Raw genomic sequence first — 141,868 nt, 5'->3', positions numbered from 1 at the left:
TGCACATGCAGCTATTTGGAAAGAAAGGGGCCACTTGACCACCTGAGAGTCCCCAATCAAATATGGTGATCAAATTCTTAGACTCTTGGAGGCAGTCCATCTGCCCACTGAGGTTTCAGCCTCCCACTGTAAAGGACACCAAAAAGGGAGCACTGAAGTGGCACAAGGGAACCAAGCAGCCGATCAGGCAGCTAAGAGAGCAGCCTTACAGACCAATGACCTAATAGGGGTTGCCACCCTAGTTACACAGACTAACTTGCCAGAAACTCCTTCATATACTGAAGGTGAGACTCTTAAAGCTAAGAGTGAGGGGTTTCAAGAAGATCATATGGGGTGGTTCCAAAAGGAGGGGCTCCTTTTTCTGCCTGGGAACCTCCAGTGGAAGTTGGTTAACTCCTTACATGCCACCACTCATTCAGGAGAAAAGGCCCTCCAAAGATTACTAGAAAGGTCTTTCAGAGGAACAGGCTTCCAAACAACTATAAGACAAGTGGTCTCCTCTTGTCCCACTTGCCCAAGTGGGACAACCCCCAAGGAGCTCGAAGACCCTAGCTGGCCCAGCCCGTCCAACGACGTGGGGCCTATCCAGGAGAGGACTGGCAGATGGACTTCACCCAGATGCCAGTTTCTCAAGGGTATAAATACCTATTAGTCATGATAGATACATTCACAGGATGGATTGAAGGCTTTCCCACCCGGACTGAGAAGGCTGAGGAGGTGGTAAAAAAACTACTCCATGAAATCATTCCAAGATTTGGTCTGCCCAGGTCATTACAAAGTGACAATGGGACATCATTTACTTCTAAGATCATCCAAGGAGTTTCTAAAGCATTGGGCATTACTTATTATCTCCATTGTGCCTGGAGGCCTCAGTCTTCAGAAAAAGTAGAAAGAGCCAACCAATTCTTAAAATCAGAGATAAAAAAAGATAACCCAAGAGACCTCCCTGGGATGGAAGGAGGTTTTACCAATAGCTCTCCTCCGTACCCGTATTGCCCCTAAGGAACAGGTTGGTTTTAGTCCTTATGAGATGCTATATGGGAGACCTTTTGTTTATGTCAATGACCTCTTCCTAGATCCAGAGGTTCAGACCCTCCAGTCTTATACGATGGCCATTGGGCAATTCCAACAGGATATACGCTTGTGGGGTATGAACCAGGACCCAAAAGACTCTAAGGAGTCACCACTATATGCTCCAGGGACTCAAGTCCTAATTAAAGTCTGGAAAGATGGGTCCCCAAAGGCTCAACTCCAGCCCACATGGAAGGGCCCCTACCCTGTAATACTTTCTACTCCCACAGCGGTCAAGGTGCCAGGACATGACTCCTGGATTCACTACTCACGAGTCAAACCGTGGAAGAAAACAGAAGAGGACACTCAATACACCCGTGAGCCCCTGGGAGATCTCAGATACCTATTCAGAGTTACAAATGAGTGCCATTCTAATGAACACCCCCAAAACCTGGTCTCTGGGGATAAGATTTCTCAAGACTGCTCTAAAGAGCCAACACAGCTTGGCAGAGATACTCCAAAACAGACAGGAGAAAAATCTGATCTCTGAACAAAGAGAGACTTGAACCATCCTGGCGATGTAAATTTGAAATTGGCTAATGCCCCTACTAGTCCTTGTTACACCATACTGATGCTACTTATGATTGCTCCATGTACTGTCAATTGTCTAATCTGTCTTGTCTCTGCCCAGGTCAAGCTGCAACATGCAGCGCCAGTTCAACAAAGATATAAAACTACAGCCAACCACGGAAAATATCACTCACCCTTAGACGGACACCACTATAAGGACTCTGAGGCTTGAGACTACCAAGAGGAGAAGGCCCAATGCCCCTCGCCATCCCAGTTCAGCAGGAAGTAGCCAGAGAGACCTCAACGCCCCATTCCCAAAGAATTGGGCCTCCCATCTCTTGAGGGGGGAATGTTAGGTAGTTAGAATAGGGAAAAGGAGTCCAGAATGGTGGTGACTAAAAGACCTGGAAGGGGAAAGTCCACGAAAATAGAACAAAGGAAGGTCTGAGGACTGGAGTGAGAACCTCAGGTAAAACAAACACTCCTGGCTGGCCCAATTTACATAAGACAGGCCAAGGGACAGAGAAACATATAAAAAGAGGAGCCAAAGCCCTCTTCTCTCTCTCTCTCCCGCCCGATGGGGTGCTCTTCTCTTCGCGTCTTTAGATCGTCGTGCCCTCACGCCTCAAAGATGGATTTTCCTGCTATTATCTAAATAAAATAGAGCTGTAACACTGATTTATTTAACAGCTATAACATGGTCCATTCAAGACCTGAGAGCTATAACACGGTCTGTCCAAGACCCGAGAGCTGTGACCTGCCGAGGGGGCTTTAATGTCCGTCACTCCAAATTTTTGTTGTGACGAGACAAAGAACTGAGGAGCATACACTCACCTGACACCTCTAACTGCCTGAAGAATTTATATAGAGGGCCTGTTTCAGGAATCACCAGGGATATCTGCAGAGAATATGGGCTTAGAGACAGAGATGAGACCCCTCTGTATCCCATTGTCTCTGCATGGGCCAGCAAACATCTATTTATCAAATATTTGCTATTCCATCTCCATGCCCCTTCAAAGCCCTTAAGCCCCTACCTCCAACATCTTCTTTTATGGGAAAAACACAGGATACTGGCCCCAGATAGCTGAGATACAAATGAAAAAAATTATTTCAGTGAGCCCAGACTCTTGTAGTCATTGTTGTTTAGCTGTTCAGTTGTGTCCAACTCTCTGCGAGCCCTTTGATTGCATCATGCCAGGCTTCCCTGTCCTTTACCATCTCCCAGAGCTTGCTCAAACTCATGTCCATTGAGTCCAACCATCTCATCCTCTGTCATCCCCTTCTCCTCCTGCCTTCAACCTTTCCCAGCATCAGGGTCTGTTCTAAAGAGTTGACTTTTCGCATCAGGTAGCCAAAGTATTGCAGCTTCAGCATCAGTCTTTCCAATGAATATTCAGGGTTGATTTCCTTTAGAATTGACTTGTTTGATTTCCTTGCAGTCCAAGGGACTCTCAAGAGTCTTCTGCAACATCACAGTTCAAAAGCATGAGTTCTTCAGTGCTCAGCCTTCTTATTGTCCAACCCTCACATCCATACATGACTACCGGAAAAACCATAGCTTTGACTACATGGACCTTTGTCAGCAATGTCTCTGGTTTTAATATGCTGTCTAGGTTTGTCATAGCTTTTCTTCCAAGGAGCAAGTGTCTTTTATTTTCATGGCTGCAGTCACCTTCTTCAGTGATTTTGGAGCCCAAGAAAATAAAGTTATTCACTGTTTCCATTATTTCCTCATCTATTTGCCATCAAGTGATGGGACTGGATGTCATGATCTTCATCTTTTGAATGTTGAGTTTAAGCCAGGTTTTCACTCTCCTCTGTCACCTTCATCAAGAGGTTCTTTAGTTTCTCTTCACTTTCTGCCATAAGGGTGATGTCATTTGCATATATGAAATTATTGGTATTTCTCCCAGCAATCTTGATTCCAGGAATCAAGCTTGTGTTTCATCCAGCCTGGCATTTCACATGATGTACTCTGCATATAAGTTAAATAAGCAGGGTGACTATATACAGCCTTGATGTATTCCTTTCCCAATTTTGAACCAGTCCGTCGTTCCAGGTACAGTTATAACTGTTGCTTCTTGACCTGCTTACAGGTTTCTCAGGAGGCAGGTAAGGTGGCCTGATATTCCCATCTCTTTAAGAATTTTCCAAAGTTTGTTATGATCCACAGAGTTGAAGGCTTTAGCATAGTCAATGAAGCAGTAGACTCTAACATCTTCCCATGTATAGAAAAGTGCTAAATTCATTAACTTATGATATCTAGTTTCCTTTAATTATAATATTTTGATGTTCAGACTACTTGCCCTTTGTTACAAAACTTCTATATAACCTGGCTCCTCGCCTCACCTCCTCAGAGAAGTTCTCTCAGGGTCACTTGAGATGCTGTCTCCCAGGCTTAAAGTCCTAAAAATTCCCACCAAATAAAACATATTTCTCAACTCTTAGGTTGTGACTATTTTTTAATTAGAAAGTATTTAAGGTGAAAATTTCAAGTATTTCAGCATGTTAGTTTTTCTGGATCTCTCCCATTTATGTGTGTTATTAAACTTCATTTTATTTTCTTCTGATGAAACATCAGTCTCATGTCAATTTCATTCTTAGACCAGCCAGAGGAACCTAGAACCTAGAAGGGCAGAGGAAAATTTCTTCTTCCCCAAGAGCTGGCAACAAGGGTGGGATGCAGCTTTACTGGCTGGACACTACTCACTTCAAAGCTGCTACAGTTAAGAGACCTTAGGATGACTGACAAAATTTAAGAATTCTTACTATGCCTGTCTCCTGAATCTCTATCTTCAGGGTCTGTTGGAAACAAGAGTGGCAAGTTTTTCTCTTTCCTAAAATAGATTATCTGGAGAAAACAGATATAGGGCTAGATGGACTTGGTGACTCATGGCTTGAAATTTGGCAGAGTACTCTCGACTTGTTGATTCTTTTCCTCTCAGAAATTGTCACTGTTTTTCCTTGTCTGTTTTTTGTGTCCTCTGTCATAAGGAAGAAAATCATTCATCTGATTAGGTTTTCCTTTCATCTTATTCTGTGTTTTGAGAGCTTGACTTGTAAACCAGTAAGAATATTCTCTGTTTTCTCTACCATCTGGCAGATGCACTTTTGTTGTTCAGTCACTAAGTCTAGTCTGTCTCTATGTGGCCGCATGGGTTACAGCATGCCTGGCTCCTCTGTCCTCTACTATCTCCTGGAGTTTGCTCAAATTCATGTTTATTGAGCTGGTGATGCTATCCAACGATCACATCCTCTATCGCCCCCTTCTCTTCCTGCCTTCAATCTTTCCCAGCATCAGGGTTTTTCCCAATGAGTAGACACATCCCATCAGGTGGTCAAAGCTTGGAGCTTCAGCTTCAGCATCAGTCCTCCCAATGAATATTCAGGATTTATTTCCTTTACGATTGACTGGTTTGATCTCCTTGCAGTCCAAGGGGCTCTCAAGGGTCCTCTCTAGCAGCTTATTTTGAAAACATCAATGCTTTGGTGCTCAGCTTTCCTTATGGTCCAACTCTCACAAAGTGCACCTACCAGCATGCATTTGGGAGCCAATTGAATAGACTGGGATTCCTAGCAGTCTTTCTGTCCAGCCATGCCAGTTCTCAGGGGAGTTTGTCATATGGAGTCTCAGTCCATATGGGGCCTTTGTCATCTCAACCCTCATTGCTTTATTAGTGATGCAACAAAGGTCTTTAATTTTTTAGACTATATTTGAGACTGAACTTTCTGAATCTTGTGAAGGCTGAATTCTTTACACTCTTTTGTGGGGATGTCTCCTGCGTTTTGTTGGTTTGAGTCACTATTAAGATCCTTGTCAATGGCCAGATGATGGATCCTTTAAATTGGGAAAGCTTCTAAAGTGATAAAATATTTTACAGAGCTCTCATCATAAGTACCTCCTTTATTGGTACCTATGAAAAAGAATAAATTAAGAGGGTAGATACAAATAAATATAGCAACTAACTTTAAGAAATCCCTGATGAGAAAAAAAAGGAAGAAAAAAAAAAAAACGGTTTGGAAAGCCTTAAGGAGTTTGGTGTCTCAGTTTTCCCTCATGGGGAACAAGATGGAAATTTTAAGGGGTTATTTAAAAATAAGGTAAATAAAACAAATATTGTAAGTAGTAGAATAAAGAGAAATCAAAAGGGAAGAGTCACTGGACCCCTCAGGCAGAATGAAAATCTTTAGATATTTATTAACTAATAGGATAAATAAAACAGACACTGATGGGATTAAAACAAAGATTTTAATACAACTTTACCTAATACAGGGTGGGTCAATGAGATCCCCCCTCCACTGGTCTCTCCAAACTTTCAGTTCAGTCAGTCGCTCAGTCGTATCCAACTCTTTGCGACCCCATGGACCGCAGCATGCCAGGCCTCCCTGTCCATCACCAACTCCCAAAGTTTACCCAAACTCATGTCCATTGAGTTGGTGATGCCATCCAACCATCTCATCCTCTGTCATCCCCTTTTCCTCCTGCCTTCAATCTTTCCCAACATCAGGGTCTTTTCAAATAAGTCAGTTCTTCACATCAGGTGGCCAAAGTATTGGAGTTTCAGCTTCAACATCAGTCCTTTCAATGAACAGTCAGGACTGATCTCCTTTAAGATGCAATGGTTGGATCTCCTTGGTGTCCAAGGGACTCTCAAGTGTCTTCTTTAACACTACAGTTCAAAAGCATCAATTCTTTGGTGCTCAACTTTCTTTATAGTCCAACTCTCACATCCATACATGACTACTGGAAAGACCATAGCCTTGACTAGACGGACCTTTGTTGGCAAAGTAATGTCTCTGCTTTTTAATATGCTGTCTAGGTTGGTCATAACTTTCCTTCCAAGGAGTAAGCATCTTTTAATTTCATGGCTGCAATCACCATCTGCAGTGATTTTGGAGCCCAGAAAAATAAAGTCAGCCCCTGTGTCCACTGTTTCCCCATCTATTTGCCATGAAGTGATGGGACCGGATGCCATGATCTTAGTTTTCTGAATGTTGAGCTTTAAGCCAACTTTTTCACTTTCCTCTTTCACTTTCATCAAGAGGCTCTTTAGTTCTTCTTCACTTTCTGCCATAAGGGTGGTATCATATGCATATCTGAGGTTGTTGATATTTCTCCTGGCAATCTTGATTCCAGCTTGTGCTTCATCCAGCCCAGCGTTTCTCATGATGTTCTCTGCATGTTAGTTAAATAAGCAGGGTAACAATATACAGCCTTGATGTACTATTTTTCCTATTTGGAACCAGTCTATTGTTCCATGTCCAGTTCTAACTGTTGCTTCCTGACCTGCATACAGGTTTCTCAAGAGGCAGGTCAGGTGGCCTGGTATTCCCATCTCTCAGAATTTTCCACATTTTATTGTGATCCACACTTTCAAAGGCTTTGGCATAGTCAATAAAGCAGAAATAGATGTTTTTATGGAACTCTCTTGCTTTTTCGATGATCCAGTGGAATTTGGCATTTTGATCTCTGGTTCCTCTGCCTTTTCTAAAACCAGCTTGAACATCTGGAAGTTCACGGTTCACACATTGCTGAAGCCTAGCTTGGAGAATTTTGAGCATTACTTTACTAGCGTGTGAGATGAGTGCAATTGTGCAGTAGTTTGAGCATTCTTTGGTGTTGCCTTTCTTTGGGATTGGAATTCTGATCAGATTTTTCAGTGTATTTTTTTTTCTTCCAGTTTTTAAATTTTTCTAAAATGGGAGTAAACAGAGTGGACTTGTTTAGAAAAATTAAAACTGGAAGAAAAAACAATATACTGAAAAAGCTGACCAGAATTACTTAGGGCAACAGTTAGACCAATTAGTCAAGTTAAAGACTGACCAAAGAACCTGAGTCCCTTGGCTCCACCCTTCAGTGAGGACCCAAAGCCTTTTATACTGGAGTAGACAAATGCCAGGGGACACCTGAACTATCACAACATTGTCAATTGGCTATACTCCAATATTTTTAAAAGTTTTAAAAAATTAGCCAGAGGATAAAAGTTTCTGGGACTCCTTGTAAAACTGAGTCCCCCCTAAAACTGAGTTCCCCTGCCAAGTTTGTGATTAACTTCTCTGCCCAAAACTCTATTCTCTTTCTTGTCCCATTCCTGTTCCCCTCACAACTGATGAATATCAAAGAAAAGGGGAGATTAAAACTGAGCAGGATCCTGTTGGACCTCCCCAGTGACAAGACCCCTCTGTGTCCCCCACTTCTTGTTTATAGAAAAAGCTTTCATCTCCTAGACCTTCCCTGAGTTCCAAAGAGCAGGTTCAAGAAGTTAGCAATTAGAGAAGTGAGGGAATGCAAAATCAAATGAAAAGCTGTCCGTCAAGAAAAAGAATGGTAACTTAAACAATAGTTCAGTAATAAAAGAGTCTTGGTTCTTCCTCAAGGGCTCTAGATAACCATCTGATTCAGAACTTTGAGTTGTTCTGCAGAAATTAAAACCCTACCCTGGCAAAGGATGGAGACTCACTGACCACAAGGACACGGACCCCAGACTGGCTGGAATCAGAAGGTTGATGATTAAGATTCCTGAAATAGCACCCTGTTACCTCACAACCAGCCAATTAGAAGAAAGTCCACAAACTGCACCCATCACCCCTAATGTTGCCTTTAAAAACACTTTCCTGAAAGCCCTTGGGGAGTTCAGGTCTTTTGACCATAAGCTACCCGCTTTCGGTCCCTGGGGCTCTGCAATAAATGCTGTACTTTCTTTCACCACAACCCAATGTCAGTAAATTGGCTTTGCTGTGGAGTCGGGCAAAGGAACCCAAATATGGTTCAGTAGCAGCTGTAAGACCAGGACTTGCTGATGGGGTCCTAATGGAGGCTACAGTTAAAAGTGTAAGAGTTAACAAAATTGAGATGAAAGTTTCTAGGGAAACTGAAATATCTAAATGGGCTTTTTGTAAGATGGTGGCGTCTCTTTTGCCTGATTTGAACAGAGGAGCCGGGCGGGCTACAGGCCATGGGGTCACAAAGAGTGAAACTGAGCAACTGAACAACAATAACAATCGTGGGGACAGACATTGTGTCTCACTGGGGAATGTTTGCCCCACCTGTAACACAAGGCATAGAAATCCAGCCTCAGGCAATGTTAATTAAACATGCTTAAGAAACTAGTAGGGATGACAGACCCATCCAGTGTGAGGTAAAAACTGGGGACTCACGTTGTGTGGGTTCAGTTGCCCCTACTAATATTAAGGGGCTAAAATGAGCAATAGTGGAAGCTTTTTGCCCCTAGGGTGAATTGATCTGGGGTTGACTTGTGCGCTTGGAAAGGGGGTCTTTGTTGAATGCCTTGTGCAAACTTTTGAAGGCATAGTACACTGAACTCTGAAGTTTTAGAACATAAAAATCTTTTGATTTCCCATTTAGTTGAAAATCTCATTGATATAAAGAAGCAAATTGAGAAAAAATGTAGTTGGGCAAGTCAATCTTTTGATATCATTTAGACAGCAGTCCACTTCTTTGGGGACTTGAAAGTAACTGTCTTTGTCTTGAAAACTCTACAAAATCAGAAATATAAATACAGCACACAATAGCCTGAGACTGAGCCTAGTTAACTCGATCAGGTAAAACTTGAAACCAAAGAAGAAAAGAGATCTTTTAAAAAATATAAATTGCTGGAGTTCTCCCTTACCCAAAAACTAGTTCACAGGGCTTCTCTGGTGGCTCAGTGCTAAAGAATTCACCTGCCAATGCATGAGATGTGGATTTGATCCCTGGTCTGGGAATATCCCACTTGCTGCGGAGCAACCTAAGCCCATGAGCCACAACTACTGAAGACTGGGCCACCTAGAGCCCCTGCAGCAAGAGAAGCAGAAGACACTGCAAAGAAAAGCATTCGCACCACAACTAGAGAGTAGACACTGATCGCAGCAACTAGAGAAAAGCCCACACGCGGCAGTGAAGACCCAGCACAGCCAAAAATAAATAAATAAAATTATTTTTAAACGAGTTCACAGCCTACGTAAGGATTTCTTAAGGACAAATACAAATCTTAAAACTCTTTTCCACAAATAGTAAAAAGCCTTAGCCATCAGAGCAAATAACTTAACTTATTCCAATTGTTATTTATAAACTAATGAGTTTTATACTGTTATGTCTGATTCACGAGTAAAATTTTTAAATGAAAGCTAGAGGGTCTCTGGTTGTGTTTGTCTTTAAGTCTAAATGTGTACATTATAGATGTGGTAGTTTTCTACCTCTGGATGTATTGCCAAAATTACTTTGTAAAAGACCTCTATTTAATGGGCTTAAAAGTAAAAACTTGGACGGGGGTATCGGGATGGGGAATACATGTAAATCCATGGCTGATTCATGTCAATGTATGACAAAAACCACTACAATATTGTAAAGTAATTAGCTTCCAACTAATAAAAATAAATGGAAAAAAAAAGTAAACACTTACAAATCAAATATCTCTAAATCTCAAAAATGTAATAGAAACTAATCCAAACATTTTTCAAGTTCACATGTTCTGGGACTAGTGCCTACGTGCGTGCTCAGTCACGTCTTACTCCTTGCAGTCCCAAGAACTGTGGCTCCTCTGTCTATGAAATTGTCCAGGCAAAAACACTGGAGTGGGTTGCCATTTCCTACTCCAAGGGTTCTAGGACTAATCTTTAGTAAATAAAAGAATATTTTAAATTATTCGTTTAATTAAGCATTTTTTACTGTTATCAACATTAAATGTAAAACTTTCATTGTATCTAGGCTTACCAAAAGCCAAATAAGTTTATGCTATCCCTGTTACAAAATCTATCAGCAAGAAAAATAGCTTGGGATGATGGGTGATTTTACAGAGAGAAAAAAGGTGTTTCGGTAGAAACTAGAACACAGCAGTTGCGGATGTTAGATCCCGGTTCTGTTTATCATCTTTGAGGTTTTTGTTTTTCCAACAGTAAACTGGGCTGGATCCTGAATTCTTAGGGTTTCCTCAAATATTTGACTACAGCTCTCCACACTCTTCCAATTTTTTTCCTACTTTGACTTGGAATCATTGAGAACTAAAACTGCTCTTTTTCCTAAGCCCTGCAAACTAAAGCTGGATGATTTGATAGAAACTTCAGAGAAATCACCACAACAGCTCATGTTTAAACTGCTTTCACTTCTGTTGTTGTTGGGGCCACTCAGAAAGTTTACCTAAATACCTGAGAGCATCATCACAGACATTTCAAACTTCAACAGCTGGTTCGACCCTCACACCTAGAAACCTTGACTGGTAGCTTTCAGGACTCAGACACTGGGTTTATATTAATAATTTACTCCAATCACTAACCTTTGTTTTCCTCCATAGAAATGTCTCTTATTAAATACCTGATTGCTTGAACCTTATAGACCTAACTTTGAGAATCCCCCTGTATAAGCATCTCCTAAAATGAATTTGATTAGACTGTTGTCTAATCAAATGAGTCCTGTTATCAGGACTAAGAGAGATGGAACAATCCACCAACTCAGCTTCTGGAATGTGACAATTCTTAAAAATTTCAAAGGCAGGACTGCAAGGAAGCAAAACATGCCACCCCAAAATATCTCTGAAATGCATGTTGTTTCAAGATGAAAGCAAAAGACTCAGGTAGAAACTTTTCATTTTCTCCCAAATTCCCTGAAGACTTTAGATAGAGGGTCTGTTTCAGAAACAGACTTATTACCAGAAACATCTACAGAGAATACAGGCTAAGTGCCATGAGGTCGCAGAGTCCAACGCTACTGAACAATTGAGCAGGCACGCAGGCAGACCCGAGCATGTGCCGGGGGCGGGGGCGATGCTTGGAGATAGGAGACCACTCCATCCCACTGTCTCTGCATGGCCCACCAAACATTTATTTACCAAGCATTTGCTTTCCTATCTCCCTGCCCCTTCAAAGTCTTAAACTCCTTCCTCCAGCATCCTCTTCTGTCTTCAGTTGAAGATGGTATCTGTGGTGAAGGTTTCAGCCATTTTGGCAACTTACTCAGTTTTTCTGGGTCTTTCCCATGCATTCATGTTACTAACTTTGTTTTATTTTCTCCTGTTAATCTGTCTCATGTCAATTTCACTCTTAGACCAGCTAGAAGAACTTAAAAGGGTAAAGGAAAATTTCTTCCTCCCAGCAGTCTTCAGGTAAGTCCCAAAATTAAACTGAAATCCACTGTTCTCACCTTGTGTGTGTGTGTTTTTGTTTTTTTGTTTTTTCAGTTGATAGTACAAAGGCTTGACCTGGAATTCATGCAGTCAGAGAGGCTCCCCACAGCACAGGAGACCCCTATGTCTCTAAACTCAGTGCCAGCCCCAGTGGGCCCTTGAAATGATACAGAAATGGTACAGATTTATGCCTGTTCTCTGCTGGGGCCCTTTGCTAACCACCTCTATTGTGGGACCTATTGTAACTGAATCCCCCTAAAACTGAGTTCCCTGACTGAGTTTATGATTAATCTTCTTTTTTTAAATGTGTTTGGCTGCGTCAGGTCTTAGCTGTGGCACAGAGGATCTCCGTTGCGGTGCATGGGCTTCTTTCTAGCTGTGTTGTGCAGGTTTATTTGCCCCACGGCATGTGGGATCTTAGCTCCTCCACCAAGGATCAAATCTGAGTCGCATGCATTGAAAGGTAGATTCTTAATCACTGGACCACCAGGGAAGTCCCTGATTAATCTTTATGCCTAAAACTTTATTCCATTTCTTTATCCCCTCTGACCTCAACCCTATGCTAATCAGAGTTAAATGAATAAAAGTATTATTGTCAATAACATTATTAATGTACTAAAATTGCTGTTCTAGATATCATCATCAACGTAAAAACTCAAGTTGTTTCTTCAGGACAGGATAAGCTAACAGATACCCAAGCCATAGAGAATTATAAACCAGGGACATCTTGACTCCCAAAACTACATTAAAGAAATGCCACATAAGAGTCACAAGACCAAGCTTCATTCCAGCCTCTTTGCTCTTCCCCATTTAAAAAACCTCTAACTTGAACTTCCCTGGTGATACAGTGGATATGAATCCACCTGCCAATGCAGGGGACACAGGCTTGATCCCTGGTCCAGGAAAATCCCACATGTCGAGGAGCAGCTAAGCCCAAGCATCACAACTATTGAGCCCGTGCACCTAGGGTCCATGCTTTGCAACAAGAGAGGCCACTGCACTGAGAAGCTGATGCACCATAACTAGAGAAAGCCCATGAACAGCAACAAAGTCCTATGGCAACCAAATTAATTAATTAATTAACAAAATAAATAAAAACCTCTAACTCAAAGACCAAGCAGAGTGGCTCTGAGGCTGATCTCTCACTCCCTTGCTTGGCACCCTGCAATAAACGCTGTACTTTCTTTCACCACAACCTGGTGTCAGCAGGTTGGCTTTGGTGCAAGTCAGGCAGGAGGACCCAAATTTGGTTCAGTAATGCTAGCTGCTGCAGGAATCTATAAGGTTGTGCAGACAGCCTGGTGTTGGAGTTAATGATGAGGGGCCCAGGAGGAGATTGGAGCCACCTTGCAACTTTGGGACAACATACATCTTAGTTGCCACCTCATTATTTCTATGCACATGATTATAAATTGTTTTTGTACAGTTTGATGATTTTTCAAATTCTACTTTTTCTGCTCACCAAAAAACCTATAGTTTCTGAAAATGTTGTAATTGACAGGTATTGCAATTATTTTTAAAGATATTACTATCTGCAAAAAATAAACTGAATTACAGTAATGCTTACTGTAGAACACCAAGGAAAAAGACAAACAAGAAAAATTGAAATCTCCTGAGTCTTTCATGTGGCGTGAAAGAAATCAGACATGAAAGGTATATACTATCACATTCCATTTTGACAAAGTTCAAGAATTGGCAAAATGAATTTGTGCCGTTTAGAAGTGGTTCTCTCCTGGGATAGTAACTAGGAGAGGGAATGTAAGAACTTCCTGGGGTCTAAGGATGTTATCTGTCTTAATCTGTGTGTTTACATTTGTAAAAATTCACCTGAGCCATCAACTTGCAACATTTGTATTTTATGAAATATACACAATTAAAAATATAAAGAAAAAGAATGAGCCTTTGCAAAGAGGAAACCGCCTCACTGAGCAGGAGTTAAATCCAAATCAAACAGATCCCAGATCCTTAGGTACAGTGGGAAGAAGGAAGTCCCTGGCCGAGGGTGAGCACTTCCGACAGCACAGACAACCAGAACGGGGAGGGTACTGGAAGCCCTGGTCCTGAGAAGCTGTGCACAGCACAGTCCTTCTGGTAAGGAAGGGGCAGCAGTTCCCCCAGTGGGTTCCAGCAAGGATGACAGCATTGCCCCACCCGAACATCTGTCCTGCTGGCCCAGAAAGTGGCCATCAGACTCACTGTTTATGGGGCCAATGAATCAAAAACTGTCTTTTATCCAAAAAATGCTGGGGGACTTCCCTGGTGGCCCAGTGACTAAGACTCTGTATTCCCAATGGAGGAGGCCCAGGTTTGATCCCTGGTCAGGGAACTAGATTCCACTTACAGCAACTAAGAGCTTACAGGCCGCAACTAAAAATAAAAAGATCCCACAGGCCCCAACAAAGATGGAAGATCCCATTTGCCACAACTAAGACTCAGGACAGCCAAAAAAACAAAATAACTGCTGGGCATCCAGGGCTGTGCTGTCCCAGGGACAAATGCCCACACATTGCTTTGTTTTCAGAGGTTCTCCATTTAAGATCTCCACACCCCGTTTGGAGGCAAAAGCCAGAATTTCCCTTTCCCAGCATCCCTTGTACCTGGTGGCAGGCCAATGACTTGGGCTCCACCAATCAAATGCCCCCGTCGTGAAATGTTAGTTGAGAAGCTAGTGACATGGAGAGGTAGCACCATGTGGAAGGTATCTGGCACCTGTTGTGGCAGAGACCTCCAGGTTGGGCAGCTGCAGTGTGTGAGCCCAGGGGGGAGGTAGGGCATGGGCAGGGATCAGTGGGTGGCCACCAAGGCAGCCCTAGGATATGATTCAACTGATATTTCTGACACTGTGGCATCCAAGCCTGATTAACTTCCCTCTGATAGATTTTGTGAATGACACAGTAACACTTGATAAGTTCCTTCCCTGAGAAATACTAGCTGGAGTGAATTCTGTTCTTGACAACTAAGCACTCTCAATGAATCAATAGTAAACAAAGTTGGCTTAAAGCTCAATATTCAGAAAACTAAGATCATGGCATCTGGTCCCATCACTTCATGGCAAATAGATGGGGAAACAGTGGAAACAGTGGCAGACTTTATTTTGGGGGGCTCCAAAATCACTGTAGATGGTGACTGCAGCAATGAAATTAAAAGACATTTGCTCCTTGGAAGAAAAGCTATGACCAACATAGACAGCATATTAAAAAGCAGAGACGTTACTTTGTCAACAAAAGTCCGTCTAGTCAAGGCTTTGGTTTTTCCAGTAGTCATGTATGGATGTGAGAGTTGGGCTATAAAGAAAGCAGAGCACTGAAGAATTGTTGCTTTTGAACTGTGGTGTTGGAGAAGACTCTTGAGAGTCCCTTGAACTGCAAGGAGCTCCAACCAGTCCATCCTAAAGGAGATCAGTCCTGAGTGTTCATTGGAAGGACTGATGCTGAGGCTGAAACTCCAATACTTTGGCCACCTGAGGTGAAGATCTGACTCATTGGAAAAGACCCTGATGCTGGGAAAGATTGAAGGCAGGAGGAGAAGGGGACGACAGAGGATGAGATGGTTGGATGGCATCACCGACTCAATGGACATGCGTTTGGGTAAACTCTGGGAGTTGGTGATGGACAGGGAGGCCTGGTGTGCCGCAGTCCATGGGGTCTCAAAGATTTGGACATGACTAAGCAACTGAACTAAACTGAACTATATTGCTAAAAGTCCATCACACTCCTACATGTCAATGGTCATTTACACCTAAATTAATAAAGCTAAGTTGGATCATTTTGTATCATCTTACTTTTAATTTATGCCCTCTAGATTTGTTATGGGGACATTCCGGGAACCAAAGAGAGAAAGTCTCATAACAAAGTGCTTTTGAGGGACCTCCCTGGTGGCCCAGTGGTTAAGATTCTGCACTTCCAATGCAGGGGACAAAGATCTCACATGTTGTGAGACATGGCAAAAAAAAAAAAAATACCAAGAAGCAAAACAAAGTGGTGTTAGATGGAAACAGGGGGGCCACGGGTTTATCGTGGGGACTGCCACTATAATACCTATTGTTCTGTCACACTAAGATAAACATAAACCAAATGTCAACTGAAGGAAAAAAAATGCACAACATGAGAATTGTGAGCTTCAGTTTTATTGGGAGACTTATTGAGGACTATAGCCCAGGACACAGACTCTCAGACGGCTCTGAAGAACTGTGCCAAAGAGGTAAGGAGAGAAGTCAGTGTATACCTGACTTTGGAGAAGAGGTATGTGTAATCAAACACACATTTCGCTAGAAGGCTACTGTTAGTCATGAGGAATGGTATCTCAGTACACTATTTTAGTTCTTTTGTAAGTATGCAAGGTGGAAGAATTCGTGTTCAGACAATTGTCTCCTCAAAATATCTAACCTCTGGAGGCCTACTCTACTTGTTTTCCCGGAGCACAGACTACCTCATTCTTGATCTTTGCCCTGAATTCCTTCCAGGGTGAACTGTAGGTAGAACTTGATGCTGGGCAAACATTTTGATGTATTTCCTTTAGTCCTTGTTTCCTAGCTCCCCATCTTATTTTCAGGACCTTCCTTAGAAGGAGTGCATGGAAGGTCAAATGTTGAAATCTTGCTATTCTGACAATGTCTTTATTCTACTCTCAACCTTGATGGAGAGTTTAGCTGGATATAGAATCTTGGAACTGTTGTTGAGAAGTCCAAGCCATTCTGTTTCCTGAAGCTTCACATTTGCCTTCTTTCCCCCACCCGCCTCCAATTGTTCATAGAACCTTCTCTTTATTTTGGTTGCTTCAAATTTCACAATGCATCTTGTCACATTATTCTGGGGCTGGATCCTTGGTAAGCCCTTTAAATCTGCAAACTCACATCCTCAAATCCCTGGACATTTTCTTGTATAATTTATTTCATTATTTCTCCCTTTCAATTTCTCTTTTCTCTATTTCTAGATCTCCTAGTTGTTACATGTGAACTTCCTGGATTTATCTCTTTTTTTTCCTTTTCTCTCCCATACTACATTTCTCTGTCTCTTCATTCCATCTAATGAGAGACTCTCTCCTTCAACTTCCAATCTCATGGTGACTACAGCCATGAAATTAAAAGATGCTTGCTCCTTGGAAGAAAAGCAATGGTAAACCTAGACAGCATATTAAAAAACAGAGACATCACTTTGCTGACAAAGGTCCGTCTAGTCAGAGCTATGGTTTTTCCAGTAATCATGTACAGATGTGAGTGTTGGACCATAAAGAAGGCTGAGCTTCAAAGAATTGATGCTTTTGAACTGTGGTGCTGGAGAAGACCCTTGAGAGTCCCTTGGACAGCAAGGAGATCAAACCAGTTGATCCTAGAGGAAATCAACCCTGACTATTCTTTGGAAGGACTGATGCTAAAGCTGAAGCTCCTATACTTTGACTACCTGATGAGAAGAGTCAACTCATTGGAAAAGATCCCGATGCTGGGAAAGATTGAGGGCAAGAAGAGAAGGGGGCAACAGAGGATGAGATGGTTGGATGGCATGACTGACTCAATGGACATGAGTTTGAGCAAACTCAGGGAGATAGTGAAAGTCAGGGAAACCTGGCGTGCTGCAGTTCATGGGGTGGCAAAGAGCCAGACATGAATTAGTGACTGAACAACAACAATCCATTGTTCAGCTTCCTCAGGCCCCTTCCTGTGTCTGAATGTCGACACAATATGGACATGACAGCTTCTCAAACCTCTGAAGATATTAATCATAGGGTTGTTTTATAAGTTTTTTTGTTTTCAATTTTCTTTTGTTCTCTTACTATCTCTGTTTCCTCTGAGTCCCTTTTTCTATTTGTTTCAGTCTGTACTTTTCATGTCAGAAGTTTCCTCAAATGTCTACTGATTTTTGGCAGTTCCCTAGGAGTCCTGCCTGGACTCCAAATTTAACAGTCAAGACCCAAAAGGCTGGGGCTTCCCTGGTGGCCCAGAGGGTAAGAATCTGCCTACAAGGCAGGAGACCTGAGTTCGATCCCTGGGTTGGGAAGATCCCCTAGAGTAGAAAATGGCAACCCACTCCAGTATTCTTGCCTGGAGAATTCCATGGACTGAGGAGTCTGACCAAGCTACAGTCCATGGGGTCACAAAGAGTCAGTCACAGCTGAATGACTGAGCACACACACACACTCACACACACACACACACACACACAAGGCTATCCAGTTTGGAGCAGATGAACAAGGCTTGCCCAGCTGTGGCTTCAGGGCAAGGTCATGAGAGAGGACTCTGACAGATCCCCAGTGTCAGCAGTTATATGACTTTTCACTTAGGCTGATCATTTTCCCTAAGGAAGAATCTTGTACATTTTCAGTACAAGACATCTCACTCACTTCATTGCAGGTGGTATCCCCAGGCCCAGAGCCTTCTTGGTTCAATGACTCCAAGGAGCAAACTTCAACACATTGACCCAGAAACCCTCCAGACATCCTGTGCACCCAGCTATGATCATTATTTTTATACAACTTTCTGTGATGCCACATGGTCATCAACATCTTCATAAGCATTTCTCATTTGTTATTAAATGCCCCTGAACTGTCTCTCGGAAAAGTTGCATCACATTCTGTGAATGAGTTTATCTGTGCCTTGTTCTTCTAAGTTCAAAAGTCCGAAGTTCAGAGGTCTACTTGGGTGATTAGGTGGGGCCAGATTTTGCCAGGTCACAACGAAGAGGTGTTGGGGGGGTGGGTGGGAGGCTGGTGTTTTTACTAATTTCCCCACCTGCAGCATTTGACATCTCTACTTTAGACACTGGGCCAGGTAATGGTTTGGGGTGGGGAGTGGCAGTCCAGAGGCCATGCGGGCCCTGACCCCTTGGAGGGCACAATTAGGGGAGGCAGTGAGAAAGCCTTGAGGCAGGGAAGGACTAGATGGACTCTGGGCTCCAAAGAGAAGGATGAAGTAGGATTCGTGGGCTGAGGCTTGGTGGCCCCCATGAGCTCCCAGATGAGAATCTGCAAAGAGGACAAAGGAGAAGCACGTAGAGGAGGCAGGAGAAAGCCAAGGGGACCAGGTTTCATGAGGAGAGCGGATAAGGTGGTCATGCCTCCCCAAGGGAGGGGCTGTGTGTCTGGGTCTGTCAGTATTGTCATTTTTCTTTTTTCTTGTTTTTTTTTTCCAGCTTGTTTTTTGGTTTTTTTTTTTGGCTGTGTTGGATCTTAGTTGTTGCATGCAGTCTCTTCATTGCAGCACATGAACTTCTCTCTAATTGTGGCACATGTATTCCAGACCATGGGCTCCATAGTTGCAGTATGGAGGCTCAGTTGCCCCTCAGCATGTAGGAATCTTAGTTCCTGGACCAGTGATCGAGCCCACATTCCCTGCATTGGAAGGTGGATTCTTCACCACTGGACCACGAGGGAAGTCCCAGTATTGGCATTTTTCATTCCTCAAGGGTCTGTGCCTTTGGTTTCCTGACACTAGACTGTCTCATGGAGGGCTAGATCAGCGAGGGGTTTGCCTAAGTGAAGGGTCATCCACCACCTGCTGATTTCATGCCAATTTCCTCCTCTCCAAGGCAACAGATGAAGGATCAGTTCCAGAGAACAAATGAGAAGGGAATGGGAGAGATGAAACAGGGAGAAGTAAGATCACAGCTTGGAATCAAGCTGACCAGGTTGACTATGGCTCTACATTTTACCAGCTGGCGACCCAAGACATGTATGCATCTTCACTGAGAGTGAGCATCCACCTTGTCAAATGAGCCATCTGACAGGGTCATTGCAAGTCAGAGAACACGGTCCTCAGAGCCCGCTGCAGAAGCCTTGCACTCCAGAACCGTGGGTATGGACCTTCCCTTGGAGCAGTGAGGTAATGGACAGAAGGAAACTGGAAGGACCTGGATGGGGCAGACAGGTCCAGTTTTTTTGTTTTTTTGTTTTTTTTTTTTTTCTGTTTTCCTTCTTTGGGCCAAAATAAGGGAAACCTATGGGGCTTCCCAGGTAGTGCTGAAGTCACCACCCAGGGAGTGGTAAAGAACCCGCCTGCCAATGCAGGAGACACAGGAGACATGGGTTTGATCCCTGGGTCAGGAAGATCCCCTGGAGGAGGGCACAGCAACCCACTCCAGTATTCTTGCCTGGAGAAACCCATGGACAGAGGAGCCTGGAGGGCTACAGTTCATAGGTTTGCTAAGAGTCAGACATGACTTAAGCAACTTAGCATAGCGTAAGGGAAACCTGTGTAGGCAGAGAGGAGCAGAGCGAAAAGGAGAGGCCGAGGGAGGCAGGGCCCTGAGTCCAGGTGCCGGGGCATTGAGGGAGCAGGGACAAGGCCAGTGAGGAAGGAAGGTGATCAGCTCCAGAGAATATTCTTTTTGAGTCACACCATGTCCAGCAGTGAAAGGTGTCAGGGTGTCAGGGTGAGGGAGGGGAAAAACCAATTGCAAGAAGGAAATGATTCCATGGGCACTGGGACCCTGCGCTCCCCACACGGCACCCCAACTAGAGGGAAGGACTCAGTCCCCGGCAAGCAGCACGCAGCCTTGTTTACTGCCTGACACTCACCCCACAGGCCACCCACATCTCTGTGTCATCCTGACCTCCCGGACCACAGCTCCAGAATTCTCCACAGCCCCCTCTAACACACTGCTGATGGGGGTCAAGCAGACAGCCCCAACAGAAGTAGAGAGGTATGCCCCCAGGCAGCCTGCCACCCAAGCAAAATCAATAAGAGTCTGGTTTCCATTTCTGCACCTGGACAAGCCCTGTAAGTTTCCCTGTCTGTATGTTTTTTTTTTAATTCTGGTGGTACGGTGGTGGTGGTGGTACACACATAAGCTTTATTTATTTATTTTTACTGGAGTGTAGTTGCTTTACAAAGTTGGGTTAGTGTCTGCTGCACAGAATAATCAATCAGCCATTTGTGCACAGATATCCTCTCTTCCTTGGACTTCCTTTCCATTTAGATCACCATAGAGCTCTGAGTGGAGTTTCCAGTGCTATGGAGTTGGTTCTCATTAGTTAACTATTTTCTATGTGTGTGTGTATGTGTGTGTGTGTGAGAGTCACTCAGTCGTGTCCAACTCTTTGTGACCCCATGGACTATAACTCACCAGGCTCCTCTGTTCAAGGAATTCTCCAGGCAAGAATACTGAGGTGGGTAGCTATTCCCTTCTCCAGGGAATCTTCCCAAACCAGGGACTGAACCCCGGTCTTTCGTATTGCAGGCAGATTCCTTACCATCTGAGCCACCAAGGAAGCCTCCTGTACATAGTAGTGTATTTACGTCAATCCCAATCTCCTATCTGTATTGATATGATATAGTGAATGTCTAGTATGTGCAGAGCATATTACATGCATTAATCCACTTAATCATCACATCTCCCTTATGAGGTAGGTTTTAATACTTTCCCTATTTTACAGATGAGGAAACCAAGGCATAGACAGGATGGGTATTTGCTCAAAGACACTGCACTAACCAGAAGCAGAGTTGAGATTTAAACCCAGGTTATCCCTCTCCCAGGGCTGGGCTCTCAGCAAGCTCTTGAGAAGCGGGCCTGAGGACACCAAACAAAGCATAATAATGTGACAAAACCCCGCAGACTATAGAGTGATGACCATATGACTCTAACTGATTTAGGCTGAAAGACCTAGAGAGGCCCTTGGGAGTCATTTCTTTGGTCTCCTGTTGTACAGATGGGAAGACTGAGGTCCAGAGAGGGCAGAGCCCTACCCTGGGTTCCTAGAGCAGGGCAGGAGCAGAAGCAGGCCTGAAACTAGGTCTTGAGCCCCCTAAAGAGCCTGAAGGGCCCGATCAGGAGTGGCCATTCTGGAAAGGAATGGCCGGCCCCTCTCCTGAGCCTGCCCTGTGAGAGGCCAGCTGGGCACCCACTGCAGACTTCTAGAGAGTAGGTGTCTGACTGATGACGGGGGGAAGGTCAGAGCAAGAGGAGGAGGTGACGAGAAAATCTTTATTTCCCCAGGCCTTGGAAGAACTTGAACAAAGGAATTTCACCTTGAACTCCAATCTGTGTCATCCCTCCCCAGTTGGCCCTGATCTGCGGCTGTGATTCAATATGGCTGACTCAGATGGAGCCCCGGATCCCTTGAGCTGAGGTCTGCAGTCAGGCCACTTTGAACTCACTCCAAAATCTTGGGAAATCAGGTCACCACTGAAGCCAGGATGTCAACTCCTGTCCACGCACTGGCTCTATTGTTTTGCTCACTGATCTGCCTCCACAACCCTCCCCATCACACCACACCCCAGACCCATCCCAGCACCCCACACACACCTATCCCTGCATCCACCACTTCCCCAGACAACAAGGATCAATCAAACAACATCAGTCAACAAAACTACAACCCGGGCTTCCTTAGTGGTCCAGGGGTTCAGCATCCACCTTGTAATGCAAGGGACACTGGTTCGATCCCTGGTACTGGAAGATCCCATGTGCCAAGGAGCAGCTAAGCCCATGCGTCACAACTACTGAACCCACGCGCTGCAACTACTGAAGCCCACATGCCTAGAGCCCATGGTCGGCAATAAGAGAAGCCACTGCAATAAGAAGCCTGTGCACCACAATAAAGAGTAACCCCTGCTCACCACAGCTAGAAAAAGCCAGCATTCAGCAACGAAGACCCAGCACGGCCAAAATAATTAAAAATAAAAATAAACAAATCTTTTTCTAGAAAAATGAAAGCCCATTTGATAAAAGCATATTTTTTAGGAAGCACGCACACGACGCATTGCACTTGATGACTATAATCTACTCTATACCTTATGTTTTACAGTGGACAATATGATATTTCTTCTTTTTCTCCCCCCAAATCTTATCTGCTGGCAAAGCATATATTTAAAGCACACATGAAAGAGACTGAAAGAGTGGCAGTTGCTTCCAGCTGAGAGGATGATATCTACAGGGAGTGGAGTTTCTTTGGCAGGTGATGAACAGGAAAATGTTCTAAAATCGATGTATGTAATGGCTGCACAACTCTCTGAACATATGAAAAACCGTTGAACTGTACACTTTAAGTGGGTGAATTGTGTAGTATGTGAGTGACATCTCAACAAAGCTGTTACCACACACACTCATACACTCACAAACTGACATCCTCCAAACCCTTCTGTTGTGTTTATCAGCCCATAGATCACCTGGGACAGTGAAAGCTATCCTCACACAGTCACAATTGACCCAGGATTCCAATAGTGTTGGACCACTTCCAAAAACTTTGTAGCAGCAGTCTTTTTTTTTTTTAGAAAAAAAAATATTAAAAAAATTATATTTATATTATACTTCTATATTTTCTATTTTTTTTCTGTTTGTACTTATCAAGAGTGGTTGTTGTTCTCCTAGGGGGGTAACCATTGCCCCATCCAGGCATGACTTTCTGATAAAGAGAGTCTGGAGGGAACCTGTTTTGCCTCACTGACGGCCCTGAGCCTGGAATGATGACATCAGCCCAGGAAGGTCAAGTCTTATAGGCAGCACGGGAGCAACAAACTCTCACAAAGAAAAGCAGTCAACTTGTTTCTCTTCATAGACTCTCAGAACCAAGGTGAAATTCGTGGATGTCTGCCTTGAAGCCAATCTCTTTGAGTGGCCCCACAGGCCTTTGTGGAAGGAGCATGAATGGCCACTTCTGGGCAGCACCCCAACTCTGGTCAGGCTTCCCCCCCTCCCCCTCAGCCCGTGTTCTTGCGGCACTGACCCCAGGAGTGGCCCAGGCCCGAGGCTCTTGGCCTCGTCTGAGCCCCTGGCCAGTCATTGCTTGAAGAATAGGCCTGTGATCAGTCTGGGCCAATAAGACGTGAGGAAGGGTTTGCTGGCGGCTTCTGGGGCAAAGGCTTCTTCACTTTCCTGAAAGAATTTCTAGAAGCTTATTTTCTCCTTGGGCAAGGATAACTATGTTAGTTATCTATTCCTGTTTAACAAATTATCTCAAAACCTAGTGGCTTTACACAACAGATATTTATTACCTCACAGTTTCTGAGGGCCAGGAATCCAGGAATAATTCTGCTGGATGGCTCTAGCTCAGAGGTTCTTTTGAGGGGCTACTGTCCACTGAGGTTTGGCCAGAGCCAAGGATCGGCCTCCAAGCTCACTAGATTAAACTGGCCCTTCCTCAAGACCTCTCAGTGGCTATTGGCGGGGCGACTCAAGTTCTCCCTGGCTTTTGGTCGGAGGTCTCAGTTTTCACTTCAGGGGCCTCTTCCAGGGTCACTTGAGTGTGTTGACCATATTGGCAGCTTTCCCCAGAGCAAGTGATCTCAGTGACATTAGCACAAAGCTGTATTCTCTCACCACCTCCTCTCTGAACTTACGTAGTGTCACTTCTGTTTTTTCCTATTTGTTAGATGCAAGTCCCTACGTCTAGCCCCATTCAAAGAGACACGGATTGGCTTTGCACCTTTTAAATTTGTAGACATATTTTAAATCTCACTGAGGAAGCCTGCACCTCCCAAAATTCTGGGCAGCTATCGTCACAATTACAAACGGGATCCAGTTTTTAGAAAGATATAAAGAAATCAGGCCCTTGATGCCACTGTAGGAATGCTGAATTAAACCAGCTCTAAACCAAGTGTACTTGGAGACTTTCCAGTTATATGAGCCGACAAGTCCTCTTTATAGCTTCGGCTAGCTTAGAAACTTTCTATAAAACTATAGTTTCTAAAAAAAAAAAAAACTATAGTTTCTACTGTCTGAAACTGAATGTTTCCTAATCCAGGCAGTGAGGGTGTGGAATTCCCTGGACCACTAGGGAATTCCAAACTCATGGTATAGTTCAAGGACAATCCCCCGCTCCAGTGCCTGAGCAGGAATTCAGGACATGTCCCAGCCACTCCCTGGGCTGCCTTGCACACCAGGGTCGGTGAACTCTTTCCTAAGTACCAATCAGCCTAGGAGTGTCCGCTACCTGATGAAGAGACTTGGTTAAGAAGAAACTCCAGGCCACTCACACATCTGCCATGTTCTCACTTTGTTTCCCAGACAGAATGCTCAAATACCAGATTTTTAAGATCAAAAACCAAACCCTGGAGCCCTCTTAATTGAGTCCCAGCAATGAGATCAGTTTCATGCACTCAGGCCTTGATGGGTCCTACATCCTTCAAATTCCAGAAGGTCATTCTAGATGTGACTTCAACTATCAGCCCAGTTCAACACCTGCATGGAGTGGGAAATCAGAAACAATTTTAAGAACTGACAAGTATGTGGTTGAATTCCTATCTACCCAATCAGGGATGGGGCCCTAAGCAAATGCTTATCTGCTTCATCTGTTCATGGAAAAATTAGCACCCAGCTCACCAACTATCACAGGAAATAATGAAATCCTATATATATTATGTATACATATGGCTATTGTATCATTTTTTCCCTCCCTTTCTGTTTCTGCCAGTGCTCAAACTGAAGTTAAGGTCCACCCTCACCAAGTCCTTCACAAGAGGTATGTGAATTATCTGAGGGGTGCAGTTGGACTCATGGGCAGGCAAGCTCAAACCCCTCTTGGGTCTCTCAGGAGAGCCTGCCAGGGCTTGCCAAGCTCTTTTGCTCTCCTTTCCCATCACCTCTGACATTCTGGAACTACCCTGCAGTTCTCAGAGTGGACGTAGTACACATTTAGATCCATCTAAAATTCTGCCTGGGCGTCCCAAGTAGCTCAATGGTAAAGAATCCAACTGCCAATGAAGGAGACGTGGGTTCAATCCCTGAGTCGGGAAGACCCCCTGGAGTAGGAAATGGCAACACACTCCAGTATTCTTGCCTGGAAAATTCCATGGACCAAGGAACCTGGTGGGCTACACAGTCCATAGGATGGCAAAGAGTCAGACATGACTAAGTAACTGGACATGCATGCAAAATTCTGTCTATGACAGAGAAGGTGAATATATTGACTGGGATCAGATTTGGATAGATAAACAGAAAATCCAAACCACAGGCTTACACAAAATAGGAGTGAATTTCCTCTCACATATAGGGCAGTCCAGGGCTAGTTTGTCAGTCCTGTGGAAAACCCAAGCTCTGTCTCCATGCATGCCAGCAACGGCTTTGTAGCCTCATGGCCACACGTCATGGTCCAAGATGCTGCCAGAACTCTCTACTCAGGCTTCTAGCCAGAAGAGGAGGAAGAACTAAAGAAGACAAAAAGAGCCCTTTCCTCCCCACTGAACCAGCTCCATCTAAGACGGCTTCCTGGAGGTCCCACACAAGTCCAGCTATGTCTAATTTTCCAGAACTTACTTGCATGATTGCACCCAGCTACAAGGAGACTGGGAAATGTAATTTTTATCTTGGTGGTAACATACCAAGTCTTGGCTGCGGTAAATTAGGCCAACTGGGGGAAGAATGGGAAGGAGGCCTGGTTCTTTCAATGAAAAAGAAAGCTGACACTCTTACCCTGTCTAACATCTGGGTCTATTACTTAATCACTGCAGAACTTGTGAGGGAGGGGGCAGGAATGTGCCTGGAAACTCAGAAATCCCCTGCTCTAGTACAATGCCTGGCACAGAATTGATGACCAGTATTTTCATTTCTCATACTTCAGATATGCAGATGACACCACCCTTATGGCAGAAAGCGAAGAGGAATTAAAGGGCCTCTGATGAAGGTGAAAGAGGAGAGTGAAAAAGCTAGTTTAAAACTCAACATTCAAAAATTGAAGGTCAAGGCATCTGGTCCCATCACTTCATGGCACAGAGATGGGGAAACAATAGAAACAGTGATATATACTTTATTTTCTTGGGCTCCAAAATCACTGTGGACAGTGACTGCAGCCATGAAATTAAAAGGTGCTTGCTCCTTGGAAGAAAAGCAATGACAAATATTTAGACAGCATATTAAAAAGCAGAGAAATTACTTTTCTGACAAAGGTCTGTATAGTCAAAGCTATGGTTTTTCCAGTAGTCATGTATGTGTAAAAGCTGGACAATAAAAAAGGCTGAGCATCAAAGAATTGATGCCTTCAAACTATGGTGCTGGAGAAGACTCTTGAGAGTCCCTTGAACTGCAAGGAGATCCAACCAGTCAATCTTAAAGGAAATCAACCCTGAGTATTCATTGAAAGGGCTGATGCTGAAGCTGAAGCTCCAATATTTTGGCCACCTGATGCGCAGATCTGATTCATTGGAAAAGACCCTGATGCTGGGAAAGACTGAGGGCAGGAGGAAAAGGTGATGACAGAGGATGAGATGATTGGATGGCATCACCAACTCAATGGACATGAGTTTGAGCAAACTCTGGGAGATGGTGAAGGATAGTGAAGCCTGGTGTGCTGCAGTCCATGGGGTCACAAAGAGTCAGATATGACTGAGCAACTGAACAATGATGTTTTCATTTCTGTGGTAGATGCTGTATGGTAATTCCCTGCCTCATGAGAACCACTTCTTCTCTGGGAAAGACCCCAAAAACACACAGATGAGTCCTGAGTAACCCTCCCTTCTGGCCACAGAGGACAGTTCCACTTGAGTATCAACTCACCCAGACTGAGCCATTCATGGTCCCTTCCAGAACCTTCTGAAGCCCATGTGAGGAAAGAGCAACAATCCTTCCCTGGTGGCCAACCAGTGACGAGTAAGGCAGGGAAGGAAGAAGTCAGCAAAAAGAATGAAAGAGTCAGAGAAACTCAGAGAAGAACTCTAAACACACAGGTCATGGCCAAGACCTTGTCTCTGTTCCCAGAGCCCCAGAGGCCCAGATACACCTCTTTTCTTCGGGTAAACCCGTCTGTGCCATCCAACTCAAGCTGGGTTTCTGTCACTTGCCATCAATAACTCTGACTACCTTTCCCTTTCCAGCAGGGAAGAGCTTCCGTATTTATCACACATTTAATTATAGAATGGCATTTGCTAGAATTCTTTCAGTAACTAGTGGCAGAAATCTAGCTCAAATCGGCTAAAACAAAAATAAACACATAAATAAATAAAAATTCCCTGACATAAATTGGAAAAGTCAGGAGAGAAGCTGCTGATCCAATGGTTGTTTCAGGGCTCACATGCTCTCTCTGCAGCTCTCTCCCTGACTCTTGATTCTCCTTTCTTCCATGCTGTCTGTGCCCTCCCGTAGGGAGAAGAAGGGCACAGGGCAAGAAGAAGCCTTCATAGGGCAAGAAGAAGCCAAGGCAACTCCAGACTCCATGATCCTCAGAGCTTACCCACCTATAGGTAGAGGGACCCCCCCCCCACCCCCTTCAACAACCACACATCTTACAGTAGAGGTCTGATGGGCCAACCAGGGTCACATGCCCATCTCTTGGTCAATCATAGTGGACAGGGCCACTATACCCAGCCTGACAGGTAGGCATGTGTCACCACCCAGCTCTGCAGCCAGGGGTCAGCAGCCTCTATGGCTGACGGGGCCTCAGGATGGGGATCAGACAGTCTCCAGTGCAAGGAGGCACTGGGCAGGCACAGCAATACTATTTTGCACTGTGGAACAAGCAAAAGTTTTGGGGCCAGATGGATGTGGGTTTAAATCCTAGGTTAACCACTGAGTGAACATGTGGCCTTGGACAAGCTACTTCAGCCTTAATTTTTTCATCTTTAAAATGGGGATAATCAAGAGTTGCCAGGTGGTCCAGTGGTTGGGACTCAGCACTCTCACTGTCATGGCCCAGGTTTAATCCCTGGTCAGGGAACTAAGATCCCACAAGTCATACAGTGTGGCCAAAAAGTAATAACTAAAAACTTTAAATTTCTTTAAAAAAAAGGGGGGGGGGCGATAATCATTTCTGCTTTTCAGTGTTGTTGCAAGAATTAAGTAAGATAACAAAGCACTTCAAATATCATGGGTTCTCAAAGTTGCCCACCAAACTTCTTTGCATATGATAGCACTCTACTATCTGCTGTGACTTAGCTTAGGGTGTGGATGTCATTCATAAGGATGATGTGTTTCTTTTCACACGCACAGATCAAGGCTGTGTCAAATTGTCACCAAGTCAAACCATACCCCACGGCTACTTCATTCCCTCCTCAGAGTGATCTTCTTTGTTCTAACCCCACCCTGACTCTAATAGTTTAAAGAGTCTGGATTAGAGGGTGGGAAGGACCTAGAGATGTTTGGAGAGAAATCAGCCATGGAGACAAGTCTCAAGGTTATGGCCTTTCTAATCTTGAGGAACAGAAAGTAACTTGAATATTTTTTTATTATTACTAAATTAGCATTAAATTCCTTTTGCTCTTCCTCCCTCCCCTGCATCTTTCCTTCCTTTTTTTCACCTTAGGAGGGGTCATATGGTCTTCTGGTCAGGAGACCTTCCCAGTAAGGAATGACATCTGTCCTCCCCACCCAGGCTGGCCATGAAGGTTGACAAAGACTGAATTTTCACGCCCTGGAGGAAAGGGACCCCATTTGGAAAATGGTTTCTATTAATGGATCCTGGGCTATTCCTTTTGACTGGAGAGAGTGAAATGAAGGAAAATATGGAACAGAGTTGATGGAAATTTGAGGGTAAGAGTAAAACAGGGTGGAGGAGGGAAGAAGATGAGACCTGAAAGCCAGGGGCCCAGAGCCCTCAACAGAGGAAGGTTTCCAGTTTGGAGATCCCTGCAAAGCGCATCTCTGAGGACTGATTCTCCCCAGTGCCACCCATCACAGCCCTTCTATGAGAAAACACTCCCCAAGGGCTGAGCACCCCATGGACTTCCCATGCGGTGAGTGCAAGCTTGGTCCCTACTCTTCCGTCATCCACCCTGTGGGCCCCTTCTGGCACCCCCAAGACTCCTGTAAATAGAGGAGCCCTGTACCATAACTCCAGAGGTGAATAAGTAGCCCAAGGTACTCCCTGCCAGGTTCCCCATCACCACCACTGTCCTCCCCCCACCTCTCCACCACCACACACACCCCTCCATCCCCCCACTCCACCCTCTGCATCCCCAGGCCTTCCTGTGCCCCACCCCCACCCCAGCAGCCTCACTGCCTCCTGCAAGACAAAGCAGTTTTTGGACCTTTATAAGACCAGGCATTTTTTATTTTTGATGGCTTCACCCCACATCAGTGCAAACATATTAAAATATTAAAAATCCTCTGTAAAATTGTTGAAAGGATATTTATAATTTTGCTCTTGAAACCATTTGGCTAGGAGTAACTGATTTAAATTACAATTGGGGAATTCTTGTAAAGTGAGAAAAACCCAACCCACACATTCCTTCAAATGTAATGAAAGTTTCATGAATACTAAATTTAACAATTAATGAGGTTGATATAATGTTACAGTTGGACATTTGATTAAGGATTTATTGATTTCAATTTTGCAGTGTTCTTATTTTAGAGCAGGCAATTTTTTTCCCAGCTGTCAAATATTCAAATGATGCCCCTGTGGAGGCTCTTGTGGGCAATATATGAGCCACCTGGGCCAATACGTCTTGCCTATCCTCCACCTGAAGCATACATCCCTTGATACACACACACACACACAAAACAAACACGACCTTGGTTAGATTGTGAAGTCAGAGTCTAGCTCCCAATGAAGAAGACAATGGGCCAGTTAAGAGCAGAGATGGAAGCAGGGTCGCATCATGTCACGTCATGCATCATAAAAGAAAGAACTTCCTTACTACAACCAGTGGCTGGACCTGCTAAGGGCACAGAAGTTGAGACAAGCCAGCCTTGGAAGTTGGCACAGGTGCTTCCTCCCTCCCAAGGAGGGTGAGTAGAGGGGGCAGAAGGGAGGGGACCAGTTGCCCTGGTTTTCACAGCCAGTCACAGATCAGGTGCCTGAACGTATTTGAGAACTACAGCCTCTGTGTCCCAGGAAGGCAACATCAGGACTAGTGGTCTGTGAGGTTTCTCCCTGACACAAAGGCCATGCCTTACAGGGAGGATGTGGAAAGGTTGACAGACAGAAGGGTGGCAGGGTAGATGCAGAGAGGACAGGAGGGAGAAGCTGGGGGGAGAAAAACATTGAGAAGGAGCTGGAATGAGGGCGGGAAGAAAGGTGGGAAGAGAGCTGGACTGTGTACCAGTACTCAGGGAAAGGGAAAGAGGATCTCCCAGGACTGGGGTGGCCCTGGGACAGCAGCAGCAGCTAGGTGTCACCCAGGGATGGGGCGGGGGTGGCAGTGATGTGGCCAGGAAAGGCAGGGGCAGTAGTTCTCTGAACACCCGCGTGGTGTTACCCAAGCCTTCTCCACACAGAGGCAGGGGGTCTGCAGGGGCATCTGGGGTTGGTAAGAATCTCTCCCAGTACCCCAGGCTCCCCTCGGAACAGAAGCGAGGGCCTGGGCTGAGGCAGCCCTCAGCCAGGTCTGCGGCAAGGGCTGAGGCAGAGAAATATCACTCTGTCCTCCCCCATCTCTTTAACGTACCCAGTGTACCAGCCGCCTCCCTCGCCCCAGAGCGTCAGCACCTCTGAAGTTAAACATTGTGCCACTAGGTGGAGCCAAAGCCCACGGCAACAGCATGGGATTGGGACGTTCAGCTGCCAGGGTTTGAGGGCGGTGGGCTCGGGAGGCAGAGGACAGAAGAGAGGCTGAGTCTACGCAGAGCCAGGGGGGGCACAGGACAGCGGGTCCCAGCCTGTTTGGCTGATGAAGTCTGCTCTAGCAGGAAAGCCTATATGGTCCCGGAGCGGACCCCGACAGCCAAAAACCCCCATTTATCAGACGAGACTGAGGCCCGTCAAAGGAATCCAGGAGTCACTCCTGGATTCCTTTGACGGGCCTCAGCTCCTTCCCCTGCCCTGCTCCTGAAACGTGTGCCCTGCCGGTGGAGAGGGTACCGCCTCCAGAAAAGGCAATCCCGGGCAGCTCCCGCTGCGCCCCGGGGCCTACGACACAGGCACGAGGTTGCTGAGCCCTCCGCCGCGCTAGGGTGGGACGAGGTGGCGCAAGCGAAGGCCCGAGCTTCTGCGAAAGACCGCAGCTGACCCAGCATCCCAACAATCCGCACGCCTCGGCGGCAGGTGGAGGCGGTGGGGCGGGGCTTCAGTCGAGAAGCTCCGCATTGGGCGTGGGGGGTTGCTGGGGTTCTCGCATTGGCTGGGGGTGAGGGGGTGGGATCAAGGGCGTGGCTGAGAGACATGAAAACCAGGAGAAAAAACGCTTGGGGACAATGCACGGACCTCAGGTGTTGCGCTGAGGCCGGGGCGGGAGATACAGAGTTGATCCGCACCTGGGGTGAGCATCGGCCACGTTGTCTCCAAGCACAGGTGTGCTGCGGAAGACCAAGCTCCAGACTCCCTCTGGTAGCCTTGTCACGTCCAGAACTAGGGAGCTCCCGCGGGTCTCTTGCCTGCCCTTCTCCTTGATCTCACTGACCTACCACCAGCCGAACCAGATAGGTGTCCAGACCTTCTCCAACCTACCCTCCACCTCTCACAGCAGCCATGCCCTCCCTTAACCTTCATAATTTCCTTTTAGAAGAATCTTTCCCCAGGGTTCACGGATACATCGTACTTAGCATCGCACAGCCAGCGCTCAGCACAGGACCCCTATGCAGTGGTTTCCTTTCACCTTTCACAGTGTCTGTAGAGGGGCAGGATGGAGCAGGGGGGACGCATGGCCACCTGGTTGTTGTGAGTGCATTACTCATTCCACACACATGTACTGAGCACCGACTATGTTCTACACCCTGTGGTGGGTGGACACCAGAGATAGAGCTTCGAGCAAAACAGACACTAGCTCTACTATCTTACACAGCTTTCACATCAAACTGTAGGACGGGGAGAGAAAGAGACAATTAAAGGATACTGACTGGTGAGCCCCACCACTGGGGGTGTGGCTGGGCAATGTTAGCCTTAGCCGGTGGATAAGGACGTTTGCAGAAATGTGTTGGGGTCAAAGCTTATCACACCTGTAAAAGCAGAAAATGATCAATTATCTTAACTATCAAGAAGATACACACTGTCCTCTTGTAGCAGGGTACTGCTTCAAGCAAACTAATATGCAAATGCCAATCCACAGATGAGTTTCTCATCTGTGGGAGGAAGGGGAAGACATCAGTTGTTTGACTCTATCCAAGAATCAATCATTAATCCATCAAAAGCCGATTTCCTTTGAAATCCAAAGGAAGACATTGTCTTTGCGGACACAGCAAATTAACCGCCTTGCCTTCCTTCAGAACAGTGCAGTCAGTAGCCACTAGAGGGCAGCAGAGAGATGGAGATGCCAGAGAGAAGAGCCATCAGTTTCCACCTGCACCAGAGGACATGAGGAGCCTAATGAAAACAATATAGTAATAGTTCACGTTCATTGAGTGCTTACTCTAGGCCAAGCATCCATCTAAGTGCTTTGTAAAAAAAAAACTACCTCATTTGATCCTCCCACCAACCCTATGAGACAGATTGTTGTTTAGTCACTAAGTCGTGTCTGACTCTTTGCAACACCGTGGACTGTTGCCTGCCAGGCTCCTCTGTCCATGGGATTTCCCAGGTGAGAGTACTGGAATGGGCTGCCATTTCCTTCTCCAGTGAGACAGATACAGTCGTGTTAGCCACATTCTACGGGTGAGGAAACAGGTTGAGTGACTTGCCTGAGGTCACACAGCCAATAGAGAGTAAATCCCAGATATAATCCCTGGAGCAGAGCTGTGGAGCCTGCCTGCCTCACACTGTGTGGCTCTTTCTGTGAAGAGGACGGAGAATGGAGGAGGCAGCTGAGGTCCTTACACCTATAAGCCCAGTGTGTTTTCCAAGGCCCATTCCGGAAGCAGGCATCAGACAAGGCTTCTAGCTAATGAAGGACCTTGGGGCACCTGTCAGGTAAAGTCAGAAAATCTGAGCTTCCCTCTACAGGGCCGGGCAGAGGCAGCACCTGTTCTCATCAACACCTGCAACAAGACCCAGCCCTCCTTCACCCCTGGGTACCCACCTCCATGGTGTACCCCTACACCGCGTGGCCTCTTGGGTTCAACTGTGTGATGTTGGCTTCGACCCACCCTTCTGCTCATCCTCAGACAGCCCTGCCTGCCCCATCAGCCTGGCTCAGTCCTCACCGCAGTCAGGAAGGGGCTGGTCAAGAGTGGTGATGGCTGCTGAGAGCTTGGGGTCCGATGAGAATCAAGTGCACGTTGCTGGGGGTCCTGTCCAGGACCACCTAGAGAGGAGTTTCAGGCCAGAATCCAATCCTTTCTTGGCTTTCTTCCCAATTTAGCAACCATTCATTGAGCTGCGGCTGTGTGCTGTTTCTATGCTGACTGCATGGGTCATAAGGAGAACTTGCTGGGTGACCTTGAACAAGCTGTTTACCTGAAGAGGCCTCTGACATTATGCCTATGTGTGCCCAGGTACATTTTTCCAGGTCAGGGTTCCTCAGCCTTGGCATGATTGGTATTTTGGCCTGAATCATTCTTTCCTGTGAGGACCTTTCCTGTGCATTGTGGGATATTTAACAACATCCATGGCCTTTACCCAATAGATGCCAGCGACACCACTTTCCCAGTTGTGATAATAAAAAAAAAAAATATTTCCAGATATTGCCAGATGTGCCCTGGGGGTGGAAGGTGAGGCAAGTTTGCCCCTGCTTGAGAATCACTATATGACAGAGCTGCAGAAAATCCCTGGGCTGGGTGAACCACAAATTTATCAGTACCGCCCTGTGGGTAGAACCGGGTTGCAGTTTGTGAGTCAATGGGTAGACAGTGCTCAGCTTCCCCCACCTTCCTCATCCCTGACCTGGGATTCTCAAGGGCCTGCTCCCTAAAGAGAGGAGTACCTCTTTTAAAAAATATTTATTTACTTCATTTTTGGCTGCACTGGGGTCTCCATTGCTTTTCTGTGGGCTTTCTCTAGCTGTGGCGCACCGGCTCTAGGTGCACAGGCTTCAGTAGTTGAGATACTCGGACTCAGTAGTTGAACTCGAATTCTCTAGAGCACGAACTCAGTGGTCGTGGTGCACGGGCTTCATTGTTCCGCAGCACGTGGGATCTTCCTGGACCAGGGATCGAACCCGTGTCCTCTGCATTGGCAGACAGACTCTTATCCATTGCCCCACCAAGGAAGTCCAGGAGTGCCACTTTAAAGAAAGAACCTGAAAGGACCAACTCTTACCCAAAGTTCTACTGGAGGGGGGACTTCAGATACCCTCTCTGAAGCCAGCTCACTGTGCAGGCTGGAAGGCGTGCAGGAAGGTGGCACATTGCCATGGACCGTTTGGGAGAGAAAATAGCAGGATCTCCTCCGGGCCCAGTTCTCCATGAGCCCTGCCAAGGCCGCCCACACCTGCCGACTCTCTGGGGCCCCTCAACCCTGTCTTGAGAAATATGGCACCCCTCTGCCCCCATGCCCAAAGATGCAGGCCCCAGCCCTAGGCCTTGCCTCAGCCTTCCTCCCTGAGAGCCCTGAGAGGAAAACAGGGCAGCGGCCAGAGTCAGCAATGTGGCAGGTGTTGGAAGCAGATAATTCTTTCTCGCCTCTTGTTGGGCAGCCCTCCACTGACCCCTGCTGTGTGCCAAGGCAGGAGGTCACAGATGAATTCAATGGGGAGCTGGAAAATGTTTAACAACCAGCTCTCTGAGATGTGTGGAATTTACCCATTTCTGTGGCGTCAAAATTCCTACCATGGCAGGGGTTGGGTCACCAATGTGATGATGTTGAAGGCTGGGTTGGTTCACACCATAGTAGAGGGTGTCCCCACCACCCTATCACCTTATGAGCAGAGGAGACAGTAAAATAAATAGAAAGGGATAAGGTTTTATGTGTATTTCCCCTTTTAATGAAATTAATTGTAGGTTTATATAATTTAATCACTAACAATGGCTACATTTAACACCAAGTTCACAAAATTCCTGAAAATTTAACCACCAGTTCTCAAAAGCCAGTCCAAGCCATCTCCAGTTCCTTACTGGAAATTGAATGGGATCCATGACCTCAAGACCATCATTTCTAAGGAAGACAGGTCCACAGGGTGGGATTGTCATTGGAGGACAGAGGGAAACACTAGGGCCATGGACACCTGAGGAGGCACTGACCCTGCCCAGAGGTTCAGGGAAGGCTTCCTGGAGGAGGTGCCATCACACAGCAACCTGATGTAACCCAGAGAGAAGGGAGGGAACTGTGTGAGGCTGAAGCAGATAGAGGGGAAACACCAGGAGAGGAGGAAGTGCTTGGCATGGACCAAAACCCCCAGTGAGAGGCTCAGTCTGCCAGAGGGAAGACTAGGATCCAGGGCAGGTTCTTCGGTTGACGCCTCTCTCATTTTGGGCAGGTCTCCTCCTTCGTAGCTCAATCGGTAAAGAATCTGCCTGCAATACAGGAGTCCTCCAGCAATGCAGGAGACCCGGGTTCGATTCCTGGGTTGAAGATCCTCTGGAGAAGGAAATGGCAACCCACTCCAGTATTCTTGCCTGGGAAATCCCATGGACAGAGTAGCCTGGCGGATGACAGTCCATAGGGTCACAAGACAGTCACTTTCGACTCAGCAACTAAACCACCACCTTCTTCTCCAGGCTTCTCCCTTCTGTCTAAATGGGGCCTTGAACTACATGGTCTCCAGGCCAGTCAGCTATCTAGAGCCCCCAGGGGTCTCTGGAAGGGACCCTGTGAATGTAGTCAACTGGAGGTGAGGGTCTGGCCCATGGCAGACCCTCCATGACCAACTCTTCACTTCTCCTGCCCTCCCCCTTTCACCTGGTTCCCCCAGGTGATCCCTGAAACTCCTGGTCTGACTGCAGAAAGTAACTATAATTACAGTCATTTATAGAGCGGTGTGCCGCTTCTCCTAATTACCAAGCAGTGCAATTTCAATTATACATCTAAGGAAACATCTCGGGAGCCCCCTCCCCAGGGCCAGCCTGTCAACTGCAGCCCTCAGGCCGATGGTGGGGGCGGAGGGCAGGGAATGGGATGAGGGGTTGGCTGCGGCTGCTGCTGGATCTCCGAGGTAATTCTCTTCATGTGATGCCAGGCAGGAAACTCTGGCTCAGAGACCTACCCTGAAGCAAGCATGGGGTGAAAGGAGGCAGGGGAAGCACCCCCAAGAAGAGGGCTTGAGACCTGCGGAGGGTCAGGGGCCTATCACACACAAGTCAGAGCTTGCAGCCAAGGAAGGGGTCTGTTCAATGTGGACGAAGCAATGCCCCCCCGACCAGATGCAGACTCTCTGGCCTCACCTCGCTCACCACCCACTGCAAAAATTCCCCACAGAAACAGTTCCCCTCTACGGAGGGGCCATCAGGCCTGCCTCACATGCCTCCTGTGACAGGGAGCCCAGGACCCCAAGAAGAAGCCTGTGTTATCTTCAGGGATTGATGAGAAAGTTCTTCCTCAAATCAAGAGAATCCCCCACTGTGCCATTCCTGCCCACAAGTCCCATCTCATACCCTCCCCACTGGGGCTGCTGTTCCCTCTGTCCTGGGGTCACTAACCGGCCCTGCTGCCCACTAATCCTCTCCCAGACAGGGGTCTGGCCCCCAGACCTTGTCTGCTTTCTGCCTGCACCACCCCCCACCAGTTTCTGGGAGGACCCTGATTTGAGACTCTCGGGGCTTCTCCCTGTCTATGCTCCTAGGTGCCGGCATCCAGTCTCACAGCTCTGGACAGATAATTCTCACGTGGCTCTGCTCCCGAACCCCAGGCCCGTGTCCCTCCCCCAACCTGTACCCATGCCCCGCCTAACCTGACCGCAGCCAGCTCTCTGGGCCTGGTCTCCTGCTTTCCCAGTCTTCAAAGCCTCGAATTCCAGCACTTCCTTCTCTTTCTCCCAAGTATACCCAAATCTATCTATCTCTTCCAAAACCTCCGGCCCTGCCCCACTCAGACCTCCATCCTGTCACCCAGAACATTGCCAAACCCCCTCACTGGTTCCCCCCCTGAGACTCCAGGGGCAGCAGAGCATGGAGATCAGGTCCTTGGCTCCAGGTGGATTCCAGTCCCAGTTCCTCTACTGCCAGCTGGGCTCACAGGCCTTGAGCAAGCCACGTGACATCTCTGTTGTTGTTGAGTTGCTAAGTCATGTCTGACTCTTTGCCACCCGGTGGACTGTAGCCCACCTGGCTCCTCTATCCATGGGATTTTCCAGGCAAGAATACTGGAGTGGGTAGCCATCTCCTGCTCCAGGGGATCTTCCTGACCCAGAGATTGAACCCATGGCTCCCGCACTGGCAGCCAGATTCTTTACCACTGAGCCACCAGGGAAGCCTGGCATCTCTGCATCCTTTACTTAATATTAGAACCCATCTCCTAGGGTCACCTGTGAACAGCGTGGTTCCCAAGAAATTCAGAGTGGCCAGAGAGGGTAGGAGGAAGAGAGACGAGATAAGGCAGAAAGGGCGCAGAGGCCTGGTCCCTGACACCTTCTATGTTCTACTGAAGCCTGTGGGCTTGTTCCTGAGATAAGTGGGGAAGCTTCAGGATGAAGTCTCTGATCCATTTGCTATCTTAGATGGTGCCAGGTGATGCCCAGCCTTCTCTCCTGAAGAAGCTGAAACCTGCCCTGCCCAGGGGTACAGGGGGTGTCTGGCTCCAGCCCCCACCGACCCCCTGGACTGCTCTAGTACCTGTAAGTAGTCAAGTTCTGCCTGGCTTAGTCCTCCCCTCTTACCAGACTTCAGGCCTCTCGCACCTTGAGAGAGAGGACCGGACAACTCTACAGGGGTCTAACCTGAATTCCAACCCTCAGAGGGTGGGCTTGTGGCCAGCGAATGCCACGAGCACAGGCACGGCCCTGCAGGCAGGGGGTGGGAAGCTGGCCTCTCACACAGACGCGCCACCTACAAAGCTGTTTCGCAAACGTCATTAGCTTGTTTAATCCTCATAACACCTCTGGGAGTTGGGTGTTATTATTCCATTCTACTGGGGGCAAACAAAATAATGTTATGGTCCCATTACATACCCATCAGGAACTTGCTCAGAACGCATAGCACTCGGGTGAGAAGGAGGAAGTGTTTGAGTCAACCTCGCCCACCAGGCCCAAGGCAGATGGAGGGTCGAGCTTGGAGAAGCCAGGGTGGGGAGAGGGGCCACAGAGAGTGGACGGGAGGCGCGGGGGGTGGGGTGTGCCCCCAGAGAGGGCTCCCGGAGCTGGGGCCTGCCAGGCACCAAGGAGAGAGGTGGGCAGGGGCCAGGAGAACAGGAATGGGGGTGAGAGTGAGGCTGAGAGAGGGCCCTAAAGCTGTGGTCTGGGGGAAACCTCCTGGGGTCATCCTGCTCCTCGTACAGATGGGGGAATTGAGGCCCAGGTAAGAACAGAAACTTACTTCAGGCCCCTGAGCCTGCCAGATGCCCAGCTGGGACCTGTCTCCTAGGCTGGGGCTCGAACTCCACTCTCAGTGTCCTGAGCTGCCCTGGGCCTCTCGGGGGCACGCAGCCGGGCCTTGGGGAGAAACAAGAATCAGCCTCTGGGGTCCCAGAAGCTCCCTGGGCTTACCACGTGGGACCGAGTGAAACTTCCAGCCCCTGGAGCCTACCTGGGCTGCCCCAGGAGTAAAAACTTCTAGGCTCCCAGCCCCCTCCCCAGGGGTCCTTCCCAAGGTCCAAGGGTAGGTGGGCGCAAGGGTGGAACAGGGTTTCGGAGGAATGGAAAGAGCACCCGGGGCTGAGCATGAGGACTCGGGGGCCCTGTCCTCGAGCTGGTCCTCTCTTCCTTCAGGGTCCAGTTTCTCCACCGGAGCACTGGAGAGAATAAGTCCTTTCCCTCCTACATGCCCACCCACTGAGAACATTCTAGAGATGCAGGACTCCTTCCACCCTCTGCTCTCTAAAGGAGAGAAAGCTTCCTAGACTGCATCCCTGCACAGAGGGAGGCCTCACACTGAGGCTACACCTAAGAAGGAACTGGCCAAGGTCTCCACCCTGAGTGCCCCTGATGGATCCCGGGACTCGTCCTTGGAGCAAAATCCTCCCTTGGGGACAAGGAGGATGATGGGACAGTGAGGAGAGAGGGACTGGATGTCTACCGCCCTCTCAGGCCTGCTGTAGGAAAAGGGAGGGGTTTTTCCCAGGAAGCCGAAGGAGGCGAGCCGGGAGGATGATCCTTCCAAGCCCCTTGCAGAGACCTCAGTATAGGGCAATGGTCTCCCCGGGGAAGGGGCTCCATGTCACCCCCCAGCAGCCCTATGATCCTTCTCATTGGAGAGGTTTCCTATAACCAGTCTCCTGGAGTCTGGTGCCAGCTGGAACCCCTGCTCTGATGGAAAGCTCACTGCCCATCAAGAAAGTGAAAGTGTTAGTCCCTCAGTCCTGTCCAACTCTTTGCAACCCCATGGACTGTAACTCACCAGGCTCCTCTGTCCATAATCGGATTCTCCAGGCAATAATACTGGAGTGGCCAATCCCTTCTCTAGGGGATCTTCCCAGCCCAGGGATGGAACCCAGGTCTCCTGCATTGCAGGAAGATTCGTTACCATCTGAACCACCAGGGAAGTCCATCAAGGCCTCCCTTCAAAGTCGCAGAGGTCCACCTTCTAAGGGCAAGAGTCCCAGGGCAGGAGGCAAAGCAGGACCCAGGACATTGAGGATATAGGAGGCTGGAAAGACCCCACAACCCTGCCTCTCCCAAGATTTAAAATGCCCAGGAAGCTGGAGGGTCCCATCCAGGTGTCTGTCCTTTGCTGGGGTGAGCATACCCTCCCCGACCCTTAGCATGCGGCCTGGCTGTGCCACATGGAGGGTGGTCTCCCAGGGGCCTTTTCAGCATCACCCTTCTCGAGAGCCCATCAGTGCCCCATCCACTTGAGTCTGGGCATTGTCTACAGGAAAGCCCCCTGTAAGGGCCCGTTGTCCCAGTCACAAGCTGACTGGCTCTTCTGCCCAGAGAGAGCTAACAGGTCGGGCAGGGAGCTGGGGAGCCACAGCAGGCACCCCAGAGGGGCAAGGAAAATCAGGATGGGGACACAAGGGGGCAGAGTCCTGGCAGGTCCTAGGCTTGCACTCCCTGGAGGGACCAGTGACTCACAGGCCCGGACAGGGGGCATTTCCTCCCGGAGCCGAAACCAGACAAGGAAATGCGGGAGGGAGAAACACTCCATCCGGGAGGTAGGCTTTATTCTGAAGGTATACGTCCAGGTCCGCATTGTGAGTCACTCGGACCCCTCCCGCTACCTCATGCTGACGCTGACGTCTGAGTCTGGCCCAGGTCCTGATACAATGGTTTGTACATTATAAATAGGGTGCCCCGCCCACCCCCACCCCCTCACCATCACCGTAGTTCAACTGCCATCACCTTTGGCAAGGACCATATTAAGAGCTTCAAATCAAAAGTCTCCTCCCTCTTCCAGGGACTTTCATCACATTGACATTGTCAGTAAAGGCAGGCCTCCTGGGGCCCCCCTCTCCGCTCTAGCCGCCCCAGCTCTTCCTCAGCCTCATCTCTTCTTCTCACCCATCTTGGTTCCTCTATTCCCTCTGCCTGGAATTCACCTGCCACCCCCGGCTTTGCCCAGTTATTACTGATTATTAATAATAACTGCTTTGCCCTGTTATTACCGTCTTCAAGTTTCAACCCATGTCACTTCCTCCAGGAAGCCTTCCCTGGCCTCCCAAAGCAAGTCACATTCTCCATGACATGTGCGCTGGTACCACGCATCCCTCTCTCCAGCCCTTGTCAGAGCTGCATGTATTCTGTGAGGTTTAGTTGCATGGTAAATGGTGAGTGCCTGCCTCCCCTGCTAGATGGGAAGTGGGTCTAGGTTGGCCTCCATCACCTCCACAGCCTGTGGCACAGCGCTAGGCACGCAGTAGACGCTGAATAAACAGGTACTGAATGAATGGATTCCCAGCCATTGGGAGGTCCCCTGGTGTATCTGCAGCCCCTCCCCTCCCACCTACACTCAACCCCACCCCACAAGGACCCAGGTCCTCTCTCTCCGACCCTTCTCATCTGCAATCCCAGAAACTTCTTTTTTCCTTTTCTTTTTTTTTTTTTTATGATTTTATTTATTTATTTATTTACTTATGGCTGTGCTGGGTCTTTGCTCCTCTGCAGACTTTCTCTAGCTGTGGCGAACAGGGTCTACTCTCTAATTGTGGGGCGCAGGCTTCTTATTGCGGTGGCTTCTCTTGTTGCAGAGCACAGGCTCTCAGGTACGCAGGCTTCAGTAGTTGCAGCTCCAGGATCTAGAGGGGCCGTTGGTGAGTTCCTCGATTTTCCTGGGACCATTTCCTCTCCTCAGTCCTATCCAACTCTTTTCGACCCCATAGACTGTAGCCCTCCAGGCTCCTCTGTCCATGGGATTTCCCAGGCAAGAATACTGGAGCTGGTTGCCATTTCCTTCTCCCAGAGCCTTCTAGTGGTTGGGCTCTGTGGTGGGGACGGGGTAGGCAGCCTGCCCCTAGGCCCCAAGATCAGGGCCAAACTCAAGACCCCTGTAAATTCCCCAACAGGCACCAGGGACAGCCTCAGTGACACCAATTACTCTGATCCAGTCCCTCAGAGGATCCCTCCTCCCTGAGTTTGCATCTGAAGGCTGATTCACACTCAGAGCCTATGGCCCTCAGAGACTGTCTAGCCTCCGTCTAGAACCAGATATGCAGAGAGGGTCAGGGCCCAGCCCAAGGTCACGCAGCAAGGCTGCCACAGAGTTGCACCCAGAATCCAGGGCGCCAGCTCCAGCTTAGGGTTCTCCCATGCTATAATAAACGAGGTTATTTTTAGGAAGCTAATTAGCAAGTCAAATATGACTCCTGCTAATAATAATGCCACCTTTATGCTTTTCAGTCTCTGCCTCACCTCATTTGCTCCTGCGACGCCAGGTGGGCAGGAAAGTAGGGGCTGATCTCATGAGAAAGGCACGGTCCAGAAAGAGGAAGTGACTGGTCCTCCAGCCCATCCCACAAGCCCAGCTCAGTAATGCCCCCAGAAGGACATGGTGTCCCAACATCTCCTGTCCCCTGCTCCTAGCAGCCTCCTCTCTGTGTCAGCTGCAACCACAACCCTCGCTTCTTTCAGCCCCCAGGTGGGCTCCAAGCCTGGTATCCCCTGGTGTTCTGTCCCCTGCAAATCTCTAACGCATGTCAGGGATAGTTCATGGGCAGTCTCACTGTGCAGCCTGGGCTAGCCCTCAACTTGGAACCCCAGATAGAGAGAAGGACAGTTTTGCCCCCCAAAGGGGCTAGGGTTGGGTTCAGTGGCCCCACCTCCTGCCCACTGCCCCCTCTCCTGCAGAAGTTCCCGCAACATCTGGTGGCATGAGACAGGGCCGGATAAACGCAAACATGAGGTCAGATCCTCAGTTTCTTCCTGAGCCCTTCCCAGAGGAGGGAGGTGTTTCCCACCAGGATGCAGCTGGGTCATGCTGTCTGGGATATGGAGTGGAGGGCAGCGTGTGCCTGTCTCTCAGATGAGCAACTGAGGCATAGGTGACTGCTGTCAGCATCACGAGTCCGTCACCAAAGGGGTGGCGGGATAAGACCAAGAAAGTACTCAGGCCAGTTCCCAGGAACCGGTCATGGGTCCTCCACCCAGACTGACCAGGGGAACTCTGCAGTCAGGAGCGCTTTGCAGAAAGGAGGCACTGTTGAGTTCAAGGGCCACAAGGAGGGAGATGGTGCAAAGGTGTGAAAAGAAGACGGGCTCAGTGATTCTCCTCTCAGACTAATGCCGCTGGCCTGCATCCCACCTGAGCCAGGGAGGCAGCCTGCAGGGGAGAATGTGGGGTCCCTGACACGTGGTAACTGTCCCAGGCACTGCCCCCCATCATGCAGTCCCTCCACTGACTTACAGATCAGGCAACTGGTCACCCTGTTGAGCCCGCCAGGCGGGGCAGCTCATAAGGAGGGGGACAGGGGCCATCCAGGTGAAGAGGGAGGAGGGGCCTCCAGGGTGGCCCACAGCCCAGGGGTGATGGGTGTGTCTCCTTCTCTCCTCCATTACCTGGAGGGATGAGGTGGGCACCCCGAATCCAGTGCCAGACCCTGTCCCCATTGTCGCCACCCCCAGGGAGCTGTGTCAGCTGAGGGCAGGGGTGATGTTGTCACAACAAGAGCAAGGCCACCAGTGAACAAAGGTGGGGTGAGGGTTTCACGTGCAGGAGTCATCCCTAAGGTGGCAGCTGGTACCACGGGCCACGTGGCTGAAGGAGGAGGCTAGAGATCACCTCCCCCTGAGTGTCCAGTCAGAGTGTTCCTGGTCACATACTTGGGAGCAGGATCGGCACAGGCCCCTCCTGGCCACAGCTCAGGGCAGGCATCAGCCTTCCCACAAAATCCCAGAGCCCAGGGCCCAGGGCTGGCCTCTCCCCAAGGACAAGATCTCTGAGTTGCCTCTCAACCCCGATGGCCGGGGCTGTCCACCACCCCCTCTAGGACAGGAGGGGGAACTACAGTAATGGGAGCTGAGAATGGGTCCTGCCCAGCCCAGAGTCAGGTGGCACCGATGGGGGAGTGTGGCAGCCTTGTGGCAGATGCCATGCCCCCATGAGGGAGGCACCCGGGAGCGGGACGGGCAGCAGGACAGGTGCAGGATCCCTGAGGTCGGACCTGTCACACGGCATCAGGGAAGGAGCTGCCAGGCCCGATGAAGGTTAAGAGCCTCAGGGAAGCAGTGGCTTTTCAGCTGAGTGAGCAAGAAACATTGGCTAAAGTAGAGTCGGTGTCCCACTTTCCCGGCACAAGCTAGGGAGGGCTGCCCACTGCCTGCAGGGCCTAGCACCGGGAATGCAGAGAACCAGAGTAGGCAGGGGAGGGTCAGGATCCTGGAGAGGTGGGGGCAGACAGTGGCAGACCCTCTTCCCCTCTCCCCGCTGCATTTTCCCCACCACTGCAAGAGGAAATTGGGGTGTGCGGGGTAGGAAGGGAGGGGTTGGTGCTGGACAGGAGCCCTGGTGTCTGGGGCACAGGGAAGGCCAGCTGCCTGCATCTCCTCATTCCACTAGGGCTCTGTGTGTGTGTGTTAGTTGCTCAGTCATGTCCAACTCTTAGTGACCCCGTGGACTGTAGCCTGTCAGGCTCCTCTGTCCATGGAATTCTCCAGGCAAGAATACTGGAGGAGGTTGCCATTTCCTTCTCCAGGGGATCTTCCCAGTGCAGGGATCGAACCCGGGTCTCCTGCACTGCAGGCAGATTCTTTACCAACTGAACCACTGGGGCTGTGGGATGCTTCAAGTTCTGGGATGTAAGCAGGGTGGAGACATTCTCTCCGGAGCCAGGTCCTGAGAGTGCCCCAGGGGCAGCATCAAACTTAGGCCGAGGCGAGAAGGGCCCCTGCCTTGGAGCCCGCACTCCAGAAGAATACACTCTGGCCCTCCTCTGGCCTCACTCCCCAAGAGAAGGGGAGAAAGTCCATGAGCCAGGGGGACTCAACTCTGATGATGGGGTCTTGCTCCTCCTCCCAGTGCAGGACCCCAGAGTTCCCTGCCCCACAGTCTGCATGGACATTTCCCCAAGGACAGCTGTTGCCAGGTATGGTGGATGGACTGTGGACCAACGGCCTGGGGAGGTGACCTGTGAGGCCCAGGTTGGGGCCAGGGGTGGGGCTGGGGTTGGCTCTCCCAGTGCTGCCACATTCCAGCACTGGACTCCACGAGTCCAAGAATTCTGATTGCAACCTGGCCTTCCAGGTGATGAGGAAGATGTGTTTGCCAGTGTAGGAGGCAGGAGGATATTCTGTTTAGCAGTTTGTCTACTTCATTATGGCTTCTCTGCTGGCTCACCAGTAGAGAATCTGCCTGCAATGCCGAAGTTGCAGGAGATGCAGGTTCGATCCCTGGGTTGAGAAGATTCCCTGGAGGAAGTCATGGCAACCCACTCCAGTATTCTCGCCTGGAAAATTCCATGGACAGAGGAGCCTGGCGGGCTACGTCCATGGGGTCACAGAGCATCGGACCTGACTTAGCGACTCAACAACGAACGGAGCTTGATTACAACTTAAATATCTAGACATCTGTTCTCTAGACCTCCATCAGTATTTCTGCCCTGAGCTTCACATATGTCAGGGGTGAGCCTCTCAGGGGTGCTCAGGCAACATTTCCTCATTCTTGCTCTGAAGCTGGTGGCCTCCTTCCTAAGGGAGGCCCCGAAAGGGACATGAACTCTAAAACCCAGGGTGAACCCTCAGCTCCCACAAGCAGGGCCAAGTCCTAAAGCTCCACTCCCCATTTCCTGGCGCCTAGCAGCCAACAGTGGAGGGTCGTCCCAAGAAATTGGGGCCCTGGGGGAAAGGAAGCAGGATTTTCTGAGCACCTCCTGTGAGCCAGGCTCTGGAACTATCTCCCCTAATCCTCATCAACACTTTGGGGACAGTGTCATCGTGAGCACCCCTCTATAGCAGGTGAGGAAACGAAGGTCCAGAGCACTCACAGTCCTGGCCCAAGGTCACATGGGTGGCCACAAAACTTCATCCCTGAGCCCAGAGCCTGCACTCTGTACTCAAGCAGACAGAGAGAAGTGGGGAGCATTTCTGATTGGGGAATTTGTGGGGCACTAAGGCTAAGCAGAGAACAGGTTGCTGGGAGTCATAACTGGGAGTCTGGTCCAGCCTCCATGTGTGGACCCCAAGTTCTGGCCATCAGGGGTCAATGCTGAGTTCTCATTGGGATGCCCTGGGAACTGAAGAGTGTCCACGAAGCTGGCCGTGTGCCGAGTATCCCCTCAGAGCCTTTCTCAGGCCCTGAGCACCTTTCACCAGGGTAGGAGGAACTCTCTTGTGTCTGTGAGAGCCACAGGAACCCAAGGCATCCGGGAAAGCAGCACCCTAGATAGGAGGGGGAGATTTAGAATGTACGCTGTCACAAGAGTTCGTGTGGCCGGCCACATGCAGATAATGCAGGACAGATAACCCCCTGGCCAGGCCTTTCCACATCATATCAGTGGCCTCACCACTCCCTATGAGGCCGGCTTAGCTTAGTCACAGTGTCACCCCTCAGCCTCCCCACCAGCTGAGTGGGGAGGACAGCATCCTCTCTGTGGGGTCTTCATGAATCGTCTCCGAGTATGGCACCTATTCACACACAGGTGGGAAGTGTGTATGTGTGCATGTAGCGGGAGCCCCGTGTGGGGACTCATTTAAAGGTAGGTTAATACAAACAGGGTTAGTTAATACCAACAGGATTAGTTCCCGTTCCCTGAAGTTAAAAGTAGTTTCAATTTTCAGAAAAGAAGAAGTTGGTGGATTCCTAAGAAACATTGGGCCAGAGGGGAGATATCCACCCCCGAGCCAATGGGTAGCTCTGAAGATTAAGTGGGTGAGGTCCAGGTGCGCCCAGAAAGAGAAGAGATGACAAAGCAGCTCTTCCCCTTCCCCCAACCCTCGTCAGCCCCCACCACACGCCCAGACAGCCAGCCTCCCTGCACTTTTGGTCTGGGCCCTAGAGAGGTAAAGAATCCGCCTGCAACGCGGGAGACCTGAGTTCAATCCCTGGGTCAGGAAGATCTGCTGGAGAAGGAAATGGCAACCCATTCCAGGCAGTATTCTTGCCTGGAAAATTCCATGGACAGAGGAGCCTGGTATGGACAGAGGAGCCTGGTGGGCTATAGTCCATGGGGTCGTAAGGGTCGGACATGACTGAGTGACTAAACCACCCTGGAGAGGGCAGTGAGCCCCTGGAGGCTACCCCAGGCCAGGGGCACCAGGTAGACCCAGGGCCAGTGGGCATTTCTGGTTGGGCCACACTCAGCAGAGACTCCTGGGCATCACAGGGTCTCGATGCTGGCTCCTGGTCGGCTGGTCTCTGCAGTCAGGCCTCGGCCTCTCTCCCTGGCAGTGCCTCTGGCCCTGCCTCCCAGATGTCACAGGCTCTCCTGCCTCCAGCTGTTGGTTAAGGCTGCCCTCGCACCCCACCCACCCCGTTTCCATCACTAGTTCTGTAGGCTTGCTCCCACTGGAAGCCCTTCTGTTGGGGGAGCCCTCTGAGGTTCACCAGCTTTAGGTGTGAGGTCAGGGCCAGGCTGGGAGCAGGGCTTGAACCTGTATGTTAAGGAAATCTTTTCAAAAGGCACCCCCACGCTTGCTTTCACGAGGTTTCCTTTATGTTCTTACCACAGTGGAAACAGCCATCACGTTTTCTGTAAAGGATGTCAACACTTCCCTCTGCACCTGCCTTTGTTCCTCTCTAGGTTCTGTCCACGTTCCCCTCCCGTAACCCCCTCAGGTCACGTTCCTCTCCTCCCTCCTCAGGATGGGAACCAGAAGGAAGCAGGACCATGGCACCTCAGACCTGCCCCAGAGAGGCTCCGGGAACTTGTCGGCCTCCGCCTTGTCTCGCCTGCATCTCAGCCTCCCCCACCTCCTGCTGCTGCCTCTTGGCATCAAACCTGCTGCTCAAGTCTTTCCCATCCTACCGGAACCCTCCCTCAATAGCTCGCTCACCCCAACCTCCAGCCTCTGCCTGGTAGCTCTTGAAAGCAAAGTCTCCGCTTACCCCTTCCATCGCCAACCACCTCCCACCTCTTAACTCGAGACCTAACTCCCACTCAACACTCCACCAAGGTCACTGGCAGCGTCCCGATTGTTATTCTGTGCCCCAACTCTGCCCACATCTCTAACTGTGTTCCTCAGCATTGTTCCATGCTTCTGATCACTCCTCTCTCTCTTGAAACATGGGCCCTCTTGACTCCTGAGACGCACACCCAGACCTCCTCCTGCCTCTCTGATCGCTACCCCTACCGGCCTCTTCTTGGTGCTCCCCCTGCTCCTCCCAATGCCACCTTTAAATGAGTCCCCACCCAGGGCTCTGTCCTGGGCCTTTTCGTCTCTCTGCCTCCCATGCCCACCCCGAGGACACAGCCCTCTTTCACCCTTAGCTTTCCCTCCTAGGTCCTTAACACACTGCCCCTCCAGCCCCTCTCGGGAGCTCCAGACCAGATAATGTAAGTGCCAGCGGGACCCTGCCTCCCAGATGCCCCTCAGGCACTCACAGCTGGTCTTCTTCCCCAGACTTTCCCTTCCCTCTTTCTCCATCGTGGTTGGCCCAGATGCTGAAACCAACAACCACCTTTCACTTTCTCCCTCCTGACCTCCTCCTATCTCAAGACATCAAATGCCAGGTATGCTGCTGACACCCAGACACCAGATGTTCATCCCACCAGCCACCGTCCAGATCGCTCCCCGGTTGCCCACTCTACGCCCCGCTGGAGTCTAACAAACGTTGCAGGTGTTCCCACTCCTGCTCCTCTGCCAGAATGCCCCTCCCCCACATCTCTGCAAAGCTCACTCCCTCACCCTCTTTCTGTCTTCATTCATATGTCACCTTCCTGATAAGGCTCGCCCTGACCACCCCATTTAAACCTTCAGAAGTCTTCTTGACCAGGACTGCCAATCGCTCTTAGCGTTATTTAATTTTTTCCACAGTTCTCCCAGGCTCTGTAATTAACATAGCTATTATGTGTATTGTGTATTGTCTGTCTCCACCTAAAGCTAAAACGAAAGCACTTAAAGAGCCGAGATTTTTGTCTGTGTTGGTGGCCGAGGCAAGCCCAGTTCTTGGAACAGTGCCTGGCACCCACGGGGCACTTGAGCTTGCTAAGGTGAGTGAATGAATGAATGGATCTTGGACTCCTCCTCCTCCACAGTAGCCACACCCCACTCACCATCAGATCTTGTTTCCACCCCCTAAAAGCTTTCAAATCTACCCATGAGTTCCCATCCTCAAAGCCACTACTGTTCCCCCAGACCCTTTCTGCCTCTTATCTGGGTTGTCCAGGCCACCATCCTGAAAGCCAGGATAGCAGAGCAGTTCAGGCGTGGGCTCAGGAGCCAGACTGCCTGGGTTATTTCTCTGGCTCTGCTGGGTGAGTTTGGGCGAGTCCCCTAAACTCTATGTGTCCCATCCCCTCATTTGTAAAATAAGGATGACGACAACACTTCCTTCATGGGGCTTGGAGTTGTGGAGAGGTTTAAAGGAGACAATGTGTATAAAGCCCATTATCAGTGGGAGTTACTGCTTTACAGTTGCCAGATCTTGTTACCAGAAAAAGTCAATCAGCACCTGTTGAAAACTGTCCCTTGGCTCCTGGCAGTTTTCTGTTTCTCCTCTGAGCCTAGGGACCCTCCCAAGCTGGTCTCCATCTCACTCACCAGAAACTGCCCCTTCATTCCAGGCACACTGAACTCTCTTCACGAACATGAACACATCATACTGCTTTTGGCCCCTTGGCCTGAGCATGATCTCTTTTCTCTGCACTTCAGTGACTTCTAATTTGCTTTATGACTTGATAAAATTCCCAGAGCTTTTTTGCACATTCATACATAGAAAGAATCCACATTTTTTTCACATCTGCATAGTATTCCATTATGGGGACATACCCTCGTCTGAGCAAGTCTCACGTTGATGGGTAGAGAGGGTGTTTCCGATCTTTAACTCTCACAACCGTTGCGAATGATCTTGTGCATATGCCATATGTCTACAGGTATCTCTGTGGGACAAAGTCCCAGAGGTGGGATGGCAGGGTCAAGGCCACTAGCCAGGTTACCTTTGTGTTACTGCTGCTTTCACACTATCCAGGTGTTCACAGCCTGGATGTGGACCTAGGACTAGGTGATTCCAAATTCATGCCCTCCCCTCTGCTGCAACCTGCCTGACCTCGGAAGTAGGACCTGAGCTCATGAAGGGATCAGAGAAGCCAGCCCAGACGAGCCAGCCTTGGGCCACTCCACAACTCAGGCGGCTCATGTGGGCAGGCAGCCTCCCACTGGCCCTCAGAGGGGCAGAGCTGAGTCAGCTGCCATCTGCCATGCCAGCTTCATGCAGGGCCCTCCCTGCACAGCTGTGCAAGGGGTCCAGGAGGGTTTCAGCTCTTCCCCGACACTGCTGGCTTCAGGGAGGTTTCCAGTTCCTTGCCTGAGCCCTAGGGGTCCTTTCTGAGCTGTTGCGCTCATCCCCTGCCCTCCAGTGTCCACACACCCACTCCACTCCCGTCACTCATATGGAAACGCTTACAGTTTCAATAGGTCATTCTGCTCGCTACCTCTGTGCCTTTGACCACGCAGTTTCCCTCTGCTCCTTCTTTTTTTAGCTGACTCCACGTGTCCACAAAGAACCACTTTAACCAGCCTAAGGCAGCACCTCATTGGTTTCCATTCTTTTTTATCAATTTTTGTTGGAGCACAGCTGCCTCATGATGTTGCTTTAGTTCCTACTACACAGCAAGATGAATCAGCTATACGCCTCATTGGTTTTAAATGTCCCCCACCTGGGTTCACTGCTCTCAGGGCTCTAGCCCCCAGTGAGGGCTCACCCCCAAGGCACAATGCCATCCTGATCTCTGACTTCACAGGGCCACAGGCCTGGCTGTGGCAGCCCCAAGGGCTAATGCTTGGGCAGCTAAGCTGGTCCAGGGGGAGTTTCAGCCATGCTGAGTCCCTGGCGATGTCAAAATCCCCATCCCACATTGCCACAGCAGCAGGGCAGCCCCAAGGAAAAGCCAGTCCCTCAGAGGCCCCTTGCTCAAGAGCCGAAAATCGTCCCCAAAGCTCCACGGGAGCTCCGTGATGGGGAAGTGAGGCCTTGGGTGGGCAGGGTGGCAGGAGGCAGTTCGAGGACAGTATCTTCTGGACTTCCCCCCACCACTCATGTTTCTTCACAGCAGCCACTGGGACAGGCCCAGGGGCTGCCGTGGGACAAGGTCAAGAGATAGTGTCAGTCTGAGTGAGCTGAGCCCCCAGAGAGGAGAAATGAAGTGTGGGGGCGGGGAACGAGAGGGCACATGGCGGGCTTGAGAGACACGTGGTCCCTCCCATGCTTCAGAGCCGGCAGGTCGAGGAGCATGAGGGAAAGTCAAGGCAGATCTGGGGTCTCTCTGCCAGTGCTCTGAGCCCCTGAAGGATGGACCCAAGCCCCGGAGAGACCCCAGAGAACCAAAGACATGGAAACAGCCCCAGATACCTCTCCCACAGAGCCACGAAGTTCCCCAACCAAGCCAAGGCCCCAAATGGGGACTATCTTTGGTAAATCTGGGGCGTGAATTTCCCTCATGCTCCTCGACCTGCTGGCTCTGAAGCATGGGAGGGACCACGTGTCTGTCAAGCCCCCCACCTGCCCTCTCGTTCCCTTCCCCCCACTCTGAGCTCAGGTCACCGTGTGTGCTATGCTGAGTCGCTCAGTCGTGTCCGACTCTTTGTCACCCCATGGACTGTAGCCCACCAGGCTCCTCTGTCTATGGGCATTCTCCAGGCAAGAATACTAGAGTGGGTTGCCATGCCCTCCTCCAGGTCAGGTCACCATGGGGAGATGCAAAATGTTGTTCCAGGCTCAGGCAGGGCCTGGGACTGCCAGCCCACCACCCCTGGGACCCCAGTCAGGCTGGTCCCAGCTGTCTGCTCCCCATCAGCACACTGCCGCTGGCTTTCCAGTGCCCTGAGTGTGCTGGTGGGGGAACCAGGGCCTCTCCTGCTGTCTGGGAGGACGGGGACTGCATCCCACCCTGTCCCCATTCCCCCACAACACCTGGTGTGGCCAGGGACTTACCGTGGGGACCGGTGAGTCACTGAGTGTGGAGTAAGGGAGTGAGCACATGTTGACTTAACCCTATAAAGTATGAGTTCATTGAGCAAACATGCCCCCAGCCTTGTTTTGGGGACAGTCACTAGTTCCTGGAGGCTCCAAATGTGAAAGCGGGAGAAGCCATCAACACTGTCACATTGTCGGTCAGCCAGGCCCCACCCTAGCTCACCCCCACCCACTGGGGATGGGCCCAGCCAGGCCTCCGGTCTCCTCCCTCAGGTCGTGGGATCTGGTGGGGACAGGAAGGCAAGCTGACGGATGTGGCCCACAGATGGTATTGGGCCCGTCCCCTACCTCTACCCCCACCCCCAAGAACAAGATAGGCTTGACTAAGAGTCACCCCAACATCATCCAACCGACCCCTAAACCCAGGGTCTCAGGGGGCAAGTGAAACAGAACTGAAACTGGGGAGAGGAAAAACTGGTCAGAGCGGTCCCCAGGGACCTCTACTCTTCACCCCTCACTCACACAAATCTGATCAGCATCGCCTTCCCCTGGCCTGGGAAAAATCTTCGAAGCTTGGCCTCCTGCTCCCTGGGCTCCACTTTCAGGCTTCTGCCAATTCCTCTTCCCTCCCCCCAGCCTCACGCTACCCCAAGCCTCATCCCAGAAGAGCTAAGAGCACATCAGACTGGGGGTCTGGCAATCTGGTCTCTGGTCTTCCCTCTGCAACTGCCTTCTAGGTAAATCATGTCCCCCCAGGCCTCAGTTTCCTCATCTGGCTTAGGCTGCTGACATGGGGCCGCTAAAGATGAGGGCTCAACACAAAGGCTCTAGTGGGTGAAGCTCAGGCAAGGAGGGGAATTTTCAGATAAGTGGCACCGAGGCATTTGGCACCTGACCATCACGCCTCCCAGGGGCAGGAGGGCTGGGAAGGGAGCCAGGGCAGGGACTGGGGGCCACAGCATAAACGTCACATCTGAAGCCTGCCCTGCTTGTCCCTCGCAGGTCGGGCCCCCTGTTACTCCTTCACTCACCACCAGCTGCCACTCTTTTATGTCTGTGCCCCTTGACTCTGCCAGAACAGCCAGAGGCCCAGTCCCTCTGCACCCCTTAGCCCAAGCACAGGTCTCGCACCAGCTAGGTGCTCAATGATATATGTGCTGAAAGAATAAAGGCAAAGAAAATAACAAGTGTTGGTGAGGAGGTGGAGAAATTGGAACCACACATAGCTGGTGGGAATGTAAAATGGTATAACTTCTGTGGAAAACAGTTTGGGCAGCTTCTCAGAAGTTAAATATAGAATCACCATATGACTCCACAGTTCCACTCCCAGGTAGGTAGATCCCCAAAAGGATCAAAAACATATGTTCATACAAAAACTTGCACATCAATGTTCATACAGCATGATTCATAACAGCCAAAAAGTGGAAACAACGCAAGAGTCCATGAGCTAATGAATGGATAAATAAAATATGGCATATCCACACCATGGACTCGTATTCGACAATAAAGAAATGTGAAGAGCTGATACATACTACAACATGGATTAATCTTGAAAACATTCTGCTAAGTGAGAGAAAATCAGCCACACAGCCCACATGTGTGGTTCCATTTGTGTGAAATGCTCAGAATGGGTAAATCCATAAAGACAGTGAGGCAATTAGTGGTGGCAGGAGGAAGGGGAAGTGACTGGTCATAGGTACAGAATTTCTTTTGGGGTGACGGCATGTTTTGTAATTAGATAATGATAGTGGTCACAGTGATGTAAATATAGTGGTAAAGAATCTGCCTACCAATGCAGGAGACTCGGTTGGTTCCATCCCTGGGTCAGGAAGATCCCCAGGAGAAGGAAATGGTGACCCACTCTGGTATTCTTGCCTAGAGAGCCCCCTGGACAGAGGAAGCTGGTGGGTTACAGTACATGGGGTCAAAAGGGTTGGACACGACTGAAGCGACTTAGCACACGCTAGATTGTGTACTTCGAAAGGGTTATTTTATCCCAATAAATAAATAAAGGCAAACAACCTCCCTAGGGACAAGTTGAAAGGCTGAACCTGTCTGGCTGGCTTCTTTGCTCATCTATTTGTGTCTGTCTGAAAACCCCATTGCATAGGAGCCTTCTTTGTCCCAGGGAAGACCACACCCTCACACTGAACCCCTGCCCCCAGACTCAGCCTGCAGGAAGTAGTCAGGAGGAGAAGAGACCCAGAGGGCCTTGTTGGAGGATAAAGCCCTCTCCTCGTGTCCCAGCTTCAGGGCAGATGCCCTCCTGACAAAAGGCCTAGGGAACTGGCCGCAGTCTGGGCTCTGACATGGGTCCCGACTCCTCCTCCAGTTTCCCCACGAGGAGTCTGCCTCCCAGGGTAGGATGAGGTACAACAGAGCCTGAGGCTGGGACACCCTGCCCAAGTCCTCTCCTTTGGCCTGCGCTCCAGCGGCATATGGACCAGCAGTTGGGAGGCTCTTCCTCTGGTCCGGTGGCAGTATCCGGCTTGGAGACACTAGTGGGCAGAGACTTCCACTGAGTCAGCCTGATTCAACCTTACTCAGCTTTGGGCCCCATGGAGGTCCTTGAGCTCAAATGCTCTCGATATGGTGATGAAGCAGGATGTGGGCTTCCTCCAGCCCCCAAAGCAGCTGTTCCCTGAAATGGTCCTGGTGGGAAACAGCAAAAGGAGAAGGCCCATCCCCTCCCCACCTTCCTGTGACAGCCTTCCAACCAGAGCAGAGGAGCTGGGCCCCCACACAGCCTGTCTCTGTCCCTCAGAGGATACACTGAGGTGGTCCTCCCCACACTGAGCCCTTTAGAATGAGTGGTCATGTTAGCTTCCTCTGATGTGCAAGCATCAGGTCTGAGCAGATGATGCGTGGGGAGCCCTGGTCCCTGGGGGCTGACCCAAGCCTGACCTCTTTCATTTTGCCAGAGTGATCCCCCACCTACCTGTATGCTCACCTCTGCTATATGTATCCTATGTCAACCACAAGCCCAGCAAAGGAGCTTAATAAATAACTACACAATGAGTGAATTGAGATCAAATAAAACAGCCTGAAACTCGAGTTATTGTAGGGACAGGATTAATTGCCTTTTTTTTTTTTTTGGCTTTGAAGTTTTGGTAAACCACTTACCTTCTCTGTGCTTGAGTTCCTTTAACTAATATAATGGATAGTTGCAACTTCATAGGGCTGGTTAGGAGATTAACTAAAATGATTCATGTAAAACTTCTAGAACAGTCCCAAGCAAATGGCATACAGTCACTATTATCCTGTCTGTATTATTGTCCTCATAATCTTGCCCTTTGAAGACCAGCCAGGTGGTTGGCTGACCAATGCCTTTTGCTGACAAAGAGTGGAGATCAGTGACACCTTTCAGGAGATCTCTGGGCCCCTGCTGGATCAGCCCCCTGGAGGACCACTAGCTCCTGCCCCAGTGGTGACAGGTACCCCCTCCCAGGTGCCCAGCCCTGGCTCCTCCTGCCCCTCACAAGTCTACTGCATGAAGAGCCTGGACTTGGGTGCTCAGTAAGTGGGCAGCTCTGAACACACAGCCAGTATGTGCTGAGGCGGAGTAGGCAAACAGCTCCGGGGACCACCCTGAGCTCGCATGCAAGGGCAGGGCAGGCCTTCAGTGTATCCCGAGGCTTCCTGCCTACACAATCCCCTCTCTTCTCACGTCATTGCTTCAACCCTGGGAGACCAGGAAGTCTGGGTATTTCAGGAAAGCCCTGGCCTGCCCAGGAAACCAAAGTACCTGGCCTTATCTGGCCCATTGTCCTGAAAGCATGGGAATAGAGGCCCTCTGCAACCATGACCCTCCCCATGACACTCGCCAAGGACATTCAGCCCCAGTTCTCCATGGGTGGGATACACGTTCAGTTAGCCTTCCTGCCTGCAGCCACCTCACCCTGGGCCTCCTATGGTCCAGTTCTCCTCTGTTCCCAGTTCCCAGATGGGTCATAGAACATCTCAGCAGGCCCACAGGGAAGGAGCACGAAGCGGGGAGGGTCTAGAACACCCTCTGGGCCAAGCATCAGCTCCACATGGCATCTTCCTGTTCCATCTCCTCTGCTCACCTCTCTCTCTTTCTCTCTCTATAGGTCTTGTTGGCCCAGTGATCCCCACTAAGTTCCCCAAATATCAATGGGGGGGTTCCCAGCCTAGGTCTTCAAGCTCCCAGTTGCCAGAGCCAGAGAGGCAGGAACAGTTGAGAAATTAGATGTGGGTCTACCCTGAGGCTGTAGTCACACAAAAAGAGAGCCTCACGACCGCCCCCCACCCTTATCTGAGTATGTGAGCAGGACCCCAAGGGGGAAGGTTCTATGAATGGTTGTGCACATGCACGGATGCACATGTCTGCATGTGTGTACACGTGAGTAGATAATGTGTGTGGCCCCATGTGCTTGTTATGTGTATATACAAGAGAAAAAGAAGCCTGCAGTTCCATCCTGCCCTGGTTGCTAGGGCACCTGACTCCTCTCATTACACGGACACTCTGCCTGTGTTTCTTCCCATGACTTGGGGTAGGAGTGAGGGTGTCAGGGGAGGTGAGTAAGCAGCAGGTGGAGTTCAGGAAAAGATGTTTCACGGCTAAGATGTCAGCAGTCCCACACCTTCTCACTCACAGAGCCAGTCTGGGTCTTCCCCTAGGTCTGTGGTTTCTTCACATGGGAAATGGGTCTAAGGTCCCCAGTATGCTATCCAGGGCATAGGAGAGCTGCAGCTCTGGATTCCTTAGGTGGCTGGGGGAGGAGAGCACCTCTGACAAGCCCCAGAACCAGGAGCAAAAGTCCTAAAACAGTCTTGACACTTTTTGTGAACACTGAGCGAGGCTCCCACCTGCTGGGAGATGAGGGGAGCTGTAGGGGGTGAGAAAACCTCAAATTTCTTCACTTGATCTTAGCCAAAAGGCCGAGAAGCGATATCTCTCAACAACTTCGCCTTGGCCAAGAGAAGCCTCTAGATCACACCCACCTCTGCTTCCTTGGGGGAGGGTGCTTGCAAGTGGTACGGGGAGCTGGGGGAAGGCAAGAATCCTGGGTTCTAGGCCAGGTTCTGATGGGCCAGGTAGCTCTGGCTCCCTTTCTCTGGCCTCATCGGTTCATCTCACTGCTGGGGGAAGGGTATGCCTACACTGGCTATCTGCCTCTGAGGGTTAATGGAAGATGTCAGGCAAGAAAAGTCTTCAGAAATAAGACTCCAGGCACTACACACAAGTAACTGCTCCATGACCTGAACATTTCCCCCAAAATCACTCCCCCAGAAACGGAAAGTGGCTGTGACATCCGCTGCCCCCACTTCCTGCCCCTGGGACCCTGCTCAGCTCAACTGGGGAAACCGTCATGGGCTAGCAGCGTCACCTGCACTCACTCTTGCCGCCAGAAAGGCCCTCCCCTTTGTGGGGTTTGGCAAACCCCATCCTTTACACTCAGACCAGGATGTGCCTCCAACCTCAGAGTGAGGGCTAGGTCCCAGCTGGGCATCAGGAGTCAGAGGATCCAGTCCCAACTCTGCCAAGTGCTCCAGATTGCCTTAAGTCCCTCCTTCCTCTGGGCCTCAGTGAGGAGACCCACCTGCCCATTTGCAGCCCTGAGGAGCAGGCAGGGACCCCAGAAGCTCAGATCTGGAAGGCACCAGGGCTTCCCATAGACCATAGATATAGAGGGCCCATACAGGGGAGCAGGTGCCTGGCACTGAACATTCCTCCTGGCAGGGACAGAAGGGCAACAGCCCATACAGATGGGCTGCCAATCTAAGAGGTGCAGCTCCTTCCCCCGGGGGCAGGACAAAATACCTGAAGCACCCATGCCTGCGAGGGAGGTAGCTGCCAGACCTGCCCTACCACCTTCCAGCCCCATCTCGTTCAACCAGCCCTTCCAAACGGCTCACCCCTTCCCACGTGCCATGGTCTCTCATACCACTGGGTTTTACAGGTGGTGGTTTCACTGCCCGGAACACCCTCCCCTCCTCTGTGTCTGGCCAACACCCCCTCAAGAACAGGAGAGTGAACAGAGCACAGAGTTGGGAGGTCCAAGGGTCCAGGGGTCCCGGGGTCCATCTGCTTGGGAGGGCAGAGCAGTAGGCAAACTCGCATCAGGCCTGACAGTGGGCACGCTGAGTCAGGGTCCCCAGGGGCCAGGATAGACCTCAGCCAGGGAGACGGGGGCTGGTGGCTAGGGCAGACCTTGCAGACAGTCTGGGTTGCGGAGGAGCTGGCGGGCGCAGGGCCCAGCTTTGCTCGGTTGGCTGTGGAGGAGGCTGGAACTGCAGACTATTTTTAGGCTCCTGATGGATTGGAGAGCCAAGGATGCTACAGCCCTTGCTCTCTGGGAAAAGACTAAAGTGGCCCAGGCTCAACCTGGGGCTCAAGGTCTCCCAAGCTTTCTCTTTTGTCCCTAGAGACCAGAAGCTGGAGCCGGGAAGTCGGCCGGAAGTATGCCCAGTACCCCCAGACATGCAAACACCCAGGAAGGATTTCCATATCATTTGCATGCTGCTCTGTTTCCTCATCAGAAGGAACAGGAAGTTCCCTTTTAGAGGATCCTTGGTGGAGCAGGGCATTCACCCGAGTTCACCTCCAGCTGCACCTCCTGGGTATCAAAAAAGGCTGGAAAGGGTGATGAAGCTCTAAAATTGGAAAACACAGACAGGGGATTCTAGCAGGTTAGCAAATACATTCCACCTGATCACTCAGTGGTGGCTCCCTGAAGAGCAATGTTGACAAGTCTTCATTCATTCAATCTGCAGATAACCATTTGCGTGTCTATTATGTGCCAGACACTATTCTAGGTGATGGGGGGTTACTGTGAGCAAAAATGATGAAATGCCCTCACAAAGCAGGTATGCTACTGCAGTGTGCCCCAAGAGAAATGTATTTGAGCCACACAGATAATTTCAAATATTTTAATAGCCAAATTAGGAGTTAAAAGGAACAGGGAAGAAGGACTTTTATAATATATTTTATATAACCCAATATATCCAAAATGTTTTCACTGCCACGTGTAATCAACATAATAATTTATTAACAAGATAAATTATTTTTTTCACATTACATCTTCAAAATCCAGTATGTCTTTTTATCCTTCCAGTGCATTTCAATTCAGTCGAGTTACATTTCAAGGGCTTGTTCTAGAAGGCAGTTCTAGAGAAAATTGCTCGTCTGAGCTCAGGAGAAAGGAAAGCCATGACTGATTAGGTGTCTGCTATGGACCTGGGTAGGACCCTTGGGCTGGATAAGGATGTGGGCCATGTGTTTGCCTTTGTGTTATCAACCCAACCCTGAGCACGTATGTGTTCATCTCTACCTAGCCCTTTTGAGCCCATTCATCTTGCCCAACCTGAGAAAACTGCCAGCCTGACTTCTGGGATTTTAATCAGGTGTGGGTCCAGCAGTTCTGGCATGGGCACCATCCTACAAAAAGATATTAGTACGTCAACAAGGATCTCCTGGGTGTGATTCTGTGCTTTTTCCTCTGATATGGGCTGGCTCATGACCACTGGTGACCCTGAGAATGTGGGTTTTGCTTTTGTTTTATTCCCCAAGGCCTCTTCCTCCCAGAGTTAAATAACATCAACAGAAGAGTGTTTCCTGAGCCTGAATTAGCCATTTCAGGCACACTTCACCACACCCACAGACCTCCTGGCCAGACCCTAGCTGGGAAAGACCATCTCAGACTCTCCACTTGCTTTTCCAGACAGTGAGAAGCTAAAATTGGGCCGTGGAGGCAGCTGGAAATGCCTGAGGATTGGGTGTGTGTTGGGGGAGGTGGGGGCGGTCAGGCTGTGTGTGTCGGGCAGTGGTGAGCTTGGAGTGAGGGAGGCAGGGATACAGTGTGTGAAAAACTGGGTTTCAGATCCCCATCATCCTTATCATCATTACCATCATCATCCACCTACCCCTGCTCAAAACCCTTGGGAGACTCCCTAGAACCTACTGGATAAAGATCTAGGGCCTTGACCCCAGGAACTGATGTAGTAATCTAATCTCACTTCCAGAACCTCGCTCCTCTTTCATCTTATTCATTCGTCTAACAAGAATGTATCATAGGGACTTTTCTAGGTGCTAGAGATGCAGCTGTGACCACAACTGACAATGTCCCTCTCTCTGTCTTCCTGGAGCTCACATTATTGCAACAAAGCCTATAGCACCTCAAGTTCTTGCACATGCCCAGGTCTTTGCAAATGCTCTTCCCTCTTCCATTCATCAGTGATCTTTCCACCATCTACTCACCCTCCAAGGTGCTCTCCGCTCTTTCCCTGACATCTCCCCCAAAATAGATTGGTTCTCCTCCCACCTTGGACCCTTGCAAGTACAGTCACCACCCAGCTCCGTATCTGCCTCCCCTACCAGGCTGCAAGGGCTTGAGGGCAGGACCTGCACCTCCCCTCCCCAGGACCCCGGGACCTGATTCCAGGTGCCCTCCCCCTAAAGCTCCTTCTTCTCCCTAGCTCAGGCCTGAGCAGTAGAGACATGGAGGCCGAGTGGGGTCTAGGACTCCTCCGAGGTCTTTCTGCAACCTCTGCCTGGGCCCATCCTCCTCCTAGCATTCCAGGGGAGGGACTGAGAGAAGAAAAGGTGCAGATTGTCTCCAGCATAGGAAGGTGGAGGACTAAGGGGAGACAGGGATGGAGAAGATCAGGGTGCTTGGGGCTATGAATGCTAAGAATTGTTAAAGGGTTTCAAGCAGCAGAGAGATGAGAAGGCAGTAGCCTTGGCCCACAGGATGGTAGGACACTGATCACCCAGGCGAACTTCAGTGGCCCTTAGAATTATGAAGCAGAGGGAGGCATAAAGGAGTCCCCCATCCCCTGCCGACTTCTCCAGGAAAGCTGAGCTTTGGTTTTTCCGCCTTGCTCTCTCTTTTGTGCCCCTGGGGCGGGATGCACAAGACAGAAGGCAGAAGGACAGGCCTGGCTCCTGTCCCTGACCTGGCCCCAAGAGGCTGGTGTTGCTGCCGTGATACTGTGTGGATCTCCATGCTCCCAGGGCCCAACCCTACAGTCCTCCCACCCACCACCCCCAAGGCCCACTGTGTGGCTGGCCAGTTAGGGGGAAACAGGGCAGCAGCCCAGGGACCAGCCAGCCCCTCCCCACCGGCTCATTTACATGGGATTTACATGGGCTCATTTCATGCCTTGATGCACATGGCTTCCTGCCCGCCTAGCCTCTCCTGGGGTGCCTCCATAGAGACAAAGGAATGTGTTCTGTCCCTCAGGTCCCCTGCTGTAGGCCCACAGGGGAGCCAAGAGACTCACCACAGGAAAGAGGGCACTTACTGGGGTCCAGAGAGAGGGCAGGGACCTCCTAGAGGTTGCCTGGCAATCCAGGTGTGGTCAGGGCTTGAGACCTACCTTCCCCACTAGCCACTCCCAGAACCCACTCCTTCTGCCCTCTCCACCACCTTCCAGGGCTTGAGGAAGGGTCAGTCCATGCTGCTGCCGCTGTGGCCCAGTTATGAGCTGGAAGAACTGACTGACCTAGTCATTGACTCTAAGCTCCTTCCAAAGGCCAAATTAATCTTAGACCCCCTTACAGTGTGCAAGGAGGGGCCTCTCAGAGGCACTGTCCAGCCCCGTCCTCTTCCACACAAGGAGAATGAAGCTCGGGAAAGGCCAGGTCTGCCCAGGATCACAAAGGGTGATGGAGATCCCGGGTCTCTGCCCCCAGCCCAGAGTTCGCTGGGGTCGCCCAAACTCCTGGCCTGAGCACCTGGGGCCACCTTGCTCACCCTAGGAAGGCATGTGTGGGAGAGGGAAGAACCATGCAGAACCGCTGGCATGGGGCTGGCCCACGAGAGCGCAGCGCAGACAGAAGGGGAGGGGGCAGCTCCAGCCCTGCGGGGGTCTGCAAGCCAGCTGGAAGCTGGGCTCAGATTCAGAGGGGAACTGTCCCTAGCCTGCCACAGTCCCCTCTCCAGGAGTTACTGCTCAGCAGAATCTCCCAGCAAATCCCAAAAGGCCTGGATCGGACCTCCCTGGCAGTCTAATAGTTAAGACTCTGTGCTCCCAATACAGGGAACACGGGTTCTATCCCTGGTGGGGGAAGAGCCCACATGCTGCATGGCCAAAAAGAAATCTCCAAAAGCCTGGGTCCCTGCACGAGGGGCAGGAGGGAGGGGAACAAAGGAGAGGGGAGGGAAGAATGCCAGGGTCCCTCTCTGCACGCCCCCCCAGGCCCCCACCCTCCATCCCTGGTCCTGTCCTAGTTCTGTCCACCATCCCTGTGAACAGCCCCTAGCTCCCCTCCCCACCTCCCACCCCCGCCTTGGGGGACCCCTTTTCACACATCCTTTGGGGTTTTAAAACCTATGGGCTTTATCTTAAAGGGAGTTCAAGAGTTTCTAAGGTACAAATCCCACCCCAGCACTGTCACTCTCCTGGGGGTTGAAGAGCCAAGCTCGCTTAGCACCCAAACCTTGCCCACCAGTCCCTCCTTGCTGGAACCACCCCCTCTGCACACACGCTGACCCCTGCCTGCCTGCTGGCCCTGCCACCTCCCCTGCCCTCTTGCCTTGCGGCCCAGATACTTCCATCATCGCAGGTTTATCCTACAGGGTCTTATTTGATCAGCTTTATCTCCCAGAATGGGCCCCTTGAAGGCAGGGAGGCCAGAGGCTGTTTCTAGCATGGCCAGGCCTCCTCAGGGAAGTGGTCAGGGGGTGGAGGCTGGGAAGGGGGAAAGGCCCACTCTTGAGGTGAGGAAAGGTGGGGTGCAGGAGTGTCTGGGCTCCAGGTCCTTGCCTGGCAGGCAGAGGAGTGCTCGAGAGCTGTGGGTTTAGATCTCATTCCCGCCTCTCGCTAACCAGGAGCCCCTCAGTGCTAAGGTTCTCGGGAGAGGGGGTGAGGCTCACAGGGGCAGGAGGTGCTGAGTCACGAACAGGAGCCCCCACCCTTACCCCCTGACCAGAATGGCATGGAAGGCAAGGAGCACGCACAGGTAAATAAATAGTTTGTTTATTAGTAATATGTTACATTATTAAAGTGCATTGAGAAGAGATGCAGGGGCCGAAGCTGGAAGGCCACCAGCCCCAGGCCCTGCCCCAGGCTGGCCAGACACAGCCAGAGAAGGGCCCAGCTCTCTGCTGAAATCCATGGACAGGACTGGGGGCAGAGCCACCCACCTGGAGAGCTTGGCCCAGGCCGTCCCTACAGGAATTCACAGTTTAGCCTAAGTTATAACATGTCCTGAGCTGAAGGTGGGAGGCTAGGAGCATGGAAGCACAGCCCTTGGGGAAGGGGGCTGAGGGGAGGGGAGGGGAGGGGACCCCCCCCGCCCCCCAACCCCCAATGCCAAGGGCAGAGTCCTAGAAACCTCCCCCTGAGGACCTGGCTCCTCCTTTGAAATGAACACGGTGAACCTAGGGCTCAGTTTTCTCCTTCATTCTCCCCTGTCTCCCTCATCCCACCCCCTCCCGCAACCACCCTGACCAGGGGCATGGACCAACGTCCCCTTCAGACTGGGCTCCCAGGGCAGAGCCAGCTCATGCTTCTCTCTTCAAACCCATGCCCATCCCTGGACTCTCATCCCATTCCCAGGAGCCGTAGACTCAAGCCCCCCCCCACCCCGCCATGACCCATCCCTCCCCCAGCCCCTCCCTCCCCACCCTACCCCGCATGTAGTTTTGGTATTTCATACAGATGCAGTCAGAAGTAGCTATACATGAAAGAAGCCTAACATAAAAATAGAGCTTTTTCCGTCCTTCCGTCCGGAAAGCAAACATCCTTCAATAAACATGCAACGCAGCTGCCTAAAGAGACCCAGGGCTGGTGAGGAGGTCACAGAGGGCAGCCCCGGGCCTGCAGGAACACTAGCCTCCCCGAGTCCTGGCAGGAGGGAGAATGAGGGGACGATCTGGGTCTAGAGAGTCCAGAAGGACTCGGGCCTCAGCCTTAAGGTCCAGAGATGGGGTCCCCCATTCCTCTTTTTAAACCCCACTCTCTGGCCCACAGGCTCTTAGGCCAAGAGCATCACTGCATTTCATCCGTTTGAGGAGGAGTTTTTGAAAAATAATCTCCAAAAGATAAAAGTCTTGGGTCATCAAGGCCCCAGCTTCAGAGTCAGAGCCTGCATTCCGTGGCCCGCAACACCCTCGCCCCTCGGGGGCCCAACAGCCGCCTGCGGCTGGCCATCTGCAGGCCCGGTGTCCCCCGTCAGGTTTACACAGTCCCCCTGGGAAGAAGTGGTGGGCAAGGAGCTCGCGGGCCCCGCCGGTTCTGGATGTGAGACTTTTCCAGTGCCTCGGGGCTGCAGAAGCCTGCAGCACACCCGGCCCCGTGAGGCTCTAATGGACCAGCAGGCCAAGCATGAGCGTAGGCAGGACACCCAGCCAGAGGCTGGTGGCCAGGGTGCAGGCGCGGCCCAGCAGCTGCGAGGTCATGGCGCTGTCCTCGCGCAGCAGCTCCCAGTGCTGAGCTTCGCGGAGGTAGGAACCCTCCTGGGCCTCGCAGTAGTAGTGGCCGTAGTGGAGGTCCGTGAGGTTCTCGATGAACAGGATGCAGTTGGGGCTCTGGTGGCCGGGCTCACAGCTCTGCTCCACGCTGTTCTCGTGGCGCCAGGAGTAGGTGGCGTGGCGGGACTCCATGGGGCAGCTCAGGTAGTAGCGGGAGTTCTGGGCCAGGGAAACCTTCTGCAGCGGGGCCTGTTCTGGGGGGCGAGGGGAGGGAGCCGTGAGGAGCAGCCGAGGGCTCCCAGGGCAGGCTGTGTCCTCCCACGCTGATAGGGCTACAAGGCCAAGGCTTCTAAATGAACATGGGGAAACTAGCCCCCGTCTCCTCCTTACTCTCACCTGCCTCCCTCACCTGACTCCTTGTAGAACCCCCACACCAAGGGGGCTCCCTCCACAGGACTGTCCTGCCCCATCTGTCTGGAGCCCCCAGGACCAGACTTGGCCTCCCGCAGACAGGGCAATTGGGGCACGAATGTACCACCCGCATTGGACTGTAGCCTCTGAGCTGGGCCAGATAGGTACCTGGCTTCGGGTTGGGGCACCCCTTGTGTGGCTCGACTGGATTGATGGACTGCAGCACTGGCCTGGAGTTGGAAGGAAGAGAGAGGCTAAGAAAACAGGAGGCCACAGGCCCGGCCCCTTCCCTGTTCTCACCCCTGACCATTAGCAGCAGTGGTGCCCACCCAGAGGAGGGTCTGGCCAGAAGGGATGCCGCCCATCAAGCACCACTGCTGTGTTCACTTTCTCCTAGGAGCAGGGGGCCCGGCCAACATACTCTTGGGAACTGTAGATGGAGACACAGCGGTCCTGGTACCAGCCGCAGTAGGGGTCGCGGGCCATGAGGCAGCCATGACAGCCCCCGGTGTAGACTTCACACAGGTCCAGGGGTACCTGGCTCACCTCCCACTGGGAGTTCACATACAGTTTCCGCTGGAAGGAAAAACATGACCAGTCAGGCCAGGGATCCCAACTGAGTTCTAAGCCCCCAGGTGGAGGCCCAGCTGCCTGGCAGGCCTGGGGGCCCAGAGACCCTGAAAAGAACATGCAAGTCACACACAGAAGGGCTCTGTCCTCAGCTGGCGGTCACGTCGGCCCCACAGGGTGGGTTGGGGATGGGGAGGCTCACCCGGTCAGCGTCCAGCGACATGGCCTGGATGGCGGCCGCCCGGCGGAAGGGCTGGATCTCCAAGATGTTGAAGGCAAGGCTGTGCTCCCGCTCCCCCGGCTCCACCACCTTGTGGATGGTGCCCTTGTCTGTGGATGAAGGGCAGAGGGTCAGCAGGCGGGAGCCCCACCACAGAGTCAGGCAGCCTCCCCCTGGGCGGAGCTGACCAGGAAAGATACGGGTGGGCAGGGCTGTAAGTCACGGCTCAGGCGAGCATCAGAGGACAGGGTGGGGTAGGGGGAGGACAGCATGACTGGGGAGGGTCTTAAGGGCCCAAAGATATCACAAGAAGTTTCCAAGGCTGGGCCAGGGAGGCCATCCCAGGAGGCTCTGGGTTCCCCAAGGCCGCAAGGGGAAGCCGGAGCACGAAGAACAGAACCAGCAGTCCCACGTGCCCCAGCACTGCCAAGCCTCCAGCTACATGCATCAGTTACAGCACTTCATTTAACCCCCCACTCCCCTGGGAGGCGGGTATCAACATCCCCACTTCAAAGAAAAGGAAATGAGGCTCACAAAGGCCAAGCAACTTGCTCAAGGTCACGCAACTGTTAACTGGAACCCAGAGCAGGCAGAACCAGACCCTTCCAACCTCTTCTGTTTCCTGGACTCTTTCGGGTGTGCTTTCTTTAAAATAAACTTTTTATTTTGGAGTAATTTCAGATGTACTGAAAAATCACAAAGACAGTCCAGAATTCCCATATACCCTTCACCCAGTCTCCCCAAAGGTTAGCATCTTGTATGACTGTGAGATTTGTCACAGCCAAGCAGTTGACACTGGTTTGTTATGATTAAGTCGACTGCAGACTTTATTGGGATTTCACGGGTTTTTCCGCTAATGTCCTTTGTCTGTTCCAGGATCCAATCCAGGATTCCATACTGCATATGCAGTCTTAGGGGATTTTTTTATTTTTCTAAAATCTTAGACCTGAAAAGGACCTTAGGTTCCACATGGGGATCCCAAGGTCATATATGAGGCTGCCTGCCTCAGAGCCCAGAGCTCTCTCCATTCACTCCTGTCAGGGACTAATGGGCATCTTGACCCCTGAGTCCTCCCAATCCTACCTCCCCAGCTGTCCCAGTTTCTAGAATAGCCTACCTCCCTTTCCCTCCCTCCCAATTTCCCAGGGCATCACTTGCCCCAAAAAAGCAGTCAGATGATTAGATGACTGCCTGCCGGGGACATTACCTCTAAGTGTCCACGATCCCCCCTCTGCGGGTCCGGGGATGTGGTCCCTGGCTCCCTTGGCCTGACAGGCTCCCAGCCCCAGCACTACATTCACACCCACACTGCCCTTCACCTCTTCCACACAGCCCGGTGACAACCTCCCATAGCTTCTTCCAGCTTTAAGAACCTCCCATCCTCTGCAGAGGGCTCAGAAAGTCCTATTTCCCACCCAGCCCCATCCTTCATGCTGCAAACTCCAAAACGGTAGGTACCTCTCTGATGGCCCTCAGGGAGAACCAAGACAAATGCCCTCATCACTCAAGTGCATCGGCTTCCAGGTCTGCAGAAAGGGAGCCTACAGCTCCCTCAGCCCAGGACCAGCCTGCCTTGTCCTGGCTCCTGCTCCCAGTCCTACATTGTCACCCCGCCTACACCCCAGGGCTCCATCCTGCTGGCTGGTCACAATAGCCAGGCCATCCGCTGCTGGAGCAGAGCAAGGACAGGGGTCAGTGAGTGGAGCCAGGGCGCAGAGCAAGGACAGGGGTCAGTGGGTGGAGCCAGGATGAATGGAGGAGTCAAGGGGCGGATCTCACAACTCAGAAGCCAAGCCTGTGAACGGGAAATTACTCTCCCCAAGACTCCTAAGAGCCAAAAAACCAATGAGGCCACCATGACCCTGAGAAAACCCCAAGGTGAAGCAACAGCAGGAAGTCACATGGGGCGGTATGTACAATTGAGGGGGCTGCCTGAGGCCTAGACTACATGACCCCAGAGGTGTTAGGCACTGGGGGAGACACTGCTTTTTCTGATGGTGCCACTACCCAGTCCTAAAGAAGGCCTACAGCACCCTCCCCTCAACACTGATCTCCATGCCTGCTCCCAGAGCATCTTCGCCCACAGTCTGGGACCAGGAAGTTGCTCTAAAGCCACCGCAGGGCTGTCTTCTTCATGGCCAATGACCTTCTGGGATGCAGGCTCACCTTTCAGAACGTTTTATTTTGCTTCTGGGGCCAGCCAGACCCCACTCCCAGAGGGAGCCCCTCTAGGGAAAAGGAGGTGGCCCAGCAGTCCTCCGCAAGACCCTGCAAAGGCGCTGCCGTCTGGAGGCCCTTCCTCACATCTCATGAAACTCTTTGCATCCCATATCAGATGTTTCCTCTTACCTGCATAATCTCAAAGACAGTGAGAGGGACCAATTTCTTCACTCTGCCTGGCAGAGGCCCATCAGACACCTGGAACCAGGCCCTTCCACCTGACTTTCCACATCTCTTCCTACCATCCTCAGGAGTCAGAGTGCTGGACCAAGCTACACCCAGCTTTCCTCACACTCAACACATTTCTGCCTCTGAATCCGGGTACCTTCTAGCCTTCAATGCCCTCCTCCTTCTGCCCCACCTCCTCCAGGAAGCCCTCACTGCCTGACTTTTCCACAGCTATACATATTAACTCCTGACGGCTCCTAGCCACTCAGTTCTCCCTTACAGGTATAACTATCCAACCAGATGTTAATGACATTATTCTTTATGCTAATTTTACCAAGTAGACTGGAAAAGGGGTCCCAGGTAGCCCCTTACCTGTGGTTAGGTAAAGCACATGGAAGGTCTCCCCATTGCTGGCATGCATGCGGTGGACAACCACTTTCTGGTAGTGGTACTTGGAGTGGAACAGTGGCGTCTTCAGAGGCCCCATGGGTTCCACCCTCTGCACCACCTCAGGGTGACTGTCGGCCACCTGGAAGGTCTCTGTGGGTATCGGCTGCCGGTCTGGCAGGCACTGGGCAAGGAGAACAGGTCCAGATCAGTGGGGTGGCTGGGAGGTGGGGTCGCGGGCTGGGCCATGGCGGGTGTCACTGCTCACCTTGCCAGGCCGTGGGTTGGGGAGGCTCGAGTGGTAGCCCTTGAGTGAGGAAGTGCAGAAGACCTTGTCTATGTCACCGAGGGAGTACACGCAGACAGCCGAGTAGTTCCTGGGGGGACAGAGAGACCACCTCAGTGGGAGGCCCAGGACCGCCCACCTCCACTCACTCAGGCCAGCCCCGCACCAGAGTATAACTGCAGCCTTGTGACCGAGCCCCCTGGCCTTCGAGCTCCATGAAGGCAGGGACTCTCCTGGAGGCCAAGGCCAGTGCCTGAGTGTTAGTAAATACCACTGAAGGAAGGAAGGAGGCAGGACAGAAAGAGGGAGGGACGGAAGTTCAGCCTAATTTCCTTCTTTTGCAATATAAAACCACAACCTGTATTCTGTCACGGAATCAGAGTTCAGAGGTCAACCCCAGGGCAAGAGGAATCCCAACACGTGCATCCCTGGGATGCTAATGGCCATGGAGGCCAGACCCCCGCCCTCCTCCCAGCCCGCTGGGTCCATGCACACGGGAGCCCCAGAGCAAGGTCTTGGTTTCCCTACCCTGCCCCCACCTTCCCCCCACACACCCTGCACTTAGGCCTGCCTTGTTTTCAATCAATGAGAGTGATTAAGAGGTGCGAATTATCAGGCGCAGGCAATGCCTGAGCGGGTGTGATAGCACCCGGCATCCTGAGAGGCCTCAGCAGCCTTTTTCCCAGGGCCCAGCAGCCGCTCTGTGTACACAGCTGGCGGACACACAGGCCCAGGAGCCATACGCATGCACACGGCACGTGTGCACACAGCTGTCTGTACACCAGCACACACATCCCCCTGAGCCCTGTGTCCACCCAACCCAGGCCCGGCAACAGCCTCGTCCCTGAGCCTGGAATCCCCGCACTTGCCATATCAGCCATCCCCTCGGCAGGGCCCAAGTGCTTTGATCCCCACTGGACACTCACCAGCCTAGCGCCAGGACAAGGGCCACTCACCAGGGGTTGGAAAAGACACCATAGACCCTAGTGTCCTTCCAGCGGCCATTAGGGTCGGGGAGCAGGAAGACATCCTGGAGCCGGTTGAAGTTCTTATTGGTGGCGGCGTCACTGCACACCAGCATGGCTTTCAGGAAGGTGTTCCACTTGGAGACGGACAGTGAACTCTCACCACCCTGGTCCCCCTGGAAATGAGGAGGGGCGGGGGCGGTCCCTCAGCACCTGCCTGGACTGCCCCACACACCCGGGGCACCTGATGCCAGGAAGGCTGGCACCCAGGCTTCTGAGGAGGAAAGGAGGCCCTGCAAGGGGGGGGACATGCCAAGGGGCAAGGCTGGGGTGCCCCACGACTCAGGTCAGGCTCCAGGTGGCAGGCCTGGCTGACCCAGGGCTCAGGGCCCACACTGGGGACCTGCAGGGTGCGGGGTCAGGTCCCCACCGAGCACACCGGCTCAGACACACATCTGCCCAGTCTTACACATTCACACTCACACACAAGACACAGACCAACACAACCCAGCATCTTCACGCCGGTGAAACACACAATGTCAACACACTCTTGTTCCCCCGCATATGCTCGTGCACACTCTCCATGAATACACACCTGTGCACACCTTCACACATGCACGTGATCGCAACCATCACTACCCACTCACAGATGTACCCACCCTCCTGTGCACACCCTCTTCCTCCCACAGTCCCACAGACCCTCTCGCACACTTGCACACACACACTCATTCACTCCTGTTCAGGCACAGACACACTCACTTGCCCACACTGCTCTGGCTCACCCTACACAGCTGGGCCACTCGGGACACGTTGAGAGGGGCCTCGGGATTCTTGTCAGGGTTGTCCTCTCGGAAGAAGTAGTAGATCTTGTCATCGTAGGCCTGGTCTTGGTGCACAATGGTGGCCTTGATGAACTGCGGGTCTGCCGGGGACAGACGTGAACAGGTGTGAGGCCAGGAGCCTCTCAGAGGACCAAGCCCCCGAGTCTGCACAAACAAACCCACGTCCAGTCCCACCCAGAATAAACTTCAGAACACCAGGTCCAACACCCCAAGGGGGCCGAGACTCTGCACCCCCACCCCTCACCTGTTTTGCCCTCTCCTACAAAGATGTCATTGGCCCAGGAGCAATGACTTCATGCCTAGGGACCTGGAGGAGTCCCTGAGGGCCCCTATGTCACCTCTGCCTAATTGGTAGTGGAGGGAATGGGAGTGGCCCCACATGAGCTCAGCAGAGGAACATGCTGTGGCTCCTGGGGAGCCTGCACTGGGTCTGGGGCTTCCTCTGATTTGTCACCAGAGGGTGTCAGGCCCATTCTGCACCCACATCTTCACCTCTGCTACCCCCTGCTCCTGGCCAGGCCCGCCTCCTCGGCTCTCTCTTCTCAGGGCTGCACCCAGCTCCCACTTTCCTGATGGCCTATGGCCCCAGCAGCCCTCAGGGAGACCGCCCAGAAACATGAGGACCCCTGAGCATTCACACATGCTCGTCGGCCCGGCCCGGCCCGGCCCGGCCCGGCCCAGTGGGAGCCTGACTCACTCTGCATGACGGTGTCACTGGTGTACAGCTCGATCTCACCCCTGATGCGGCGGAACCTGGGGATCTTCCCGTTATATTCCTGCTTCCGGATGGTGGAGTATACCTCATCCCCTGGACACAGTGGGAGGGCCACGGATAAGGGCATGAAGCTCTTGGAAGCCCCTCCACAGGGCCTGTGCCAGGCACAGTGCTGACCACCCTCCCCCAGCCCAGGGCAGCTGCCCTCAGGGCACCCGCCTGCTCCAGCCACAGCCCTACCGTCAAACAAAACCAGGGAGTTCTCATCTGGGCTGAAGGGCGCATAACCTCTCCTCTCCCCAAGAAACTCTGCAGAGTCATTCACCTGGGGGAAACCAAGGGGGTCAGAATGCCACGTGGTCCCATGGTCACAGCCTCCCACGGGTGCCAGCTGCTCAGCCAGGGTCCCCATCCTCCCAGGAGCTCTGTACAAGGTGAGACCAGCCTCAGAGCGGCCCACCACCTCCTCCCACCATGGGGGGCAGAAGCCCACCCAGACAAGGGTGAGCTGATCAGGCACACAGGGAGGGGCCTCCTCACCAGGATCCAGCAGCTGGGGTGCCGAGCGTTGGTGCCACAGGCCAGCAGCCCCTCGTTCTGCTTCTCCAGGAGTGTGATGTAGTTCTCACAGTCCTGCCAGGAAAGGCAGAAGGCAAGAAGTTGGTTGGAGGCCCTGGCAGGCCTAGCGCCAGGACCCTCAGTCTTGGGAAAGAAGGCTTCAGAAATCTGAGCCCAGGAGGTATCTCTAAGGAGAGCCAGAGTGGGTGCAGTTGACTCCCACCCCCCTAAAAACAGAGAAGGGTTTAGGGAAGGAGTGTCTCCCTGTCAGGCCAGGAACCCTAGGACAGGGCTGCCTCTCTCCTCCCGGAATGCGGCTCCCAAGACAGGGCTAGGCCTCCTTCCTCAGACTCTTAGGGACTTTTCCAAGGGGCCCAGCCTCCCCTCTGCAATCCCTCTTCCCCACTCACCTGCTTGTCCCGGCAGGACCCCTTGGTGGAGCCAATGTTCACCTGGGGAACAGGGAGAGGGGACATGAGTCTGCCTGCCAGGGGCAAGATGCCCCAACTGCTTTCCATGCATCCTCAGGATGGGCTCGTTTGACAGATGAGCAATTAGGGCTTCAAGAAGGGGAGTGATTTACCCAAGATCACACAGGCTACTCAGCCTGATACCCAGAGCCAAAGCCCAGAGCTCATGGGCCAGCCCAGAAATCTCACAAGACAAGGTCACGGGGTTTGGGAGGTCCACTTCCTGCTAGGCCTCCCTAGTCAGCGCTCCCCACCCGGCCAGGCGTGTTAGCTCCATGCCTGTCTCCACATCACCCCAACACCCAGGCCAGTCAGGACCACTTTCAGGGGTGTCTTTCCCCAGACACCACTTATAGGGTATCATGGGGGCTGACCAGTTCTGGAAGACATGCCAGCTCCCCCGGATTCCCTGAGGCCTCTCACCAAGGCCAGAGAGGAGATAAGATGGGGAAAGGGACTTCCCTAGTGGTCCAGTGATTAAGAATCCACGGGTCAATGCAGGGGACACAGGTTCGATATCTGGTCTGGGAAGACCCCACATGCCACAGAGCAACAAATTTTGTGTGCCCGTGTGTCACAACTACTAAGCCCATGCCCTAGAGCCCGTCCGTGCTCCAAAACAAGGGAAGCTGCTGCAATGAGAAGCCCGTGCACCACCACAAAGAACAGCTCCCGCTTGCCTCAATGAGAGAAACCCCACACGCAGCAACGAAAACCCAGCTCAGCCAAAACAATCAATCAATCAATAAAAAGAAGACGGGGAAGAAAGAAGAGAGAAGGGGGCAGGAGAGGGTCCAGGCTCACCGTGCGCACGGAGGCGTTCCTGCCCTTGGAGAAGTCAAAGACATAGACTCTGTTGCGTCCGCCCACCCACACGGAGGAGCTGCCTGGCTCATGGAAAAGCACCGTGTGTGGCTCAGTTGAGCCGAAGTCCACATGGTCCTGCCCTGCATGGCCTAAGGAAGAGACAATAGGCAGAAAACGTTGAGGCTGGAAGATCCCGGCCTGCCCCCCATGCACACCGCATCCACTGAGCTACAAGGGCTTGGAGCTGGCTATGGAGACACTGGACTCAGAGCTGTGAGCGGGAAACGAGAGGAGCCCTCTGGTAGGGGCTGGAAACCAGCTGTCCTCACCCCAAAGCCAAGGCCCCTACCCTACAATATGTGTGACCTCAGAGTCGGGACAGAATTTAAGGACCCCTGGGGCAAACCAACCCCCACCCCCACACCCCCCCTGCACACATTCTGCTGCTCCCAAGAGGGCTGGGCTTGGGAATGAGGGCCCCCAACTCTGCTCTGAGGCTCTCTGCTGCCTAGGACAGAGCAAGCGGTCACCTCTACCTCCTGCAGGTAGCAAGGCCTCTAAGAACCCCACGGCCAGCTCAGGCTCCCAGGAATCACTTTGCTCGGAACCCTCTCCCCTCCTTCAGGAGGCCCTCTCTGACCCTTCCCAGCCTAACCCATCCCCTGAGTGAGCAGGTCAGTAAGGATCAAGAGCCAGAAAGGAATCTTAATGTCCAGTTCCTCCCATTTTAGAGATGGAAAAACAAAGGTCCAGAGAGGGGCAGCCCAAACTCACATGGGCAGTAGCAGGCCAGGAACCAGAGCTTCTGCCCCCAAGCTGGACTCTGTGCCCTGGACTGCCCCGGCCTGGTTTCACAAGGATGCCAGCTCATTCCCGGGGAGGGATGACCAGCCCCCACTTCCCCACAACTCTGGGATGGGGGCCCTTCACAGAGCATAGCCTGGGACTTTAAGTAGAAGGGCTGATTGGGACAGTTTGGCCCAAAAAAGAAACCTTCTGCAGCCACTGCCTCCGGGGAGAAGATGTCTCATCTCCGGTGACATCGCTGAGGTCGTCCTGCTTGCAGGGCTAAATTACAGGAATGGGACAGCCTGCGGTGGCACCCCCAGCAATCAGCCATAACTAGCATCAGCCCGTGCCCTCAGCCTGATCACTGTTTATTCAGCTGCAGCAAACTCAAGGGCAGCAGGCAGTGACACCCAAGCAGGACACCCTCAGCCCAGACAGAAAGGAACTGCCCTGTCCTTGACTTTGGCCCCAGTCCCCTCTGTGCCATTTGAGCTATTCCTCCTGATTCTGCATTCAGCAGGGACAGAGCGCCCTACCCACCCTGCAATACCGCCCTCTCCACTTTCACCCCCTTTCCTTAAGATACATTCTTGCTTGGCCAGGTCACGTGGGCAAGTGGGCTATTCTCAGACTCCACCTCAGCTATAGCCCGGCTCACTGTATGGAGGGCCTTCAGGGACACTCTAGCCCAAGGTCGCACTGGAGGCAGGAGACTCTGGCTCATCCAGACTGAGTGTTGGTAGACAGGAACGTTCATGAAGACGCCAGCACTGCGGGCCACAGAGAAGCGCTGAGCTCACAGCCCTTGGGTTCACCTGGCGAGGGCTCAGCCAGGGCTGGCAGGCTCCCCTTCCCCAGCAGTTGGGATAAAATTAGAGTGTTAGAGTGCTGGGGAGAGACACAGGTTTTCCTGACTCAGCGCCCTGGCTCCGGCTCCCCTTTCACCCGCAGCCTGAGCAGCCGCCACCAGCCCCACAGCCTAACCCGGAATTGAGACAGTCTGTAGCCCCAGCTCCCCACCTACTCCCTGAGACGGCCAGGCAGCCCAGAAAAAGCTACATGTCTGGGCCTGAAGACGCGGGGCTGGAACCTGAGATCTGAGGCCCGCCAGAGGCCAAAGGGGAGGAGCCCCAAGGTCACACTGGCCACCTCCAAACAGTCGCCTCAGCTTATGGCCACAGGCCTCAGGGGAGGGGTCTGCACAGCCGATGCTCAGCCCTAGTCGTGGAGGAAGGGGCGTGGGAGGGGCCCTGAGGGAGCCTGTGTCTGGGGTCACAGGGCCATCCAAGTGAGGAGACGCAGCCTGTCCTGGGCAGTCTAGTCTGATGGGAGAGCCATGGCCTGGCCCTGAAGAGCAAGCCCTGCGGGGAGGCCCAGCCCTACCCTGGAACCCAGTTGGAGGGGTGAAACAGCCACACCAAAGCAAGCCTCCATGGCGCTCAAGCAAAACTGGTACAGACCCCCGGGCTGCTCACCAAGTATCGCTGAGAACACACAGGGAGGGTGAGGGCTGCACGGAGGTTGGGGGGCTGCTGGGTGCATATGGGGGTGCTGCTGGGTATAGCATGCCAGGACAGCCCTGCACAGATCTGCAAGCGTGAGCCCCGCTGCGCTCAAATCCTGGCCGTGGCTGTCGGGGTCAGGAGCGGGAGGGAGGCAGGAACTGCTCACCTCATCTTGCGGGAGAAATGGGAGCCCAGGAGCATTGCCTCCCTTGACCCCGAGGCCCCCGCCCCTCTTGCCCCTGCGCCTGGTGATGTGTACCGGGGGAGATGGCACCAGCTCGGCCCCAGGACGAGGCCTTGGCCCGTTCCCTACCCCAGCCCCAGCCCGGCTCCCGCACTGCCCGAGGCCCTCAAAGGGCCTGATTGTGCAGGGGAAGTGTCTGAGCGGCAGCAGCTCGATGAATACATGAAAGGAAGCTTTGTTCAGGTCACAGGAGCGGGGGCTGGGGGGCTCAGGGGCAGGAGGGCTGCCTGGAAGTGAAGGCAGCACCAAGTCTTGGCGGCCAGGATTTGTGGCCCCTTGGCACCAAGAGGGGAGGGGGAGGCATTCAAGGCTCCACCCCAGCAGGGGTTGAGCAAGGCCGGGGCCTGCTCCTAAAGAGATTCAGTGTTGCATCCCTAAATATGTCTTCTTGCTTCCTTAGGAATCCAAAAGGATGGGGAAGGCAGACAGACCTATGCTAGATGGGTCAGAAACGCAAGAAGAGAATTCTAGGCAGTGGAAACAGCCTGAGCAAAGGTGGGGAAGCTGACTGTGTGGTGGGTGAAGAGACCTAAAGAGAGGAGAAGGGGGAAAGGTGGGCTGAAGCCCCCAGTGTGGTGATGGGGGAAGGGCAAGGCAGGGGACCAAGGCTACACCAACCCCCTGCCCTTCAGTCTCCAGAGCTGCCTTCTCTTTCCAATGAGCGGAGCCAGGATCCACAGAGCCTCCTCTCCTCCAGCATCCCCCCACCCCAGGTTGCCCTGTCTGACCAGCCTACCCCCCACTTCCTATCCTGGAAGTCTAAAAGGAGCACCGTCTGGCACCGTGTCCCCTCCCCTCACTCCCCGGCCTGACGCATTAGTGGCTGACTAAGTGGTAGCTAAAAGCTCCCAGAATAACCAGGGGTTCAGGCAGGGGAGAGGGCTAGGGACACACGGGGTGGGCATGGCCCCAGAGGCGAGCCAGGCACAAGCCCCCTATCCCCATGTGATTCTTTGCCAATCCTGGCTTCTTCTGGACCAAGAAAGGGCACACTCAGGCTGCCCTGTGCCCAGGTAGATTCCGTGGCCCCCTGAGCCCCCACCTTCCTCACTAGGCCCAGCCCCAGACAGAAATGAGGGTCAAGAAGATGACCGGGTGTCAGGGGGGCAGCCCTCCCCCATCAGGCCCCCAGCCAGGCCATCCCTGGGGCTCTGATCCTGTGGGAACCAATCAGACCTGACCCCTCTGGTGGCCCCCACCCTCCCAGCACAATACCAGCAACCGACTGTCTGGGATAAGTGTGACCTTCCGTGGAGGGGGTTTTCCTAAAGCGGGGCTGCCTGGTGGAGCATCATTCTTCCTCATCAGTGCTGAGTGCCGTCACCCTCTGGTCCTCAGCGTCCCCACATCCTCACTGCCCGTGAGAGAGGGCTGCTCAGGGGAGGGAGGAGAGGTAGCCAGAATGGGGGGCAGTGTCATAATGGAGGTGGAGGGAGCAACAAGGGATGGGCCCCACAGTCTGGTCTGGACAAGGACAGCCTTCCAAGCTGACCCACTGGCCCGACAGGCCTTGAATGCTAACCTCAAGGAGCCCTTTGAGAGCAGGCATCAGGGCGGGCTCCGAGAATGGCAGGAATGCGGTATCCAGCAGGGAGTGCCTGCAGCAGGCAGCCAGGGAGGCCCGGGCACGGGCACGGGGCAGGAGCCAGGCCACCCTCCGACTGGAGGCCCAACCACAGCCATCAGGAGCCTCCTCCCATAGTCGGGCCCCACCCTGGATCACCAGACCCACCTCACACCCTCGCCAGAGGGAGAAGAGGGAAGGCCCGCGCAGGACCCAGGAGTTAGCCCTCAGGCTGGCCATCCTGTAGGAGCCCATAGGTCAAGGAGAAGGGAAGGGAACAGTGGCTGAGCTGAGGGGGCCCGGAGGCCAGAGAGACCGTGCCGCTGGCCCAGGTTTCTGGAGCTCAGCACCCTGCTCCAGCCCAGGACCACAGCCCAGACTTCCGTGAAAGGGTCCTCATCTTCAAAAACCGTTCGTCCCCTTCTCTCGGCTTCCCTGGGTCATCTCCTGCTCTCTACCCTACATTCCCTTGCTGGCCAAGGGAAAAGTCACTGACCTGGTAACTGGAAGGATCAGCCACCCACCATCCTTCCAGTAGGACTCTGACCTCCAGGGGCTTTCAGCAATCAAAGCCTTCAACTCAAAGGAAGGACTGTGGAACCCTGTGCGTCAGATCAGTGGACGGAAACCTTTCCCCTGGAGGAGGTGAGGGGCAAAGGAACAAATGTTTCATCGTTGCCTCTCGCAGAATGGCAGGGAGGAGGGCCCGGGAAGCCGCTCCTTGTATCCAGAAGCCCAGTTTATGGGGTGGCATGGGCCCGCGCTAAGGAAGGGTTGTGCTTGCTGTTGGGGTGCTGGCGGCACTCGGCAGGGCAGGGCTCCAGACAGCTGCCACAGCGTTGGTGTGCTGGGGCAGGTGGCGGCCCCTGAGGCGGTTCTCGGGGTCATGGGAGATGTGCCTTTCTTTATCAGCCATGGAACAGAGGGCGGTGTGCTGAGCCATGGGGAGGGTCTTCCCACCCACCAAGGTCAGCCGTGGGTGGGAGAGAAGCTGAATGCGGACTCAGCCCGGGTTCTCTCTGTGCCCCAGCGGCAGCCAGGCGGCTGGGTGGCCCTGACTGTGACCAGGGACTGGGCCTTCCTGAGTGTGGATTCCTCCTCAGTGGATTGGACGGGCTGGTACTCGCTAAGGTCTAGGTTTTATGACCCACCGTGACTCTTGGAACAAAACACTCCAGGTTAAGCTTGGGGGCATTTGGGGAAAAGCATAGGGTTGTGAGTACTGGATAAGTCAGAGACGGCTATCTGGAGGCACAGGCAACAACGAAACCACATCCTCATCTGCCTCCACCAACTAGCTCACCAAATTCCCCCGACCACCCCGCAAAGAAGTCAGGACAGCACCTGCATGCCCATTTTACAGAAAGGAAAACTAAGGGCCTTCCATGCCACCAAGGGCTGTGTGCTCTCTGCACTGCACCACTGTTCTAGAAGGACCAGAAGGCTTGACTTGCTGGAGAGATCAGCTGGGGCAAAGGCATGAGGGTAAGGAGCAGCGTGGAGAATAAGCTGAGTGTGTGCTGGGGGCGGGGCTGAACCAAGACAGATTTGGGGGCTCAGGGAAGGCTAGCACAGAGGCCCAGCCAGACAGGGAGGAGGCTCCAAGCCCAGGGCAGGCAGGAAGCCATGTTGTCTCCGGATTCTGCCCGGATTCCACCGGCCCTTCAGCTCAGCAGGTTCTAAAAGCCCCAGAGTGAGGCTGAAGTCAGGTGGTGGCTCTTTCAAAGGAGAGGATAGGCAGAGGTACTGGGCCTGCCCTTGGGCCCAGGGCCAGAGTAGGGGTCAGGGAGAGGGCAAAGGATGGCTAAACCACCCCAAATGGAAGGAGGCAGGCAGGACAGGGGGCCTTGAGAAACAGAAGGTTCCTTAGCTCAGCCTTAGCCTGGGCCAGAGGGGAAGAAGGGAGGGGTCAGAGAGCAAGGGCAGCCAGCCAGCATGGGCAGTTAGGGAGAGCTGGCAGGGGTCAGGCTGCCAGGGCTGCATTTCATCAGCAATCAGAGACGCCAAAGGGGGAGATGACGCAGACAACAATGATACCCCCACCTAACTGTTCCACAGCATTTACTAAGTGCCGGGTGGTACTCGAGTGTCAGATGTATTAACTCATTCAATCAGCACTGAACTCTTCGAAGCAGCTTCTCTTATTGTGCCTGTTCTATAGATGAGGGCAGCCAGACACAGAGAAGTTGAGTAACTTGCCCAAGATCACCCAGCTCACTGGTGGTGTGGAGGCCGACACTCAGGCAGACTGAGTCTGAAATCTGTGTTTATAACACTGGGCTCCATAGGTGAGCCCTTGGAAGCCTCTAGGTCAGCCTCTCATACAAATGAGGAGACCGAGGACCAGAGAAGGTGGAACCTGGTCAGAGGCTACTTGGCCGATGAATGCCTGACCTCTATCCACGATGCCCTAAATAGAGTGTGTGTAAGCAAGTGTGGGTGTGCAGGCCTGCGGGAGGCAGGGACTAGGGACCTGAGGGTGTAGTGCCGCACTGCGTGCTGACTAGTACACAAGCGTCCCATGATCTCTGCCCGGAACAGAAGCATAGTCAGTGTGGGCAGGCTATAGCGAAGGGAGGGTGTGCTCAGAGACCCTTCTCTACTATCCAACCAGCCAGGCTCCCACCCAACCTGCACAGGTTAAAAAAAAAAACACTGCTTCTACCTCCCAACTCAAGAACCCACCACGGGTCCCAACTGCCTGTCGCAGCAGGGCCCAACTCCTCCGCTGGGCAGTCAAGGCCCGCCCGTCTCTGCTCCTCTCTGCCATGGCTGCAAGGCTGCATCCCACTTCTACCCCTTCGCTTGTGCTCTCCTTCCCCGACCGCCTTGCCCCTTCTCTCTGTGCACATGGTCTTAGCTGGGCTTAAAGATCTAGCCTCAATCCCCCTCTTCCCCTGCCGGCTTCAGGAAGTGTCCCAGACTGCTCCAGGCCTCATGGTTCCGTCCTCCCTCTGACCTTGTTCTATACACCATCTGGCACACACCATCTTCTCTCGGATCACACTGTTTGGTGGAATTTCACCTGGACTGTGGGGTCCTGAAGGTGAAGCCCAGTCCCCCAGGGCCAATCCAAGGCCAGGATGGGCAAGTGTGGGCAGCTGAGGGCATTGCGTTAAAAAGGAGCAGGACCAGGGTAGGCCAAACCCCAAGGTCAGACTCAGACACCTTAGGACAGGCTCCTGGGCCACCGACAGGGTACCAGCCTTGCCCGGTGACCTTCCTCCCTCACTAGGCTGGCAAAGAGCCCCGGGCCCAGAAGACAAGGACACAAGCAGCAATCTATGCCACATTCTGCCCCAGTCCACGTCCCTGTTCCTCTGTCTAGCCTGGCTCTTCCTCCTCCACCAGGCAGTCGTCCCCGGTTGCACCACCCCACACTGACCCTTCCTGCTCTCACCTCCTGTCCCAGTCCTTGGCTGCACCAGGCTCCTGACCTCCCCAGGTGCCCTCTCTAGTCACAGGCCGCAGGCCCACCTCTCCAGGTACCAGCAGGCCCTCCAAGGGCAAACCCAGAGCCTCTCCTCTGCCCTCACCGGAAAAGGAACGGAACACAGACCTAGGCACAGAGCAGGGACTGGCTGCCCTCCTTCTGAGGGCCGCCCCCAGGGGTGCTGGGTTAGAGCCCCACCCCTGACTGGCAGAAGGGGTGCAGAGACGCAGCAGCCTCAGCCTAATCCCGGGCTGCCGTGACGGTTAAACCCCGATTAGTCCATGCCGTGACACAGATCAACCTGCCCCCAGGACCTGAGGCCCAGCTGCCCCGAGGAAAAGACCAGAAGAGTGTGTGGAGCTGGCCCAAATCCAAGGTCCTGAAGGGAGGAGGTCAAGCTGCTGGGGCTCCCGGGAGCAGACAGCACTGGGGCAGGGAGAGTCTGGGTCCAGCTGAACTGGAAATGGGCTCGGGGAGCCATAAGCCTGGGGACAGAGCATGAAGACAGACAGACAAGTGGAGGGAGGCCAAGGGCTGAGGCCAAGGACAGTCTTGGGAGGAAGACAACAACCTGCTCCCGGCTCTGCCCGTCTCATTGGGTGATGCTGGGCCAGTCCCTGGCTTCTCTGGCCTCAGTTTCCCCATCTGTGGAATAAGTGGTTAGCCCAGCTGACCTCTGACGTTTGTTTTCTGACATCAGGCTGTATGAGTTAGAGTCATCCAAGAAGGCTCCTTGGAGGAAGTGAGATCGAACCAACAGAAAGAAGGAAGGGGGGCGAGTTGGGTGCTTGGAGGAATGGCCAGCAGGGTGATGGCCTTGAGGCAGGAAAGCATGGCGAGTGGGGAATGGTGAGGGAAGACCTGTGGCCAGGGTGGGGTGGGGGTGCAATAAAGGGCTTGGAGGCTGACTGGCCATCGGGAACAAGAAAGGGATGGTTGAAACATCCCTCACAGCCTGGGCTGGCTAGGAAAGGGAGAAGCCCAAGTCTTCTGACATTTGGGGGCTACAGTCCCTGCTCTAGGAGGACCCCCCTTCCACCCCCACCCTTGGAGATAGGTGGCTTCCGGGGCAGCCAGGCCTGGCCAAAAAAGGAAACCCGAGAAAGGAGGAACCAGAGCTGTCAACTAGAGCAGAGGAAGCGCAGTCAGCCCCTTGTGACACAGCTAGACTGCCCAGCAGTGGCACTGGGGGTGGAGGATAGGACGTCAGCTGGGGCCTGAGCTGTCAACTCGGGGGCCATCCACTCCTACCACCGCCGCTTGCAGGCCACTGGGTCCCACCCCATAGGCTGAGCCTCAGCTTCCCACCTGCACATTAGGGGTCCTGGCCCAGCCTTCTTCCAAGAAGGGTGTCCTGCTCTCCCTGCTTCTCCCAAGTGCCCAGCCTGGGTAGTGATCCACCCCGGGTAAGGAGGTGAAGGTTCCTGGAAGTGAAAGCTGGGCAGAGGAAGGCCATCTGCACCTCCCACACCAGCAGGGCCTGGCTGACGCTGAGCAAGCTCCTCAGCCCATGAAGCATCTCTGCTGAGGACTGGGCATCCTCACCCAGAGAACACCTGTGGTCAGGAGTCAGCAGGAAGGCTCTGGGGTCCCTGAACCCTGCCCCAGCTTCCCATCAGGGAGCTACGACACAGGGAGGTCTTCCCTGCCCGCCATGGTCCTTCCTTCCTACTGCTGGGCTGGCTGTGGAAGGCCAGGTGCCTAGCTCAGACATTCCCCTCCTACAAAAAACCCTCCTGGAGCCCCCAGCCCAGGCTGACTCAGTGTTGCCCACACAGCTCCTTGCCTCTCCTTCATCCTAGTTACAAATTCTGGGGTCTGAAATTCTGTCACACCAGGGTACTGCCTCCTGTCCCTCCCCTCGCAAGCTGGCTCCTATTCCACGCACCATCCTGAGCTATCACCTCTTCTAGGAAGCCCCTCCTCTGATTGTGCAGACTGGATTAGGTACCTCTTTGACCCCCACAGCTGCCCTCTGTGACAGGCCCTGACATGTTGCATTGTAACTGCAGGTTGACTTGCTTGTCTGTCTCCTCATCTACACAGAGACGCCTATGCACTCATCTAGTTTCTCATCCCTGGTTCCCTAGGCCCAGGACCAGCACAAGGTTGGCCCCAGCAAACGATAAATGCCAAAAATATTGAATTACTATGCCCACCCCAGGAGACACAAACCAAATGAGCCATTTCCTCCAGCTGATCAGCCATCAACATGTGAAAGAAAATGCTAGGAAAGAACAGAAAACTAAAGGAGTTCCCCTGACTTCCCAGGTTTTGGTTTCTCCTTACTGCTTGGGTTTGAAGAGACCACTACAGCCTCCACCTGCCCCGGAAAGGCAAAGGATTAGTGTTCTGATAATGATGTGCTCAGTCGCTTCAGTCATATCCAACTCTTTGCAACCCTATGGACTGTAGCCTGCCAGGCTCTCTGCCATGGGATTTTCCAGCCAAGTATACAGGGTGGGTTGCCATGCCCTCCCGCAGGAGATCTTCCATGACCCAGGGACTGAACCTACAGTCCACAGGGTCGCAAAAGAGTCAGACACGATTTAGCGACAAATACCACCACCTGCTTTGGAAATTTGAGGAAACTGAGGCTCAGAAAAAGTCAAGGGGGAGGAAAAAAAAAAGTCAAGCACTTGCCCAGAGGCACACAGAAAATCATCAGAGCTGGGTGCAGAACCAGGCTTCCAAATTCCCATCTCTTTCTCCCTAATCATGGTCATCTTGGGCTAGTGCCAGATCTCTCACATCCCAGCCTGCTCTTAGAATTTTCATTATTCAGGAAAGGGGGACCACAGAGCTAGCAGGAAACTCCCGGTGACATCACCAAGCATCTCTCCCAGCTTAGAAACTCCCCTTCCTCCTGGGACTTGTACCCCCTACCCCCGCCCTGTTCTGCAGGGGGAGTTCACTTTGAAGGTGATGAATACATCTGAGTCCCCAAGGGGGCAAGGATTTCCACTGGAAATGGTGATGCTTGGGGAGCCCCAGCTGTGACCTCATCCCCTTAAAGGAGGTGACAACAACCCCTCACCCTGGGGAGTGGCCCCATAATGGCTCCCCCAGCAGCTGCCGAGTCAACAATAACATCCTGTTTTTTAACTGGACAAGGGAGATGGCAGAACCAGATGGATAGTGGAGACTGCTCTCTGCTTCTTGCTGTGGACAAGCTGGCTCACCTCTGACCTTGGAGATCAGGGTCTTCGGGTCTTCTCCATCTCCTTCAACCAGGGATGGAATGGGAGAGGGGTACACAAGCATGCCCACCTCCTGCCTTCACCTGCAAACCACTCCCCTCCAGCCCCTGCTGCAGGGAGGTCACGTCCACAAAGTCACACCCTTGACTGGCCCCGTGTCAGTGACAGCTCTAGGGGGAAAAACTCCAGAGTCCTGACAAGCTCTGAGGGTCAGAGACAGGTACAGAGCTCAAGGGCACCTGGCAGGTCAGTACTAGCACATCCCTCCTTCTGTCCAGAGCTGCTCTGGGCCAACCTTTATCAGGCTGGAGAGGCATCAACCCCCCTGACAAGAGCAGGCCAGGACCTTCCTAGAACTCCCTTATCTAATCATCCCCTAGGACATGGGGGTTCAAGTAGCAGGAAATAAATGACAAAGAAAGATCCCTCTATATCCATTCCAGTCCTCACACCTGTCCTGGCTTATAATTAAAACCCCAGTTTAGGCCTCATGGAAAAGCAGCTCCAGAACTACCTTTATCCTTGGTCTAGTCATTCCTGGAGGCTGCCGTCCCCATCCCTTCACCCCACTGGTATACAGGACGTAGGCCTCCAGCAAAGCTGGGAGGGTCCTCCTCTCACCCTACTCCTGGGTTCGCCTTGCCCAAGCCCATTCCTGTCCGACTGCCATGTGTCACTCCACGGGAAATAGGAGGCAGCTGTCAGCTAGGCATACCATTACCAGCTGGTGGTCCTGGGGGACAGGTGGATGGCAGGGTTTGTCTGGCCTGTGGGGTGCCTGGCACCAGTGAAGAAGACCACAGATTGCCCTTGGCCAAGAAAGGTGAGGGGCTGGCAGACCCAAGTGGGGGTCAATAGTGCATTACCCAGCAGAGGGCATGGCCACTGTGGCTACAATAGTGAACTGCGTGCAGCAGAGACAGCACTTTGGAAAGTGGGTAAGAGGACAGAAATCAGTTTTAAATAGCCTCAGGGTGGGAACTAAGTGCCCGAGATGGGAAGGCAGCATTAAGTGCTAAAAGGTGGGTGTGCATTAAGTATGTGTGTGAAAGGGTATCTTGGGAAGACTGGGGGATGGGGAAAAGCAGAGCCAAAGGCAAGGGGTTTGGCACAAAGGGAGCCTTCAGAACACTCAGGCAAGGGGAGATTTTCGAACACTCAAATGTGGCCATCATCCCCTTCAAAGTGCACAAATGCCGTGCTGTCCAAGACAGCTAAGCGGGCCAAGGAAAGACAAGGATGCTGAGAAGGAAAAGAGAGCCCAGGTTGGAGCTGGTATGACTGAGGGGTGTGTCGGTGTCTACCTTGAGTGGATGGTCAGGGGTCCAGATGCCCCGCTCCACTTGCAGCAGGAATACCTTTGTCTGGGTAGCAGAGCTGGCCCCCAGAGTACCCTCTTCATGGCCAAGAAACGGCCTAAATCTTTCTCCACTTCCTAACTCAGAATAAGCTCTGGTCCCTGCCAGATCAGAGCCTCCTCTCTGCACTGTGAGCTCACACAATGCACAGTGACCTTGGGCGAGTCACATTCCCTCCACTGCAGCAGCAGTTCAGGCCACTTGCTTTTGGAGTGGGTTTTTCTTTTCTCTCTCTCTCTCTCTGCTAAGAATACCTGCCCCAGATAATGCTCAGGCTCTGGCAATCCCTGCAAACCGCCTCAGGCATCAAAGAGCTCCCGGAGGGGCCAAATCAACCAGCCCCCCAACCCCCACTGCCGGTCCACCACCACCGCAGGGGGGCCGCGCAGACGCCGAACATGGGGACACAGCCCAGTGGCAGGGGGGTGGGGAAGCATTTTTGTGCATTGCAGAGGAGGGGAGCTCAGCCCCTCGAGGCAGAAAACCCCTCAAACCACCCAGCTGGTTTTCCAACCCACGTACAGTGGTCTAAACTGAGGCGCCCCTGGGGGAGACTCCGGTCCCCCAAGTTCACATAACCACGAGGGCCTAAAGGCTGCACTCCTTCCCCAAATCCTCTGCCTGGGGGTCCCAATGGCCGCGCCCCACCCATCGGGCACTGCCCCCACGCTGGCGCCGAGCCCTGTGACAACTGCCACGTGCGGACAAGGGGGGAGCGACTGGTCCCGGCACTGCAGAGGCAGCGCCCGGGTGCCCGAAGCCTCCGCACCGCACCTTGTCCGGGGTCTCCACAGGGTGCCCACCCCTTTACCCGGCCCGCGCTTGGGGCCGGGGCGGGGGGCGGGGGCAGGCAGCGGGGTCTTTGTTCCCGCAGCCCGAGCGCAGCGGCGGCGGCAGAGGATCCGCGCCCCCTTGCCGGCCCCACTGGCTCCCCGCACGCAGCTAGAGCCCGCAGCTCTGGAAGACAGAGTCCGGTGGGGGTCCCGGCGGGAGAAAGGATCCCCCGCACAGAGGCCCGGGCGCTGGAGGACAGGGAGTGCCCAGGGCCGAGAAGAGGGCCCTCTCCGTCCCCCTGCGCCCGACCGCTGCGGCTCCCGGCTGCGGGCGGACTTGGAGCGACTTAGCCGGGCTCCGGCCCCCGCCGCTCGCTCGCCGCAGCGTTACACCTGCTCCTGTGTGGCCGCGCGCACATTCACACACTCACCCGGACCCACACGCTCCCGGCGGGGACAGCCCGGGACCCACAGAGCCGCGCGCAAGCACTCCTTTTGGTGCCGCACACTCCGCACCCGCCCCGCGCGGCACTGGATCCCGCGCCCCGCAGCTCGCGCGGCGCCACCTACCTTTCCAGACAGCGGAGATGCGGGGTCCGCTCTTCGGGTGGCCTTGAGAGGCGGCGGCCGTCCAGACCAGCTGCAGCAGCAGCCGCAGCGGGAACCTGGACCGAGCCAGAGGGCTGGAAACGCGGGCTCGCGGGGCGCCGAGGGCGGTGCATCTGGACGGAGGCGGTGTCATCCCCAGAGCGGAGCGACGGCGGAGAGCAGCCAGACTGAGCCAGCGCCCGAGCGTGAGCTGAAGCCAGTGCGAGGAGGCGGAGTCAAACGCCTGACCCCACCCCGCCCCTCCCCCGCCCCTCGTCTCTAGGCTAGCCAAGGGGGATGTAAGTGCCCCCCTCTCCCCCACGCCCCAGGGAAACCTACACCACCTGTTTCTGGGCAACTCCACCGTCAGGCAGAACCCGGGTGGGCAGCAAGCAAGACAGACTTATGGTCTTCTGTGATGAGCTCCAGGTTCTGTCCCCTCTCCGGGCCTTAGAGTCACTCCCCCCACAGCATAAAGGGATTGGCCTAGCCTAGAAGTCAGGAAGGACCTCTCCTGAGGGCTCAGACAACCTCGCTAATGGTCAGCTAAGTGTTTGGACCCTGAAGGATGTGGTTCTCAGAGGCGGGCTGGCCTGAGTGGACACAGCTCCTCTGAGCCTATAAGCAGAAGCAAGAAGCTTTTCCCTAAGCAAGAGGGCGGGGTTTGTGCAGAGGGTCAATAATCTGTGGGGAGCACTCAGAACCCCATCCTTGCTCTGCTGTGAGAACACGGAATTTTCATCTTGGCCTGGCTCCCTCCCCTCCCCTCTCCTCCCTTCCCCAGCCAGCAGGCTTCTGGGCTGCCTCCCCCCCAGCCAGCTGGTGTATGCTCAGAAAATCCAAACTCATTTCCATGTGAGTGGAGGGGGATATAATTAAGAAGGCCCCTTCCCCAAGTAGAAAGAGAAGGAAGCATCTTGCATGCCCAGGACTCACTGCTGGGGAAACAAAGTCAGACCAGCTTTAAGGGATCTCTGCCCACAGAATGCACAGGGTTCAGCCGAGCAGGCAACCTGATGACCCGGTGGTGACCCCCTGCAGGTCTGACCACATCCCTCTGCAGTCATCTGAACTGCCCAGGCAGCTCTGCCGTCAGCTCATCTTTTCCGAGCCTCACGTCTGCCCTCTGTAAAGGAGTCTCCTCTCCCTCAAGCCAGTCAGGACCCAGACCCTCCACCTCTGCTTCAGCCCAACCTAACCAAGGATGGGAAACCCACTTCTCCAGTGCTCGTGCTGTGCCCTGCTGTGCTAAATCACTTCAGTCGTGTCCAACTCTTTGCGACCCTGTGGCCTGTAGCCCACCAGGCTCCTCTGTCCGTGGAGATTCTCCAGGCCAGAACACTGGAATGGGTTGCCATCCTCTAGGGGATCTTCCTGACTTAAGGATCAAACCTGAGTCTCTTATGTCTCCTGCATTGGCAGGCGGGTTCTTTTACCACTAGCGCCACCTGGGAAGCCCCACCTACTGCTTACTGAACGTCTGTCCTCAGGTGGGCTGCCGGAGAGAAGACAGGTTGAGGAGGAAGTGGCAGAGGTGCACTGGGGCCCCCAAGACCCGCACACCTAGTTGGACTTGATTCACATACTACAGACCACCAAAGACAGGGAACAGGCTGCCCTGGCCCCAGCCCCAGCTCCAACCCTCTGCCCGGCCCCACAGCCCCAGGAAAAGGTTATCACTAGGAAGTTCTGCCTTACCATTCCATATTTTGTTTCCAGTTATCCTCTCCTTCTTCCCTAAGTGCCCCTAAGACACCCCAGCAGGCCAAAAGATGAAATCAAGATGCCTCCAGGGATAGTGCAGAACTAGGTTCCTGGCCCACTGGGTAGGGCTGATTCATGATGCCCAGAGGTACACAGTCCCAAAGAGACAGAGGCTATGGACAGTTGAACAGCCCACCCACCCCGGTCCTATACTCAAGCCTGTGACCCTGAAGCCAGCAGGATGTCCTGGCCCAGGCTGACCTCCAACACTGACACTCTGTTCCCAGTCCAGGGCCCCATCAGCTGAGATGCATGGCTCCAGTGTCTGCCCTCTCTGCAAAGATAAGCAAATTAAGAAATCGCCTGCCTTGCCTGTAAGAACTGAGAATTCAGAACTGATGATAACACTGCCCACATGCACAGCAACTCACAACACAACCCACTTCCATCTACACCCTCCCAGCCAGTCCTACATTCTCTGCTCTCTCCTTTAGTGAGGGAGAGAGCACAACCCTATATTAGAGAAGGAAACTGAGGCAGAGGGAGGGAGAGGGATCTGCCCAAACTCAGCTGATGGAACCAAGCTGGGGACCAAGGTCATCTGACTCCAACAGCAATTGCCCATGCTGAGGTTACTACGTGCCGCGCATGTTCATAGTCTCATTTGAATTCATTTCATCTTCACAGTCTTAAGAGGTAGGTATTATTATTTGGCTCCTTTTGCAAACATGGAAACCAGGGTAGAGGGAAGAGGTGTGCCCAAGGTCACACAGCTCATTAGAGGAGGGCTGGGATGGCAGCCCAGGCAGTCTCTCTGGGACCCACACCCCTACCTTCTCTATCATAATGCTCTCAGTATGGTTCACCCTTCTGCGGCTGCCTCCGGTGCATGGCTGGACCTAAACAATCCTCAGAACAACCCGGACAGGGCCCAGGTTACCAGGTGCTCAAGAAATCTTGAGGGCCAGTCAGGGGCTGGGCTCAGCCTCCCAAGCAATAGGGCAGCAGATGGAAACTGGGGCGGGTGCCAGGGAATTTTTTTCCAGGCTGGGGTGGGGGTGATGGGGTAGTGCTGAAGACTGTCCCACCTCCTGTCAAAGGGGGAGCCCTCTGGCTAGGCTTTCCATGCTCATCTCAGCACCTGTTTCACCACCAATGGACACCCTGGGCCAACCAACCTAGGGGCAAAGGGCCAGCACCAGATGGCAGCCCACAACTGGTTGGCTACAGGCAGCCAGGGGAGGTGAGAACTGAGCCTGTAAAAGTGATTTGGGGCAGTAGCTCTAGCGGGGGAGTGCAGCTAGACTCTGGGCATGAAGGGGAAGAGGTACCCAGGGTGGGGAAAGCAGAGGGCCAGGGTCTGGCATGGTAGTGAAGGGAAGTCAAATCAGAATGGTACAGGTGACAGGAGCCTGCCTTCCTCACTGGGGCCCAAGGCTGGCTTTTGGGCCTGGACCAAGGATGGGCACAGCCGGTGATGGGAAATGGACCAGCAGAGGAAGCAACAGATGTGGATACTGACATGTCTGAGGCAGAGGCATATTCCTCCTGCCTTCCCTCTCCCTACAGCTCCTCCTTGGGGGAGTCAGGGGAGGAGGCTGGGAGAAAGAAATGAGGCAGGGGCTTCTGTCTAGGAGAAAACTACCTTGAAGTAGTTCTCCCTGTGGATGAAGTGCCAAATCCAAGAAGACCCCTTGCAGAATCAGAGAAATGGACACACACAGATGTGAGGTTCAGAGCTCCAAAGCTGCAAGAGGCCCTGGAAGCCTTCTGACCAAGACCTTTCAGGGCCTTACTCAGAGCATTCCTCACACCCCAAGCTTCCTCTGACCCCTCCCCAACCCTGAGTCCAAGACTACACCTGGTCTTCAAAGAAATGACCCACCCCTAACAAGAGGTCGGTGGGAGGTATGAGGATGGCGGGATAAGGAGCCCAAGCCCACAACAGCCCCTTCAAGAGGCTCAGAGCTTGATGCCCAGCCAGGACCTACAGCTACTAGTAATAGCAACTCTTCCTGTGCCCCCCATCACCACCAGCACCCATTGCAGGGGCTGAGAGACCAGGGTGATCTGTCAGCAGGGCAGCTGCTACTCAGCTTGAGCCCTGAGGCCACAGGAAAGTACACTCCGTGAAACGGGCAGCTAGTTTTCAAGAGAAGCTAAAAATGAGTTTTTGTTGAAACTCCCAGTTTTAAAATAATTCACAAGTCAGATATTTATAGTCATGTAACCGTCTGGGAATTCCAACTTACTGTGTGCTCACAGTATATAGGCCCATGACTGTATCACAGCTGTAGGCATGGTCACAACAGCCTCTGCCACCACTGGACGTGGCCCAACTGTTGGTAGCCCATGTCAGGGCTCAGGGCTGGACAAGGTGAGGCAGAGGAAGCCCTCCTCGGCTCATGCAGACTCTGATACCACACCTCATGCTTCCCTCAGTGGTCTGCCCACCCCTACCCTTCTGATAGTATGTTCCCCTCAAATGCCTACTCCTCCCCTCCTACCCAAGGCTGCCTCTTCCTTCTAGGCCAGCTCAGAATCACCCTAAATGGAGAAGTTCTCAGAATTTCCACCACCTTTCTTAGCCCTAAGCGTCAAGCCTTCCCAGCAGCATTCCATTCTTGCATTTCTGTTCCCTGTCCTAGTCATTCTTGACGCATTTTTATATGACTGGTCCTACCTTATACTGCTCAGATCAAAGTCTGGCCAGTCAAGTTGAGAGACAAAAATTAGAAATCCACAGGGGGACATTCAGCGACAAATAAGAGTGGGGAGAAGACAGACAACTTTTCTCCTTCTATCACGGCACTCGAGCTAAGTCATGTCCAACTCTTTGTGACCCTATGGACTGTAACCTGCTAGGCTCCTCTGTCCACGGGATTTCCCAGGCAAGAACACTAGAGTGGCTTGACATTTCCTTCTCCAGGGGATCTTCCCAACCCAGGGATCAAACCCATGTCTCCTGAATTGCAGGAAGTTTCTTTACCACTGAGCCACCAGGGAAGCCCCGTCAGGGCACTCAGGTCACCTCAAAACATGATAGGTGCCCCCCATGGCTTCCAGGGGCAGCCCAGCATTCCTAGCCCCCAAACTCTGCCCATATGGCATTGGGCTTGTGGTTAGAGTGCCACCTGGTGGCCATTTCAGAACAGAACGGACTCTTAGCAGAGACTAAATGTTGACCCCTGAATAACATGGGTTGGAACTGCACGGGTCCATTCACACGTGGATTTTTTTAATAGAAAATACTACAGTGCTACACAGTCCAATCCCCGGTTGGTTAAATCCTCACATGCAGAAGAGCAGAGTCAGAGGGCAGACCTTAAGTCATACATGGATTTTCAACTACACAGTGGGTCAACACCACTAACCCCGCTTGTTTAAGGGGCAACTCTACACGCTCCCAAGCCTTCCTGGACACAAACTCCTCCCTCCGCTCCACCCTACTTCTCCCCTCCCCTCCCCTCAGATCCATCTCTGAGCGTTCATTCTCGGTGCCCAAGGCCTGAGGCAGAGCAGGATCTTGTGGGAGTCATGTGGAACCCATCAAGACTAACACAGTCTCCTGACCAGATATGGCTGGGAGGCCAATGATCAAGTCCCAGCTTGGCCACTGACTCACATTAAGCAGGACCCTATCCCAGGCCAGGCCTCTATTTCTTTGTTTACAAAATGAGAAAGAGAGGCTAAACCAGCAGCTCTTCTGGTCTATCTGATCTAGACCAGAGTAGACAAAGCTTCCTCATTCTATCTTCTGCATTTGCTTCTTGTTTGTAGGCTGTGAAAGTGAAAGTGAAGTCGCTCAGTCGTGTACGACTCTTTGTGACCCCATGGACTGTAGCCTACCAGGCTCCTCTGTCCATTGGATTTTCTAGTCAGGAATACTGGAGTGGGTTGCCATTTCCTTCTCCAGAGGATCTTCCTGACCCAGGGATTAAACCTGGATATCCCACATTGTAGGCAGATGCTTTACCACCTGAGCCACCAGGAAAGTCCTTAGGCTGAAATAAACATGCTTTTAAATCTCTGGAGGATAGGAGGGGTCCCAGGACCCTTCCAGTTCTGATGTGATCCTTGGGCCTGCTAGGGCCACCTGAGTGAGGAAAACAAATGCATGCAAACATGTGATTTCCCACATTCACTTTCTTTCCGGATACCCCAATTCTTGGGGTCAGAAGTAACCCTCAGAGGTCGTTCAGTCCAACCTGGGAGCCCCTCCAACAGCCCTTTTGGATGTCATGTAGCATCTGCTTACATCCAGTGAGGATGTGCTTACCCCCAAGGCAGCCTCACCCATCTAGTTAGCTCTGACAAACAAAGGCTTCTTCCCTAGTGGAAGACTCCTATCAGTGGTCCTAAATCTGTCCTCTAAGGCCTCTGTCCTCACAGACCACATCTAATCACTCTTCCTGGAACAGAGCCCTTCAGAGATTTCAACATAGAGGTCATGTCCCCTGAAATCTTTTTTTTTTTTTTTTCAGGGTAAATAACTCCACTTCCAACTCTGTCCCTCGTGGGGCTTTGCTTGGTCTCTCTAATCCTGGTTGGTCCCTAGGACATCATCAACCAGTCATTTAACAAACATCTACTGAGATCGTCCTAGGCAGTCTGGTTTGTGACCATCTCCTTCAGAGATTGGGGTGCAGATCAGAACACAGCACCTAGAAGAGAGATGGAGGAGTCAAGGAATGGAAAGACTTCTCCACTCCTATCACAGCCCCTCCAGAGGCACCGCCTTGTCGGGCCAAGACACTGGGTTGCTAAATCTTGTTGATCTTAGCTTAGGGTGGTCCTTGAACCAATTCCCATCCATCAGCAGTGGCTTTCTGAGAGACTGGTTGAGAAAGATTGAGTCTGGATCTGGGCCCAAGAAGGGGAAGAAAGGAGACCCCATCATGGAGAAGAGTAAGTGGTTTTCTGGTCCCCCTGCCCCCACAGGACCTCAGAGTGTCCCTATTTCTATCCCTCTTGTCAGGGGTGCCTCATTATCAGGATCTTGACTTCATCGGTCATCTAGAACATTCACCAGTCCAGCTCTGACTGCCTTGGCATGTCTGGCATACATGTTGTCAATGTCCACTTACATATGTTGAGGGAAAATGTCAAACAGGACACAACTGAGGCTCCAAGAGGTTAGGTTCTCTGTGGAAAAGAGACCTACACTTCAGTCAGTCTGACTTAGAAGCCTGATTTCCCTCCAGGACTCAGGCTGCCACTTCCAGGAAGGATAAGCAGTGAGCAGACCCTTCAGGCCCTTTGAGTGGCTTCCGGCCTGCCAGGCAGGCATGAGGCCCCAGGTGCGTGAATTGATGGAATCACGTGGACACAATCCTGCCCAAGTTCTAGTACGGCCCGTTTCCCGGCACAGTCATGTCCAGTTAACAGGCAACACTCATCTGTAAATGGGGATAATAAGGTCTACTTTTCAGAGTTGTTGTGAGGATCAACTGAGATGGCATATGTGAGTGCCTAGCTCAGTGAGTGGCACAGAGAGGGTGCTTGATAAATGAGCACTGTTGCCCTGCATTGCTGTGAGCTGCTTTTGCCAAGGTGGAGTAGGACAGTGCCTGGGCCTCCGCAAAAGGCATTTCAGGCATACAGGAGGCAGAATTCTGTTACCAGCAACTGCAGAGTCTATAGGAGCCAAAATATGGCCGGCCCCGGGGGAGCCAGAGGCAGAGCCAAGCTGATCCAACCCCAAGCCAGGGCCAGAGCGGGGTTGGAGAGGCTGGGTACGCAGATAGAGGGAGGCCTAAATACCACTCCCCACCCCCCCCATCCTCAACACATGTTCACTGCCAAAGGCTGTGGCAGAGGCTACGAGAGGCTACCTCAGGGTAGGACTCAGAGCTTGGTCGGGGGCCCAGGCCATATGGGGCTGAGGCAAGGAGCAGAACCTGGGCCCATGTGCCCAGCAAGCTGTGCCAGCCCAGCCCATGCTAGCCCAGCCAAATTTGAGTTATATCAGGAGAAGGGATCTGTTCAGAAAACTCACCCATCTCTGCATATTTGCATATTCTATTTTGGGGTCGTTTCCTTTTTTTTCCCCTTCGCTTCCTAGAAAAGTTCTCGTGATCAATTCCAACTTCACCTCTGCTGAACTGCAAACGCTCACTCTCTATCCTGTCTTCCCTCCAACCACCCTCTCCCTGGTCAGATACTCCAGGGTTCTCTGTCCTCCCTGCCTCCGCTGCCCCCACCTAGTCAGGCCTCAACCCCTGGAACTGGGCTCTGTGCCAAGGCCATCATGGCTCAAGCAGTCAAGTCCAAGGTCAGCCCCTGGGTCACCAAACTGCTCAGTGGTACCTCATACCCCCTGACCATGCCCCTTGGGGCCGGTTCTTTCCAGCTTCTTTCTGTCCAGCTCTGATGACTCCTGCTCCAGCCTTCCCAGAAGCAGCCCATCTCCTCCTTCCTCCTTCCCGGTCCCACGTCCATCAGTCACTATTTGCTATAAAAGTCTAACTACTTAGTAGGTGTCCCTTTTCCTGCCTTTCCTTGAAAAGCTGAATGTCATTCTCTCTTGACACAGGCCCATTCAATTCAAAACTTCCTGATCATTATCTCCAGCCTAGAAGCCTCCAGCTGTCTCCCAGACACCCCCACCTGGCTGTCTCATGGCCCCTGCCGCTCAGTATGTCCTAAGTGGTCTTGTTCGCGGAATCCCAAGCCCAGTGCCTCACTCCTGCAGCACCACCCTCTACCCACTCACATCCTGCCTGCCCCCTAGATCTGGTCTTTCACATCTCACATCCCTCTCCTGCTCCCAGCCCCCTGCTGCAACTCTAGTCGAGGCCCCCACCGTGTCCCATCTGCAGGCAGCGAGCCTCCTAGCTGGCCTCCCACTCCCAGTCTCACTTCCCACAAATCCAGCCTCCACGCAGCTGTCAGATTCTCTCACACGAGTCTGGTCCTCCGCTGCCCTGCCTAGAGTCATCCACGGGCTGCTCTCTTCCTTCAGAATGAAGCCTTAGTTCCTCAGCCTGATGAGACCCCACCCCCACCCCACCTCCCACTTCACTCTCAGAAGCCATGGGCTGCAGTGGGAAGGTTGCCAGCTTTGGAGTAAGTGGACCTGAGCTTCCAAGGCTGATCTGCCCACTGCACCACCATGACACTGGGGACAGGTAACCTCTCCACCTTGGTGCCCCCATCTGATAAACGCAGCTAATCATAATATACTCACCTTTGCCAAGATGAGTCGTCAACGCTGACTCGTCTCTCCCGCCCCACCCACTCTTCTCCGCACCTACCATACTGCCCATCACACACTGTCAGTTCTAAGTGGATCACAGCTTCCTCACTGGTCTCCCCTGCCCAAGCTCGCTCCACTCTCCATCTCTTCAAACACAGCAACTAGCGGCCTTTCTAAAATGAAAACCCAGCTCTCCCCACTGATGCAGATTCTCCTGTGACTTCCCACTGCCCCTAGGATAAGTCCTAACTCCTTACAAGGCTGTGAGCGCTCCAGCCTCTACCTACCTTGAAGTCCACCCTCACACCAGGGCTCCAGCTGTGTCCTCTCTGCTCCCGGCCCACTCTGCATGTACACCTTCTGGCCCAATTCCTCCTCACCTGCTGAAGGCGTCACATCAGATGCCACCTTCTCCAGGCAGCTGTCCCTCCTCACACACATACACCCGACCCTAACCCAACCAACCGAGCTCCCTTTCCTATGAGCCCAAGCCCACAGGACTGGCCTGGCCTATTCTCATCAGACTTAGTGCAAACATGTTTGTCTGTCTTACCAATGGCATGGCTCTGTGAGAGCAAGGCCCTCGTCATGTTTAACTTGCACAGAGTAGAAACTGAATGAATGTTTGTTGAAAGGATAAAGGGGACAATAGCGAGGAAGCAGTCCTTGGTCCCTTGGAAAGCCCCAGGCTCAATGGGGGCACTTATCAGACTCAAAATATATTATTTAAAACATGGCTACAGGAAGCAAAGCCAACATACCCAGACCCTGGAGGAAAGAGCTGACAAACAAGGGAAAGGGAAACTGTGGGGACAGTTCAATTCTGGGAAGCAGTATAACTGGTATTTGGGAGTCAGTTCCAGGGACAGGGCAAGGCAACCCAAGTGTTCCGTAGCATAATGGCCGGGGGTGTTAAGGAGACCTAGCGCAGTCCCTGGGGGCTGAGGGCAAGTTGCCACAGGACAGAAACCAGCTCAAGGAGGGCTGTATCATGAGGACGGGAAGGGCTGTGTCAGCCCCATTTGACCAGACAAGCCTGGAGGATGGAACTGGCCTTTGTTTACATCGCAAACAAGCCAGACACATCAGGTTCAAAGACAGAGCTTCCTGGTCTTTGCTCCCGACCACAAAGAGGCAGTTGGGTTCCAGGCAGACCACTGAGGCACGAAGAGGTCTGGCACCAAAAAGCCTGGTGAATTCTGAGTCCTTTCAGCCACTGCAAACACCCATCAACATTAGCTCTTGGATGGAGGGAAATGTGGAGACTTCCCATTTTCTGGAAGGAAAAAACAATGTTCAGACCACATGTGGAACAGTGGAGCCTCCCAAGGACCTCTCTGTAAAGTGTCAGAGACTGGAGGCCATCGGGAAAGAGGACTTGTGAGGGGCCAAATCCAGAGGAACAGGTCCAAGGGCAAGTGGACTCCGTGTGTGTGCTCAATCTCTCAATTGTGTCCGACTCCTTGTGACCCCATGAACTGTAGGCCACCAGGCTCCTCTGCCCGAGAAATTCTCCAGGCAAGAATACTGGAATGGGTTGCCATTTCCTACTCCAGGCGATCTTCCCAACCCAGGGATCAAACCCGCTTCTCCTGCATTAGCAGGCAGATTCTTTACCACTGCACCACCTGGGAAGCCCAGCTCTCCTGAACTGAAGCCCAGCTCACAGAGCAGGGGGAGCAGGCTTGCTCTGTGTGGTCCCTGAGACAGAAAGGGAGCTAAGAGGTAAATGCTCTGAGGAAGCAAGGACAGAGTAGGCAGTCCTAATCAGGGGTAAATCTTTTGTCCCAGGAGGAGATAAGCAGAAGATGAATGACGTGAGCACGGAGGCTGCGGATGAAATCTCTGCCAAAGGCACATGGCAGGAGCAGACCTCTGAGCAACTTCCCACCGAAACACCAGCTGAAGGGAAGGATTTTTTCCTGACAGAGTATCCAAAGCACATGAAACCCACTCGCTCAACTTGGACATGTCTGCGACGCACCAGGGAATGCGGTGCCAAGGGGAACGAGAGCTCAGGCAGATGGAGCAGCAGCTTGGGAGTCGGTGCCCTCTCTGCAACATGAAAGCTGGGCCCTGTGGGTGTCGGTGTTGTTGTTTAGTATTGTTATTTAACTGCTCTTGTATTTATGCCTTCAGGACAGAGAAGCGGGCCCTGCCTCCTGGCACGGCTCTGAGGCCTGGATCCTGGCATCATTACAGAGCGGGCGTCAGAGTGCCTGGTGAGACTAGGCCAGGGGAGGGATCAAGGAATCTTTCACAAGCCTTTGGGAGAGGGAGCAATGGCAGGGAAGGGGGGGTGAGCTTCCACCCGGCCACTCCTCGGACTGGTCATCTCAGGAGCACAAGGCTCTTCTGGCCACAGCCGTAAAACAGTAGCCACCCTGGAGACTGGGCAGCAATCCCTGGGCACACTTGGAGGAGGCCACACCCAGAGCACCAAAGGGCCTGGAGGCTATCACTGGAAACGTCTGCCAAAAAACCAGTGTGGGCATCACGCGGCATCTCGGGACACGGATCTCAGCTTTTCCAGCCGGGGCCCAGAAGCAGGGGCCAGCTGATGCTGTGGCACCAGAACCCACACACCATACTTGCCCCCCCACCACCTCTACCCACTCAGATCAGCCAGAAAGGCCACACACTGGACAAAGCAGAAGGTCGACCATCAGGTGTATTGGGGAGAGTAGAGATGGGGCACCTTCAAGAGTGCTTCTCATGGGCAGCGCCTTAGCAGTTTGCTGGGGGTTCAGGAGGAGCAGGGAGTTCACGGGGCTCCTCCAGCAAAGATGAGCTCCAGGGCCGCCTGGATGTCCCCCCCGGTGGCCTGCAGGGCCCGCAGGCTCAGCTCATCGTCCTGGATGCCCATGTCCCTCAGCTGCTGCAGCTGGGGCTGCCACTGGCTCTGCAGAAAGACAGGACAGGCAGGAGCGGTCAGTAAGGATCCGACAGAGACTTGTTCACCTCTAGCAGAAGGAGGTGTGTTCCTCCAGGAAAGCTGCTGACATGAGGTTCCACACAACACAGCACACTGAGGAGGTCCGCGGACTGCTGAGGAGATCTATGGAGAGGCCTGAGGGTTTAGGGAACAAATTAAAAGTTTTTCCAATAAAAGGGGAAATGTATTATAAAGATCAAAAAGAAAAAGCATAAAGTATTCAATGTCTAAATTTCAAAAGATTACTTTCTTTCTCTGCTGTATCTATAGACACACACACACTTTTAAATTAACTTTGCTGTTTTACTATGATACACAGTGCCTGGTGGCTCAGTTGGTAAAGGATCCACCTGCACTACAGGAGGCTGCCTGCAATGCAGGAGACCCGGGTTCGACTCCTGGGTCGGGAAGATCCCCTGGAGAAGGAAATAGCAACTTACTCCAGTATTCTTGCCTGGGATATCCCATGGACAGAGGAGCCTGATGGGCTACACTCCGTAAGGTTGCAAGCGTCGGACACAACTGAGCGACTAAACCACACTGTGGAAAGTGTCACACTCATCTACTCGTCTCCCTCATTCCTGATAGCCTACTTTATCCTCTTTGAGGAAATATAAACATACATTCCTATATTTACCCTTTTCTTATATCTCTCCTTTTTTCCTAACATATTAAGGTATCATAGAAAGTGCTTGTGGATGTCCTGAAATGTACCACAACAGAGCAGTTTCCAATCTTTGCCATTATAGAAACACTGCAGTGACTGGTTCTGTACAAATGTCACTCTCTGCATGCACATACATCTCCGGGATAAATTCCGAGCAATGGGGCTGCAAGGAATTACAAGCCATCTGTACTTCCTTTTTGGTGAACAGTCTGTTACTATCTTTCGCCTGCTTTTCTACGGAGCTGTTGGTCCTAAATCACTAGAACTTCAGTTCAGGGAGGTTTTGCCCTTTGTCTGATCTGCGTTACAGATTTCTTTCCCAGTTTGTGATCAGCTTTCAGACTTTGCTGCTTCTTTTTGTATGTTGGTTTGGTTTGCTTTGCAGAAATTTTCACATTTATGAATTCAAACTATATGTTACTCTTTATATAATGGTTCCTTGATTTTTTGACTTTCAGCTATGAAAGGCCTTCTCTATGGATTTAAAGAAATTTAGTATTTTCAATATCTCTGTCTCATGAAAGAGGAAGTGCACACCTTAGGGAAAAGGATGTGTTTATACTGTGGGAAAGAAGGCAGTGAAGATGAAATGCAAATTCAAAGAAGCAGGTAAGCAAAGGTGAGGATGTGGAGAATTTTTAGAAAACCACAGAAACCAACTCAAGTTCAGTTTACAGGCCAGGTGGAGACATAAAAGCTTCTGAGCTGAAGAGCAGAGCGAACAGGCATCAGGCTGCAGATGATAAAGGAACCAAAAAGACCAACTGTCTCCAGGTCCTGCTCCTGCTCCCCTCACGGTCAGCAGAGCCACGTGGGGCAGTGAGAACCACACGGGCCAGACCCTGTCCCTGTCACTTGATGGCTTCATGACCATGGACCAGTTCCAGAAATGACGTTCATGCCCCAGGCTTAGGAGCAAAGGAAAGAGAGTGAAGCAAACAGTTTGTGCACAGAGGCGTGTAATAAAATGTGCACCCCTTGGGTGAGGCACTTAGCTGCTAGCTAAGCTTCCGTGTTCCATGAGGCAGGGGAGATCGTACCGCTCCCTGGTGACCGCAGGACAAGCCTCATCTCCTTACACAGGCACTCAAGGCCCTCACTCAGGCGTTTGCTCTCCCTTACTCTGGCTCCATCTCAGGATCTCTCATCATGGATATTGCCTTCTGCTCTTGCCAATTTGCCATGTGTACCTCCACATTCGCTCAAACAGGTAGCTGCCTCTGCTGGGACACCACATCCCCTCAACCAAACATCCCCTTCTCTGCCTGGCTAACCTCTAATGAATTCTTTGACAGTAGGTACAACACCACTTTCTCAGAAAAGTTTTATCTGACCTCAAGCCTGGGCCAGCTTCTCACTCTGCTGTTCCCTCAGTTCAGTGACTGTCTGGTGCCCCTCCATGGCAAGAATGAGGACTGGCTCATCGCTATCCCAGGAGTTGGACCAAGCCTGGACCAGACATGCTCAAGGCTCAGTCAATGTTCACAGGATGGATGAGTGACTCCTCAACTGAAACAGCCACTGAAATACCCAAGCCGGTGGTCAGTGGAGCCAGGCCATGGGCACTGGGTGCAGGAGTGGAAGCCGCAAGGACAACCACCCTTGCTGGGAGCACCCTCTCCTGTCACACTATCACGCCCCAGCTGTTCCTGCAGCAAAGCAGGCCAAGTGGAAGGGCCTCGCAGAGCAGAGAAAAGCTCAGCGTCCAAAGTACCAAAGAAGCCGTGTGAACATCAGAAGGGGGAAGACTGACCTGAAGGCTGGGCTGCCCGGAGGCCTGCAGGGCGTGCTGCAGGGCTTGGCTGAAGAGATCGTTGGTGATGGGCGTCCCTGACTGGACGCTGGAGGACATTGGGGAGGTCCCTGAGGAGTGGCCCTAGAGACAGACCACGGTCAGTGCCACCCTCAGAGCCACCCCAGTCTCCCAGCACACACCCACTGCTGTCACATCACCCCAGGCTGCCCAGGGTGCCTCACCACTGCCTCCCAGCAGGGGCCAGCATGAGACAGCCACACAGGGCTACCTAAACGCTCTCTGTGTGGGCACAAAGGGTTCTGTATTCTTTTGCTCCGGGGAGATGGAATGGGACCCCTGACCAAGCCTAGGACCCACACTGGGAGAGAAGAAATGGCCCTGCCGACTGGAGTGACCATCACCAGGAATGCTTAAGCCTGTGTGTATGCTTGGCCACTTTCAGGAATAAGTAAGGACTATTCATTATTGACAGGAGGTTCTTCCAACTGCTAAGAAGAGTCAGTCAGGCCTGGGATGAGCCCCAGACTTCTGAGCCTAAAGGCAGGTGAAGGGAGGTCACCTGAGCTGCAGTGGGAAACCCACTGGGGTTCCAGGTAGAGCTCAGATCAAAGCAGATGGAGCACAAGGATCAGCAAAGGTAAACCCACTCTACCACTGGGCCCTTCTCCCTGGGGGCCCGGCCTGGACCTTCCCACCCCTTCTCTCCATACCTGGGTACCAGGAGTCGGCGTGTGAGAGCTGCTCTCCGGAGTGCTGGCCAGGGCCAAGGCGGTGGCCAGCTCGCTCTGGGTGATGGGCCGGGGCCCGGCAGCTCCACTGTACCCCAGGGAAGCTGGGCGAGAGCTGGGGGTGCTGCTTGAGGGCGTGGACCTGGCACTCTGGACAAGGGAGGTGCCCACATCAGGGCGGCAGCCCCAAGTGGTTCTCAGAAGAACCCCATCCCTGCTCCAGGAACAGTTCTTGGGGAGACTCCCCAGGCTGCCAGGTTCTCAGCAATAGGGTGACACACCTGGGCCCCCACAGGGCCTCTGACCACCCCCTGCTGGGCGTGCCAGGTCCCAGGGAGGGTGCCTCCCAGCACCATCTCCCCCAAGTGGCAGGCAGCCCGGTCACTTACTGGGTGAAAGTCGTCCTCATCATCAGAGAGCCCGTCAAACAGGAAGCCACCTGGAGGAGGGAGGACAGATTTCAGGAGGAGGAACAGGAAGGCACAGGCGCTGCTCCAGCATCTCGGCGCTAGTTACTCCAAATTCATGTTCTCATCTCTCCCCTGGAAAATTACAGGACAGATGCTCTCCCTGACTCAAACCCAGAGTTCCCAAGGAACACCCTCTGCCAGCACTATACATAGCTGCGAGTAAAGCAAAGCCCTGGGCCACTGCCCACTCCCCGGGGCCCGCGTCCCCCTGTCCTGGGGCTCACCTGGCATGTCCCGGTAGGAGCTGGAGGGCATGCCCCGGGAAGAGGAGTCGGCCCCCGGCAGTGGGGTGCTGCCTGCTACCGAGTGCAGGACCAGGACAATGGCGTTGACTAGGGCAGGGTGAGCAGGCACCAACCTGAGACGGAGCAGGAAGAAACTCAAGGGTGACTAAGAAGGAAAGAGCATCTGTGGGTTTGGCAGGAATTCTGGGCCAAACAGAATTTGGCAGGAATTCTGGGCCTCACAACAGTCAAGTCACCCCTGCTTGTCCTTAAATTTCCCTGGCTATAGCACCTCCCTCCAGGCGGCTTGTCTCCCTGCTGCTCTGCCATCAGCATCAGCAGGCCTTCACCCTGGGGCCCCCGCAGATGCTTCACTCTCCTCTCTGGCAATGCATGATGGGACACGCACAGCCCAGAGGCTCAGGGGTAGTCTCCTGTCTCAACTCCCAACACCATTTCATCAGGCAGCCTCTGCTGGGCCCCACCATTCCAAGGGTTTGGCTGTTTTCTTCACTTGAAAATAAAGGGACACAACCTCTACTTTCCCTTCCAACTCTAAAATTTTGGGACGTATGCACCTATTTGTTTCCCAGCTTAAAATCCTTCACAGGCTCCCTAATATCTACTGAATGAGATCTAAACTGAGCCTGGCCTGCAAAGCCACCTCCCTCAGGACCCTGCTTCATCCCCACTTCTGCCTGCCCCTTCCCTTGGGCTTTGTCCTTACCTCCCCGCCCCGCACCCCCTCCTCCAGCCCTGGCTCCTCCCTACCTCCTGACACATTTATAGGACAGATTTGGGGGATGGGCTCCAAGAGCAGAATCCAGGGCGACCATTAGGCTTCTGGCCCGACCATGAGGAGAAAAAAAGTGCCCTTATTAAGATGGGCATACTTACGTATCAAGCATGTTGGGATCAGCAAAGACAGAGAAGAGGTCCTTGTCCTGGAGAACCCCTGAAGGAGAACAGGGGTCACCTCAGAGACAGGAAATGTAGCCAGATCCAGTGGGGAGGCCTTGGGGCAACCAGCTTAACGGGGATCCTCATGGAAAGTGGGGAAACAACTTGCGAGGAGCACAGCCCTCGTGCTCCCCATTTTGCTCCTACTGCCCCTCCGCACGGAGGTTACATACTGTGTACAGCACCCCAGCCTCTCTTCCCCGTGTCTCTAGGTTCTCCCCTTGTCCATCAAGGTGAGCAGGAAGTCTTCCCTGACTCTGTGGTTCGGGCTAACTGCTGCCCTCACATGTCCTCCTCACAGTCTCATTTCTGGTGTGTGTTAGGCCACGATTTCCCTGTAGGGCTGCAGCCCTTGGAGGGCTGGGTATATGGAACACATCTGGATTACTCCCCCTCCTGCCACAAGACCAGTGAATCTTCACATGATGTGTCAAAGCTGCTTTAACGTAATTGCCTCCTCCTGGCTTCTCCTTCTTCAACAGTTCCTATTTCCTTTAGTTCAGCCTTGCACTTACCAAGAGCAATGGGGTCACTGCTGAGGCCTGGGGTGGCCACAATGATCTGATCCAGAGATTCCTTATTGCTGAGCATCTTAAAGACCTGCAGGAGAAATGGGGAGGGCTGAACATTCCCACTAGCTCGGTGCACTCAGAAATACCCACACACAGCTGAAGTACTTCCTTCCTCTAAGTGCTTGCACACACACCACCACAGTGGAACAATAGCCCCAGGAAAGAGATGAACCTCTTTTTTTTCTCTGAGATCATGGCTTACTGGAGGGGAAACAACATAAAAGCAAGATCACAATAAGCCTTCAATTTATGGTCCTTTCCCCCATTTCTAGTTCTAATGCTTGCACAATAAAAGCTCTTATTATAAGCCCAATAACAAAGGTTTCTCTAGATTCCAAAAGTCCTTTTCAATCTCCAGACAACTATCATTTTGCATTTATATATATTGGGAAGTTTGCAGCTGTCTTCATCTTGCTTATCAACTCTCCTATGGAAAGTCATCAGTGCATTTTCCAAGTGAGGGGATCCTGGGAAGGAGTGGTGGGCAAGCAGGTCAGTCCAAGTCAAAGAATGAGGCCCAGCAGAAACAGCATACGGATCCTTTGACTGTAACTATACTCATTCCATGAGGCCAATGTCAGGAGAGGCTGCATCATTATCATTAGAGGCAATCAACAATGCCTAGCTGAGAGCCTCTTTGGGGGAAGACAGGGTTCTACTGGGACCCACAGACATGGCGAAACCTCCCCATGGAACTCTGGGGAGCCATGGCAACCAGCTTCCGGCTCCCTCTCTGCACCACCCCTCTCCAGTAGGCCTGCCAAGAGTCTCAAAGGGGGCGCAGCACACACTCACCGCCTCCCTGTAGGAGGAGCTGCCGTGCAGGGCCGTGTGCAGCACTCGGAACTCCCTCAGAGCAGCCACCTTATCCACAGGTTCTGGGGATGAGACACTCAGTCACCCTGTGACCAGGGCCTCACCCCTGCCACAGACGCAGCTCATCGCCTCAGCCAGAGTCCAGGTGCGGGTTCTCTTCCCTCCTCACCCCGCTAAGAATGGGCACCCAATCAAAAAAAGCTATGCCACAGACATGAAAACGGCACTCTCTTTTTAAGCCTCTTCGGTAGATAAACAAATTCAAGTTCTAGCAGAGGAGACTCTTACCTTAGGAAAGAGACTATTCTGATCAATCTCCCACTGCAGGAATTCTAGACTTTTCACACTTGGAAAGGAGGAGGGTATAATGAACTCAGTAGACTTTTGTGCAGTGATTTAAAATAAGTGCTGCAAGCCATCTGAACAATATGGAGCCATGTTGACACAATATGTTAAGAGAAAGAAATAGAACATAAAGTTGTATGGGTGTTCTCTAGTAAAACTTTATGAGAAGTCAGTGTGCATGTGGGCCAAGGCTGGAAGGGAACAAGCCAAGGTGACAGGATTGTGGGGGTAACTGTTTTCTCCTGGGTATTTTCTTTCAGGCCTCTTTAATATTATTTTGATTAAAAACAAACAAACAAACAAATATAAGAAGGACCAAGACAACACTGTACCTCTAGGCTTCTGAACAAACTTTCATCACATGTCCAAAAACAAGCATGTCACTAGGACTCAAAGTTCCTTTTTGATCTTTGGACTTTATGACTCATACATATGGGAAAGTCTAGCAGTTGTCTTAGTTTTACTTGGTTACTTTACTATTTAGGCCATCCACCCATTTCATAGATAATTTAGGACATCAGCCCATTTCATAGAAATTTCGGTAAAAGAAGGGGGAGTAGGCAGGAAGTCCACCCTGGATCACACTTTTAAAAGTGTGGTGACCCTCAATCCAGGAAGGCTACTTGTGATTATATGGCCTTGCACTGTTCAACTCCAAAGGCACGATTCCCAAAGCAAGGAGAATGGCACCCCTGGGGTTCTGTGTGGCAACCACACCCTTACCTATCATTCTAATCATGAGGGTTGTCTCTTCTGAAAAATATTCACCTGAAGTAAGTTACCTGGCTTATTCGTTAAACAAATTTGTGCTAAGCATTTACTCCACGCTTTTGGAGTGAATCTTGTTTTGTGCAAGGCACAGGAATGCAAAAAGTAAGAGTCCCTGCCATCAAGGAACTCATAAGACAGTAAGAGAAATGAGACAGAATCAAACACACATACACACAATTACAAAATACCACGCTGAGGGCTTCAACAACAGAGACATGGACCACAGTGAGGGCATTAGGCACATGGAGGCCGACAGCACTACTGACTGGGAGGACCACACCTCCCAGGGGAGAACGTTTGAGAGGAGTATTAAAGGTAGAACAGATGGTGACTGGGGGAAAAGGTATTGCAGGCCTAAATGAGAACAAGCGCAAAGGCTTGGGAGAATGTAAGCATGAGGTGCTTTGAAGGAACACGAAGCTGATTCTGTGCTGGAGCCCAGGGTACATACCCCTGCTCAAAGAGCAGGCCTAAGTGAGATCCTAAAGGGATTTGTAACCTTCTGCAGAGAACCACCAAAGGGGTCCAGGTGGGAAGGAAGCAACTGACACTTTCTCCTCCTACAGGATCTAATCTGGTGGAAGATAAAGAAATGTGCTTCCTCTTGAAAGAACACTCAAGGATAAAATATCTAAAATGCTGTCACAAAAATTTCTTTTCAAATCTAAAAGTTTATTTTCACCTCTGAATAAAAAGTCCGTTTGTTTCAAAAATAAATTTCCAGGGGATAAAAAGGACTCTGAAATCTTAAGCCCATAATCAGCTAAAGAGTTGTCTCTTTAATGTCTCTGAGCTAATCTCATCCTTTGGAAGTGGGAGGCAGCCAGCCCAGTGGAAAGAATACTCTTGAGCCAGGAAAACCTGGATTCACATCCCAGCTCTTGCATTCATTTTTCTAAGCAGATGACCTTGAATGAATACCTTTCTAATCCTCTTTTTCTTCATGTATAAAACGCGAATACTGTTACCTGACCTGCTGAGCCACTTGATTAAATGAGATATCAAACCGCAACAATCTGGCTGGAAGAAGCAACAAATGCTCCTTTCCGTCTGTCAATCCCCTCCAGCCAAAGACCAGAGGGGCACACCTGCAGCTGTGCCGGGGTGTTTACTGCTCGTACAGAGGGATGCGCACCACCAGGACCACAGGGCATCTCAACAGCAGCACGCTAGAAGGGACTCAGAGGGTCTGGGCTTTAGTTAGGGGACTCGGTGCGGGAAGTTGAAGGAAGCAGGGTTTTGTTGTGGATTGGAGGCTGTCAGGAAGTGGGGGTGATTTTATGATTAGGTATCTTAATAATTCTTTTCTAGAAGGAAGGAAAACTAGAGCAAGATGAAAGCTGAAATTGGTGAAGAAACAGCAGTCAGTCACTCCTAATGGGCAGGATAGAGGGTTATTTGGTCATTTCTGTGGTTAGTCAATGTGCAGATTTATGGCTCTGTTCAGAAATGAGAGGAAATCTTAGTTTTTATCTGGATCCATTATGGCCCCAGAGTGAGTGGCCTTGTAGATGCTGGTGACCTGTGAAATTGTTCACAATTCAAGGCCTAGCTGAAGGCCAGGCCAGCCCCTGCATACCAGAGACTGCCTTTCTCTTTCTCACTTCCCATCAGGTACAAAAGAAGATCTTTTTGTCCTTTATGTTTAGAATTGAAAAGAGGGAGAATTTCAAGCTGATAACCAGTCACAGCAATTGTGAACATTATTAAAATATGTCAAACTGCCCGTTTTTAACAAAGCTAATCTCTTACACAGCTTAGCTTTATCCTCAGGGAGGCTTTTAAAACACAGATGTGAAATTTAAATTATGAATTCCAAGCACCACCTTTTATCAGTAAGTCAGAAAGGCATGAGAGGCTTTGTATGTTTCCTCCAAGAGCTACTTTCACACCATTTGAATATTCTCAAACTCCAGGAAAATAAATTAGCAGGAGTGAGGTGACTGAACAAATCACCCGCCCGAAGCAGTTTGTGGGAAGATCTGTGAACATGAGAATACACCATAACATTTAGAGGAGGGCAAGGAGTTTTCAGCTTCTTTCTAATGAGAACAAAAATAACCAAAAAATACAAGGTTCACTGAGAAATAAACTGTTGCCCTAAAGGAATTTAAATAGATATATACTCTCCATGACACTAAAACAATGGGTAATGAACTTAAAAGTGCCTTCTGTTAGTGGCCGCTGGCAGCAAGAAGATCAAAATTACACTGTTCATCAATGTGTCCAATCCAATAAATAATAAAGATATCCTTTATTATCATCTCAGTAAATCTCCCCTATGTTCCACCCAGGCCCTTGCCTCAAGGACGCACAGACCCTCCTTCCCTTGCAGATATTTCAGAAGCTCTGCCTGTCTAAGAGCCAACACTCACCCGGTTTCTGATCAGGCTCAGGCCAGGACTTGCGCAGAACATGGACTGTGGATCCAGGTTGAATGCCATAAAAGTCAAGGGTCTGATCATCTTTTAGCTTCCGGCCACAGTATATCAGATCTATGAGAAGGGAAAAAAAAGAATCGTTCATTTATATTTTGCTCCTCATAACAATTTAAATGACTTCTGTCCCCTAAGAACCTTATCTTGATTGGACAGATAGCTAGAGAATAATATATGCTTTAAAAAGTACTCTTAATAAATACATTTTGCCAGCCTGGATGGAAGTGGGGCCTGGGGAAAATGAATACATGTATATGTATGGCTGATTCCTTTCACCGTTCACCTGCAACTACCACAACAATGTTCATGGACTATACCCCAATACAAAATAAATAAAGTTTGAAAATAAAAAAACAAATACATTTTAATAACAATTGTTACAAGTGTAAACTGATAAAATACAGAATCTACGCACAGGAAAACTCTAGACCTTAACATCATGGAGACTGCACCCTTTAAATCAATGGGAAAATGTAACAATAAAAAAGAATGAACCCCATGTTTTTATGACTAAAAACACTTTTTTTTGCCAGCTTATACCATTTTGCCTGTTTATATGCCATTGCATTAATAATATATGGCTTCCCAGGTAGCACTAGTGGTAAAGAACCCGCCTGCCAGTGCAGAAGACTTAAGAGACATGAGTTCGATCCCTGGATTGGGAAGATCCTCTGGAGGAAGACATAGAAACCCATTCCAACTGGGTTGGAGAATCCCATGGACAGAGGAGCCTGGTGGGCTACAGTCCATGGGGTGGCAAAGAGTTGGACACAACAGAAGAGATTTAGCACGCGTGACTGAAGATATACTTTTGCCAGTTTATACCATTTTTCTAGTTTATATGACATTGCATTAATAATACAATTTAATTATATTCACTTTCACTAGAGTGATGCTGGCTGGAGTCCAGGGTTTGATCCCTGGTCAGGCAACAAAGATTCTGAACGCCACACAGCATAGTCAAAAATAAAAAAGACAAAAAAAAAAAAAGAAAGAAAGAAATATTTAAATTCCTTCTTCCTTCACCTAGAATGCCCTTGCCATCTCTCCTTTTTCGCTGTCTTCCCTCCAACCAACCAACCAACCAACCAACCAACAATCCTTCTAACCATCCCTTAAGACCTACCTGAAATGCCATATACTAAGGGCCTTTCCCTAGCCAGCACCTCCTTCCAACCCAAGTTCTTGCTCTTTCAAAGAATGTTATAGTTAAGGAATGTTGTGATGAAGTAGTTCAATATATTGTACAACTAAAATGGTAACCAATGGTTTTATTATATGATTTGTTTCTATTCACCTAACAACAATCACTTCCCAGCAGTGTTAACATTTGTTTTCGTTTAGTCTCTAAGTCGTGTCTGACTCTTTTGCGACCCCATGGATTGTAGCCCATCAGGCTCCTCCACCCATGGCATCTCTCAGGCAAGGATACTGGAGTGGGTTGCCATTTCATTCTTCAGGGGATCTTTGCCACCCAGGGATTGAACCTGCATCTCCTGCATAGGTAGGCAGATTCTTTACCACTGAACCACCAGGGCAGCCCAGTGTTTACATTATGAGACAACAAATCCCAAACTCTTAATTTACCCTTGTGATTCCAGAATGATTCTCCCCCAAAAGAAATCAGAGCAGAAGCCCATCCCCAGTCCACAGAGACTCACCAATGAGCTCAGGGTCTGGAACAGACTCCTGGAGTTTGCCAGCAATAAGCTGCTTCAGAAATGAAATACTATATCCCCCCAGGGAGTATTCTCCGAGCTCTGTCTCTGGCAACCGAAGAATAGATTTGGGGGCAAGTGGCTGGTCAGCCAGCTTCACCGCCAGGTGCCAATCTGAGAGAGACATCCTCTCTCTTTCGCGCTCTCTCTTTCTCCCTGTAAAAGAACAAAGCCTTAGTGGTTAAAGGACAGACCTACACCACCCACACCCCACCACAGGGTTGAATGAGAACTCTCTGTGACTCTGTTGGAAAAGCTCAGGATGCAGCATCAGGAGGCCTAAATTAGAATCTCAGGTCCTCTTTTCACTCATTCTATGGCAGCAAGAAACTTCAGCTCTCTAAGCCTCTTTGGCTTTACAGTGGACATAAAAATGCCATCCCACCTAACAGGTGTGTTGTGAGGTTCAAATGAGATCATCCAACCCTCTCCCTTACATAGACTCTGTGTTTCTTCATCAACTTTTGCTTTAACCACCACAACAGCTTTACCAGAAGCTCCCTGCCTCCTGCTTCTCCCTGTTAAATATCCACGCTGCCACTCATCATTTTAAAATGCAGATCTGATCAAGACACTCCTTTGTTTAGAAATCAAACCACTTCTATGAATAAGTCTAAACGCCACAGCCTGGCTTTCAAAAACATTCACATCTGTTCTCTCTACCAGCCTTCCCCTCTCAAGAGTTCTGGGCTGCCCCACCCTCCCCAACACTTAAGTCCACCCCCACCAAGCCTGGATTCATAACAAAGTTCTCCCCAACTCTGGTCATCTGCTAACTCTGCATATAACTCCTCTTCCCTCTCTAAGCAAACTCTGATCAAGAGCAACTCAAACACAACCTCCTCTGTTCTGTCGCCCCCCCTGTTGTTGTCACAGTCCCTCATGACAAAGGGTTAAAATATCTATACTATTTACTTCTCAATCGTCTCTGCATCTCATTCTTAGAGGCTCTTGAAAGCAAAGACTAGAATTTTTTGTCCTTATTGACTCAATGCCCGGTACTTATGGGTACCCAGAAAATGAATCAGAAACCGGGCGGTTGGGAGAATTAAGACAAGACAAGGCCTTGTTAGAATCATTACTGCTTCCAAAGTGGCTTCTTTGGAAGAGGAAAGAAAAGGCTTCCAGGCTGTGCAGCAGATCCTAAGGCACCCTCAAACCTTCCATCTCCAGGTTAATGACAGGGAAGGAAATGAATCTTTTAATACACTATATATCATTTAATCCTCACAACTGTTCTGAGACAGGCATTATCATCTACATATTACAGCCGAAGGAACCAAGATCTAGAAAGGTGAAGTCAGCGGCCCAAGGTCACTGATAGTTAATATTGCGACAGGGACACTATCTCTTGGGTGACGACCCCACCACTCCCACAGAACCAGCTAACTAGTCACCACAGGTCGATCCCGCGCGGCCCGGGACCCAGCGCCCTCACCCGTCCCGCGGAAGGAACCCGGCCGCAGGGCCGCCGGTGTAAACACTCACTCAGGTCCTCTCGCCGGAAACCGGAAGCTCCGCGCTGCATTCTGGGAGTTGCAGTTCCTGAGGCCGCTCCCCCACCCACCCAACCCCCGCCCCTTTATAAATAACCGGCCGGCAATGAGGCGCTGGTTGTAAAGCTTCCGGTTTCCGGGGGTGTAGCTCCTCTACAGTTTGAAAGTCCGGGCGCGAGGGTGTCTTCTTGCTTTCGTGTGAGAGTATTATGTATCAGTCAGTCTTCCAAGGCGCAGGTCACCGGAACGAGGTCTGACGTGAGGTTTGCGTGCGCGCGTGCTAAGTCGCTTCGGTCCTGTCCGACTCTTTGCGACCCCACGCACGGCAGCCCGCCAGACCCCTCTGTCCATGGAATTCTCCAGGCATCTCCAGGCAAGAATACTGGAGTGGGTTGCATGCCCTGCTCTAGGGGATCTTCCCGAACCAGGGATCGAACCGGCGTCTCTTCTGTCTCCTGCATTGACAGATGGGTCCCAGGTGTGATGTTTACAGCCCCGCGACTCCCGCAATGTCCTGGCACGCATGCAGAGTCAACAGGTTACGCCAGGTCCGTACGGCACTGCAGATGGAAACGCCGGTTTCCGGACTCTCGGCCCTGGGTCTCCAGCTTCGACCAGTCGTCGCTCGGCAAGGACCCTTTCTGAGCGGCCTCTTCAGACTCGCCCCAGCCTCGTACTCCTCACCAGGAAACGGCCTGTCTTTGAGGGGTCAGCTTCCTTTGTGCTCCTCGCTTCTAGCTTTTCGTGGCGAACATGCCTGCGAAGGCATACTAGGAACCCAACGATGACTTCCTCTACAAGTTGGTACGTTGAGAGAAGTTACCAAGGGTTAATGGTACACCCCAACGTGCAGTAGTGGGATTTATATCAGTCATTCATAGAAGCAGTTCGGGAAGGGGAATTTCACTGAACTCTCAGAGAAACTGCATACAGTCATCCATGGTATCCTCAGGGGATTGCTTCTAGGAGCCCCTCGAGGATACCAAAATACGCGGATACTTAAATCCCGTGCGTAAAACTGGTATTGTACGGTCGACTGTATTTTAGATGCGTAGTTAGAACAGATTGTTTTTGCCCAGAGGTTAGAATTAAACTATTCTGTTCGAACTCTACTGGAGGAACTCATTCAAGGACTAAGGAAAGGCCGAAAAAAAAAAAAACCAAACAGGTAAATATTTAAGAAAATAATGAGGTTGATCCTAGCAACTAAAGACTGATTTGGTGTGCACAAACGTAAAAGCAGGACTGCAACATTCCAGTGTATGGACTGAGAGGAAGGCAACAACTGAGCAGGAGAGCTTGACTATGGAGAGCAGATAAACTGCAGGTTCTGGGAGGGCCTAGCACGGAGCTAGTTACTCCTCTACTCTTCAGTAAACTGAAAAATTCTTAAAGCAATGGGAATACCAGACCACCTTACCTGCCTCCTGAGAAATCTGTATGCAGGTCAAGAAGAAACAGTTAGAACTGGACATGGAAAAATGGACTGGTTCCAAATTAGGAAAGGAGTAAGTCAAGGCTGTATATTGTCACCCTGCTTATTTAATGTATATGCAGAGTACATCATGTGAAATGCCGGGCTGGATGAAGCATAAGCTGGAATCAAGATTGCTGGGAGAAATATCAATAACCTCAGATATGTAAATGACACCACCCTGATGGCAGAAAGTGAAGAGGAACTAAAGAGCCTCTTGATGAAAGTGAAAGAGAAGAGTGAAAAAACTGACTTAAAACTCAGCATTCAAAATTCTTAAAGTGATGGGAATACCAAACCTCCTTCTTCAAAAAACTAAGATCATGGCATCCGGTCCTGTTACTTCATGGCAAATAGATGGGGAAATAATGGAAACAGTGGCAGACTTTATTCTCTTGGGCTTCAAAATCACTGCAGATGGTGACTGCAGCCATGAAATTAAAAGACTCTTGCTTAGCCCCTTATACAGAGTGAAGTAAGCCAGAAAGATAAAGAACATTACAGCATACTAACACATATATATGGAATTTAGAAAGATGGTAACGATAACCCTATATGCAAAACAGAAAAAGAGACACAGAAATACAGAACAGACTTTTGAACTCTGTGGGAGAAGGTGAGGGTGGGATGTTTCAAAAGAACAGCATGTATACTATCTATGGTGAAACAGATCACCAGCCCAGGTGGGATGCACGAGACAAGTGCTCCAGCCTGGTGCACTGGGAAGACCCAGAGGAATCGGGTGGAGAGGGAGATGGGAGGGGGGATCGGGATGGGGAATAAGTGTAAATCTATGGCTGATTCATATCAATGTATGACAAAACCCACTGAAATGTTGTGAAGCAATTAGCCTCCAACTAATAAAAAAATTAAAAAAAAAAAAAAAGACTCTTGCTTCTTGGAAGAAAAGCTATGACAAACCTAAACAGCATGTTAAAAAGCAGACACAAAGGTCCATCTAGTCAAAGCTATGGTTTTTCCAGTAGTCATGTATGGATGTGAGACTTGGACCATAAAGAAAGCTGAGCACTGAAGAATTGATGTTTTTGAACTGTGATGTTGGAGAAGACTCTTGAGAGTCCCTTGGACTGCAAGGAGATCAAACCAGTTGATCCTAAAGGAAATCCTGAATATTCATTGGAAGGACTGATGCTGAAGCTGAAGCTCCAATACTTTGGCCATCTGATACGAAGAACTGACTCATTTGAAAAGGTCCTGATGCTGGGAAGGATTGAGGGCAGGAGGAGAAGGGGATGACAGAGGATGAGGTGGTTGGATGATATCACCGACTCGATGGACTTGAGTTTGAGCGAGCTCCGGGAGTTGGTGATGAACAGGGAAGCTTGGTGTGCTACAGTCCAAAAGAGTTGGCGTGTCCTCAAAGAGTTGGACACGACTGAACAACTGAACTGAACTGAACTCTTCTAATATAGGAGATTTTCACGAATGTTACCCCATCTTCCTAAAGCCTAGGTTCCTCATTGTTGCTGTTGTGCAGTTGCTAAGTTGTATCCCACTCTTTGCCACCCCATAGACTGCAGCACACCAGGCTCCTCTGTCCTCCACTATCTCAGAGTTTGCTCAAATTCATGTCCATTGAGTCAGTGATGCTATCTAACCATCTCATCCTCTGCCACCCCCTTCTTTGGCCTTCAATCTTTCCCAGCATCAGGGCCTTTTCCAGTGAGTCAGCTCTTCTCATCAGGTGGCCAAAGTATTGGAGCTTCAGCATGAGTCCTTCCAATGAATATTCAGGTTGATCTCCTTTAGGATAGACTGGTTTGATCTTGCTGTCCAGGGGACACTCAAGAGTCGTCTCTAACACCACAATTTGAAAGCATCAGTTCTTTAGTGTTCAGCCTTCTTTATGGTCCAATGCTCACATCTGTATGTGACTACTGGAAAAACCATAGCTTTGACTATATGGACTTTTGTCAGCAAAGTGATATCTCTGCTTTTTAATATGATGTCTAGGTTTGTCATAGCTTTCCTTCCAAGAAGCAAGCCTCTTTTAATTTCATGGCTTCAGTCATCATGTGCAGTAATTTTGAGCCCAAGAAAATGAAATCTGTTGCTGCTTCCACTTTTTTCCCCTTCTATTTGCCATGAAGTGATGGGATCAGGGAAGCCTGGGGTCACAAAGAGTCCGACATGACTGAGTGAACTGAACTGATGGGATCAGATGCCATGAGCTTAGTTTTTTGAGTGTTGTGTTTCAAGTCAGCTTTTTCACTGTCCTCTTTCATCCTCATCAAGAGGCTCTTTAGTTCCTCTTCACTTTCTGCCATTATAGTGGTATCATCTGCATATTTGAGATTATTGATATTTCTCTTGGCAATCTTGATTCCAGCTTGTGATTCATCCAGTCTGGCATTTCACACGATGTACTCTGCATATGAGTTAAATAAGCAGGGTGACAGTATACAACCATGTACATACTCCTTTCCCAATTTTGAACCAGTCAGGAGACAGGTAAGATGGTCTGGTATTCCTATCTCTTTAAGAAGTTTCCAGTTTGTTGTGATCCACACAGTAAAAGGCTTTAGTCAACGAAGCAGAAGTAGATGTTTTTTTTTTCTGGAACTCCATTGCTTTCTCCATGATCCAACAAATGTTGGCAATTTGATCTCTGGTTCCTCTGCCAGCTTGTACGTCTGGAAGTTCTCAGTTCACGTACTGTTGAATCCCAGCTTGGAGGATTTTAAGCATAACCTTAGTAGCATGTGAAATGAAGACCCTGTCATCTTGTTTTCCTCACAGTGGATCTAAATAGACTAGGTGCTCATGAGGTTTTTGTTTTGACGATTTCATTATCCGCTCCATAAGAGAATAAGCAATGACTATCTTACCCTGCACTTTATCTTCAGCGGTTGACCGGGACCTGGCACGTAGTAGATGAGCAATAAATAGGTATTGAGTAAATAAGTCATCTACCAAATGTGGTTGTCTTGCTATGGCTTGTTGCTCCCAGGAAAGGAGGTAAGCTTCTCTGAGTTTTGTAATGATAGATTATTAAATGAGTAAATGAATGAAGAAGTAACCCAGGACCAAGCAGGTTCTTTGGGAACCAGTTTACCACGTAGGTGCTGTGGTCAGAAGCAGGGTCAGATTCCAGATAGAATCAGAGGTCTGGACAGAAGACAAAGAAGGATGACCATACTTGGTGAAAAAGAAAGTGTCCAGGCCCAGTCCTTCAGTCAGTCTGTCCATATTTGGAGACAATACCCTCATTAGCTTTCCCTGAGAAAGTAGTGAAAAGTTTTTCATTAATCCTTCAAGAGACTATTTGGCCAATCATTAGCTATTGGAAAGCAAATTATAAGAGTGTACATTTGCATTTTGAAAGTAACTTTATAAAGTTAATATGGCAGTTTCTAGGAATGGCAAGATAGCAAATGAAAATCATCTGCAAGTACTCCTGCTACAAACAAAAATGTATAAAATAATACATTTATTAAAAATCACACACAGGGAGCCTAGCTCTCTGTGATGTCTAGAGGGATGGGATTGGGGGTGGGGGTGGGAGGGAGGTTCAAAAGGGAGGGAACATATATATATACTTATGGCTGATTCCCATTGTTAGACGGCAGAAACCAGCACAACATTGTAAAGCAATTATCCTCCAATTTAAAAAAAAAAAAATCACATAGTTGTGGGGAATCTTCTGATACCAGAAATGAAGGGGTAACTGGAAAAAGGCAGTGAGCTTTGGAAGCTGATGATCACCTTTACAGAGAGGTAAGTGGTCCTGGAAGCCTTGCTTGGAGATTTTTGTTTTAACACCAAAACACTAGACTGGGCCTCTGAGCAATTAAAACTGATACCATATACCACTACATAAAGTTGAAAACGTTGAAAGAGCTGCATCCTAAGTAAAAGGGCAGAGTACAAAAAAACAAAAAACTCAAAATGATGCATCAGCACTAAGAGGACAAGAAAAGTTCTCTGCTTGGCTCGGAAGGCAGGGCAGTGAAAGGGGAGCTGATGTATGAAGGAATAGTCTTCCCTGAGAATCTGAAACCCTAGCACTGTTCTTTGTGTAACTTTGTGGCCAAACTTTCCCAGAAACGTCCAAGATTGTTCCTGAGATCAGCATTTCAACATACAGTTAAGCTGGGGCAATCTATTAAGAAATTAAAGATTCAGTGGCAGGAGGAAGTGTGTAGTCAGTGAATTTTGTGTGAGTGAAGTTGACTAGCTGAAGTCTGCTTTTTTAATAAGAGGGAAAAGCAGACAACATGTCACATGAGGTCTACAGTTTAAAATTGTAATCAAATTCATTCTTTTACAGAAAGCAACAAAAACCAGACCTGTATGAATAAAAAATATAAAAGCTAAAGTTGTGAAAAAAATAATTAAAAGTTAGCATGCTTAAAATGTTTTTTGGGGGGGAGGTTTTTTTGGCCACACTGCATGGCACGCGGGATCTTAGTTCCCCAACCAGGGATCGAACCTGTGCCCGCTGCAGTGAAAGCGTGGAGTCTTAAGCACTGAACCAGGGAAGTCCTTCTTAATGGTACTTTTAAAGAATTTCTTATAAGTCTAATTTATAAAAGTTTATTTTGATAGAGTCTTTTGTGTCCTATTTAAAAACTCTTTGCCCTAATTATGAAGATATTTTCCTATGTTTTCTTCTGTAAGTTTTATCTTTCACATTTAGGCCTATGATTAATTTCATATTACCTTTTATGTATCAAGTGAGATAGGAATCAAGGTTCTTATTTTCCTTGGGTATCAGTTGATCACTATGTTTTTTTTTAAATTGTGTCCCCACTGAATTTCCCTGGCAGCTTGGTCATAAATAAGGTGACTGTTATGTATTGGTCAATTTCTGACTCTATTCTGTCCCACTGATGTATTTTTGTGCCACTTTGTGTAGCTTTACAGTAGGTCCTGGCATCTAGTAGCTTAAGTCCTCCAAATTTAATTTGCTTTAACATGGCTCTATCACTAACAGATAACAATTAACTTTTTTAATCCTTCTAAAACTATATAATTTTATTGAATTAAATTTTTATTCAACAAAATTTAGGTTATACTGCACATGTTAGTAAACTGCATAATTCATGTAACGTGAATATTTCCCCATGTGCTTAGATTGTCTTTGCAAATGTGACATTTTTACTTTTATTTTACAGTAATTTCAAGTTTACAATAAAGTTGCAATAATAGTACAAAATAATTCCCTCTAACCACCCAAAGCCCCAAATTGTTAACATTTTTACTACCTTATCATTCTTTCTCACCCTATGTATTATTCTCCCACCTCCACCCCTAAGTCATTTGAAACCAAGTTGTTGATACGATGCCCCATTACCCTCTCTGCATATGGTGACTGTAGCCATGAAATTAGAAGACCCTTGCTTCTTGGATGGAAGGCTATAACAAACCTAGATAGCAAATTTAAAAAGCAGAGACATCACTTTGCCAATAAAGGTCCATCTAGTCAAAGCTATGGTTTTTCCAGTAGTTACATAACGTTGTGAGAGTTGGACCATAAAGAAGGCTGAGCACCAAAGAATTGATGTTTTCAAACTGTCGTGCTGGAGAAGACTCTTGAGAGTCCCTTGGACAGCAAGGCAATCAAACCAATCAATCCTAAAAGAAATCAACCCTGAATATTCATCTGAAGGACTAATGCTGAAGTTGAAGCTCTAATACTTTGACCGCCTGATGCAAAGAGCCAACACATTGGAAAAGACCCTGATGCTGAGAGAGAGTAAATGCAAAATGAGAAGGGGGCTGCAGAGGATGAGTTGGTTAGATATCATCACCGACTCAATAGACATGAGTTTGAGCAAACTCCGGGAGATAGTGGAGGACAGAGGAACCTGGTGTGCTACAGTCCATGGGGTTGCAAAGAGTTAGACACAACTTAGTGACTGAAGCTGACCTGCCTCCTGAGAAATCTGTATGCAGGTCAGGAAGCAACAGTTAGAACTGGACATGGAACAACAGACTGGTTCCAAATCCGGAAAGGAGTATGTCAAGGCTGTATATTGTGACCCTGCTTATTTAACTTATATGCAGAGTACATCATGAGAAAGCCTGGGCTGGATGAAGCACAAGCTGGAATCAAGATTGCCGAGAGAAATATCAATAACCTCAGATATGCAGATAACACCACCCTTATGGCAGAAAGTGAAGAACTAAAGAGCCTCTTGATGAAAGTGAAAGAGGAGAGTGAAAAAGTTGGCTTAAAGCTCAACCTTCAGAAAACTAAAATCATGGCATCTGGTCCCATCACCTCATGGCAAATAGGTGGGAAAACAATGGAAACAGTGGCAGACTTTATTTTTTGGGGCTCCAAAATCACTGCAGATGGTGACTGCAGCCATGAAATTAAAAGACACTTGCTCCTTGGAAGAAAAGTTATGACCAACCTAGACAGCATATTAAAAAGCAGAGACATCACTTTGTCAACAAAGGTCCATATAGTCAAGGCTATGTTTTTTCCATTAGTCATGTATGGATGTGAGTTGGACTATAAAGAAAGCTGAGCGCTGAAGTATTGATTCTTTTGACCTATGGTGTTGGAGAAGACTCTTGAGAGTCCCTTGGACAGCAAGGAGATCAGTCCTGAATATTCATTGGAAGGACTGATGTTGAAGCTGAAGCTCCAATACTTTGGCCACCTGATGCGAAGAACTGACTCACTGGGAAAGACCCTGATGCTGGGAGAGATTGAACGTGGGAGGAAAAGGGGATAACAGGATTAGATGGCATCACCAACTCAATGGACATGAGTTTGAGTAAACTCCGGGAGCTGGTGATGGACAGGGAGGCCTGGTGTGCTGCTATCCATGGGGTCGCAAAGGGTCGGACACGACTGAGCGACTGAACGGAACTGAAGTAACTGAACAACAACAGTTTGTTATATGTGTTCTATTACCAATACTTCAAATTCCAACTCACACTACATAGTCTTTCCTAATTTTCCCCTCTATAATTTTACCTTCTCCAAAATGGCTCCCATTTTCTACAATATATTTACCTGCATTTGCTCATATTGAAATCTGTTGTACTGAGGCAGGAAGTAGATGGACGACCCACCTCTCCCCGTGGGCCAAAGTAAAGCTATTTGAGATTTATTCCCTTTGGACTGAAACTCCAAGATGAGCATCAGTTCAGTTCAGTCGCTCAGTCCTGTCCGACACTTTGCAACCCCATGAACTGCAGCACGCCAGGCCTCCCTTTCCATCACCAGCTCCCAGAGTTGACTCACTCATGTCCATTGAGTCGGTGATACCAACCAACCATCTCATCCTCTGTCATCCTCTTCTCCTCCCGCCTTCAGTCTTTCCCAGTATCAGGGTCTTTTCAAATGAGCATGTGAAAGTGAAGTCGCTCAGTCATGTCTGACTCTTTGCGACCCCATGGACTGTAGCCTACCAGGCTCTTGCATCCATGGGATTTTCCAGGCAAGAGTATTGGAGTGGGTTGCCATTTCCTTCTCCAGGGGATCTTCCTGACCCAGGGATTGAACCCAGGTCTCCTGCATTGCGGGTAGGCATTTTACCATCTGAGCCAGCAGGGAAGTCAAATGAGCATAGCAAGACAATTAAGGGAGGAGGCTGGGCCCTGCCCAAATCAAATATTTCTCATTCTCAAAGTCAGAAGACCTCCATGACCACACATGCACAGAAAGGCTCCTTGGAGGTCAAAGGGGAGTGATGTCAAGAGATGCTCTATCCACAGGCCTTTGCAGTAGAATCCATCTTGGAGAGATGCGTGTGTACACATGGGAGGAAGCAATGCCTCATAAAAGTAATTCAAACTGCCATACTGACACAAGTCAGCCTCCCTCTCTCTCTCTTTCTCTCTCTCTCTCCGAGTCTCCCTGTGTGTCTCTCTACATTTACTGTACTCTATTTTACCTCCTAATAAATACTTTACTTGTTTCACTACTTTCTGTCTTTGTGGCAATTATTTTCTGCATAGCTGAAAGGCCAAGGCCCTTGTCACTGACCACTGGTCTAGTGATTAGGATTTGGTGCTCTGATGGCTGCAATCTGTCCTCAATCTCCAGGTGGGGACCCAAGCTCCGCTTCAAGCAGTTGCAGGCCAAGGCCACCTAAGATCAGTACCATCATCACAGTGGAGTCTCTTCAGCTTGTGCCTGAGTCATTTTAACGTTTAACCTAAAAGGTTCTGATCACTGCCTTACCATCTGGCATGGCAAGAGTTCCAGCCTCATCTTTACATTTCCTGCACCAAACAATGAGGCATTTCTTCAGAAAGTTCACATGGTGTTTAGTGGTAAATTGAATTTCAAGACCACAACCTGGCACTTGGGATGCTCATTTCTACTGGATTGGTCATTCTTTCTAAGCTGCTTTAGAGGAGAGAGCTAGATCTATGCTATATCTCTATTTATATCTAGAGCTATACTTAAAAGATAGAAATAGAGATAATTTATACTGCTACTTCAAATTCAAGACTACAGGGGTTTATGTAACCTTTTTATATTACATGTTTCTTTTCTTTTTCACACTGAGAATCCTAGTTCTCAAGAACATAAGGAGTATTCCATAATTACTCACCCTACCCCACATTGCATACACAACAGTCTCCAGCATAAGAATATGAATACTACAATCACCGATATAACTAAAAGAAAAGTTTACATTTATATTTGCATATGCCCTTTCATTCTATACTTGCTACTTCCCTCTGCACGTGAGGTATGCTCCCCTCCCACCCATAGCTGACCTTGGCGGGCGGAAGGACCCTGCCCAGTGGCCCAGCACACCACTCTCTGTTCCCATGGCTGATAAAGAGAGGCACACCTCCCACGACCCCGAGAACCGCCTCAGGGGCCGCCACCTGCCCCAGCACACCAACGCTGTGGCAGCTGTCTGGAGCCCTGCCCTGCCGAGTGCCGCCAGCACCCCAACAGCAAGCACAACCCTTCCTTAGCATGGGCCCATGCCACCCCATAAACTGGGCTTCTGGATACAAGGAGCGGCTCCCCGGGCCCTCCTCCCTGCCATTCTGCCAGAGGCAACGATGAAACATTTGTTCCTTTGCCCCTCACCTCCTCCAGGGGAAAGGTTTCCGTCCACTGATCTGACACAGAGTTCCACAGTCCTCCCTTCGAGTTGTAGGCTTTGATTGCTGAAAGCCCCTGGAGGTCAGAGTCCTACTGGAAGGATGGTGGGTGGCTGATCCTTCCAGTTACCAAGTCAGTGACTTTTCCCTTGGCCAGCAAGGGAATGTAGGGTAGAGAGCAGGAGATGACCCAGGGAAGCCGAGAGAAGGGGACGGACGGTTTTTGAAGATGAGGACACTCTCACGGAAGTCTGGGCTGTGGTTCTGGGCTGGAGCAGGGTGCTGAGCTCCAGAAACCTGCGCCAGCGGCACGGTCTCTCTGGCCTCCGGGCCCCCTCAGCTCAGCCACTGTTCCCTTCCCTTCTCCTTGACCTATGGGCTCCCACAGGATGGCCAGCCTGAGGGCTAACTCCTGGGCCCTGCGCAGGCCTTCCCTCTTCTCCCTCTGGCGAGGGTGTGAGGTGGGTCTGGTGATCCAGGGTGGGGCCCGACTATGGGAGGAGGCTCCTGATGGCTGTGGTTGGGCCTCCAGTCGGAGGGTGGCCTGGCTCCTGCCCCGTGCCCGTGCCCGTGCCCGGGCCTCCCTGGCTGCCTGCTGCAGGCACTCCCTGCTGGATACTGCATTCCTGCCATTCTCGGAGCCCGCCCTGATGCCTGCTCTCAAAGGGCTCCTTGAGGTTAGCATTCAAGGCCTGTCGGGCCAGTGGGTCAGCTTGGAAGGCTGTCCTTGTCCAGACCAGACTGTGGGGCCCATCCCTTGTTGCTCCCTCCACCGATAATGACACTGCCCCCCATTCTGGCTACCTCTCCTCCCTCCCCTGAGCAGCCCTCTCTCACGGGCAGTGAGGATGTGGGGACGCTGAGGACCAGAGGGTGACGGCACTCAGCACTGATGAGGAAGAATGATGCTCCACCAGGCAGCCCCGCTTTAGGAAAACCCCCTCCACGGAAGGTCACACTTATCCCAGACAGTCGGTTGCTGGTATTGTGCTGGGAGGGTGGGGGCCACCAGAGGGGTCAGGTCTGATTGGTTTCCACAGGATCCAAGCCCTAGGGATGGCCTGGCTGGGGGCCTGTGATGCTGGAGGACTGCTTATACCCAGCCATCTTTCTTTTTTTTTTTCGCCTAGTTACCTATTTTTTTTCTTTTTTTTTAACCAGTAAATTTACCAGACTACATCTTGGTGTTGATTGTTTTAGGACAATAGTCTCAAACATGTGGTATGCTCCTTTTTCTTTAATTAATTAATTTGTTTATTTTTGGCTGCACTGGGTCTTCATTGCTGAACAGAGGCTTTCTCTAGTTGCATCAAGTGGGGGCTACTCCTTAGTTGTGTTATGCGGGCTTCTTCTTGTAGTGGCTTCTCTTGTTGCAAAGCACAGGTTGCAGGGCATGCAGGCTTCAGTAGTTGTGGCACATGGGCTTAGTTGCCCCACAGCAAGTGGAATATTCCTAGACCAGGGATCGAACCTGTGTCCCCTGCACTGGCAGGTGGATTCTTAACCACTGGACCACCAGGGAAGTCCATGTGTTATGCTCTTTTAATTTGTAGTTTCAAATATATATATACATAAATACACATGAAACAACCAGACAGAAGATAAATAAGGAAACAGAGAATTTAAACAACACAATAAACCAGTTATATCTAACAGACATACAGAACACTCCACCCAACAACAGCAAAAGCATTTTTCTCAAGGGCACATGGAACATTTTCTGTTCCATTTTCTATACCAGTTCAGTTCAGTCACTCAGTCATGTCCGGGTCTTTGCGACCCCATGGACCGCAGCACGCCAAGCTTCCCTGTCCATCACCAACTCCCAGAGCTTACTCAAACTCATGTCCATTGAGTTGGTAATGCCATCTAACCATCTCATCCTCTGTCAACCCCTTCTCCTCCTGCCTTCAATCTTTCCCAGCATCAGGGTCTTTCAAATGAGTCAGTTCTTCACATCAGGTGGCCAAAGTAGTGGAGTTTCAGCTTCAGCATCAGTCCTCCCAATGAATATTCAGGACTGACTGACTGGATTTCCTTGCAGTCCAAGGGACTCTCAAGAGTCTTCTCCAACACCACAGTTGAAAAGCATCAATTCGTTAGTGCTCAGCTTTCTTTAACTCCCACATCCATACATGACTACTGGAAAAACCATAGCTTTGACTATATGGACATTTGTTGGCAAAGTAATGTCTCTGCTTTTAATATGCTGTCTAGGTTGGTCATAACTTTCCTTCCAAGGAGCAAGTGTCTTTTAATTTCATGGCCGCAGTCACCATCTGCAGTGACTTTGCAGCCCAAAATCTGTATATTAGGCCACAAATTAAGTCTCAATAGATTTTGAGACACATCATACAAAGCATCTTCTCTTACCACAAGATAAAATCAGAAATCACTAACATAAAAAAAACTGGAAAGTATACAAAACTGTGGATACTAAACAACACACTTTTAAATAACCAATGGATCAAAGAAGAAATCACAAAGGAAATTAGAAAATATTTAGAGATTATTGAAAATGAAAGCAACACACCAAAACTTCTAGGACACTGTGAAAGTGGTGATGATGGGAATTTATAACTGTAAATACTTACATTAAAAAACAAGAACATACAGGTGGCCAACAGGCAATGAAAGGAGCTCAACATCACTAATCAGGGAAATGTAAATCAAAGCTACAATGAGATATTATCTTGTGCCTGTCGGAATGGCTATCATTATCCAAAATGACAGCAATTGTCAATGAGGGTAGAGAGGAAAGGGAACCTTGCACACTGTTGGGAATGTAAATTGGTACAGCCACTATGGAAAACAGTATGGAGATTCCTCAAAAAAAATGAAAAATAGAACTACCAAATGATCCAGCAATTCTATTCCTGGGTATTTATCTGAAGAAAACAAAAACTCTAATTAGAATAGATATATACACCCGTAAGTTCATTGCAGCGTTACTTACAATGGCCAAGATATGGATACAAGATAAATTCCCATCAATAGATGAATGGATAAAGAAGATGTGTTGTGTACAATCACACACACACACACACAGAATGAATATTATTCAGCCATAAGAAAAGAACGAAATCTTGCCACTCGTGACAACATGACTGGACCTAGAGGGTGTTATGCTAAGAACAATAAGTCAGAGAAAGATAATACTGTATGATTTCTCGTATGTGTAGAACCTAAACAACAAAACAAGTGAGATGCAGACAGAACAAAACAAAACAGATATAGAGATTAAAGAGGTGGTTTCCACGGGGGAGAGAGGTAGGAGGAGAAAAGAAATAGATGAAGGAGATTAAGAGGTACAAACTTCCAGTTCCAAAATAAATGAGTCTTGAACACGAAATGTGCAGTGTGGGGAATACAGTCAGTAACTACATATCTTTGTATAGTGACCTGTTGTAACTAGACTTACGTGATGAACATTTTGAGATGTAGAGAAATATCAAATCACTATGTTGTGTAACAGGAACTAAGATAGTGTTGTAGGTTGTTTATACTTCAAAAACAAACAAGTTCATGGGAAAAGGGATCATATTTATGATTACCAGAGGTGGGGGGAAGTGAGAGGGAGAATTGAATAAAGGGAGTCAAAAGGTACAAATTTCCAGTTATAAGATAAATAAATATTAGGGATGTGATGTACAGCATGATAAATACAGTCAACACTGCTGTATGTTATATATGAAAGTTGTTAAGAGAGTAAATCTGCTGTGTGTATGTCAATTATACCTCAATAGAACTGAAGCAAAGAAAACAAAACAAAGGTCTCAAATCAACAACCTACTTTACCACTTAAGGAACTAAAACAAAAAGAGAAAACTAAACCAAAGCTAGGAGGAGGAAGGAAATGATAAACATTAGAGCAGAGATAAGTGAAGTAGAGAAGAGAAAAACAGTAGAAAAAATCAATGAAACCAAAAGTTGGTTCTTTGAAAAGAGCAACAAAATTGACAAACTTAACTAGACTAAGAAGAAAAGAGAGAAGATTCAAATTACTAAAATCAGAAGTGAAAATGGAAACAGTACCCAATTCTATGGAAATAAAAAGGACTATAGGAGAGTTCTATGACAGTTCTATGCTAACAAATTGGATAAGCTAAATAAAATGCACAAACTGCTAAAAACACAAAATCTACAAAGACTAAACCATGAATAGAATATATGAATAGATCTATAACTAGTAAGGAGATTGAATCAGTAATCAAAAATTTATTAACTACATGATGCTGGGAAACTTTGGGGGAAAAAAAGACAATGAAAACAAAAAACTACCAACAAAGAAAATTCCTGGACTTGATGACTTCACTGGTGAATTCTACCAAATATTTAAATAAATAATATTAATTCTTCTCAAACTTTTCCAAAAACCTAAAAAAGAGGGAGCACTTTCTAACTAATTTTACAAGGACATTACCCTGACATCAAAGCCAGACAAAGCCACTACAAGAAAACTACAGTCTAATATCCCTTATAAACATTAATACAAAAATCACAAAATACTAACAGAATTCAGTATCGTATCAAAAAGATGCACCATGACACACCATGACCCAGTGAGATTTATTCCTGGATTGCAAAAATGGTTCAACACACAAAAAGTGATCAATGTAATATACCACATCAACAAAATGAAGGGGGAAAAAAATCACATGCACATCTCAATGTAGAAAAAACATTGACAAAATTCGACACCCTTTCAAGATAAAAATGTTCAGCAAAAAACAATAAAAGGAAACTACCTCAACATGATAATAAAGTGTCTTCTTAATTTTATCCCCTCCCACTCACATAGAAATGAGTTTAAATTCTCTAAGCATAGACCATCTGGGGAGGAGGGTGTTTGTGTGTGGCAGGGCAGCCCAGAAGACTGCTGCCCGGGAATGGGAGGAAAAATGATAAAGGGGGAGAAACAGCCCAAGTTGAAAATTCCTAGTGTTCTCACAACAAAGCAATGGTGGGGCTTTGAGTGCTCCCCACACATCATCCACCCTCCGCCTACCCTCACCCTCCCCACCACTCCTCTCTGAGGGGAGAGTAAGTGGCAAGTCGCCCCTGGCTGCTGGCACCGCTTACTCCTGTAGGCTGGAGGCCAGCCAGAAGGCCGTGAGGGACTGGGTGGGGTCAGGCATTTGATTCTGCCTCCTCTTGCTGGGATCTGCCTGCGGTCCTGCCCTGGCTTAGTCTGTCTGCTGGCCAACTTCCCGCCCTGGCTGTGGGTAGCACGACCTCTGCTCTGATGCCCATCACTCGAAGACTTGCTCCCCTGCATCCTGGCATGCTGCTGCTGCTCTGGAAAGCCAGCACCTCCGAAGGCTTCCCAAGGAGCAGACCTCACAACTCTACTGACTGGAGCCGTAGGGAGCCAGCACAGGAACTGGGAAGGATAAGATGCCACCTGGATGCCTGAGGAGTATGGCACCGCAGGAAGTGCATGCACATGGCTCTGTGGGTCCACGGCTGTCCCTACAGGGAGCGTGTGGGTTGGGTGAGTGAGTGTATGCGCTGCCATGCCAGAAAGATCTGTAAAGATCAAAGACTGCCAGCAGCCCTAGTCAGAGAGTAGCAGGGGGAGGGGGGTGGGGGCTGCAATTCCTCTTCCCGGGGCATGCCCTCCAGCTCCTACCGGGACATGCCAGGTGAGCCCCAGGACAGGGGGACGCGGGCCCCGGGGAGTGGGCAGTGGCCCAGGGCTTTGCTTTACTCGCAGCTATGTATAGTGCTGGCAGAGGGTGTTCCTTGGGAACTCTGGGTTTGAGTCAGGGAGAGCATCTGTCCTGTAATTTTCCAGGGGAGAGATGAGAACATGAATTTGGAGTAACTAGCGCCGAGATGCTGGAGCAGCGCCTGTGCCTTCCTGTTCCTCCTCCTGAAATCTGTCCTCCCTCCTCCAGGTGGCTTCCTGTTTGATGGGCTCTCTGATGATGAGGACGACTTTCACCCAGTAAGTGACCGGGCTGCCTGCCACTTGGGGGAGATGGTGCTGGGAGGCACCCTCCCCGGGACCTGGCACGCCCAGCAAGAGGTGGTCAGAGGCCCTGTGGGGGCCCAGGTGTGTCACCCTATTGCTGAGAACCTGGCAGCCTGGGGAGTCTCCCCAAGAACTGTTCCTGGAGCAGGGATGGGGTTCTTCTGAGAACCACTCGGGGCTGCCGCCCTGATGTGGGCACCTCCCTTGTCCAGAGTGCCAGGTCCACGCCCTCAAGCAGCACCCCCAGCTCTCGCCCAGCTTCCCTGGGGTACAGTGGAGCTGCCGGGCCCCGGCCCATCACCCAGAGCGAGCTGGCCACCGCCTTGGCCCTGGCCAGCACTCCGGAGAGCAGCTCTCACACGCCGACTCCTGGTACCCAGGTATGGAGAGAAGGGGTGGGAAGGTCCAGGCCGGGCCCCCAGGGAGAAGGGCCCAGTGGTAGAGTGGGTTTACCTTTGCTGATCCTTGTGCTCCATCTGCTTTGATCTGAGCTCTACCTGGAACCCCAGTGGGTTTCCCACTGCAGCTCAGGTGACCTCCCTTCACCTGCCTTTAGGCTCAGAAGTCTGGGGCTCATCCCAGGCCTGACTGACTCTTCTCAGCAGTTGGAAGAACCTCTTGTCGCATAATGGTTCCTTATTTATTCCTGAAAGTGGCCAAGCATACACACAGGCTTAAGCATTCCTGGTGATGGTCACTCCAGTCGGCAGGGCCATTTCTTCTCTCCCAGTGTGGGTCCTAGGCTTGGTCAGGGGTCCCATTCCATCTCCCCGGAGCAAAAGAGTACAGAACCCTTTGTGCCCACACAGAGAGCGTTTAGGTAGCCCTGTGTGGCTGTCTCATGCTGGCCCCTGCTGGGAGGCAGTGGTGAGGCACCCTGGGCAGCCTGGGGTGATGTGACAGCAGTGGGTGTGTGCTGGGAGACTGGGGTGGCTCTGAGGGTGGCACTGACCGTGGTCTGTCTCTAGGGCCACTCCTCAGGGACCTCCCCAATGTCCTCCAGCGTCCAGTCAGGGACGCCCATCACCAACGATCTCTTCAGCCAAGCCCTGCAGCACGCCCTGCAGGCCTCCGGGCAGCCCAGCCTTCAGGTCAGTCTTCCCCCTTCTGATGTTCACACGGCTTCTTTGGTTGGACGCTGAGCTTTTCTCTGCTCTGCGAGGCCCTTCCACTTGGCCTGCTTTGCTGCAGGAACAGCTGGGGCGTGATAGTGTGACAGGAGAGGGTGCTCCCAGCAAGGGCGGTTGTCCTTGCGGCTTCCACTCCTGCACCCAGTGCCCATGGCCTGGCTCCACTGACCACCTGGCTTGGGTACTTGTGGCAGTTTCAATGGAGGAGTCACTCATCTAAGAAATCGAGTATTTCCTGCCATATTAGTACACAACATTGTCACAGTCATCAGCGACCGCAGAGCTCCATTGTGAGCTCCTGAGCCCTAAGGGCACTCTGGAAGGAGAATACGTGAGATCTGGCAGCTGTCAGATGGCAGCCACTTCCTATGGTGAGTCCCAAGGGAATTCAGGATGTGAAAAACACAGGGTACTGGTGCAGGATAGCTCAGATACACATGAAAGGAAAGATTTCAATGAGCCCAAACTCTAGCATCTTCCCATACATAAAAAGGCGCTAAATTCCTTAACTTGGGTTATCTGGTTTTCTTTAATTAACAATAACCTTTTGATGTTCAGACTGCCTGCCACTTGTTGCCAAACTTCTCTATGCTCTGGCTTCTCTCCTTCCTCAGAGCAGTTATCTCAGGGTCACTTGAGATGCTGTCTACCAGGCTTGAAGTCCTAAAAATTCCCACCAAATTAAACACGGCTCTCAACTTTTAGTTTGTGGATATATACTTTTTTAAGTCAACACACCCATCCTATGAGAGTTGACTGAGTCTTGAGCAGCTGGGGTAGAGGCCAGCCAGTCCTCATTCCTCCATGGAGGGGCGCCAGGCAGTCACTGAACTGAGGGAGGAGCAGGGAGAGAAGCCCGACCCAGGCTTCAAGGTGAGGGCCTAGGTCAAGCAAAACTTTCCTGAGGAAGAGGTGTTGGACTGGCTGTCAAGGAATTAATTAGAGGTTAGCCAGGCAGGGAAGCGGTTGTTTGGTTGAGGGAATGTGATATCCAGGCTGAAGCAGCCAACCTTAGAAATGGCCTGCGTCAGTCTACCTGTGACCTTCCACCCACAAGACTAGTTTCGAAATCATGGTGCCTGCCATGCTCTGGATATCATTCCTGGGGCTAATAATGAGGCTTGGTTTAATGTCTCATCCTATTCTTAAATTCTCAGCCAATTTTATCACCTTCAGAAATGTAATTCTTATTTTCTTATCAGAAATCCCTATTTTTATTAGCATTATCAGAATCTCTATTTTTAAAGTGACCTCTGGTGAAAGTTAATTAGGCCGTGAGTTTTAGCCATACTGCCCTAATGTGGCTGTGATTCCACTCACTTTCAAATTGAGTGAAGAGGCATTTTCCACCCCAGAATTCCATGTGCTAAGTCACTTCAGTCGTGTCCAATCCTATGGACTGTAGCCCGCCAGGCTCCTCTGTCCAAAATTCCATCCTTGGGTGGAATTTGCTTTGTACATTACTTCACAATAGCCAAAAGGTAGAAGCAACCCATGTGTCCATCAGCAGATGAATGAATAAACAAAATTTGGTATATAAATACAATGGGATATCATTCAGCCTTAAAAAGGGAGGAAATTCTGACACATGCTGCAACATGTGGACATGCTACAACCCTGAGGACATTATAAGTGAAATAAGCCAGCCACGAAAGGACTGTATGAGCCCACTTATAGGGGGCAGCTGGAGCAGTCCAATTCATAGAGGCAGAAGGTAAAGTGCTGATTTTCAGGAGCTGAGGAGCAGGGAGAATGGGGAGTTGTTGTTTAATAGGTGCAGAATTTCAGTTTGGGAAGATAAAAAAAGTTCCAGAGACAGATGGTGGTCACAGTTGCACGATAGTTTGAGTGTACCTAACGCCACTGAACTGTACACTTAAATGGGTAAAATGGTAAATGTCATGTTACGTATATTTTACTTCAAGTTCTAAAAATATATAGAAGACACCCCACCACCAGCAAAACAAAAGGGAACACATCAAAATTTGAATGATTCCACCCATCTCTGTGCTGGAACTCCTCCAACCCTTCGCTTGACAGGAGCCTATTCTATGAATGGAGTTTATGAGTTCACTAAAATGGCTATGAAATGTAAAAATGTGTCTTGCTACATATGCAGGTCTCATTCTTCTCCTAGAGCCTGAAATAAAAATGGACAAAGAGGAAATTACTACCTTTATGACTGAGCACTTATTTCGCAAACATTGAAGTGCTGTTTTATGCAAGGCACTATGCCAAGAGCTGGAAGATGTGAAAATGAAGCATATAGAAAAGTTCATAGTCTGGAAGGGGAAATGTCCATGCATAAATTTTTTCCGTGAATGATTTTAATGTCAGATAAAATGTAAAATGTGCCTCATTCTGTGTCCTTAAAGGACCCTGTATTTCTCTCAGTTATTGTATGTGTTTCACTGTATTGTCATTAACTTCTTTTTCTTTCTCCCACTAAGTGGTAGACTTGTGTTGATGGCCCAATTCATCACCCTCCCTTGAAACAGGCCCATTTACCATATGACTTTGCAGGACCCGCCCACCGTGAATGGAGTGACCTGCCTACCCCTTGATTCCAGTGTCCACCATGTGACTTGCTTTGGACAATGGAATGTTAGCAGATATGATGACAGCAGAGGCTTGACGTGGACTTGAACACTGCCCTTTTGCCCCACAGCCATTACCGGGAGAACAGGCCCGGGCTAGCCTGCTCAAGGCCACGTAGCCCAGCTGAGTCTCCTAAACTGCCTTAGCAGAGGCCAGCTGTTGATCAGAGGCCCTATAGATATGTCACAGCCCAGCCAAGAAAAGTATACAAAGTATCATTGTATAACCAGATGAATTGTTTACAGAGTGAACACATCTATGTAATCACTACCCAAAGCAAAAAGGAACATGTTAGCAGCATTTAGAAGCAGCTTGCAAACCCCTTCCCACTCTTTACCCACCTTGTCCTCCAAAGGTAACCATTACCTTGACATCTAACCATAAATTAGCTTGTGCCTGTTCTTGATCATCTTCTAAATGGAACCGTACCAAATATAATCTTTTGCGTCTGGCTTCTTTCATTTAACATTATAGTAATGAGAGTAGTCCTGGTTGTTGTGAATAGCAATAGGAGTTCCTTGATTTTCATTGCTTTATAGTATGATGTGATGAGATATGGAATATTTCCTGCCATATCAGTAAACGGATGTCACAGTCATCAGTGATTGCAGCCCTCCAACGTGAGCCAGTGAGCCCTGAGGGAACTCAGGAAGGAGAATATCTGCCATCTAGCATTCATCAGACTGTTACCCACTCCCTACAATAAGCCCTGAGGAAAGGAAGCTCAGGATGTGAAAACAGGATACTGGTCCCAGATGGCTGAGATGCATGTGAAAGGGGTAGTCTCAGTGAGCCAGACTCTTACATCTTCCCATATGTGTGTTTGTGTGTGTGTGTGTGCGCGCGCTCAGTCGCTCAGTTGTGTCTGACACTGTGCAACCCCATAGACGGCAGCCCACCAGGCTCCCCCATCCCTGGGATTCTCCAGGCAAGAATACTGGAGTGGGTTGCCATTTCCTTCTCCAATGCATGAAAGTGAAAAGTGAAAGTGAAGTCGCTCAATCGTGTCCGACTCAGCGACCCCATGGACTGCAGCCCACCAGGCTCCTCTGTCCATGGGATTCTCCAGGCACCAGGTATGCCCCAAAAGCACTAAATCCCTTAACTTTGGTTATCTGGTTTTCTTTAATTAGCAATAATCTTTTGATGTTCATCCTACCTGCCGTTTGTTGCAAAATTTCTCTATAACACGGCTCCTCCCCCTACCTGCTCAGAGCAGTTGACTCAGGGTCACTTGAGATGCTGTCTTCCAGGCTTGAAGTCCTAAAAATTTCCACGGGATAAACATTGCTCTCAACTTTTAGGTTATGAACACTTTTTAAGTCAACAATGGTTTGGATATAACACAATGTCTTTATAAATTCTACTATCAGTGATATTGTTAAGTCGCTACGTCAATGCACACTTGGATTATTTCCCAGGTAGACCTATTAGGAATAGTGCTGAAATGAGTATTTTTACCTATGTCTTTTGGTGAGCATATGTATGCATTTCTGTTCCACACATAGTTAGGAGTAGAATTGTCAAGGTATTGGATAAATGTATGTTCCACTTAATACATATTGCCAAACAGACTTCCCAAGTTGTTGTTGTTCAGTCACTATGTCATGTCTGACTCTTTGCAACCCCATGGGCTGCAGCACACCAGGCTTCCCTGTCCTTCACCATCTCCCGAAATTTGCTCAAACTTATATCCATTGAGTTGGTGATGTCATCCAACCATCTCATCCTCTGTTGGCCATTTCTCTTCCCTCCCTCAGTCTTTCCCAGCATCAGGGTCTTTTCCAGTGAGTCAGCTCCTTGCCTCAGTCAAGTATTGGAACTTCAACTTCAGGATCAGTCCTTCCAATGAATGTTCAGGGTTGATTTCTTTTAGGATTGACTGGTTTGACCTTCTTGCTGTCCAAGGGACTCTCAAGAGTCTTCTCCAGCACCACAATTCGAAAGCATTAGTTCTTTGGCACTTACTCTTTTTTGGGCTTCCCTGATAGCTCAGTTGGTGAAAAGTCTACCTGCAATGTGGGAGACCTGGGTTTGATCCCTGAGTTGGAAAGATGCCCTGGAGAAGGGAACAGTTACCCACTCCAGTATTCTGGCCTGGAGAAGTCCATGGACTATATAGTCCATGGGGTCACAAAGAGTTGGACATGACTAAGCAACTTTCACTTGCCCTTTTTAAGGGTCCAACTCTAACATCTGTACATGACTACTAAAAAAACCATAGCTTTGACTATGTGGACCTTTGTCAGCAAGGTGATGTCTCTACTTTTGAATACATTGCCTGGGTTTGTCATAGCTTTTCTTCCAAGGAGCAAATGTCTTTTAATTTTGTGGCTGCAGCCACTGTCCACAGTGATTTTGGAGCCCAAGAAAATAAAATCTGTCATTGTTTCCACTTTTTTCCCTTCTATTTGCCATGAAGTTAAATAAGCAAGGTGACAACATACAGCCTTGACACACTCCTTTCCCAGTTTTCAACCAGTCCATTGTTCCATGTCCAATTCTAACTGTTACTTATTGACCTGCATACAGGTTTCTCAAGAGATAAGGTAAGGTGCTCTGGTATTCCTATCTTTTTAAGAATTTTCCACAGTTTGTTGTGATATACACAGTCAAAGTTTTTAGAAAAATCAATGAAGCAGAAGTAGATATTTTTCTGGAATTCTCTTGCTTTTTCTATGATCCAGTGGATGCTGGCAATTTGTCTCTGGTTCCTCTGCCTTTTCCAAATCCAGCTTGTACATCTGGAAGTTCTCGATTCACATACTGCTGAAGCCTAGCTGGAAGGATTTTAAGCATTACCTTGCTAGCATGAGAAATGAGCACAATAATACGGTAGTTTGAAAATTCTCTGACCTTGCACTTTTCTGGGATTGGAGTGAAAACTCACCTCTTCCAGTCCTGTGGCCACTGCTGTGTTTTCCAAATTTGTTGACATATTGAGTGCAGTGGGAATCCCTCGTGGCTCAGCATTAAAGAATCCTCCTGCAATACAGGAAACTTGCAGGAGATGAAGGTTCGATTCCTGGGTCAGGAATATCTCCTGAAGAAGGAAACAGCAACCGCCTTCAGTATTCTTGACTGGGAAATCCCATGGACAGAGGAGCCTGGTGGGCTACAGTCTATGGGGCCTCAGAATTGGACATGACTGAGAGACTCAGCAATGACAACAACTGAATACTGCACTTTTAACAGCATCATCTTTTAGGATTTTAAATTGCTCAGCTGGAATTCCATCATCTCCACTAGCTTTGTTCGTAGTAATGCTTCCCAAGGCCCACTTGACTTCACATTTCCAGCAGAAATGTATGTGTCCTACTTTCTTCACATCCTTGCCAACACTGGGTGTGGCCAAGTCTTTTTCATTTTAGCCTTTCTAACGGATATGTAGTAATATCTCATTTTGATTTTAGTTTACACATCCCTTATGACTCTATGGACATGGGTTTGAGTGGACTCCGGGAGTTGGTAATGGACAGGGAGGCCTGGCGTGCTGCGATCCATGGGGTTGCAAAGAGTCAGACACGACTGAGCGACTGAACTGAACTGAAATATGACTTATGAGCAGGAGTATATTTTCAATTCAAATTTCGTGTGAAATATCTGTTCATATAAGATTCAAGTTTGTACTTCAGACTCTTTTATTGTAGAATTAGAAGAGTAGCTATGCAGGTAATGAGTCTTCACAGAAAGAGGTCCTAAAGATGAAAAAGAACTTTGTATCAGCTCAAGCCCAGCCTTATCCACATCAGGAATGATACAGTGGGATTCTAGCATAAGACATTTAACTCTAGAAAACCTCAAATCAGTACCCAGGAAGTAGACAGTGAGTTAGACACATGATAATGTGGGGATCTTCAAGGAAAAGCCACTGGCTGGTCGCTAGTAGACTCACAATGAGTCGTCTGGTATCCTAGGAACACCAGGACTTCAGGGTCTTGTTCTCAGACACAGTCTCAGAAAAGAGATTTTGCTGACACAGTGAGTCAGAAATTCATGTGAAAATCAGAATGCTGATGTACTAATTCACACCATGAACCAGAATTACCAAGCATTCCAGTCTCTGATTAAGACATTCACTCCCTATAAGAAAACGGCTTGGGAAGTCAAGTATAATCAGAAGGCTGTGTGGTAAGCTGGAAGCAGAGCACCAAAATTGGGGGAGGGGGGCGCCAAGAATAGCAGGAGCATGCTTCCAAGACCCTCATAGTAAAAATGCATGTGACACTGGGACTGGACAGGATATGACTTTGGACTAGACCTCCCTGTCCCCAGCCAATGCTTGGATGAATACTGACCATGTCCCTTTAGAGACTTTCCTTTTTTCAGTCTTTCTTGTGGTGATTAATTCCCTTTCCGATTGACTCCTTCTCTTCTCTGGATATTCTGAGGACATTTGTTGGTCGTCTCTGTATCGTCCATTTCCCCAGCTCCGTCTCCAGAGGTCCCTGGCCCCTTTTCAACAGACCATACTTTCCATGGAGAATCTGATCCTTGGAGTTCCTGGAATGGTTCCATCCTAGACTTTGCTTTAAGCTCACCACCTGGGCCAAACCAATCAGTGCATTCCATCCTCTGAGCCCAGCGATGGACTGAGCATGTCAGCTGCAAATGCTGGGATCCTGATACTCTCTATTTCCCACTGGACAAGAATGAGAAAGCTTGTAACCTTGCAAGTTGTCTGAGGACCATGAGGGGAGTCAGCCTCAGGTTATTTTGACATGGAGGTAGGCAAGGTGGAGAGCAGAAAGCAACTGGATTCCTTGTGATTTCTTAAGCCACTGAATCAAGCAAGTGCAGCCTCTGGACTTTTCAGATCCTTGAGCCATGACATCTGTTTTCTTGTATTAAACAGTTCATATTGGTCTGGCAGACCTAATTACTGTCCAGTATGTAATATCCTCTTCTTCTTTACTAATAGAACCCTCTTTTTAGTCATAGTTTAAAAATATTTATCTCCCTTACTCCCCTGGTGCTAAGGGTGGCTATAGCCAAGAAGATACTACTGAAAGTCCCTGGGTAGTGCTTCTGGAAAAGTGATTGATTTCCTGAATTTTTTTTAAAGAGGGCAGATTCAACTGGCACATGCATTCTGCCTTTCCCAACCCCCTTTTTCCTGTCTTCCAAGCAGACACAATATCCAGAATAGAGACAACCAACTTGTGATCATGCAACCGAAAGACAGACACTAAGGATGGCAGGATTTCCTGGTGACTCAGATGGTAAAGAATTTGCCTGCAATGCAGGAGACCTAGGTTCAAGCCCTGGATTGGGAAGATCCCCTGGAGAAGGGAAACTCTAGACACTCTGGTATTCTTGACTGGAGAATTCCATGAACAGAGGGGTCTGGCAGGCTACAGTCCATGAGGTCTGAGTCTGATGCAACTGAGCAACTAACGTGTTCACTTTTAGGATGGCAGGAAAGAAGAGAAGGAGCCTGACTCCTTGAGCAGCTGCATCAGTTCCCAGACGGCCTGTCTCAGACTCCTTGTAACAGGAGAAAAGTAAACCTCATACGGATTTGGCCACTTTGTTGGGTTTCTAAATGCAGCCAAATACAGTTCTATCACTCAGAGAATTCAGTACCCTGAAGTGGGATACTGCAAGTGACATAATCCGAAACATGAACTTTGTTGAGTGGTAGAGATGGGCTTTTGGGCTGGGAGGGTACATGCATTGCAGAGTGGAATTCCAATGACTTTGTTGTGCAGTGGTGGAACACACGGTCAATTTGCTCTTCTATGGGAGATACCCCACACGCCAACCTATTCTGTTGTGTTAGGGAAAACAGCTGGAATGATTCAGAATGTTGGCACATGCTGGTGACTTCATTCCATTTTCAACAAAGTCTTGAAGGAGACCAATGAGCTAGTTTTATCCAGGTTGAAGAAAAAAAGGAAGGAAGTACCACTTCACTAAGGAAGACTCTGCTTAGGGCCTGCCATCTCCTTTGAGATCCCATAATTTGGGATAATCTGATCCTATTGGGATAATTTGATGATTCTATAACTTGGAGATTTGCAAGGCTGAAAAAGATCATTGCATCTGTTCTCCAAATAGGAAGGTGGCCTCCAAGCAATAGCTTAGAAGATGAGACTGGTGTCCTGGGCCTTTCCTAAGCACCTTCTTTTAAAAATCACTGCTCCACAGGAGATTGGGATTGACATATATATAGTACCATGCATAAAATGGGCTTCCCTGGTGGCTCAGATGGTAAAGAATCTGCCTGCAATGCAGTAGACCTGGGTTCGATCCCTGGGTCGGTAAGATCCCCCGGAGAAGGGAATGGAAATCCACTCCACTATTCTTGCCTGGAGAATTTCACGGGCAGAGGAGCTTGGCAGGCTACAGTCCATGGGATCGCAAAGAATCAGACTGATCGACTAACACACACTTGCTTAAAATAGATAACCAATGAGAACCTACTGAATAGCATAGGGAGCTCTACTCAATGCTCTGTGGTGACCTAAATGAGAAGAAAATCCATGAAAGAGTGGACATGTATACATGTATAACTGTTTCACTTTACAGCAGAAACGAACACATTGTAAAGCAACTATACTCCAATAAATTTTTTTTAAAAAAATCTAGATGTCCATCAACAGAGGAATGGATAAAGAAGATGTGGTACATATATACAATGGAATATTACTCAGGACTAAAAAGGAATGAAATAGTGCCATTTCCAAAGAGGTGGATAGATCTAGTGATTGCCATACAGAATGAGGTCAGAAAGAGAAAAACAAACATTGTATAATATCACTTATATGTTGAATCTAGAAAAATGGTACAGAAGAACTTAGTTGCAAAGCATAGATGTAAGGAACAAATTTATGGATATCAAGGGGGAAGGAGGGGATGGGATAAATTTGGAGACTGGGATTGACTTATACACATGAGTATGTATAAAATAGATGACTAATGAGAACCTATATAGCACAGGGAACTCTCCTTAATGATCTGTGATGACCTAAATGGGAAGGAAATCTAAAAAAGAGAGGGTATATCCATACATATAACTGATTCACTTTGCTGTACAGCGGAAATTAACACAACATTAAAAAGCAACTATACTCCAATAAAATCAACTTAAAAAAAAGAAAGAATCACCACTCAAGAGAAGAACCGGGGGGGTGGGGTGGGGTGTCTGCAAAGCATTCTCTTCAGCTAGAGCCCTTTGTTTCCAATTGTCTAGCGACAGTGAGCATTAAGTTGAAGGCCAGAAGAATAAGCAGAACACAGACGCCAAAAGATAATAGAGGAAGATGTTTAGGTCCATGGACTGTGACCTCACAGGAGCTTCAGCTGTGGTTACTCACACAAAGGATTGAAGAAGAGGTAAATAGACTGGAAGCTTACAACATTTTTAAGGGAATCATATCACCAAAAATGAAAATTTAAGGATCTGACCAGCAAGAATTTATCGTTATTCAACCCAAGGTCCCCGAACACACACAACAGACAGGGCATCCTCCACAAAGTTTGCTCCAAATATGGTTCAAGAGGGTAACGCATGAGAAGTCACTCTAAAGAAGATGGAGGGAATTCCCTGGCAGTCCAGTGGCTAAGACTCGGCACTCCCAGTGCAGGGAGCCTGGGTTCAATCTGTGGTCAGGGATCTAGATTCCACATACTGCAGCTAAGAGTTTGCATGCTGCAACTAGGGGTCCCGTGTGCCATAGCAAAGACCAAAGGTCTTGAGTGCTGCCACTAAGATCCACTGCAGCCAAATAAACAAATACTTTTTAAAAATAAGATGTCTATTTTTAAAAAAGATGAAACTTGGACTATGAAGCACAATCGATAAAGTTCTTCCCAGGGAATAGGTTGTCTGAGTAAGGAAATTACTATCAAACGAGGCTTTTCCTGTCTAGCAGAATTTGGTATTTGCCATAGATCTAATAGTCTCAATAGCTTTGATAAGTTCCCCACTCTTCCCTTCCCTTCTCCATTATTACATATGGAATCAGGGGACGATAACTTGGCTTTTAGTTCATAGGTTACTGGGCTTGGTATGAGGATTCACACCAGGGCTAAGTGGAGAAACTGCCAATGAACTAGATATTCTGACTTTTGAGATGGATGAAGTATCTGAATGAGACCTCAGAACTGTCTTCATTAGGGAGGGAATATGTTCTGTTTATGGGAGGATGGATAGCCAAAAGGGTGGGCTGTTGGAGTTACTGCTTTCTTTCTACCCAACAAGCATTTTCCGTGTCTTCTTTACCATCAGAACTCTGAATTTGTTTAGAAAAGCCATATGCCAGCTAAAAATGAGAGCAGAGTTTTCCAGCCATTGAGACTTAAGCAAACTCTGCCAAAGATATCTGGAAAAGCTTTGCTTTCTGGTTTTAAGTATCACCACTTCTCCCCTTTTTACTTATTTCTCCTTTTCTTGCCTGGAACTAAATGGGAAGTTGAATCTTCAGGAAATAGTGAAGAGTATCAGAAATGGTGAATATTTGAATAAATATCAAAGATTACTTCTCCCTCTTGATTTCTTTAAATTGCATGTGGCTATTTAAAAATAATGTGGGGGGAAATTTTAAAAAATAAAAATAATGTGGGAATGTCTCTTTCTATACTCTGGAACTTCTTAAGTAGCTTTGAAGAGTTGATGTGTTCTCCTATGAATTCTTCTGGGCCTTGTGAATTCTTGAAGAGTAATTATTTAGTTTATTTAAATTTTTAATGTTTATTAGGGTAAATTTTGGCAAATAATATTTTCCTAGGAAGTTGTCTATTTATGCTACATTTTCAAATGTGTTTGTTCTAGACTTATGAAAAGTAGTTTCTTAAGATTTTTAGGTATTCAAACCTCTGTTTGCTGGGGCAGCCTTAGTTCTCAGAGTTCATGTTATGGACCTCTTCCCCTGGATTGATTCTTGTTTTTTTTCCCAGCACGACCCCCAAACACCAGTCTCCACTTCCATCCCACACAAAGAAACCAAAGAAACCAAAACTGACTCCTGCCTCCAGGCCAGACAAAACGTCTCCTCCGAACTTGCTGAAGGAAGAACAAGAACAGCAAGAAGCAACTGGACATATTGATGGAGAACAAAATGAAATAGACTTAATGAACAAGCCAGTGAGGAGATTTTGAAAGTAGAACAGAAACATAACAAATTCCGCCAATCATTTTTTCAGAAGAAGTTGGAATTGATTGCCAAAATCCCAAATTTGGGGGTAACAACATTTGTTAACCATCCGCAAGCGTCTGCACTGCTTGGGAAGGAGGATGAAGAGGCGCTGCCTTATTTGACAAGCACTGAAGTGACGGAATTTGAAGATATTAAGTCAGGTTACAGAACAGATTTTTATCTTGATGACACTAGAAAATTATTTTCACTTACTTTGAAAATAAAGTTGTCTCCAAAAACTTTCATCTACGTGAGAGTAGTGATCTATCTTCAAAGTCCACTGAAATCAAATGGAAATCCAGAAAGGATTTCATTTGATCAAGTCAAATGCAGAATAAAGCCAGCAGGAAGAGACAGCATGAGGAACCAGGGAGCTTCTTCACCTGGTTTATTGATCATTCTGATGCAGGTGCAGATGGATTAGGAGAGGTCATCAGAGATGGTATTTGGCCAAGTCCATTACAGTGCTACTTGTTTCCTGACATGGATGATGAGGAAGGGGAAGGAGAAGAAGATGATGGTGACAATGAAGAGGAGGAAGGATTGGAAGATATTAATGAAGGAGATTAGGATGAAAGTGCAGAAGATTAGGAAGAGGAAGATGAAGGAGAAGATGACTAATGGAACATGGATGGATTCCAACCTTCCTTTTTTCATTTTCTCCAGTCCCTGGGAGCAAGTTGCAGTCTTTTTCTTTTTTCTTTTCCTGTGCTCAGTCACCCTGTTTTTAAGATCTCTTTTCCCCTTTATACCAAGGTTCACAACTTATTTGTGAATACCTTGAGCAGAATTCAATGGAAAAGGAATTTCTACTCCTTTCTAATCCAAATTCATTTTTATCCCTTCCTGTCACAACAAAGGCTATAGAATCAACACCACCATGCTCTGTGGGAAAAAAGAAAAACCTTCTGCTCCTTTAGCTCTGCTGGAAGCTGGAGGGTCCTAGGCCTCTGTGTGATAGTGCATAGAATTCTAGCCTTTTCCCCTCCTTTCTCTGTATATTGTGCTCAGAGATTACATTGTGTCTCTATGTGAATACAGACAGTTAGCATTTACCAACATATAGTGTCTACTTTCTCTTTTTTAAAAAAGAAAAAAACTTTTAAACAATGGGGTTACAGAAGGTCAGCAAAAGGTGGGTTTGAGATGTTTGGGTGGGTTAAATGAGTATTTTGACAACATGACTACTCCTTTGGCAAGTTTAATTGTGATATTTAACGGATGTACTTTCAGTTTAAGATGACACTTTTAAAACAAAAAAGTGAAAGTCACTCAGTTGTGTCCCACTCTGCGACCCCATGGACTATACAGTCCAAGGAATTCTCCAGGTCAGAATACTGGAGTGGGTAACCTTTCCCTTC

At 50.2% G+C, this 141,868-nt stretch overlaps 2 protein-coding genes and 1 pseudogene across 4 annotated transcripts; 1 reads left to right on the top strand and 2 right to left on the bottom strand.

The window, feature by feature from the left end:
* Positions 1-62,814: 62,814 nt before the first annotated feature.
* On the bottom strand, positions 62,815-86,543 carry SEMA7A (semaphorin 7A (John Milton Hagen blood group)). The gene is made up of 14 exons (XM_043921388.1): positions 86,322-86,543; positions 72,883-73,034; positions 72,019-72,060; positions 71,591-71,683; positions 71,291-71,375; positions 71,033-71,143; positions 70,276-70,415; positions 69,485-69,669; positions 68,511-68,619; positions 68,228-68,426; positions 65,450-65,577; positions 65,099-65,253; positions 64,846-64,907; positions 62,815-64,520 (listed from the first exon to the last, which is right to left on the bottom strand). The coding sequence occupies exons 1-14, from the start codon at positions 86,491-86,493 to the stop codon at positions 64,159-64,161; spliced, it is 1,995 nt and encodes a 664-aa protein (XP_043777323.1). The 5' UTR covers positions 86,494-86,543; the 3' UTR covers positions 62,815-64,158.
* Positions 86,544-97,894: 11,351 nt separating this feature from the next.
* Positions 97,895-111,250, bottom strand: UBL7 (ubiquitin like 7). 3 transcript variants are annotated; one of them, XM_043921389.1, is made up of 11 exons: positions 111,130-111,250; positions 109,585-109,797; positions 107,861-107,980; positions 104,349-104,431; positions 103,497-103,581; positions 102,919-102,976; positions 102,022-102,155; positions 101,717-101,766; positions 101,310-101,477; positions 100,597-100,719; positions 97,895-98,143 (listed from the first exon to the last, which is right to left on the bottom strand). In XM_043921389.1, exons 1-11 carry the CDS (start codon positions 111,167-111,169, stop codon positions 98,006-98,008), a joined length of 1,212 nt encoding a protein of 403 aa, XP_043777324.1. In that variant the 5' UTR covers positions 111,170-111,250; the 3' UTR covers positions 97,895-98,005. The 3 variants fall into 3 exon arrangements, with proteins under 3 accessions (XP_043777324.1, XP_043777325.1, XP_043777326.1); XM_043921390.1 differs by having other exon boundaries at positions 111,080-111,160; XM_043921391.1 differs by lacking the exon at positions 111,130-111,250 and adding an exon at positions 111,039-111,069.
* A 16,013-nt stretch (positions 111,251-127,263) lies between these two features.
* Positions 127,264-141,098, top strand: LOC122706402 (annotated as a pseudogene).
* The last annotated feature ends 770 nt before the right edge of the window (positions 141,099-141,868 follow it).

This window comes from Cervus elaphus, chromosome 13 (assembly GCF_910594005.1).
Source record: "Cervus elaphus chromosome 13, mCerEla1.1, whole genome shotgun sequence".
NCBI lineage: Eukaryota > Metazoa > Chordata > Mammalia > Artiodactyla > Cervidae > Cervus > Cervus elaphus.
This window is presented reverse-complemented; position numbering and strand designations above follow the sequence as displayed.

Bases quoted from the DNA above. Each gene is read 5' to 3' on its own strand.
- UBL7 (XM_043921389.1), bottom strand. From the start codon at position 111,169: ATGCAGCGCGGAGCTTCCGGTTTCCGGCGAGAGGACCTGA. The intron at 104,432-107,860 runs GTGAGTGTTGGC...TCTCATCCCCAG, and splicing joins TGAGCCTGATCAGAAACCGG to AACCTGTGGATAAGGTGGCT. The intron at 102,156-102,918 runs GTAAGTATGCCC...GCTCCGTCTCAG, and splicing joins GATCCCAACATGCTTGATAC to GTTGGTGCCTGCTCACCCTG.
- SEMA7A (XM_043921388.1), bottom strand. From the start codon at position 86,493: ATGACACCGCCTCCGTCCAGATGCACCGCCCTCGGCGCCCCGCGAGCC. The intron at 65,578-68,227 runs GTAAGGGGCTAC...CTTCATCCACAG, and splicing joins TGTGCTTTACCTAACCACAG to ACAAGGGCACCATCCACAAG. The intron at 64,908-65,098 runs GTATGTTGGCCG...TTCCAACTCCAG, and splicing joins TCCATCTACAGTTCCCAAGA to GCCAGTGCTGCAGTCCATCA.